The 118,330-nt window shown below is 38.9% G+C and overlaps 4 protein-coding genes, 1 non-coding gene and 1 pseudogene across 32 annotated transcripts; 4 read left to right on the top strand and 2 right to left on the bottom strand.

Moving 5' to 3' along the window:
* The first annotated feature begins 7,733 nt into the window (after positions 1-7,733).
* On the top strand, positions 7,734-32,024 carry ZNF585A (zinc finger protein 585A). Its single transcript, XM_065925796.1, has 5 exons — positions 7,734-7,813; positions 10,360-10,554; positions 18,113-18,239; positions 22,111-22,203; positions 23,612-32,024. Exons 2-5 carry the CDS (start codon positions 10,477-10,479, stop codon positions 25,948-25,950), a joined length of 2,637 nt encoding a protein of 878 aa, XP_065781868.1. The 5' UTR covers positions 7,734-7,813; positions 10,360-10,476; the 3' UTR covers positions 25,951-32,024.
* Positions 15,709-16,150, top strand: LOC136161266 (large ribosomal subunit protein uL24-like; annotated as a pseudogene).
* Positions 32,025-38,194: 6,170 nt separating the features above from the next.
* On the top strand, positions 38,195-68,828 carry ZNF793 (zinc finger protein 793). 8 transcript variants are annotated; one of them, XM_065925938.1, is made up of 6 exons: positions 38,195-38,281; positions 39,657-39,797; positions 47,317-47,362; positions 58,952-59,081; positions 59,958-60,053; positions 63,267-68,828. In XM_065925938.1, exons 3-6 carry the CDS (start codon positions 47,348-47,350, stop codon positions 64,244-64,246), a joined length of 1,221 nt encoding a protein of 406 aa, XP_065782010.1. In that variant the 5' UTR covers positions 38,195-38,281; positions 39,657-39,797; positions 47,317-47,347; the 3' UTR covers positions 64,247-68,828. The 8 variants fall into 8 exon arrangements, with proteins under 8 accessions (XP_065782010.1, XP_065782012.1, XP_065782009.1 ...); XM_065925940.1 differs by having other exon boundaries at positions 38,257-38,339; XM_065925937.1 differs by having other exon boundaries at positions 38,257-38,406.
* A 7,095-nt stretch (positions 68,829-75,923) lies between these two features.
* On the bottom strand, positions 75,924-89,354 carry ZNF829 (zinc finger protein 829). 5 transcript variants are annotated; one of them, XM_065925929.1, is made up of 7 exons: positions 88,949-89,067; positions 88,543-88,651; positions 88,304-88,432; positions 88,138-88,211; positions 85,288-85,414; positions 84,890-84,985; positions 75,924-78,568 (listed from the first exon to the last, which is right to left on the bottom strand). In XM_065925929.1, the coding sequence occupies exons 4-7, from the start codon at positions 88,168-88,170 to the stop codon at positions 77,589-77,591; spliced, it is 1,236 nt and encodes a 411-aa protein (XP_065782001.1). In that variant the 5' UTR covers positions 88,171-88,211; positions 88,304-88,432; positions 88,543-88,651; positions 88,949-89,067; the 3' UTR covers positions 75,924-77,588. The 5 variants fall into 5 exon arrangements, with proteins under 5 accessions (XP_065782001.1, XP_065782003.1, XP_065782005.1 ...); XM_065925931.1 differs by having other exon boundaries at positions 88,304-88,651; positions 89,029-89,159; XM_065925933.1 differs by lacking the exons at positions 88,304-88,432; positions 88,543-88,651; positions 88,949-89,067 and adding an exon at positions 89,216-89,354 and having other exon boundaries at positions 85,288-85,372.
* Positions 89,043-112,850, top strand: ZNF568 (zinc finger protein 568). Of its 17 annotated transcripts, none has more exons than XM_065925814.1 (8): positions 89,422-89,669; positions 90,810-90,878; positions 93,402-93,481; positions 94,070-94,343; positions 96,638-96,696; positions 106,092-106,218; positions 106,482-106,577; positions 109,841-112,850. In XM_065925814.1, exons 4-8 carry the CDS (start codon positions 94,310-94,312, stop codon positions 111,421-111,423), a joined length of 1,899 nt encoding a protein of 632 aa, XP_065781886.1. In that variant the 5' UTR covers positions 89,422-89,669; positions 90,810-90,878; positions 93,402-93,481; positions 94,070-94,309; the 3' UTR covers positions 111,424-112,850. The 17 variants fall into 17 exon arrangements, with proteins under 17 accessions (XP_065781883.1, XP_065781896.1, XP_065781897.1 ...); XM_065925812.1 differs by having other exon boundaries at positions 93,402-93,565; XM_065925813.1 differs by having other exon boundaries at positions 89,422-89,675; positions 93,402-93,565.
* Positions 99,164-99,290, bottom strand: LOC136162259 (small nucleolar RNA SNORA25). Its single transcript, XR_010662067.1, has one exon. It is a non-coding gene; the product is annotated as a small nucleolar RNA SNORA25 (small nucleolar RNA).
* Positions 112,851-118,330: the final 5,480 nt, after the last annotated feature.

Raw genomic sequence — 118,330 nt, 5'->3', positions numbered from 1 at the left:
TCCTGGTTCTGAAAATTACGGTTTGCGACCTTGAGTAAATGACTTGTGCTATATGCACAACGTCATCAAAAATCTTGATAAACGTATCTTCTTCTCAGGAATGTCATATGGATCAGGAAAAATGTGTAGATTCACTTATACAAAATAAATGCTCAAAAGCTATTGAACACATCTTGACTATCTTTTTAAGACCAGTGTCACCCTGATGTCAAAATCAGATAAAGATATTAGGAGAGAAAAGAACCAGAGGAAAATATTGTTTATGAAGATAGACATAAAAATTACTAGCAAATGGAATCCAAAAACATATAAGAAAGATTATACGATACAAATAACCAAATTTATTCTAGGAATACAAGGATGGTCCACCATATATAAACCCATCAAAATAATTCATTATATTAGCAGAATAAAAACAAAAACCACATGATTATCTTAATAAATCCAAAAAAGCATTTGATAAAACTCAGTAACAATTCATGGTTTAAAAAACAACAACAAAGATTCAAACCAGGAATAGAAGAGAACTTCTTCAATCTGATAATGACACCTGTGTATACTTCAAGGGACACCATTAAGAAAGTGAAAAAACAACCCAATTTCAAATCATATATCTGATAAGGAAATTGTATTCATGATATATGGAGAATGGTTACAAATCTAGAAAAGGATAAATAACTCAAATTTTCAAATGGCCAAAATATTCGAATAGACATGTCTTCAAAGAAAACGAATGTGCAAATGACCAATCAGCACGCTAAAAAATGTTCAACACCATTAGGTGTTATTTGCATTAGGAAAATGCAAATCAAAACAAAAATGAGATACTATTTCACCCACACTACGATGACTAGTGAGTCAGACAGTAAACAATCCACCTGCAATGTGGGAGACCAGGGTTCGATCCCTGGATCCGGAAACTCTCCTAGAGAAGGAAATGGCAACCCACTCCAGTATTCTTGCCTGAAAAAATCCCATGGACAGAGGAGCCCAGTAGACAGACTAGAGTCCAAAGGGTTGCAAAGAGTTGGACATAACTGAGTGACTAAGCACGCATGCATGAGGATGACTAAAAATAAAAAGTTTGTAAAACTCTAAAGATTTATCAGCATCAAACTTAATTTTTGGAAGTCTTTTTTTTTTTTTTTGCCTGTCATCATTTTTTTTTTTTTTTAACATTTCCATCATCCCGAAATGTTTACACAATGTCTGAAGAGCAAATGAACTAACAATGTCATTTTTTTAAGGGCTCCCACATGGAAAGGACAAACTGTTCTCATTTTCAACAACTTTCCCCCACATTGTGGGCCTAATGATTAGGACAGCTCTTAGCCACCTTGAACTTCTTGAAACTCACTAGTGATGCTTGATAATTCTCAGCATTCCTTTTGTTTGTTTTATTTTGCCTCCTGAGTTATACCAAGGGGTGAGGGAGTGAGACTTTGGGGTTATCAAATGGTCATCTGGGAAGCAATAAAGGTAGTCTTGTGCAAAGGATTCCCTGCCAGACCTCAGAGTTTATGGGTTTGGAATCTAGCCTTAGAGAAAGGAAACGTTAAAAAATAAACAAAAGCCCAGAGAACACTGGTCAACTGACAAGACTAGAAGGAAAGATAACTGAGAACGAGAAATGACTACAGCCTTAGCTGTGTTGAAGGCAACCCAGGGACCATTAGATATTTTTTTAGCTCCTTCAGAAGTGAAGAAGCTGAAAACAGTACATAATTTCTGAACATTTTGGAGCCTGATCTTGGTTTTTTAGTTGTTTATAGACAAGAAGAACCCCAAGACCTAAAAAGAGACCTGTAAGTAATAGAGGGCTCTGAAGAAATAGAAATTCACACTCTGGTGAGACAACCCTGTCTTTTACCAAAGCAGAATAACAGAAAGCAAAGGACATTTACAATTCACACTGAGAAAAAATGCAAATTACAGTGTCTTTTCTCTGAGCTCACCCCCTTCTCCTTTTACATACACTTTGTTTTTATATTAATTTTTTGTATAGTTTAATATGTACATGTGTCTGTATATAATCTGGCCAAACAAAGCATGTATTATTTTAACTTTTTATCTTAAACACTTCTAGACAGACACAAAAGTAAACTGAATAGTATGAACACCCCCTTCTTACCCACCCAACCCGTGTACCTTTTAGCTCTAACAGTTATCAACCTTTTGCCAATCTTGTTTCATCTAGTCCTCTCTGAATTTTTTTCTTTAGTATTTTATTATTTTTTAAAAAATTATTTATTTTTGGCTGCTCTGGGTTTTTGTTGCTGCACATGGGCTTTCTCTAGTTGAGGAGAGTGGGGGCTATTCTCTTATTGTGGTGCACAGATTTCTCATTGCTGTGACTTCTCTTATCATGGAGCATGGGCTTAGTTGCCCCGCAGCATGTGGAATCTTCCCTGACCAGGAGTGGAATGCATGTCACCTGCACTGGCAGCCAGATTCTTAACCACTGGACCACCAGGGAGGTCCCTGACTTACTTTGTTTGTTTAAAATGACTTCTTCTTCATAGTCGTAAAGGTATATAATTTAAAACTGTTTAAATCTTTTTGCTACTTTTTATCTTGAAAAATTCAAACAGAAAACTTGAAAGAAACATCTTCTGACATATATCTACTGCTTAAATGCAACAATTATTGACATTTGGTATAATTATTAGCTCTCTGTGTATATTTGTGTGTGTAAATATCTGCACAAAATACCGAACAAGAAGTAATTTCCCGTTATCTTATTTTTTTTGGCCACACTGCTGGGCATGCTGAACTTCCCCAACCAGAGACTGAACCCGAGCCCTCCACAGTAGAAGCACGGAATCTTAACCACTGGACTGCCAGGGAAGTCCTCTCATTATTTTAACTGGATAAAATTTAAATGTTAAAAATAGCCCCAAGTCCCCAAGCAATTTTCTAAAATCCAAGTAAAACAGAATACAATGCTTGTAACAAAGTGTCACCTTAGGATTTAAAGTGTTTAACATCTTACTTCATAGCAATTAATATGGCTATGCGTCTGTTTTGTTGACCTTTGGCACACTTTTTATGGGTTTTCCAGCTGGCACAATGGTAAAGAATCCGCTTGCCAGACGGATGGAAGAGACTCAAGAGACTCGGGTTCGATCCCTGTGTCAAGAAGATCCTCTGGAGAAGGAAATCACAACCTACTCCAGTATTCTTGCCTGGAAAATCCTATGGACAGAGGAGCCTGTTGGGTTACGGTCATGGGGTCGTGAAGAATCAGACACAACTTATCGACTGAGTAACAACAAGAAACACTTTTTATACTATCTACACCTTATTCTGATGGAGTATCATTTGTATTTACAGTGTACATAGGGGCTTTCCCATACATAGTTTTGTTACTTTTTCCTCCTTGTTATTAATTATTGGCTTGAAGATGATGTATTGGGGATTAAATACATTCTGTGAAGTTTTGGTATAAAAAAAATGAAAATCAAGAGGAATTCTAATCCTAGGAAACTTTAACTGGAAGGTTTTCTGTGAGCTGTGCTGACTGACTTGAATAGTTTTAAACATCATCATTCTTCACCTCAAAATATTTCATTATATATTTGCTAATAATAATAACATTCTGACCAAGAATATTACCATGCCACACCTAAGAAAAAGCAGAAGAGTTTTGAAGTATCATAATATTCAGTTCATGTTAATATTTTTGCATTTGTGCCCCAAATTACTTTCAGAGGTTTTCTTTCTTTTTTGTATTATTATTATTTTTTAAATTTATTTATTTATATTTTTGGTTGCACTGAGTCTTTGTTGCTGCGTGTAGGCTTTCTCTAGTTACCGAGCCGGGGCTTTGGGGCTGTTCTATATTCTCTAAGCTATTCTCATTGTTTCTTATTGCGATGGCTTCTCTTGTTGTAAAGCTTGGGCCCTAGTGTGCCTGGGTTTCAGTAGTTGTGGTGCTGGACTTGGCTGCCCCAAGGCACGTGTAATCTTCTTAGACCAGGAATCAAACCCATGTCCCCTGCATTGGCAAGTGGATTCTTAACTACTGGACCACCAGGGAAGTCCTCAGTTTTTTAAAAAAGTGTTTTTTGGGTTTTTTTAAGCCAGGACAGGGAACCAGAAGTCAGTCAAAATACATGCATTGCATTTAGTTGTTCTTTTACTTTATCCCTCTTGATCTAGAACCATTTTTTTTCTGACACAAAATTTTAAGAGTCTGTGCCATTGGTCTTACAGAATATTCCACATTCTGAATTTTTCTGATTCTTTAAACTTAAAGTATTTCTTAACTTGTTCCTTTGTGACCTATATTACCTAGAAGTTAGATCTAATACCTCGTTTAGATTCAGGTTAAACACTTTTGGTAAGAATGCTTTGAAGGTTATGCTGTGTATTTTATATTGCATCGCATTTTCCACCTATAGTAGAAAATACAGGTAAGTATCTTTAAGACCTTGAGGTGGGAAGGGATTTCTTAAATAAGATGCAAAAGTAAGAGGAAAGAGGATAAACAGTTACAGAATTACTGAATTCTCAGGTACCCATGATTCTATTTCTGGTTTTTACATTCTATTTCAGTTGTTATATAAAATACTATTTTTAAAGTTTAGTTTTACAATTTCTTATACAGTTTTTACAATTTCTTATAGTTTTGCAATATCTTATAAAGTTAAGTCTCCCTCTTTTCCTTTCATCAGAATATTCTTTGCTATGCTTCTTACATAAATATACTGGTATACCCATTTTAATAATCTTGTCAAATAATAAACAACCCTTTTGAGATTTTCATTGGAATTGCCTTGAATCTATATTAAATATGGCAAGAGTTGACATTTTTCCTATATTAAGCATCCATTCCATAAATGTGGGATATATATCCCTTTGTTGAGATCTTTTAGGTCCTTCATTAGGATTTCACAGGTTTTTTTTTTTTTTTTTTATTTCACAGTTTTATACATGAAAATCTCTGAAATCTCCTCTTAGAGTTATTTCTTAGAACTTTTAAAATTGCTCAAATGAAATATTTTTTCTTTTCTATTTTCTGATGGATTATTGCTGACATGCAATTAATTTTTGTTTATAGTTGATTTCCTTTAATCCCTCCATTGTTGCCAAATCAGTTTATTAGTTATATTTCTTTTTCATTTGTTCTTCTGGGGTTTGCAATTTTTGATACCTCCTATTTCCTTTCCTTGTCTTAAGAATGCATGCTCCTTTTTTACCGCTCTATTATCTTAACATGGAGCTCTGACAAGGACTCCCTCCTTGACCAAAAACTTTTAACTAGAACTCTCTGAGGCCTTCGCATTCTGTCCTTGGCCTGCTGAACCCAGTTCAGCAAGAAGACTGCTGAATCCCCCCAATTCTTAATATCTATAACCAAGTTCCTTCTTAGTCATTTTCTATCCATTGACTTCTTTGACCTGCCCGTTAGCTGTCCTGAGCTGTCCCTATTATTGTATTTAGAACTGAATTCGTTCTCTCTCTCCTATATGAATAGACTTGAGCCCTACTGCAATAGTCTCGATCAGGTCTTCCTTGCCTGTTTAACTTGTCCAATGCAATTTTTCTTTTACACTTCCATCTTCAAGGTCACCTCATGATCTGAAAAGACTACTGCCACTACAGCAAATAAATCTGCATTCTGGGAAGAAGGAAGAAAGAAGAAGCTGGTAGAAGATAAGAAGTGGGGATCTTTCTTTTGGGTCATCTCGCTTCAAGCAGCCCTCTCAGGAGATATCACAGAAAGTACTATACAACACTTTTGCCCCCATCTCAGGGATGGAAACTTAATCACATGAACATATCCATGGGAGGCAGGATATGCAAGGGAGGCAGGATAATCCTTCAACTGGGCACATTGCTGCTTCAATTAAAATCTGGATTCTGTTATTAAGGAGAAAAAAGAAAGGTGATATCTTGGATTGCATGTAGCTGTGAATAAACCATATAGGGGTTATTAAAGTTAAGATGAGAGATAATTTATTTTTTCAACTCTGTTGAGATATAATTGTCACATAACATGATGATTTGATACATGGATATATTGAGAAATGATTTCCACAATAAGGTTAGTTAACACATCCATCACCTCACATAATTACCTTTTGTGTGTGTGTGTGTGTGTGTGTTAAGAACATTTAGGATCTACTCTATTAGCAATTTTCAAGTGTATAATACAGTATTGTTAACTAGTGTCTTTGTGGACTTTACACTCACAGCCCCCCCCCCCCCAAAAAAATAAAACAGGGGATGGGGATAGGGAGAGTGTTAGCTGCTCCAGAATTTCCATATATAGGAGAAGTTACAGAGGAGTCAGAGATGGGACTTAAGGCTTCATTTATGTAGTAAGGACATTGTTATTACTTAGATTTTAATTTACAAGTAAATAAAAATAGTAGTTTTCCTTAAGTACTTTTAGCCACACATTGACCTGGAGGAGGGCATGGCAATCCGCTCCAGTGTTCTTGCCTAGAGAAACCCATGAACAGAGGAGCTTGGTGGGCTGCAGTCCGTAGGGTCACACAGAGTCGCACAGGAAAGAAGCGACTTAGCATGCATGCACGACCATCTTAAAGACTATTATTATTTTATTGTTGTTGCCTGTTATTGTTTTCCTTGCGGTTGTTAAGGTGAAGTCTAGTGAAGATTAATGGGGATTCAAGTCTCCATCCACTCCAGTACTCTTGCCTGGAAAATCCCGTGGACGGAGGAACCTGGTAGGCTTGCAGTCCATGGCGTAGCAAAGAGTCAAGACAGACTGAGCGACTTCCCTTTCACTTTTCACTTTCATGCATTGGAGAAGGAAATGGCAACCCATTCCAGTGTTCTTGCTTGGAGAATGCCAGGGACGGTGGAGCCTGGTGGGCTGCCGTCCACGGGGTCGCACATAGTAGGACACGACTGACTGACTTAGCAGCAGCAGCAGCAGCAGCAAGTCTCCATTCCCCCCACCAGCCCTTACTGTGTTAGTCACTCAGTCTTGTGCGACTCTTTGCAACCCCATGGACTGCAGCCCACTAGGCTCCTCTGTCCATGGAATTCTCCAGGCAGCAACACTGGAGTGGGTGGCCATTCCCTTCTCCAGGGGATCTTCCCTACCCAGAAATCTAACTAAGGTTCGATTGCAGGCAGATGATTTACCATCTGAGCCACCAGAGAGCTAAGGACTGTATTCTAACTTCTAACCCTGTTTGCCCCAGTGCTTTCTTGCATCAAAGGCTGTACCACCCTTCCTCAGCGGATCGCCCATTCTAACATTTCTCTGTCAAGTCGTTTCATCCAGGGGTGGACTCCCATTCTGACCTCTCTACACTCTCTGAGTGTTTGTCCCTGTGGCGATCCCTTGCTGTTGTTTAGTCGCTAAGTCGTGACCCACTCTTACGACCGCATGGACTGTATCCCGCCAGATTCCTTTCCTATGAGATTCTCCAGGCAAGAATACTGGAGGTGTAGTAACCCTTGCCTCACTCTAAAAACCCACAGAGGCCTATTTCTCCGGTGTACGGAATGGACACACTTCCAAGATGGCGGCCCGCTCGCAGAAGCACCATTGGGTGCAGCCATGTTCTCTACCTAACAGCGCCCCCCGGGGAAACTGCACAAGTCTCTTAACGTCTCTTCGCCCTGCTGAACGCGGCAGTGAAAGTAATTCGGTGCGTGCGCATTGCCAACCGTCCGTAAGGGGCGGTGCTAGAGGTCTGACTGGAAGCGGAAGTGCCTCGCGGAGGATTTTTTTTTTTTTTTTTGCGGCTTGTGTGGGGAGCTTTTTCACACTTACTTCCGAGAGGTGTCTGTGGTGATTTTGGTTGGTCTTGATTAGGAGTTCTGTGAGGTCAGTGATGGAAGGCTTGTCCGTGGAGTTAGTGATGATGGTTTTCGGCTTCAGTGGTGAGGGGGTCGGGTCTGTGGCGTCTTTTGATTGATATCAAAGAGTTCAGTGATGGGCTTCTGGGCAACGATGAGTATCTTTAAGATGAGTGACTGGGATTTTTGGGCCCAGTGATGGAAGTCTGTGGTCAGTGGTAGGGCTTGGGGAGTCAGCATGGGTTCTGTCATGAGCTTGTTTTCTAAACATTCACAAGCATTTTCCTTATTGCTCACATCTAAGTGTTTGGGGGTTTTTGTCTTTTTTTGAATTTCAAGTTTCCATAGATGTCATTCATCTTTTACGGAAAAGCAATGTGTGTTCTTTAATAATTATATTGTTTCATAGCGAATTAATTTACATATTATTTTCTCTGCTTAATTATTTACCGAGACAGGTAAACTCACATTGGAAAGGTTATTTGTCCTCTTGCCCTTCTTTCTGCCAGTTTCTGGTTTGTATATTTGAAACTATTATTAGGAACAGTTATTTGTATTTTTAGTAATAGTTGTACCTAAATAACTCAAAAGATACTGTAGCCATTTAAGCACCCACCACTAATTTATAAAAGAGCTCATTTTCCAAAATGCTTTCCAGCATTTTAAAAAAAGCTTTTACAGTTCTGAGGGAAAAAATTATATCTAATTGTTCTAATGCAGTCGGCCATCTAAATTTCCTTTTCTGTGAATTTGCATGTCCTTTATCACTTTTTTAAAATCTATTTGATTGCTAGTTTTTGTTGTTGTTGTTGTTGTTGTTGTTTTACCATTAGGGATAACCTGTCATCACATATTGAAAAATTATATATATATATATATCTTCATTTTAATTTTTAAGGTGTATCTTAATGTATAATCAAATATTTGTTTTTTCTTTTATAGTTTCTGGGTTTTCTCTCATTTTTAAGTGTATCTTAATGTATAATCAGAAATATTTGTTTTTTTCTTTTATAGTTTCTGGGTTTTCTCTCATTTTTAAGTTAGATCTCATTTATAAGTTAGATATTTATAAGTAAGATCCCTTCTACTCCACCAGAATGTTATACAAATGTATTCTCCTAAAGTTTATTTTAATATTCTTTGAGGTTTTTTTTTTCCTTTGAGGTTTTAAAAATGTGTATACTTCAAGTACTTGTTCCTGTTGGAAATCAATCTAAAGTATAGTGTGTGATGGGGATCTAGTTTCTTTTGTTCCAGGTGGATGGCCAGTTACATCAACACCACTTATGCAATGAATGTCTTGTGTACATTCAGTTGAATGTCACATACATAAATCATTGTCTGGTCTGTTGTTTTCCTTGCTTTGATTATATTGTTTTTATATTGTTTTAATATCTAATAGTGCATGGTAATTGCTGATATTTATTGCATACTGTTTCAGGGAGGTGTTGAGTGCTTTACAAGCACCATCGCATTTAATTTTCATAATTCTATGAGGTAGACACTTTCATTCTTATTTTTGAAACTAAAGCTAGAATAACTTCTTCATTTTCTCATAGCCAAAAAATAGCTGAGCTGCAATTCACATCTTTAGTACTGTTGCTCTGTATCTCCTGTTTTTCCTCATATTTTACCATAAATAACTTATCACAGGATTTGTTAAATTTTCTGTCCTCCACAGAGTGCATGTATGTTCAGTTGCATCTGACTTTGTGACCACACAGACTCTAGCCCACCAGGCTCCTCTGTCCATGGGATTTCCTAGGCAAGAATACTGGAATGGGTTGCCATTTTCTCCTCCAGGGAATTGTCCCAACCCAGGGATTGAACCTGTGTCTCCTGCATTGGCAGGTGGTTTCTTTACCACTGAGCCAACTGGGAAGCCACAGTGCTTCTACTCCACAGTGCTAGTTCTCAAAATATGGCTCCTGAAACAGCAATATTAGCATCACCTAATAGAAATGTTAGAAATGCAGATTTGGGGGCCCTGCTATGATCTGAATATTTGTTCCTCCCAAATTCATATGTTAAAATCCAAATACCCAAAATTATGGTGTTAGAAGATGGGACCTTTGGGGAATGATTAGGTCATAAAAGTAGAACCCTGGTGAATGGGATTAGTGCCCTACAAAAGAGACACCAGAACTCCCTACAAAAGAGAGCTCCCTAGCCCCTCCCACTATGTGAAGACACAGCTAGAAGGTGCTGGCTTTGAACCAGGAAGAGTGCCTTCATCAAAACATGATCTTGCTGGCACCTTGATCTTGGACTTCCCAGCTTCCAGAACTATGAGCAGTAACTTTCGGTTGTTTATAAGCTACCCAGTTGGTGGTATTTTGTTAGAACAACCTGAATAATCTGAGATGGGCCCTATCCTAGACCTGCTGAATCAGAAACTGTTAGAGTGTGCAGATTTTTAACTGTATTACTATTTTAACAGACCCTCCAGGTGATTCGAGTGCACACTCAAGTTTGAGAACCACTGTTCTGTGGTGTCTGGCTCAGGAAACTACACCTTGGAGTTCCCTGGGAATGTTGATGTGATGACTGACCATGTGGACATTATCTTTCCAGGAGCCTCTGGACTAGATCTTCCTCCAGACTTCACCTTACCACTCTTCTGCGGCTCTGCTTGAGTTTATATGTGCACCAAACTTTAGTTTGCTGAGAGAATAAAGGTTGAGACCCAGCATGACTATGCCAGCTAATCGGACCTCTCCCCAGAAATCTCTGGGCCTGGCTCCAGAGGAACGTGGCGGCTCATGTGAGGTGAGGAGGAGGAATGCCAGTGGGTGGAAATTCATTCTGGGAGTAGTTTGATCTTTACAATAAGGTTTTGGATAAAGATCATACCTAAAGTTATTCCCAACCTTGTTTTTGGTATTTGTTTCATTTTGTTTACTACGTAACCTTCATGTCCCAACCAGTCAATGATAGTAAAAGAACTGAAAATTATAAATATAGATTCAGAAGTCAAATGTATTAACTATTCACAGCAAAACGATGCTCAAAAATAATCTTGAAGTGAAAAGTTTAAGTGAAAGTTGGTCACACAGTTGTGTCTGACTCTTTGTGATCCCAAGGACTGTAGCCTGTCCGGCTCCTCTGTCCACGGAATTCTCCAGGCAAGAGTACTGGAGTGGGATGCCATTTCTTTCTCCAGGGAAAAATAATCTAGAGAAATAATTTATCTCAAAGAAATAAAATGTAAATTGCAGATGAAATGGGTATATTTCTAGGAACATATTAACTTTCCAATCAAATCTTTAATTACCATTTACTATATTTTCCCTTGTAGGTATTATGACTTTTATTTTTAAAATTCTACTTTAAAAAATAAATAAAAATAAAAATACTACTTTTAATAAGATTGAGATTGTCCAATGCCAATTTTTCACAGAATGTTTTTGCTTTCAGAGAAAACTTTGTTTCTGTGTTACTTTTTCTTTCTTTACTGAGATCTGCCATTTTTTTGGTAACAATTAAATAACAATTTTTTAACCTGTTTTTCCAGAATTTATTCCTTGGACTCTTATATCCCTATTTACTTAATTAAGTTGTTGCTTGTTTTAGTGAATTCCTTGAATTCATGGTGAATGTGTTTAATTGTGTGGCAGCTTATTTCTAGCATGTTCCTTTACATCTCTTTTCTCTTTCATTCTTTTTGCTTGTAGTGTCTTTGTACGTTAGATTTTTATTGTTATCTTTAAGTAAGGAGATCTTTTTCCCTGGACAGATTGTTTATAAGAAGCTCATTTGGTGTGGAGTCAAAGCCACGGATATGACATCTTTTTGATTCCTTATTTAATTATTGATGGCATAGGGCTCAGGGGCCAGGGTTTGGGTGTGAAGTAGGTTGTGAATGTGCAAGTGTATTAAAGAGAAAGATTAGAGCATATATAGCCTTTTCAAGTATATAGGGGACAGTTTCAAAGAAATGATAATGTTTTAAGCGTCCTAAACAGAATAAATACATTGCAAAGAGGCAAACTAGAATCTTTGAAGACAGTTAAATGAAGAAACAAAAAAGATAGCTTTTAAACATCATAATTTTAGACATTAAAAACTAAGAGCATCCTTAAAAAAATTTTTTTGTATTTATTTATTTTTGACTGTGCTAGGGCTTCATTGCTGCCAGCGGGCTTTCTCTAGTTGTTGTGATGTGTGGCCTTCTCATTGTGGTGGCTTCTCTTGTTGCAGAGCACAGGCCCTGGAGCACACAGGCTTCAGTAGTTGTGGTACACAAGCTTAGTTGCCACATGGTATGAAAAACCACAAGTATCTTTAATACTTTCTCTGTCCTGTCCTCCCTGCATGCTTATTCCCTCCTCTGAATTCAGTGACCTGCTTTATACACATTAGTACAACTGAATCATCTCCATACTAGCTCTGTATCCATCTGCCTAGTATCCCTCCTTGTATATGTTTTATCACCTAAACCTCAATATGTACAAAATTTATTAATTCTTGTCTTCTTCCCCCAGCCTCCACCTCTAGTCCTTAAATTCATCTGTGACCTTAGAATCTATAGCAACACAAAACTGATAACTGAGAGTTACTTGAGTCCCATTATCTCATCTTCACACTTGGTATCAATTTTACCTCCTTAATAATTAATATCAATCTGTTCTATAGCCTTACTACAGCCTTACTTTAGGTAAGTAAGAAACTTGTATTCTCCCACCTGAATTATGCAGTGGTTTTCACGACTTATTTTCCAGTTTTGCTCATTTCAGAATGTTCTCTTATGAGAATAATCTTTCTCCAATATATTTTTTCAACTTTTATTTGTTTTGAAATAATTACAGATTCAAAGAGCATTGCAGAATATAATACAGAGAATTCTTCCATAAATTCCAGTTTATTGTGGTGCATAGTTATTTTTATTCATTGCTGGATCCAGTCTGCCAGTATTTTGTTTAGGATGTTTACATCTAAATTCATAAAAGAGATACTGGTCTGTAGTTTTCTTTTTGGTACTGTCTTTGTCTTATTTTGGTATCAGGATAATAATACTGACTTCATAAAATTAGTTGGACTTAATTAGAAGGGCTTCCTCCTCCTTTACTTTCTGAATGGGATTATGTAAAAATGAGACTAACGCTTCTTTAAAAATTTAGTAGAACTCTCTAGTAAAACTATCTGGGCCTGGAGATTTTAAATTTTGATTTTAATTGAATGGTTGTGGTATTATTGATTTATCTATGCCATAATGTAAGTTTTGGTACTTTGTGGTTTTTGAGGAATTGGTCCATTTCTTCTAAATTGCTGACTCTTACCAGCATAGAATTTTTGTATTCCCTTATTTTTCTTTTAATGGCTGCCAGATCTGTAATCATAGTCCTGTTTCATTCCGACACTGGTGATTTGTATCTTTTTAATCCTTGATTACTAGGTCAGTTAGCAAGATTTAGCAATTTTATTTATTTTTCCCCCAAATAATACATTGTGTGTTATTGATTTTTCTCTAGTTTTAAAAAAAAATTTGTTTTCAATTTCATTGATATTTACTTACTATTATTTTCTTCTTTCTGCTTGCTCTGGGTTTATTTTGCTTTTCTTTTTCTACTTTCTTGAGGTAGGAATTTAGATTATTGACTTGAGAACGTTCCCCTTTCCTTTTTCTTTTTTTAAAATTGATGTAATTGACATATCCCACATTAGTTTTATGTATACAACATTATTCAATCTTTGTGTGTATTGTGAAATGGTCACCACAATAAATCTAGTTTTCATCACACGTAGTTACAGATGTTTTTTTTGTGTTGAGAACCTTTAAGATATTTATTAACTTTCACAAGGCAGTTATATTTCTAATCTTTTGAGGAACTTCCATAGTATTTTCTGTAGTGATTGTACCAGTTTACATTCTTCCTGTAGTACACAAGGATTCCCTTTTCTTCACTTCTTCGCCAACACTTGTTATTTCTTGTGGTATTTTTTGTTTCTGTTTTGTGGGGTGGGTTTTTTTGATAATAGCCATTCTAACATGTGTAAGGTGGTATCTTATTGTGAATTTAACTTGTATTTCCCTGATCATTAGTGATGTTGAACATGTTTTCATATATCTGTTGGAAATCTGTATATTTTCTTTGGAAAAATGCCTTATTCAGATCCTCTACCCATTTTTTATTTGGATTGTGTGTTTCACCTTTTCTATAAATTCCCCTTTCAGCATCTCACAGATTTTGATATGTTACATATTTTTTACCAGCCAATAAACATAAAAATTTTGATTTAGTTAGTAATCAAATAACTGTGAAGATAATGCATTACCATTTTTGCCCAGCATGACAAAGATTTTAAAAGGACAGCACTTAATGGTAATAAGAGATAAGAGGAGTTGATATGTAGTATTTTTCATTTTCTTTCAGTTCTCTGTATTTTCTAAATTTCTTTTGAGGATTTCTCTTTGACTTGTAGTTTATTTAGAAGCATGTTGATTGATTTCAAGATATTTTGTGACTTTTCAGTTTTTGTTACTATTTTCTAACATAATTCCTTTGGAGATTTTTCTGTTGTCTTTCTGTTACTGATTTTTAATTGTATTCCATTATTTTCAGAGAACAACTTTGCATTATTTCAGTTCTTTCCAGTTTTTTGAGATTTGTCTCACAGCCTAAGATATGGTCTGTCTTCGTCATTGTTCTGTGGGTTCTTGAAAAGAATGTGTATTTTTTCTTTTGTTGGAATATCCTATAAATATTGATTAGATATTGTTTGCTTTTCTATAGCATTGATAATACCCTCTCTGTTATTTCTGCAATTTGCTGAGTGTGGGATGTTCAAGTTCCTATAATCCCTTTTTTAAGTGTTTATGACTCCAGGTGGAAATAAGTCATTCCTTCAATTATGCATTTCCAGACTAGATTTTTTAAATATAAATGATCATGTTTAACAGAGAAGGCAATGGCAACCCACTCCAGTACTCTTGCCTGGAAAATCCCATGGATGGAGGAGCCTGGTAGGCTGCAGTCCATGTTTTTGTTTTTTTTTGTGTGACTTTACTTTCACTTTTCACTTTCATGCATTGGAGAAGGGAATGGCAACCCACTCCAGTATGCTTGCATGGAGAATCCCAGGAACAGAGGATCCTAGTGGGCTGCCATCTATGGGGTTGCACAGAGTCGGACACTACTGAAGCGACTTAGCAGTAACAGCAGCAGCAATAGATCATGTTTTTAAAAAATAAAAAATTTATTATGAAAAAAAATGTAAACATATCCAAGAGTAAAAAGAATAGTATAAGGAACCCTTGTATCTATTATACTGATCACTCAGCTTTAGTAGTCATCAATATTCTGTCATTTTATATTAACTAAAGTCACCCTCCTCCCCAACTGCCAGATTATTTTAAATTCCAAAAGCCATTTTATCCGTGAATACTTTGTTGTATATCTTTTAATATATGAGAATTCTCTTTTTTTCCTTTTTGTTTAATGTAACCATAAAGCCATTATCACACCTATAACATAGCGACAGTAATTTCTATATATCATCTAATATACAGTTTTTATTTGAATTTCTCTTAAGATCCCCTGGATGAGGAAATGGCAACCCACTCCAGTATTCTTGCCTGGAAAATCCCATGGACAGAGGAGCATGGTGGGCATGGGGTTGCAAAAAGTCGGACACAACTGAGCATGCACACAGACATACATACAGACATGCCATATATCTTTTTAATGTTGGTTTGCTTTAATTAAGAGCCAAACAAGGTCCATAAATTGCACTTGGTTAGTATAACTCTAAAGTCTCTTTTTTTTGGCGGGGGGGAGTTGGGGAGCACTGAACCCAGGATCTCCGCAGTGAAAGCTCCAGCTTCCAACCATTGAACTGCCGGGGCATTCTCTTAGTCTCTTTTAATAAAGAAAAGATTCCCCTCTTCCCTTCTGTGGCCATCACTGAAGCACCAGCAGCCAGATGAAGTTCAGTCCCTTTATGACTTCTGACCTAAGCAAGAATCGAAAAAGGCATTTCAGTGCGTCTTCCCACGTTTGCAGGAAAATTATGTCTTCTCCTCTTTCTAAAAAGCTAAGACAGAAGTACAGCGTTCGATCCATGCCCATCCGAAAGGATGATGAAGTTCAGGTTGTGTGAGGGCACTCACTACAAAGGGCAGCAAATTGGCAAAGTAGTCCAGGTTTACAGGAAGAAACACATCATCTACATTGAACGAGTGCAGCAGGAGAAGGTTAATGGCACAGCTGTCCATGTAGGCATTCACCCCAGCAAGGTGGTTATCACCAGACTAACACTGGCCAAAGACCACAAAAAGATCCTCGAAGGTAAAGCCAAATCTCACCAAGTAGGAAAGGAGAAGGGCAAATATAAAAAAGAAACAATTGAGAAGATGCAGGAATAAAGTCATCTTGTCTACAGCTTTCATTAAAAACTATTAAAATTAAAAAAAAAAAAAAGATTCCCCTCCATATTTTTTTCTTTTGTGATTTATTTTTTGAAAAAACAGGTCATTTGCTGCCTTCTGGAGTTAGCTTATGTTTTAGTCTTGATATTGTTGAACATTTTCCTCTATACTTCACATTGTTGTTGTTTAGTCACTAAGTTGTGTCTGACTCTCTGCGACCCCATGGATTATAGCCTGTCAGGTTCCTCTGTCCATGGGATTTCCTTGTACAAGAATGTTGGAGTGGGTTGCCGTTTCCTTCTCCAGGGAATCTTCCCAACCCAGGGAGTGAACCCTGCCCCCCATCTCCTGCATTGCAGGCGGATTCTTTGCCCCTGAGGCACCAAGGAAGCCTTACGTACGAATAATTTGTTGGATCTAGAGGCTTAATGAGTTTCAGGTTGTATTTTTCTTTATTTATTATATCAGGAGGCACATAATACCTGGTTATCTTTTTTTATGATGTTAAAATTGTTGATTCATTGCAGATGTTCTTAGCTCATTCATTCATTTTAAACTTCAGCCTTTCACATGAAACAGTTGAGCAACCTTTAATGATTATTGTCTAAATCTGTTATTTCATTACAAATTATAAAATGATGTTATTCTGATTCTATCCTAACTTCTTCATTAATTAGCCAGAAAGCATTTTGTAAGGAACTGTGCCTCATCATTTATTTGGTTATTCTGCAATACAAAAAAATTTTAATATAAATCTGATTAGCTTAATTACCTTTACTTAAAGTGGAAAATTCATACTTGTTCTATGAGCAAACTGTTTTTCCCATAACCACCTTCCTGGCATGTCATATGGACTTCTCTTCATTTACACAGAGCTATTTGCTGTTCTCCAAATTCATCGTGTATTTTCCTATATGCACACCTTTGGTTTTGTCTTTTCTGGGAAATGACCTCCCTCACCCCCCCTTCCCATTCTGTTTTATACTTCTCATCTTCTAACTTAAATTCCTCAATTAATGTAAACTTAAACCCCCATGTAAAATGTATTTTTCCTTTTTGGGGACCTCAGTGTTTTCTACATGGAGATTTACTTTTTAACCCTTTAGTGAATTTGTAACTTTCTTTTTTAAAAAAAAAATAGGTCTTGTTTATTTTCCAAGTCTTTTAAGTTGCTAGAAGGTTAGAAACATAAGTCATTCATTTTTGTGTTTCCAGGACTAGCATAGTGGGTTGGCCTAAATTGCTCAGAAATTATATTTTAGGTTATTCATCCAGTTGCTGGAAAACTACAAGAGAGCCTATTTCAATCTTCAGTTTTGAAAAGTGAGTAATTGACTGATCATAGTATAGAACAATAACAGAAATTCTTTACTGGACTTCTTTCTTCCATAAAATATTATGTAGAACTAGATATTTAATATACACTCTGTATAGACTGAAGTGACTTAGCACACACACATGCACACTCTATATGAAATATTATTTTTTAAATGTTCCTGGATTACACAAATATATGCATTTGTCAGAACTTCAAATGGTACTCTGAGGATTTGTACATTTCACTGTATGTAAGGCTTACCTTAAAAAAATGATAAAAACATGTCATATTCTACTTAATGATTTGCATTTTTGAAGTATTTAGAAGGAAGTATACTGGCACCTATAGTTTTTGAAATGCACAGAAAAGTAAGATGGATTGATGGATGGGTAAATATGTGGTAAAAGCAAGTAGAGTAACATGTTAGTGATAGATTATAAGTGGTTATATAGGTTTTACCTATATAATTCTTTTACATTTTCTGTATAAAATTTCATAATAAATTTTTAGGGAAATGAAGGGGGTGAGGCTTTAAAAAAAAGAGGTAAACTAATAACTACAAAACTCAAGTTCTATATTCCTAAAGTGTCTCCATCCTTCAAAGCTAAGTATACATGCTGAACAGGAATGTGCCCTTACAGGGATCAGTGTCCTTCAGTGACGTGGCTGTAGATTTCAGCAGAGAGGAGTGGCAGCAATTGGATCTTGATCAGAAAAACCTGTACCGGGATGTGATGCTGGAGACCTATAGCCACTTGCTCTCAATAGGTAAGCACAGTCAACTGGGTGTCTGAGGGAAGGTCTCACTGAGAGTGTTCTTATTCTCAGGTGCTGAATGCTATGAGACATCTGACTTATGTGATGGTTTTGCCCTTATTTGTCCAGAATTCTTTTTCCCTTTTGGACACTGTGAATATTATAGTTGACTCTTGAACAACACAGGGGTTGGGGCGCAGACCCCTTGCGCAGTTGAAAATTTACATATAACTTTTGACTTTCCAAACACTTAACTACTAATAGCCTACTGCTGACTGGAAGACTTACCAGTAACATGTGAAAGTGTTAGTCCCTCAGTTGTGTCCAATTCTTTGTGACCCCATGGACTGCAGCCTGCTAGACTCCTCGGTCCATGGAATTCTCCAGACAAGAATACTGGAGTGGGTTGCCATTCCCTTCTCCAGGGAATCTTCTGGGGTCGAACCTTGGTCTCCTGCATTGCAGGCAGATTCTTTACTGTCTGAGCCACCTGAGAATCCCTACCTATTGGGTTTATGTTACCTATTTTATTTATGTTATTTATTTTATTATAGTTTTATTTATTTTATTTCTGTTATATACCTATTTTATTTATGTTACCAATAACATAGTCAATGTATATTTTGTATGTATTATATATTGTATTCTTAAAGTAAGCTAGAGAAAACAGTTACCAAAGAGGCACTTACAGTAATGCAGTTCTTGGAAAGCAAAGTTATAAAACAGTAAAAAAACTAACACATTATTAATTTTATGTTAAATATCACTCACCTTATGCCTATGTAAGAATAGTCTGTCAACCTCAGTATAGGTCTTATGCATGACGCTTTACATGATGAATACTTAGACAATGATGATGATGAAACTAAAACTCCTCATATAATTCTTATCAATAGATTTTCACAGGAAGACACATGCATATACAACAGATAAGTTTATTAACTGTATAGAACGATGAGTATTTACTGCTTTTTAGATGGAAGTAGATTATCATAAAAGTGTTCATCTTCATCATCTTCACATTAAGTGGGCTTAGAAGGAGGAAGAAAATAAATTGGTTTTGCTGTCTCAGAGGTGGCAGAGGCAACAGAAGTGGGGGAGGTAGAAGAGTTGAGGCTGGAGAAGCAGACACACTCAGTGTAACTTTACGGAAATACATCATAACTTGTCTTTTTCGCTTTTTCGTTTCTCTAAAAATGCTTCTATACCATACCAATCCTTCTTCCACCGTTTGCTTTAGTTTCGGTGCCCATATCATAGAAAGGTCCATGTGGTAAGAGAAGTCAGAAACAGTCTTAAGTAAGTGGAACCCATCTGCTAAACTGTCTCATGTCAGTTTGTTCTCTGGAGCTGCTTATTTTGTCTGTTTCCTATCATCTGGCACTGATTTCGAAAGCCCTCACATTTACCAAGCCTGTGGTGTGATGTCTATTAACTCTTGAATTTCTCCAAGATCCATATCTTCAAATCCTTCACACTTTCACCTCCACTTTTTTTGCCTTATTCTCAATGTCTTTCATGATTTCCCTGATTGGTTTGACCGTAAATCCTGTAAAGTTATGCACAGCATCTGGACACAGTTTCTCTGGCAGGAATTTATGGTTCAGGCTTGATGACTTTTATAGCTTTTTCTATAACAAGAATGGCATCTTCAGTGGTGTAATCCTTCCAGCCTTTCCTGATGTTTGTCAGGGTTCTCTACATAGCATTGACATTCCTTTCTGAGGACTATCATGTGTAATAAGCTTTAATGATCCTTGTGACCCCCTGATCTAGAGGCTACATTAGTAGACCACTTTATCACCTTTGGTATTGAACTCATGGGGTTCTGGGTGGCCAGTGACATTGTCCAATATCAAAAGAACTTTAAAAGGCAGTCCCATACTGGCGAGGTACATCCTAACTTAAGGGACAAGCATCAGTGGAACCAATCCAGAAAGAAGTTTCTTGCTGTTCAGGCCTTCCTGTTTTACAGCCAAAAGACTGGCGGCTGATGTTTATCTTTTCCCTTCAAGGCTCGGGTGTTAGCAACTTTATAGTAAAGTGTTGTCCTGATCATAAACTCAACTGCACTTGCACAAAACAAGGGAATTAGTTAGGATTTTAGTTCCTATCTTAATTCCTGGTGCTTACTTCTTTGTCTTTGGTGGCTTCCCCCCCGCCCCCGCCCCAGAATAGAGCACTTTAATCTGCATTAAAAACTGGTTCAAGCAAATATCCTTTCTCCTCAATGATTTTCTTAAAGGCATCTAGGAACTCATGTGTTCCCTTTTGGTCAACAGAAGCCGCTTGTCCTGTTATGTTTTTTAAAAGCCAAACCTCTTTCTCAATTTATCAAACCATCCTTTACTGGGATTATATCCTCTCTCTTTAGGCCCTTCACCTTCCTTTTGCTTTAATTTATCATATAATTACTTTGCTTTTTCTCAAATAGTATTAGAGTTTCTAGATATACTTCTCTTACAGCAATTCTGAACCAAAATAAAAACTACATTAAAAAAAATTTATTTTTGGCTGTGCTGGGTCTTTGTTGCTGTGCAGGCTTTTCCCTAGTTGCAGTGAGCTGGGGCTACTCTCGTTGCAGTATGCAGACTTCTCATTGTGATGGCTTCTCTTGTTGCAGAGGGCATCAGTAGTTGCAGCACATGGGTTCAGTAGTTGTGGCTCCCAGGCTTTGGAGCACAGGCTCAATAGTTTTTGTGGCACACAGACTCATTTGCTCCACAGCATGTGGGATCTTCCAGGATCAGCAATTGAACCTGTGTCTCTTGCACTGGCTGGCAAATTCTTTACCCTTGAGCCACTTCCTATGCAGGGAAGCCCAAAACTCCACTTTTAATAGAAGATAAAAAAGTATTTCTTAAAAAGTGCAAGGTTTTTGTATCTTCTGGTTTAGCTACAGCAATGCTTTATGAATTTCGTTTTCTCTTTTTAGAATGGTTTTTATACTGAGTTTGTTTATCTTGAAATGGCTGGCAACCACAGCTTTAGCTTGGAAAATATTTTCAATAAAATCCATGTGAGTGGACCCATGCAGTTCAAAGCTCTGCTGTTCAAGGATTAACTCTCCTTTGTTCTCAGAGATACATGGTTAGTTTCCTGAAAAACAAAGCCTCATTGAACAACAAGACTTTATTGATTGGGCTCAGAAACACAATTCAGTTCAGTTTAGTCACTCAGTTGTGTCCAACTCTTTGTGACCCCATGGACTGAAACACAATTAGCTGGACCTTAAGCAATTCAACTTTTTCTTATAATAGCACTTAGTATGGCTTCCATGATATTCAAGGTTTATGGTATTGAGTGAACATGAAAAACTACATGACAACCCAGGGAGATTAATTTGTAGTGCTATGTGCAATTTACTGGAGAGAGGGATTGCTCATGAAGTGATGATTAGGGTATTTTAAGTGGATAATCACAGCACTTAAACTTACTGGAATAGCAATAGGAGGTAGCTACAAAATTATTACAGCAGTACAGTATGTACTACAGTTTATGCAATTATAATTTACTACTGCATCTTTACATTTGTCTGCATTTCTCTGGACTGCAGATGTTGCCATGTACAGTTATAAGTTTTTGTGTGCATAAATTTTGATAAATTTTAACTTTTTAGAATAGATTTGTGTATACTTTATGGTGGGCTTCCCTGGTGGCTTAGACGGTAAAGAATCTGCCTGCAATCAGGAGACCCTGGTTTGATCCCTGGGTTGGGAAGATCCCCTGGAGAAGGGAATGGCAACTTACTCCAGTATTATTGCCTGGAGAATCCCATGGACAGAGGAGTCTCGTGGGCTACAGTCCATGAGGTTGCAAAGGGTCAGACATGACTGAGCACAGGCACAAGCAAGCAAGACCTTTTATCATTTCTCATGAACAGGATATCAAGTTCCTGAAACCGAGGTTTTCATGTTGGAACAAGGAAAGGAGCCATGGGCATTGCAAGGTGAGGGCCCATATCAGAGCTGTCCAGGTGAGTGAGAGTGACCCAGACTGATGGGACACAGGGGAGTAAATCTCAGCCATCTTGAGAAAGGCTGGCATCTTTGAATTGCTGTTAGTATGACTCTCTGGAAGGTTCTGGTTTTTTCTTTTTTTTTTATTTCTTGAGAGCCTTTGACATTGGCCTCTCAAATAACTAACTGCCTTCTACATAAATGCCTTTGTCAATTCTAACTATCTTCTCCCTTGGCTTTTTGGCCTCTGGATCACATGCCAATCTGCCTCAATAAATATTTTCTTTTTTTCTTGGTTATGCTTTCTCTTTTCTTTCTGCTTTCCCATTGTCTGAGATTCACTCTTTATGTATTCAGCTGTTTGTGGATTTGCTTCTTTAAAACTTACTATGTGTCACACACTCCCACTCCTGCTTGTCCTCTCTCATTTCTTCTTTTTTTTTTTTCAGTTCTACCAGTTGATTGCTACCAACCCATCCCCCTCCACCCTTGTGCACACATGCTCAGTCATGTAATCCCATGGACTTCAGCCCGCCAGACTCCTCTGTCCATGGATTTTTCCAGGCAAGAATACTGGAGTGCCTCTCTCATTTCTTATTGTGAGATGGTTCTAAACTTTATCTCCAGTCATGCTCTCTTCGTTTTCTCCATAGTCACTGACTTAAGATTTCTCACTTTCCCATTCCCTATGCCTTTCATCCAACTGATTACTTAGGGCTGTCACTTAACTGTTAGGAGTATCTTTCTGACTTTTCCTTCCAAAATTACTTGAGACATCATACTGACTAAGGACTCTCTGCCTGGCTGACTGATTTTTGAAATTGCTTTATTTCTGTACTTCACAAGATGAGGTTTGAGTTTGATCATGTCTTCATTTAGGATGCACTATCATCATCAGTATGAGTTAAGGATTGTCTATAATTTTTTTTTTCTATTTATTCCTTTTTTCTTCTTTTGCCCATACTCATCTCACTTCCCATCACAAGCAATTGTTTCATATGATAGAAAGGTATTTTTCAGTTCATACATCATCTTTTAAAGTTTAAAATGACTTGGGGTATGTATTATCAATTTATATAAATGTTATTGTGCTGTATATCTTGTTCTTTGCCCTTTTTTCACTTCTGGACATAGTGAATTGAGTTCATAAAGTTTATTCTCTAAATAAACTGAATTCTATCCCACAGTGTTTCCTATCACCCCTGTCACCAAGTCTACTAAGTCATTGATTCACCTTCATCACTCTTTTCATTGTGTTCAACTTGGATGAACCATATGAGCCTCTCATCTTGCCTTTGCTAGCTGTTCTTTGAGCTAAAATCATTCTCCTTTGAGAAGGAGACTTTGGGTTTCAAACCTCAAAAACTTTCTATGTTGAGAGGGAAGGTGATGCTACAAATGACGTGTTGTTGTATTTTATTCTAGAAGAATTGTGGCAGATTGGTGACCAGATAGAGAGCTATCATCAGAGAGAAAACAGATCTTTAAGAAATGTGACTTTCATCAAGAAAGTTTTGACAATACAGAGGGATTATGCATATAAGGGCATAAGAAAAATAATTCATGTGAGCCGAAACATTCCTTCCCCAAAGAGACCTTATCATCAATGTGACTTATTTGGAAGTGCTTTAAGCTATAATTTAGATTTATGCAATCATAATAGAAACAGTGGATCAAAGAACATTAATAAGATTACTGAATATAGTAAAATTTCCTCCTATACTAAACAAGAGTGTACTCCAAGAGGAGAGAAATTACAGGACCATAATCAATGTGGAAAAATTCTCAGCTATAAACAACCACCCTCTCAACATCAGAAAATTCATACTGGGGTGAAATCTTATGAATGTCCTGAGTTTGGAAATACCTTCACTCAGAAGCCACAACTCAAGGTACATCTGAAAGTTCATACAGGAGAAAAACTCTATGTATGTATTGACTGTGGGAAGGCTTTTGTACAGAAGCCAGAATTCATCACACATCAGAGAACTCATACTCGAGAGAAGCCCTATAAGTGCAGTGAATGTGGGAAAGCCTTTTTCCAAGTATCTTCTCTTTTCAGGCATCAGAGAATTCATACTGGAGAAAAACTCTGTGAATGCAGTGAATGTGGGAAAGGCTTCTCTTATAACTCAGATCTTAGTATACATCAGAAAATTCATACTGGAGAGAGACACCATGAGTGCAGTGACTGTGGGAAAGCATTCATACAGAAGTCCACACTCAAGATGCATCAGAAAATTCATACAGGTGAGAGATCCTATATATGTATTGAATGTGGACAGGCTTTCATCCAGAAGACCCACTTGATTGCGCACCGAAGAATTCACACTGGAGAAAAACCATATAAATGCACTAACTGTGGGAAGTCCTTCATTTCCAAGTCACAGCTGCAGGTACATCAACGAACTCACACAAGAATGAAACTGTCTATGTGCAGCGAATATGGAAAGGTTTTCAACAGTAATTCCAACCTCAGTACACATAAGAAGGTTCAAATTAGAGAGAAATCTTCCATATGTACTGAATGTGGTAAGGCGTTTACCTACAGGTCAGAGTTGATTATACATCAGAGAATTCACACCGGAGAAAAACCTTATGAATGTAGTGATTGTGGAAAAGCCTTCACTCAGAAGTCTGCACTCACAGTGCACCACAGAATTCATACAGGAGAAAAATCATATATATGCATGAAATGTGGTCTAGCCTTCATCCAGAAGGCACACTTGATAGCACATCAAATAATTCATACAGGAGAGAAACCTTATAAATGTGGTCACTGTGGGAAATCCTTTACTTCCAAGTCACAACTCCACGTGCATAAACGAATTCACACAGGAGAGAAACCCTATATGTGCACTAAATGTGGGAAGGCATTCACTAACAGATCAAATCTCATTACACATCAGAAAACTCATACAGGAGAGAAATCCTATATGTGTCCTAAATGTGGCAAGGCCTTCACTCAAAGATCAGACTTGATTACACATCAGAGAATTCATACTGGGGAGAAACCTTATGAATGCAGTACATGTGGAAAAGCCTTCACTCAGAAGTCACACCTCAATATTCACCAGAAAATTCACACTGGAGAGAGGCAGTATGAATGCCATGAATGTGGGAAAGCCTTCAACCAGAAGTCAATACTCATTGTGCATCAGAAAATTCATACAGGAGAGAAGCCCTACGTGTGTACTGAGTGTGGGAGAGCTTTCATCCGGAAGTCAAACTTTATTACTCATCAGAGAATTCATACTGGGGAGAAACCTTATGAATGCAGTGATTGTGGGAAATCCTTCACCTCCAAATCTCAGCTCCTGGTGCATCAACCAATTCACACAGGAGAAAAACCATATGTGTGTGCTGTATGTGGGAAAGCCTTTAGTGGCAGGTCAAATCTCAGTAAACACCAGAAAACTCATACTGGAGAGAAGCCCTACATCTGTTCTGAATGTGGAAAGACCTTCAGACAAAAGTCAGAACTGATTATACACCATAGGATTCATACTGGAGAGAAACCTTATGAATGTGGTGATTGTGGTAAATCATTTACTAAGAAATCACAGCTCCAAGTGCATCAGCGAATTCATACAGGAGAGAAGCCTTATGTGTGCACAGAGTGTGGAAAGGCCTTCACTGACAGGTCAAATTTGAATAAACACCAGACAACACACACTGGAGATAAACCCTATAAGTGTGTCATCTGTGGGAAAGGCTTCGTTCAGAAGTCAGTGCTCAATGTGCATCAGAGTATTCATACTTGAGATAAACAGTCTGAGAGAAACCTCAGTGAGATCAGATCTGATTTTATATTATGAAATTTGTGCAGCAGAAAATATGCATATTTTCTTAAGTAGATATGCTCCATCAGAATGTCACATATTAGTATACAGAAGAGGACTTCTGAAAGGGCCCTGAAAGAGAGGCCCTTTTCCACATTGTCACCAGCCTCAGTAAACCCTAAGGCATTTATACTGAGAAGGAACTTTGTCAACTTGGTACATCAGTGAATTTTTCTCATGAAAACTGTAATGGAACACTGTTACCAAATTCTGCACTGGAAACATTATGTGAAGTCATGTTAATGATAACCCTGTTTACTGTGGAATAGGTAACATGCCAGTAAGTTGAATGGTAGAACAACATAATATATATGATAATAATAAGCCCTGAGTTCTGTGAGGTGTTTGTTGCAGAACACATTGTCTAACAGAATTTTGGGTGACATTCTTCTGCTGAATCTAACATGGTCTTGTCTATCCAATTCCCTATTGCATATTTTTATCAAGAAAGGCATGCCACAATGAAAAATTATTTTTGTATACAGTTGACTGCCCTGTTATCCTCTAGCACCCCTCGTTAGCTATCAGTAGATGTCTTCAACTCCCATACAGCACATTGTCTTCTGACTGCTATAACTGCATTATGACTGCCCATTCATGCTAAACACCGTGTCTGGTGACTACCCTTATCTCCCAGACTTACTGACCCTTAATTACCCTGCAGCATAATGTCCTGTAAATTCCCATTACCTTCAGGAAAGCTTCTGACATAAGAATGCTCAGGTCATCTCAGTCAACTCTTCACCTCAGTCTCCCATTTGCTGTCATAGTTCTTCCAGCTCATTTGCCTTCCTTAATGACTTGCCCTTTATAATGACAGTAACGAACCACTAACTCATAAAAACAAACCTCAACATTACCTTCACTGTCTTCTTTCTATCCATCTTCATTCTATACACTCCACAAGGACCTTTTCCCCCATGTCCCTCAACCCATCAAATTAGGTCCTGCCTCAGGGCCTTTGCATTTACAGTGTCCTCTTCAAAGAGCACAGTTCCTCATTATATCTGTGTGCTTTACTCCTTCATGTCTTTCATCTAGCAGCATCTCTTTGCAGAGGCTTTCCCTGCCTGTCTGACTTAAAATTCCATCCCTTTCCTCTTCCTCCTTTATCATTCTCCATAACACTTAACATAACACATAACACTCCACAGTACCCTGTATTTTTCACTTGTTTGTCTATGGTTCCCATTCTAGAATGTTTTTTTTCCCATTTTGTTCACCATAGTGAACTTAGACCCATGCCTAACATACAGCAGTCCTTCCATGAATGCACATTATAGAGTGTTGACCCTGCTCTTCTCACGATTTCCCTTTGATGCTTTCTATGTGTGTGCTGTGCTCAGTCACTCAGTCATGGCCAAGTCTTTGTGACCCCATGGACTGTAGCCCACCAGGTTCCTCTGTCCATGAGACTTTTTTTCCGGCAAGAATACTGGAAGGGGTTGCCATTTCCTTCTCCAGGGCATCTTCCCAACCCAGTGATCGAACTCCCATCTCCTGTGTCTCCTGCATTAGCAGGCATTTTCTTTACCACTGAGCCACCTGGGAAGTCCGGTGCTTTCTATATTGCAGCATAAGATGCTGATAGGAAGAACCAACTTACCTAATACACAGCAGGTTTTTTCAACCTCGGTCCTTCCTTCCTGTCCCAAAAGTTGTAACATCATTGTAAACCTTTTGGTCTGATGCCAACCCATATAAGCAAAAGAGAACTGAGGCACAGGAAATCAGTCCCACATAGATACTTGATATTTCAAGATTCCCTTCAGTGATTCTAAAATACCTCAGTCAGCTCCAAAGTGATCACAAAAGAGCATGCTCATTCTGTCCAAGCATTCACAACCCTGCCCTACCCCAGTTGCAATTTGATAGGGCCTTGCCTACCTCATAAGCTGATGTACAGACCTGCTTATCATGCTCTGACAGGTCTGCCCAAAGCTGCTAATATGGAGAGACCAAAAGCAGAGAGAGGGGTTGCCTTTCCTTGGAAGTCAGGTGGGCAGCCTAAGACTAGGGCAGCAGTGGCCTCACAAATGCATGCAGAGGTTCTGATTGAATGATCAGCTGTTGGGTGGCCAAACTGGAACCAGCAGAATGGTTCCTCCAGGTCAGTGAGGAGGGCAATAGCTGGTACAGAATTGTTCTCACCTTTGTGAATAGCAGCATGGGGACTGAGAATGGGGATAGAACCTAGTTGAGGGAGCAGGACTAAGGATTCTCATATAATCTCCAATAATCAAATTGGGCAGTGATTAGTGGCATATCCCATTACCTTAATGATTAGATCTTCTTTATCTCACTGCTTCACAGTAACTGAACCCACTATCTTAGAACAATATCCGGTGACCCACTACCCCCTTTTACTGCATCCAGTATCGCTTCTGGGGCTTCACTAAATGTTTTGTGACCCAGCATTATCCCCCAACTGGGGACAGTGTTTGCTAACTCCTCAGGAGAGTGTCTGGAGATCTTGCCATCATCCCCTTCTTAATCCACAATGTCTGGACACCATTATCCTCCTTTTACCTTATTCCATCACTGTGTCACCTCTTAACTAATTCCAGGAAATAATGTCTGTAGAGCTTCCTCATTACATCTTCCAGTTAACCCCCAGCATAATGTATATTACTTTGCCCCGTTTGTGAAACAGTCTGGTAACCTCCATACTCCTGATTTATTCCCATTTTCACCTAAATCATGACTGATGACCTCTTACAACAATTCTCAGAGTAGGAAACCATAGTATACCTCACCAAATCCAACTTTTAATATTATCTCCTGATTCTTTCATGACACCTCTATCCGGATGGCTTTTGTTTCCCTCCATTAATTGTCCCCCATAGTGATGGTGACAGTCTTCCATTACCTCACACAGCAGTGTTTGTAATCATCCCTAACACAGTATGTGGTGATGCCCCCAATACTCTCTGAACATTGGTGTGTTCTGTTCATCTGCTTCCCTATCCCCAGGTAAGGGCAGTGACTGATAAGACATCATAGACTTCACATTATCCATCTCTGTAGGACCCCCATTAACAACCCGTACAAAGTCTTTTGATGACCATTGCCCACTAATACAGTATCTGTGGACTCTTCCATTAAATCCTGGTAATACCTATTTCCCTATTTGCCCCCAGTAACATAGTGTCCACTGGTTCCCTGTTGCTTACATTGCTTCATCAGGCCACTTAGTGTGGCTCCTGCAAGTCCCCCAGCATTGCTTCTCCAAGTCCCTACTGTTTGCATGGACAGGAACCCTGTGGGGATGGAGAAGGGATGAGGAGAGAGTACTAGCCTCATACACACTGTCCAGGGACTTGTTGGCCTGGAGTAGACTGGGGAGGATCTGGGGGCCCCAGGAGATCACATACTGAGATACCGACTTACTGCATGAGGAGTGATGCAAGCAAAATAGCTAAAGCTGTCAACATGGATTAAAATCCTGGTGCCAACCCTGATACCCAGTAACCTCCCCTGAGCCTTGATTGCTTCACCTGTAAAATAGATTTACGGAAGATGAAGGGATTTAATATGGTTCACATGAGGGGAGCAGAGCTAGTGGAGACCAATGAGAGTGTCCCTGTTGTTAATAATATTACCAGTTATAAATGGACACAAGACCAACCTCTGAATGGCTGTACCCAAACCTCACAGAAGGAAATGTATGTTATTTTATAAATTACTTTCAACTATTTCTCTTTTATATTTACTGTAACATAGTATCATAGTGCTGCTGTGCTGTGCTTAGTTGCTCAGTCCTGTCTGGCTCTTTGTGACCCCATGGACTATAACCCAGCAGGCTCCTCTGTCCATGGGGATTCTCCAGGCAAGAATACTGGACTGGGTTGCCATGCCCTCCTCCAGGGGATCTTCCTAACCCAGGGACTGAACCCAGGTCTCCCACATTGCAGGCAGATTCTTTACTGTCTGAGCCACCAGGGAAGCCCAAGAATACTAGAGAGGGTAGCCTATCGCTTCTCCAGAGGATTTTCCCGGCCCAGGAATCAAACTGGAGTCTCCTACAATGCAGGTGGATTCTTTACCAGCTGAGCTACTTGGGAAGCCCAATGTTATAGTACTGAGGTATTTTTAAAAGTTAGATTTACTGAGGTATCATTTACACACAGTAATAGTCATTCTTAAAAGTGTACAGTTCTGAGAGTTTTGACAAATGCAGCATACAATCAAGGAGTCAACACTACAATCAAGAAAACTGTTTCTTCACTACCCTAAATTCCTCCCTATCCCTTTAAAAAATTATGAGTATTTCTTTCTTAAATGTTCTTTTTTTAAGTGGAGTATAATTGCTTTACAATATTGTGTTTCTGCTGTACAACAACCTGCATCAGCTGGTATGTATACATATAGCCCCTCCCTCTCATCACCTCAGCTCACCCCTCTAGATCATCACAGAGCACCAGGCTGAACTCCCTGTGCAATACAGCAGGTTCCCACTAGCTATTTTACACATGGTAGAAAGGTCCTATCCCTTTTTGATCAATCTATCTACTCCCAACCCCTCGATATTGCTTACCTGTTTCCTGTTTCTATAGTTTTGCCTTTTTCACATGTCACGAATGTGTGTGTATCCATATAAACATGTAAGTATGTATCTCCTTTTGAGTTTGACTTCTTTCATTTAATATATCTGGGATTCATCCATATGGTTGTATGAGATACAAATGAAAGTATGATGATGAAAAGACACTGGACATAATTTAGTCATCAGGAAAATGCAAATAAAAACCATGATGACATACCATTACGTGCTTATTAGAATGGCAGTGAATAAATAACATAGTACCAAAAGTTGGCAAGAATGGAGAGCAATAGACACTTTCATGTATTGCTGCAGGAATGATACCGAGTAGTATATCCACTATGGACAAAAGTTTCACAAGTTCTTATACAGGTAACTATGTACTTATCCTATGACCCAGCAATCCCACATCTAGGTTTTTACCATAGAGAAATGAGAAATTAACGTATGTACTTGAATGTCCATAGGAACTGCATTCATAATCACCAAAAGATTGGAAACAACCTAAATGTCCATCAATGGGTGAATAACTAAATACAGTATGGTACATCTATGCAGTGGAATACTACTCGGCCATAAAAAAGCTGAGTTAAGACACAAGCTCCAACATGAATGAATCTCAGAAGCATTATGTTTTACTGTATGATAAATTATGTTTGATAAAAGATTATTTATTAGAAATTAGATGATAAATATATATAATTATATTTGTACATTAGTTATAATTTTATATTGCATATAATATACTATAACATTGTATATAATATAGTATACTGCAATATCTATTATTGTATATTCATATTACAATTAAAATTTTTATTTTATATGATATATAATATGTACTATATGATTATATATTAGAATATGTAAGTTTTTCTATTTTGCATATCAGTCTTTCACATAGAATTTTGGTTATTTGTATTTTTACAAGTTTACATTTAATGTTTATAGTGTAAAGTTATAACTATAATAAAAGGGGGCACGGGGTTGGAAAACCCTGAAATTGTAGCTGGTCACCATTGTTATTATCTGTCAACATGCCCATTCTGGCTGCTCTTAACATCATGGAAGCTCATTTCTCTTTGGGCCTTTGCCTGGCTATGTTCTCTGAGACTCTGCTTCCCCTGTCTCCATGAAGCTTGCTGTCCTCTCCTTGTTGGGAGAGTTTACACACACACCACTGTGTATGAAGTAACACACTTCTTGGGGCCACTCCCTATTTTGTACTATATTTGTGCTGCAAGTACCACCCTCTGACCTAATATTAAGTGTTTCTTTTTTTGATTTATCATTCTTCCCTCCCCACTGGACCATAACCCTCATGATGTCAGGACTTTGTCTTCCTCCTGCTGTGTCCAAGGCACACAGCATGGCACCAGCACAAAGTAGAGACTCAGTACAAGTTTGTTAAATGGATGGATGAATAATAGCAATAGTACTGAGGTTGACCAAGTCCTCCACACAGAGTGAACTAAATTTGTGGGGAGGAAGGAAAGGATAGGAGGGCGGGTTGGATCAAACCTGTGACCTCTGCATTGGCAAATGGATTCTTATCCACTGTGCCACTAGGCAAGTCCCAGAATTACTTTCTGTTTCAATGCAAAATCCTCTTTCGGGATGCCTCACATAGAGTGGGGTGAATTCATTCTTGGATCTTCTTGGTCTTTTTATTCCTGTTGTCCAGTGACATCATCTGCAATAGGAACATTTTTGTTTCATTCTTAAATATGTCCAATTTTAACTCTTCACTTTTTCTTATTAGCACTTAATCTCATGGCTTCTACTATTTTTCATTAAGTCCATCCTAGGGAATTCCCTGGCGGTTCAGTGGTTAAGACTCAATACTTTCACTGCCATGGCCCCAGGTTCAATTCCCAGTCCCTGGTCAGAGAACTAAGATGCTGTGCAAGCATACAAAAAATAGAAAAGATTAATCACCAAGTATTCATTACCCAGATCCAATGATTATCAACACTTTCCCCACTTTGTGTTAAGAAAAATGATCAAAAACCCGGAAATAAGAAAACTATACTGTGTCATCCTGTGTGCCTTTTCAAAGTCATACTAGAGCATGGTCTAACAAACCCACCCAAAGTCTAGCAAATCATTCTTGAGAAAGTTTTCCTAAACCCAGCACTGTTTGCATTTGGGGCCAAATAACTCTGTTGTACCAGGTTGTTCTCTGTATGGTTGAAAGCATCCATGGCATCCACTCCTCCCCCTAAACTGTCTCCAAAGATTGCTTAATGTTCTCTGGGGATTAAAACTCTACCTGCTTGAGAACCCACTGCTCTGGTAGAATGTACCCTTGTTTGGGTCACTTTTTACTAATTAGGATGCAGACTACTACATAGATAAAATGTTAACTTGGCATTTGGTACATTTCATATATTTGTTCTATATAAACTGATTCTCTGAAGAAAAGATAACCTTCAAGCTTATGGTTTTATTGCCATATAGGACATTAGTTTTATATCTATCTAACTTTGCAGTCTTATTCCAAGATTCTTTATTCCACTGACTATATACCTGTGTGTGTGTGTGTGATGCTGTCGTTTCTGACTCTTTGCAACCCCCTGGACTGTAGCCTGCCAGGGTCCTCTGTCCATGGAATCTTCTAGGCAAGAATACTGGAGTGGGTTGCCATTTCCTACTCGAGCGGATCTTCCCAACCTAGGGATGGAAACTACTTTGAACCAAATCAAACCTACTTTGCACCAAATCTCCAATCCTGCTAGTTCCCTCATTAATAAATTAAATGAATATCTGTACGAGTTCTAACTTTCTGAAAGTTATACTTTGAGACTTGTATCACCAATTACCACCACCACCAACACCCCTGACTCAAGACAGGACAGGATGGGGTGTGGTCTTCATTCATGCCAGGCTACTCTCAAGATCTATCTTGATCCAGGAAATAGGTCACATTCCACCTAGATCCAGAACAATCTTCACTTGTGCAAGGGCAAAAGCCTATTTCTGCTCAGGCCAAGGCATAGTTCTTTCTGCTCCAGAGTAGGGAAGAGCTATGCCTCCTCTTATGCCAAACTTGCATTCTGGTATCCTTTTATTTTTATTTTTTTATTCTTTTGATGTGGACCATTTTTAAAGTCTTTATTAAATTTGTTAGAACATTGTTTCTGTTTTATGTTTTGGTTTTCCGGCCGCAAGGCATATGGGATCCTAGCTCCCTGGCCAGGGATTGAACCTGCACCCGAGCATTGGAAGGTGAAGTCTTAACCACTGGACTGCCAGGGAAGTCCCCTGGCATTCTTTTAATTGATGACAGTGTAGAAGGTCACCATATCTGGTTCAACAAGCTGAGACCTATCGCCCTAGGGAATAAATAAGAGCTGATGGTCATTACAGGCTAGGTTAACCCAGAGCCTTTAATTTGCCAAACTACAAATCCTTGGAGACTCTTTTCTCTAATGCCTCTGTCTACAGAGGGCACTATCATAAGCCATAAGTGCTGTGATGGTCTCACCAGGGCCTCATCTTTCCACAAAGTAGGGTAAAGTTCTGTCAGTTCTTTCACATCTCTCTTTTTTCCCTACTAACATGATCTCTCAATACCCTGAACACTCTTTGGCTTCAAAAAACTAAGGTACAATTTACATATAATAAATGCACAAATCGTAAGTGTTTACTTTGATGAGTCTTGATAATTATACAGACTCTTGAAACTGCCACCCAAAACAAGATATAGAACATTTTCATCACCCCAAGAAATTCTCTTCAGAGTCAAAAGTTACTAGAGTCAACTGCTTTCTGATTTATAACCCAGTAGATTTGTTTTGCCTGTTCTTGAGCCTCACATAAATTGAATCCTACAGTGTATACTCTTTTTTAAACACTCTTTTTACTAATTTTCATGTGTCTTCCTTTCCCCCACCAGGCTGCAACATCTTGAGTATCCTTTATTTTATTGGAGACCTCAGTCCTCTCTTTGTTCCCTAATTCAGTGTCTTAGATATGTTGAAGCAAAATTTAACAGTAACAGAAAATTTTAACAATAATGGTAATGATCTTTGTTGCTGTTTAGTCGCTAAGCCATATCTGACTCTTCTGTGACCCCATGGAGGTAGCCTACAAGACTCTGCTGTCTATGGGATTTCCCAGGCAAGAATACTGGAATGAGTTGCCATTTCCTTCTTCAGGGGATTTTCTCTACCCAGGGATTGAACCCAGGTCTCCTGCATTGCAGGTAGACGCTTTAACCTCTGAGCCACCAGGGAAACCCACTAATAAACGCCCAAATGTGCTATTTTAAGGAATGTAAGAATTGATTTATTGGCTTATATCAGTTATGTGATGAGTAGTCAAAACCTGCATCTCCTGCATTGGCAGGTAGATTCTTTACCACTGAGTCATCTGGGAAGCCTGTGATGATTCCTTACCTTTGTATAAAACAGACATACCTGGCTCTGAGTCCTTTTTTACTTATTAACTGAGAGATTATGGATTGGCCACCTCATCTCTATACTGCATTTTCTTTAGGACGGTGATGATAACACTGTTCTCATAGTGTATGTGGACATCCTGAAGTTTGTGGTGGGTGGTTTAGTCACTAACTAGTGTTTGACTGTTTGCAATGCCATGGACTGTAGCCTGCCAGGCTCCTCTGTCCATTGGATTTCCCAGGCAAGAATGCTGGAGTGTGTTTCCATTTCCTTCTCCAGGGGATCTTAAATATTTCTAGCTCTCCCCATTCCAAGCTTATGCTAAGACTGTATTTCTGTTTCTATGGTAAGGTTGTACTTCATGTGGTTGGGTGTGACTACTCAATGAGTAGTGAGAGGAAATGACTTGTGTCATTTCTGAGGCAGAGCATTTAATTCCAAGCATAAGACACTCCAAGACTCTCTTTCCTTTTGCCTTTATGACTGCTGCTAGAATGAGGGTAGCCCTTGAAGTGAGAAGGCCAATGAGAGGCCAGGCATGTCACAGGCACTCTCTAAATGGTCATTTTTGTTAATTACTATAATTATTTCAAAAGTGTCACATAAACCCACTTGTATTAATTCAAATGAAGCAAGACTCTTAAACTCTTTGCTAAATTTTAAATATCTAGCAGAACCTTTAATTTCTCTATTATGCAAGTGAAGAGGAAATGGCTAAAAATCCCCTCTGACTTGATAGAACAATCACAAGTTTAGGAGCTTGTTTAAGAAATCCAGAGACATCACTTAGAGCATTTTTACCAAAAGTATCCAAATTAACTACTGCTGAATAACAAATTACTCCCAAACTCAGTGACTAAAAACAAACATTTATGACAGTCAAGAATATGGGTGTCAAAGCTGGGTGTTTCTGAGTCCCTCATGTAATAGCAGTCTGTTTATTGATGGGGGCTGCAGTCATCTCAAGGCTTAAATAAGGTACAGTATTTGTTTCCAAGGTGACCCACTTGATACAAGATGACATCAGTTCCTCCCTGACTGTTAGCAGGATATCTCAGCTCCTTGCTACATGGGTCTGCTCATAGTCTGTCTCAGTGTCCTCAATGACATGGCAATTAACTTCTCTGAGAGTAAGTTATTTGAGAGAAAGAGCATAAACACCTCCAAGTCAGAAGCTGGGGTGTCATTTACAGCTTACTGTCACTTCTACTGTATAATATCAACCTCACAGATCTGCCTTGGTACAACATGGAAGGGGGCTACACAGGGTGTGAATACCAGGAGATAGGAATTGTTGGGAGTCATTTTCATTTTATTTTTACTTGATTTTAAATTATTTTTTGTTTGCTGGGTCTTCATTGCTGCATGCAGGCTATCTCTAGTTGCAGCAAGCAAAAGCTACTGTCTAGTTGTGGTTCGTAGGCTTCTCATATGTTCTTACAGAGCATGAACTTCAGTAGTTGTGGCATGAGGGCTTAGTTGCCCCAAAGCATGTGGAATCTTCCTGGATCAGGGACAGACTGGTGTTCCCTGCTAATGTAGGCAGACTCCTAATCTCTGGACCACCAGGGACGTCCAGGAGTCATTTTAGAAGTCAGATGTTACACCACTTGTTTTGACCACCAAATAGAATTATGGGTTTATTTTTTAAAAAGCTGTTTTCATAGGACAAAGCAATCATTTTAAGAGATGTTCCAAAACAATTCCTGTAATGTGCAGAGCACCGCTTTGGCTGGTATTAAAAACAGGACTCTGGTGAATGCTGTCTGTACCATGCCCATATGCTGAAGTCTGGCTTCTTCCTGAACACACCTACAGACTCTGCCTGAGACCTGCTCATAAGGCAAACTGAAAGTGCTACAGCTTTAAGGCCCTTACAGTAGCCCTCAACAAAGAGGAACCAGAGATGACATATAACTATCTCAGCTTCATCAACCCTTGACTGAGCCCCCATTGCTCAGGGATACTCTACTCATGGATGCACTCTGCGTGGGTTTTCATCCCTCCTCGGCCTCACCCATCCCCTACCTGTCAAATAAACAAACTGCTTGCACTCACACCCTTGTGTCTTCCGGAGCATGAAAATAGAGGAAACCCTCACTCAAATAGAGTAGGGAGGCCTGAAGGGGGAGATCTCAGGCAGTACCACCCCATGTCAATTACAGGAAGAAATGTCAATTACAGACCCCAACAGAGGAATCAAAAGGAAATAGTTCTCACTCACAGGCCTCAACAAGAAGAGATGTGCATTGTACCTCCTACAAAAAATCGACTACCCCAGCAACTCAGCCAATGAGAAACTGTCATCACTCTGAACTTTCACTTTCTTCCAAGGGACTTTCCTTCAAAACCACCGCCCCCCGCCCACCACCCCCCTCCTCCAAATACCTTCCTTTTTCTTTACAAAATTGTTTCTTTCCCTCGTTTGTTGGACTTGCCTAAGAGTTTTGCTGTAGCTTGCTTGTCTGGAATTGCAGTTCCAGAATAAACTGCTGCAATTCCAGAATAAACCCATTTTCTGGTTAAAAAAATAACTGGGTGTTTTATTTTTAGTGTGAATAGAGTAAAGCCACAACCCATTTTCTGGTAAAAAATAACTGGGTGTTTTATTTTTAATGTGAATAGAGTAAAGCCACCTATGATAAAGACCCGGCGCTTCACGTATTCTTTCAATAACCCGCCAAGAACCTCCTACTTGCCCTTTCTTGCTGCTCCGCCCCCTTAGTAAAGACTCCTCTTCCTCCCGGGGCCTCAGGCTCCCCAAGAGAAACGCTTCTCTCTTTCGCTGTTCATCAACATACAAAGCTGGCCCAGACAAAGTTGTACCTCGCTTTACGGACGTTCCTCCTGGGAGATGGCCGCACACTTATACACTTAAGTTGTATAACACGTACGCGGCCATCTTACCCCACTGCCTGCCCTACTGGAGACAACGAAATCTTAATTTCCAGGTCAGGGAGCCGCTATATTGACCTCAGGAGGCTTGGGCTTCTGAGATGCTAAAAGCAGCAGCAGTGACATCTGTGTTTAGGGGCCCAGGAACACTTGCTTCTTCCCGCCCTAAAATAGCTTCATCGCCTAACAAAGGGCCTAGTTATCCGCTGTACGGTACAGATTCAAACATGGCCGCCCCCTGCAAGACGTTGGTTAGTGGGCGCGGCCATAATACCTGCCGTTAACATTCAGAAACCCAGAATCCTGTTCTCTGGAAAGATGCCAGATGGCGGCAGCCAGCCTCAAAGATGCTATTGAGTCTGCGCACGGCCACTCGATTTGGGAAGAGCTCATACCGTGGAGAGGAAGCGTGGTACCGCAGACTATTTCAGGTTATGGGCGTGGATGCGGGGATAATGGGAAAGATCAATGTGAGAAATAGTCAAAATTCAAGACGTGTGTAGGATGGCAATCGGACGACTACGGTGGCCCGACTGGGTCAGTCATGGATACCCGTAAGGGTCAGAGACTGCGGGGACTGAAGGGTTAAGTGATTGGGCGTCTGAGCCTCTTGGGAGAGAGAGTCTGTGGTGGCGGGTTTATGGGAATCAGTGTTAGTGTCTGTGAAGAAGATGGGTTGGGAGCATGTGGGAATCAATAAACTAGGGTTCTTGACTGACAGTGCGTGGAAGTCAGTTTATAGTGATCTTCAAGTGTCTTGAGAACAAGTGAGTGTCTTCGAAGACGCTGATTTGATCGGCGTTAGGACTCAGTGATCAGCAACCTGAGGGGTCAGTGACTGGAGGTTCTAAGTTCTGTTTGGGTACCTGAAGCTGGTGATTGTGGAAACTTCGAGGTTCATTCTCACTGAGGGTGGTCAGTGAGGATCGATGTTTGGAGAAACGTTTTAGGCAATCCGTGATGGAGTCTCCCTTTAGATCATCGCTGGAGAGGAATGTGAAGATATCAGTGACCCGACTTGTGTAGATCAGAGTATGGGGAATAGCGGGATCAGTGGAGGAGGGGGTTAATGATTTGGGACTGTCAGTAATTCTGGGGGGAGGTGGGACAGTGAGAGTCAGTGATTGGTTCCCAGTCATTGGGATATCATTGGAGATCAGTGTGGGTTTGCCATTAGGGATTTGCTTAATTCACTGTTCCGCAATCAGAGTGGATCAGTGAGTTTGGTAGTCACTGACTAGTGGTCTTTGACAGTCATATTTGGACATTCTGGGGTATCTGTGACCACAAGGGCCACTGAGAATTGTATATTGGCGACACCGGCTATGTCTGTGATTTAAGAGGCTTACTGCCGGTTGATGCTGGGGCTTGCAAAATGCAGGAGTTGGGGGTGGGAGAGACTGCACCTCTGCACAGTGACATTCACCAACTGATTAGCAGCCAGTTCCATTAAGTTGTGAGGGCTAAAGCCCACCTCAAAGCTATTTTTGAAACCTCCCTCTCCAAGAATTCCCTGGCCTTTCAGTGGTCTGAACTCCCCAAGATCATTGCTGAGGTCCCAGTTTCAATCCCTGGTTGGGGAACTAAGATCCTGCAAGCCAATCAGAGCAGCCAAACAAACAAACAAGCAAAAAAGAAAAACAAATATAAACTTCCTTCTCCCTTTTTTGTTCCCTACATTAATGAAAGTACTGTAGAAGGATCTAAAGTAATATGTTATTTAAGATGTGGCTTCTGTTGCTCTTGCCAAGGATTTAATGCATATTTCTCCTAATATTTCTTTTAAGGTTCTTTCTAGAAAATCTAATGAGATGTTCATCTGTGACAGCATCTTGAGAGTGAGCCTGCTTCTAAAAATCTATTCTGACTCCATGGCAGCTAGGATGGATGTAACTTTGCCTGTGGTTAGAAAACAAAGAGTTTACTGAGTAAGTACTTAAGTCTAATGTGAAAGATTTTGTGGAAGGAGCAAACCTTGAGAACATTTGGAAATTATTTTAATCTGGGATTAACTTAAAAATAATGTTCTTACCACACACACACAAAAAAAAAGAAAGAAAGGAAAAGAAAGGTAATTATGTGAGGTAATTATGGAGATGTTAACTAATCCTACTGTGGTAATCATTTTACAGTGTATACATGTATTAGATAAGGGCATTGTACACCTTAAACTTACACAATATTATCTGCCAATTATATCTTTATGAAGCTGGGGAAAATATGAATTATGGAGGGAAAAGAAACTGGACCTGGAAGTTACTGTGTGCTAAGAATTTTTTTGCCTTGTTCTGTGTTTTTTTTTTATTTTAGGCACGGCATGTTTGACTTCCATGAATCAGTGCCTTATAAAATCCTGGTAGAACAATTCAGTAAACATAAAACTACAATAACAACCAACCACAAAGACAAAAGTTAAAGCTACTTGTAGAAACTGTTCTTCACTGAGCTTAAAATCAAGCTAATGGTGAATAAGATGGACTGAGACAAAATCACAGATGTAATGGAAATAAGATTTTAACCATTAGCTTGATAAAAGGGTGAAATACTGAAACAGTGTTTTTATAAATTTACAATCAATCCTTCTGTAGTCTTTAGACAAAACATGAGTATATCATCAAAGGAAGTTGAGAGGTAAGGCAGGTAACATCTTTCAGAAGTCATCAGTGTCAAGCTTTCATTTTTACAGCAGATAGCCCCTGCTTTTTACATGCACAGAATCCAAAGCAGGTAGTTTCTGTGATTCAGCATGCATGTGTATGGGTAAGGAGTGGGGCATTTTCTTTTTCTTGTTGCTCTTTTCCTTCACCTATACTATCCTTAGTGCCAGGTTTGGGAGCAAATACATTTTTAAGTCTTTAACATAATTTTTTAAATTGAGATATAAGATACATATAATAATATACATTCAGCTCAATAAACTATCACAAAGGGAACACTTCTGGGTAATGTGCTCAGATCAGAAAACAGAACGTTATAACACCCTGAAGGCTCTGTGATATCCGCTCCCCGTTACTACCCTACCATAGGGAACCATTTTCCCAGTTTTTACATCACAGATTAATTTTGTCTGTCTTTGAACTCTAATTAAAAGGAATATTCATACTTGATGGGGTGGCAATAAATGACTCTTAGGTGAAAAAATTTTTTAAGTTTGAATCCAGATTGTTTCATTTTATTTAGGCAATGAACATTTTTTCCATATCATTTCCAGGTGTAACACACAGACAGTCAAGTATTCTTATGTTAAAGCTGCAGTTCAGTGAATTTTTTACATTTCAGAGAACTGTGTAAACACAACCTAGATCAAGATAGGCATCACTTCAGGAACTTCCCTTGTGGTCCAGTGGTTAAGACTCCATGCTTCCACTGTAGAGGGCCTGGGTTCAATCCCTGGTTGGGGAATTAAGACACCTGCATGCCCCAAAACACAGCCAAAAAAAAAAAAAAAATCTAGGAAGATATCCATCATTTCTAGCACCCTGAAGCCTTCCTTATCAGTCAATACCCACTGCCACCCTGGGTCTAACTCAATGGATTAGTCTTACCTGTTTTTGAACTTGAATTAAATGGAATCATAGAAATTATTTGAAGCCAAAAACATTCATACAATGTGGAAGTTTTGTCTTGAAATTCTGAAACCAGACACACACCAGGACAAAATTTTATTCTATTGCCCTTCTTGGTCATTTGAGATTGCTTGTTTTATGTTACTTCCTTTGGGATCCAAATACATGAACATTTAAGTGGATCCTCTGGTTTGGAGTAGATTTGGAGTCAGAATCCTGTTAATGAAGTTAACAAGTTAAGGCTGATTCTTCTTGGTAGGTAATTTGGAGGGGGACCTATGAGCCCCTGGTCAAAATCTCTTAGCCTTTGGGGACTAACCATTGGCTGCAGTGACCTGAATAAGGCTAAGAGCTTCCAGGGAATTCCCTGGTGGTTCAGCGGTTAGGACTTGGCACTTTTACTGCTGTGGCCTGGGTTGGATCCGTGGTTGAGTAACTAAGGTCCCACAGGCCATGGGGCATGGTCAAAAAAAAAAGAACCTCCTTGAGATTGCCTGCCTGCCATTTGATAGGAAGTTGTTGACATGATGGCCCTTTACCCCTAATGTAAATTTCCTGAGTACAAGAACATTTTATTCTATGACCACAATATAATTATCAAGAGCAGGAAAGTTAACATTGAAGCAGTATTATTATTGTTATTATTATAGTAGTGTGAAGTGAAGAAAAAAAAAGCACATTAAAACTGTGAATTGAGTTTTATTCATTCTTACCTATAAGCACTGAAGCTAAGCACTATAGTCCAGGAGGCAGCCTCTCAGATAGCTCTGAGGAGTTGCTCTGAAGAGGCAGAGGAGAAGCCAGTATGTGTGTGTGTGTGTGTGTGTGTGTGTGTGTGTGTGTGTGTGTATGATTTGGGGGGGGGACTGGGAAATACATGTAGTCAAGCATGTAAAGATGGCTGCTAATCACAAAGAAAAGACATCTCATAATTTTAGTGCTTTTCTGTGTTTAGAAGATGGAACAATCTGGGGTCCTTGAAATTCTTCTTAGGTATGCATCTTAACTATCTAGGTGCCCTTCATCCGAAGCACAGAGTGCCTCCTGTTTTTTCCCTCAGGGCATATTGTTGGTAGGCACTGGCAGTGGCTAGTGACTTAATACTTGTAGAGCTGAAATTGTGAACAACATTCTTTGTTTATAGCAGTCTTATCCACAGACGTTATTTAGATTTCTTTAAGTATCCCCATAGTGTCCTTTATAGCATTTTTTTTTGTGGTCCAGGAATATAATCCAGGAATACATGTTGCATTTAGTTGTCATATCTCTTTAGACTCCTTTAATTTGGAATATTTTCTCAATCATTTTTGGCCTCTTTTGGCCTTGATGTTTTGAGGAGTACAAGCCAGTTATTTTTATAAGATGCCCATCAATTGAATTTTTCTGATTTTCCTCATGTCTAGAGTCTTGTACATTCATGATTGCTACTGGAGCAATGTTGTGTTCTCAGTGTCCCGTATCAGGAGATGCCTGATATTGGTTTGTCATATTGGTGGTAATGTTCACCTTGATCATTTGGTTAAGGTTATATGCACCAGGGTTGTCCACTATAAAGTTATGTTTAGTAAATATCTTATGGGGGCATTTTTTGATACCATGTAAATAACTTCAAACTTTCATTCACTAGTGTTAGTATTTTTTTTTAGTATTTATTTATTTGGCTGTACCAGGTTCAGTGCAGCATGAAGGATCTTTGATCTTCCTTTTTGCACACAGGATCTTTCAGTTTTTAGGTCCATGATCAGGGATTGAACCTGGGCCCCCTGCTTTGGGAATGAGGAGCCATAGCCACTGGACCACAAGGAAAGTCCCTCATTCACTAGTGATGACTCTTGCCTGAATCAGTTACCACTGTTATGGTTGCCAAATGATGATTTTTCTAGTTGCTTCTACATTGATTAATTCCTTCCTTCTAAATTGATTAGTCAGAACTTTCCCTTATCCCCCATGTATTTATTGGTATAAATAAAATAGTGTGTCCTAGCTATATATAAAACATAAGCTATGGGACTTCCCGGGTGGTCCAGTGGTTAAGAATCCATCTTGCATTGCAGGAGATGCAAGTTTGATCCCTAGTCGGGAAACTAAGATCCCACATGCCTTGGGGCAACTAAGCCCAGGTACCACAGCTTAGAGAGATCCCACATGCCACAACTAAGACCTGATGCAGCCAAACAAATAGATAAATATTTAAAAACAAAAACAAAAAAAGAGAAGCTACACATTGGAAACTTACAATCTGTTTAAAATGTTGTTAGATCATGAGCCAGAGCTCAGACCTTCTAAATCTCAAAGAAAACATCTTGAGAGATTGACCAGTTTACAGAGAAAGAGTTGTCAGATCATGTGACGAATGACCACATAGACAGGAAACCTCTAGGGTCCCACTTTGGTCAGATAGATTTCTTTTTTTTTTTTAAATTTTATTTATTTATTTATTTATTTATTTTCAGTGGGTTTTGTCATACATTGATATGAATCAGCCATAGAGTTACACGAATTCCCCATCCCGGTCTCCCCTCCCACCTCCCTCTCCACCCGATTCCTCTGGATCTTCCCAGCCCAACAGGCCCGAGCACTTGACTCATGCCTCCCACCTGGGCTGGTGGTCTGTTTCACCACAGATAATATACATGCTGCTCTTTCGAAACATCCCACCCTCCCCTTCTCCCACAGAGTTCAAAAGTCTGTTCTGTACTTCTGCGTCTCTTCTTCTGCCCTGCATATAGGGCCATCGTTACCATCTTTCTAAATTCCGTGTATATGTGTTAGTATACTGTAATGTTCTTTATCTTTCTGGCTCATCTCACTCTGTATAATGGGCTCCAGTTTCATCCATCTCATTAGAACTGATTCAAATGAATTCTTTTTAACGGCTGAGTAATATTCCATGGTGTATATGTACCACAGCTTCCTTATCCATTCATCTGCTGATGGGCATCTAGGTTGCTTCCATGTCCTGGCTATTATAAACAGTGCTGCGATGAACATTGGGGTGCACGTGTCTCTTTCAGATCTGGATTCCTCAGTGTGTATGCCCAGAAGTGGTATTGCTGGGTCATATGGTAGTTCTATTTCCAGTTTTTTAAGAAATCTCCACACTGTTTTCCATAGTGGCTGTACTAGTTTGCATTCCCACCAACAGTGTAAGAGGGTTCCCTTTTCTCCACACCCTCTCCAGCATTTATTGCTTGTAGACTTTTGGATAGCAGCCATCCTGACTGGCGTGTAATGGTACCCCATTGTGGTTTTGATTTGCATTTCTCTGATAATGAGTGATGTGGAGCATCTTTTCATGTGTTTGTTAGCCATCTGTATGTCTTCTTTGGAGAAATGTCTGTTTAGTTCTTTGGCCCATTTTTTGATTGGGTCATTTATTTTTCTGGAATTGAGCTTCAGGAGTTGCTTGTATATTTTTGAGATTAATCCTTTGTCTGTTTCCTCATTTGCTATTATTTTCTCCCAATCTGAGGGCTGTCTTTTCACCTTACTTATAGTTTCCTTTGTTGTGCAAAAGCTTTTAATTTTCATTAGGTCCCATTTGTTTATTTTTGCTTTTATTTCCAATATTCTGGGAGGTGGGTCATAGAAGATCTTGCTGTGATTTATGTCAGAGAGTGTTTTGCCTATGTTCTCCTCTAGGAGTTTTATAGTTTCTGGTCTTACGTTTAGATCTTTAATCCATTTTGAGTTTATTTTTGTGTATGGTGTTAGAAAGTGTTCTAGTTTCATTCTTTTACAAGTGGTTGACCAGTTTTCCCAGCACCACTTGTTAAAGAGATTGTCTTTTTTCCATTGTATATCCTTGCCTCCTTTGTCAAAGATAAGGTGTCCATAGGTTCGTGGATTTATCTCTGGGCTTTCTATTCTGTTCCATTGATCTATATTTCTGTCTTTGTGCCAGTACCATACTGTCTTGATGACTGTGGCTTTGTAGTAGAGTCTGAAGTCAGGCAGGTTGATTCCTCCAGTTCCATTCTTCTTTCTCAAGATTACTTTGGCTATTCGAGGTTTTTTGTATTTCCATACAAATTGTGAAATTATTTGTTCTAGTTCTGTGAAAAATACCGTTGGTAGCTTGATAGGGATTGCATTGAATCTATAGATTGCTTTGGGTAGAATAGCCATTTTGACAATATTGATTCTTCCAATCCATGAACATGGTATGTTTCTCCATCTGTTTGTGTCCTCTTTGATTTCTTTCATCAATGTTTTATAGTTTTCTGTGTATAGGTCTTTTGTTTCTTTAGGTAGATATACTCCTAAGTATTTTATTCTTTTTGTTGCAATGGTGAATGGTATTGTTTCCTTAGTTTCTCTTTCTGTTTTTTGATTGTTAGTGTATAGGAATGCAAGGGATTTCTGTGTGTTAATTTTATATCCTGCAACTTTACTCTATTCATTGATTAGCTCTAGTAATTTTCTGGAAGAGTCTTTAGGGTTTTCTATGTAGAGGATCATGTCATCTGCAAACAGCGAGAGTTTCACTTCTTCTTTTCCTAGGTCAGATAGATTTCTAAAGCACTGTCATAGTGAGGGATTCGGGAGTGAGAGATGGAAAAGAAATGGACTGTCAGAAATGTAGTAGAACTGTCAAAACCTGATGAAATTATCCATACATGGTGTGAAAGCTAAGTTGTGGTTTTGTTGATTCTGTGACAGTAAATTATATAAATCATATTGTTTTTTTAAAAAAATCAAGGTGGAAAAGGTCAGATGAGATGTGGGTTGAGTTGAGATGTGGGCAGAACTCTTCAGTTGAGTTTTGCCAAACTGTGGGTAGTTTTCTGTGGTTTAATTTTCTGTCTTGATTAAACATTTAGTCAAAGAAATTAGAAAATACACATGAAAAATGGAGGACATCAGTAGATACAAAAGGAGAAATTAATCAGTTAAAAAAGAAAAAAGGGATAACTGATAAATCTTATTTTTAAAAAAAAAAATGAGTAATATAGATTAAACCACTAGCAAACCTTATCAAGTCAAGAGGAAACTGGGTCTTTCCTAGTGGTTAAGACTGCTTGCTTCCACTGCACGGGGCATAGGTTTGATCCCTGGTCTGGGAACTAAGATCCCACATGCTGCATGAAGCCGCAAAATAAATAAATACATTTTCTAAAAAAATTTAAAAACTGTGAATTATCCCATTGATAATTTTAATATAGTTCTGACATTAGACATTCAAAGAATTTACTTATACTCTTAAACTATGATTTACTTTTTAAAAAGTTATTTAAGCCTTATAGTTATTTCTTTAATTAAACACCTTAATTAAAAGTAACAATTGCTCTCATCTGTTAAAAATGATTTTTTAGGGAATTCCCTGGCAGTCCAGTGATTAGGACTTGGTACTTTCATTGCCTGGGCTCAGTCCCTGGTTAGAGAATGAAGGTCTTGCAAGCCACACAGAATGGTGGGGAAAAAAAAATTTTTTTTTAATGACAACACTTAATAATCTGCTGGATGAATAGCCAAGTTTAGCCTTTCAGTAATTGTTTGCACTACAGTTTAAGTAACCATTAGTTTTATTAATGTTGCACAGTTATTTTACTTTGCTTTGAGTTCCTTTTGTAATATTTCCATAACAAGTATAGAAGCCCCTTTCTCAGAATATATTTGGGGCCAGGTGTTTAAATTTTAAGGAGTTTGTTTTTTAATCCCTTTCAGTTCTTACATGGTAGCAACTTTTGTTTCCTGGAAAGTCTGTTGTGTGTATCCAGATTCTAAGTTGAATGGCACCCTTTTTTCCCTCTACTACAATGATGTAAAGCATGGGTTTTTGTCCAAGATTTTCATAGGGAATTTGCAAGTTCTGAAACAAGCCTGGTCCCTCACAGATCTGTTCTCTTCTCCATTCTCTTCCCCACCCCCATCTTCACAGGCTGCAGATCTTTTCCCAAGAACAACAGAAAATGATCGAGTACCAGGTAAGTGCGACATTAATGAGTCTACTTTCCCTTCTTGGGGAAACTAGAAAATATATGTATTTCAACCACGTATGCTTTGTCATAGGTTGGGTTCTCAGCAAAACACTTGGGGATGGAAATTTGCACACAGAAGGTTTACTAGGGAGGCTCTTAGAACACTTGTAAGTCAGTGAAGGAGGCAAGGTGGGCAGAGGAAGTTGTTGAAGAGGCATCAGCTGATCTTATAAGATGCTCTAGAGCTGGTAGTTGTTGTTGTTTTGTTGCTCAGTTGTGTCTGACTCTTGCCACCCCATGGACTGTGGCCCACCAAGCTCCTCTGTCCATGGGATTTCCCAAGCAAGAATACTGGAGTGAGTTGTAATTTCCTTCTCCAGGGGATCTTCCTGATCCAGAGATCGAACCCATGTCTCCTGCTTGGCAGGAGGGTTCTTTACCATTGAACCACCAGGGATAGTCCTCAATGTTGTCCAGAGTGGAGGCAAGGAAGCCTTTGTATTCTGAAATCAACCAGTCATTGGTTTAGGCTGCCCCAGGAGGGGACATAACATTGATTAGAGTAGCTCCCTTTGGCCAAAGGAAATTCCCAATAGGTTTCACACCTGCAATAGCCAGCTGTCTCCTAGCAGCTGGGAGAAGTACCTTGGTACTGCAGGGAGATTTGGGTGGAACACCACAATCTCTCTGTCCACATAATGACATAACGACCAGATACTTACTACACATACTACTCTCCCCTTTTTGCCCAATTAAACTATCCTAGACATTTTACCATTATACCTAGAACCATGCTTTTTTTTTTAAACAGTGTACGTAATGCTCCATTATATGCATGGAATATTTAACCCATCCTCCATATTATGGACATTCAGGTAGTGTCCAGGTTTGATATTTTAAGCAACGATGCAGGAAACATCCTTCGTTGGAATACAGATTTACAAAGGAGTCCAACGAGAGTCAGTGGACTTCCTGGTAGCCCAGCAAACAGGCAGACACGGCCCATGATTTCCATTGGCCATAAGGAAGAAGCATATTGTTATTTCCAAGAGAAAACTAGCTTTTCAGGGCACTTCTTTTTAAGAGCGACCTTCTTAGGGCAGCACTGCTACTATTGGTGTGGTCCCAGGACATAGGCACCTGCTGGAAGCTTGTTAACATCCAGAGTGGCAAACCCCACCCAGACCTTCTGGATCAGGTTAACTGTGGGTGGGGCCTGAGAATCTTTGTTTAACAAGCTCTGGATGATCCATTTGTGCTTGAAAGTGTGAGAAGCACTGAGAGAGTGAACAGAATTTTTAACAATCACTGACAAATACAGAAGCATGTTTTCAACGGTGGTTCAACTCTTCCCTTGCAGTTGAGTGTTAGCACCACAGCGAAACTCAGTTCTCCAGGTGGCCCAAACCATCATGTCTTAGCTCCCCAGTGATGTAACAATGTTTTCTATCAAAGTTGCAGGAAGTTTGAACTCTGTGCTTTGTGGCCCACATGTAATAGCAGCAAAATGCTCAATTTCAGTTATAAGAAAGTCAAAATACAAATATTTCTTTTGGTGGGGCTGGTGAGGGGGCAGGAAGATTCCTCCAAGTTTATAGAAGTTCTGATTTTGATCCAACGTATCTACATTGAGGAAATGATGAACTGCTCATTATTTGAATTACTGTCATTCCTCTTTAAGTTTCTCTGCTAGTTTTGCAGCAAACAGTTGAACATCTTATCCCCAGCAAGTCTCAGTGTGAGATGTCACCAGTTCCCCCGCCTTCCTCACTGACTTTTGATGGTGAAGGAGATGGTGAAGGTCTCCTTCTCAGCCCCTAAGTTCCTACATTCCCACCTTTTGGAGGCATTTCTCAAGCAAGAGCATCTCTTTCTGGAAATCTATCCATGCCTGCCCCCTTTCCTAGGTCTTTTTCCTTGTCCCTACAACCGATGTCAGTAACTTCAACCCTAGAAACCATTACTGCTTATAACTCAAAAAGTCCTTTCCTTTCTCTACTGATATCCTTCATCTTCTGAATTGATTTCCCTGCTCTTAATGTGTCCACTCCCGCTTCTCATTCTTTCTTGACTCCAAAATCCTCTCTTCCCACTTAACTAAAACCTTTCTGGCCAAGGTCCCAGGTGACCTTGCTGAGGCTAAAATTAGAAGATGCTATTTGATTGTTCTACTGAATTAAGACTGTACCTTTTGCCTCCTCCTTGTGTCTGAAAGGCAGCATCATGTACAGGGTAAGAGCGCAGAACCTGGAACTGAATTGCTGAGTTTGAATCCCCATCCTTACCATCTGTATGACTTTGGCAAGTCCCTGACCTCTCTGCCCCAGTTTTCTTTAATATGGGAATAATGGCACTTACTTCAGAGAGTAGAATTAAATGAGCTAATATGTGTAAAGTGCTTGAAATAGACTATTTGTCCTTATTATGTGTTTGGTTTAATAACTAATTACTATTTTTATAACTAATTACTAAGTTTAGGCCTCCTTCCTTCATGCCAGGGATAGTGCTTCCCTATAGCTTCTGTGGTTTCTCTTTCCATCTTCTTATGTCTTAGACACTGATGTTCCTGTGGGGTTCAGCCTTCTCTGGGGCCTCTGGGGTGCCACTCTTTTTCTTTTTTTTGGCTGCATCGCATGATCTTAGTTCCCTAACCAGAGATTGAAGAGATCACTGCCTTTGGCAGTGAAAGCTCAGAGTCCTAACTGCTGGACCACCAGGGAAGTCCCGGTTTCATCCACTCTTGAGGTGAGTGCTGGTGAGTCTGCTTGTGGCTCCCTCCTCCATATCTAAGCCCAGGCCTCCTCCAAAATCTGTAGACCCCTTTGTCTAACATCGTGCCTGTGTCTGCCTTCAGTTTAATGTGTGCAAAGTTGAATTCTTTCTGTCTCTTCTTCCCTGTTTCTCATCTCAGGAGATGATACCAACCCAATCCCCCAGGCAAGCCCAGACCCTGAGACTTACCCTTGACGTCTCTCTACCTTCCATCTCTCACACTCAGTCACCAAGTCTTCCTGATTTAGGACTTCCCAGGTGGCATCAGTGGTAAATAACCCACCTGCCAATGCAGGAGACCTAAGTCTTGCTGATTTTACAGCCTCAGTGTTTCATCCATCCTTTTCATCCCTGTGTTTGCTGAAAATGGCATGGCCCTTTAGGTGTAAAATTATGTCTCTTCTATTTTTTTCTCTTCTGTTCTATTCCCCCCCATTTTGTTTCATTCCATCCCATCCCATTCCACTCCACTCCATCCTATCCCATCCCATTCCAGTTAGCTCTGTTTGGGGAATACTGATCCAGAGCCTGTCACCCAGAGCTCCGCCCTGTGCTCTAAGATGAAGCCTGATTGCTGCTCACCCACTACCACAGTATTCTGTTCTGGCATCAGTGAGGGTGTCTAATTGGCACCTTCTCTGTTCCACGGCCTTTGTGTGAGTCTTAGGGTCCCATGTGCCAGCTTCCATTGCCTCCATCCTGGTTTTGGTCCTGTCTTCACATCAACGTACACAGGCCACTGCTCAAGTGCCACACTAGCATTCATCAAGGAGACCTGCAGTCTCCTGGGAGTGGAGAGTGGCTGCTCTCAGCCCCTTTCTCTCTGCAGGGCCCTCTCAATGCTTCTTTCCTCTGGCCACTCCCAGCGGTGGCGGGCCGGTGCCACTGCCTCTGTGCAGTGCGCTAGGGCTCTCCACCCCATTAACACCCTCCCTTTTTCTGTCCTTTAGAACTGTTTTCCCTTTCTTAACAGATTTTTAAAATGTTGACTTACAATCTTTTTTCTCATTAAGTAACACAGGTACCTTTATGTGGCACTGTCATATCCCAGGCACAGTTTAAAGGCTTGACACATATTAACTCATTTAAACCTCATACTATAATAACTGAGAGACACATTATTATTGTCTCCATTCAACAGATGAGAAAGCTGAGGCAGAGACGTTAAATAGCTTTCCCAGGGTCATGCATTTAGTGGTGTAGCCTGTATTTGAACTCAGTAAGTCCTGCCCCAAAGTCCATGCTTTTAGCTGATGTGCCCTATTGCCTCTCGTGTCTGTCAGTGACTGTAAAGTTAGACAGCAGTCCACAAAACCACCCTTGCTTCTTTTTGAAAAAAATTAATTGATTAATTCTTGGCTCTGCTGGGTCATCATTGTTGTGCATGGGCTTTCTCTAGTTATAGAGAGCGGGGGCTGCTCTATAGTTGCACAGCACGGGTTTCTCATCATGGTCACTTCTCTTGTTGCAGAGCACAGACTCTAGGGCACGCAAGCTTCAGTAGTTGTGGCACACAGGTCTAGTTGCACTGCAGTATGTAGGATCTTCCCAGACCAGGGCTCAAACCCTTGTACCCTGCATTGGCAGGAGGATTTTTAACCACTGGATGACCAGGGAAGTCCCAAAACCACCCTCATTCTGACAGCATTTGTAAGTTTGGAGGTTTCCAAGACCACCCTTAGTTTTGATAATTTGCTAGAAAGACCCACAGAATGATGTATTCACAGTTAGTGTTCATTACAGCAGAAGTACAAAGATTAAAATCAGCCAAGAAAAGACGCGCTTGGGGCAGAGTCCAGGAGTGTTCCACACACTGAACTTCCATGTGTCCTCTCCCAGTGAGTGTGAACAGTGAGAAATTCTCCCAACTACCACGTGTGATGGTACAGAGTATTGCCAACCAGGAAGCTCAGCTAAGCCTTAGTGTCCAGAGCTGTATTTGGGGTTGGTCAAGTAGACATGATTGCCTGCTAGTGGAGGCTGAACTAATTGATGCCTGTGAGCCAGAGCTTCCCCCAGAAATCATGTTGTTAGAATATCTGGTGTAGCCCAAGGCCCCGGGTAAACCAAGACACTCTTATCTAGGAGGACATTCCAGGGGCTTAGAGATTAACTTCTGGGAACTGAGGTCAGACCTTTCCTTGGGCAAGGTTAAATTCTCTAGGTCACTTCAAGATATATCTTAAGTACTAAAGGAAAGTCTATTTACTCACAAGAGTAGAAGTTTTTTCCCCAAACTAAACAATTCTCCAATTCTGTGCAGACCCTACAAGTTAGGGGCTCAGTCTCACAAGTCTGCCCCCCCCCCCCACCACTTCAGATGCCAACAGCAAATCCCAGGTTATCATCTGAATTTCTGGCCAACTGTAACCACAAAGCTCAGACTGGGACTTCAACCCAGCCAAAACCCAGACTGGGACTTGAATACATTGTCTTTTCATTGAAATCACATATCCGGTCTCAGGACTTAATGAAGCTCAGGTTCTGTATGTCTCATCACAGGAAGAATTCAGTGAGAGACAAAGTGGTAGGTTCAGTTCAGTTCAGTTCAGTCACTCAGTCATGTCCGACTCTTTGAGACCTCATGAACCGCAGCACGCCAGGCCTCCCTGTCCATCACCAACTCCCAGAGTCCACCCAAACCCATGTCCGTTGGGTCGGTGATGCCATCCAACCATCTCATCCTCCATCATCCCCTTCTCCTCCTGCCCTCAATCTTTCCCAGCATCAGGGTCTTTTCAAATGAGTCAGCTCTTCACATCAGGTGGCCAAAGTATTGGAGTTTCAGCTTCAACATCAGTCCCTCCAATGAACACCCAGGACTAATCTCCTTTAGGATGGACTGGTTGGATCTTCTTGCAGTCCAAGGGACTCTCAAGAGTCTTCTCCAACACCACAGTTCAAAAGCATCAATTCTTCAGCACTCAGCTTTCTTCACTGTCCAACTCTCACATCCACACATGACCACTGAAAAAACCATAGCCTTGACTAGACGGACCTTTGTTGGCAAAGTAATGTCTCTGCTTTTTAATATGCTGTCTAGGTTGGTCATAACTTTCCTTCCAAGGAGTAAGCGTCTTTTAATTTCATGGCTGCAATCACCATCTGCAGTGAGTTTGGAGCCCAGAAAAATAAAGTCAGCCACTGTTTCCACTGTTTCCCCATCTATCTGCCATGAAGTGATGGGAGCAAATGCCATGATCTTAGTTTTCTGAATGCTGAGCTTTAAGCCAACTTTTTCACTCTCTTCTTTCACTTTCATCAAGAGGCTCTTTAGTTCTTCTTCACTTTCTGCCATAAGGATGGTGTCATCTGCATATCTGAGGTTATTGATATTTCTCAGAAGTGGATTTATTTACAGAGATACACATTCCATAGAATATGGTCCCTCAAATAAGATGAGAATGGCCCTGAGAGAAACACACACCACAGAGAGAGTGGGGGCCATCTCAGAAGGCAAGAGACACTGAATATGGGGTGGTTAGTATTTATGGACTAGGTAATTTCATAGGCTAATAAGGGAATGCAGAGTTCCAAAGAATAGCAAGGAGAGATAAGAAAGCCTTTTAAAGTGAACAATGCAAAGAAATAGAGGAAAACAGTAGAATGGGAAAGTCTAGAAATCTCTTCAAGAAAATTAGAGATACCGAGGGAACATTTCATGCAAAGATGGGCACAATAAAGGACAGAAATGGTATGGACCTAACAGAAGCAGAAGATATTAAGAAGAGGAGGCAAGAATACACAGAATAACTATACAACAAGGATTTTAATGACCCAGATAACTACAAAGGTGTGATCACTCACCTAGAGCCAGACATCCTGGAGTCTGAAGTCAAGTGGGCCTTAGGAAACATCACTATGAACAAAGCTAGTGGGGGTGATACAACTCTAGCTGAGCTATTTCATATCCTAAAAGATGATACTGTTAAAATGCTGCACTCAATATGCCAGCAAATTTGGAAAACTCAGCAGTGGGCCCAGAACTGGAAAAAGTCAGTTTTCATTCCAATTCCAAAGAAAGGCAGTGCCAAAGAATGTTTAAACTACCACACAATTGCACTCGTTTCATATGCTAGTGAAGTAATGCTCAACATTCTCTAAGCTAGGCTTCAATAGTGTATGAACTGAGAATTTCCAGATGTACAAGCTGGATTTAGAAAAGGCAGAGGAACGAGATCAAATTGCCAACATCCATTGGATCATCAAAAAATCAAGAGAGTTTCAGAAAAACATCTGCTTCATTGACTATGCTAAAACCTTTGACTGTGTGGATCACAACAATTCTTCAAGAAGTGGGAATACCAGACCACCTTACCTGCCTCCTGCGAAACCTATATGCAGGTCAAGAAGCAACAGTTAGAACCAGACATGGAACAATGCACTGGTTCCAAATTGGGAAAGAAGTACATCAAGGCTGTATATTGTCACCCTGCTTATATACAGAGTATATCATGCAAAGTGCTAGGTTGGATGAAGCACAGCTGGAATCACGATTGCCAGGAGAATATCAATAACCTCAGATATTCAGATAACACCACCCTTATGGCAGAAATTGAAGAGGAATTAAAGAGCCTCTTGATGAAGGTGAAAGAACAGAGTGAGAAAGCTGGCTTAAAATTCAACATTCAAAAAACCAAGATCACGGAATCTAGTCCCATCACTTCATGGCAAATAGATGGGGAAACAGTAGAAACAGTGACAGACTTAATTTTCTTGGGCTCCAAACTCACTGCAGATGGTGACTGCAGCCATGAAATTAAAAGATGCTTGCTCCTTGGAAGAAAAGTTATGACAAACCTAGATAGCATATTCAAAAGCAGAGACATTACTTTGCCCAAAAAGGTTCATATAGTCAAAGCTATGGTTTTTCCAGTAGTCATGTGTGGATGTGACAGCTGGACAGTAAAAAAAGGCTGAGTGCTGAAGAATTGATGCCTTCAAACTGTGGTGCTGGAGAAGACTCTTCAGAGACCCTTGGACTGCAAGACCAGTTAATCCTAAAAGAAATCAACCCTGAAAATTCATTGGAAGGACTGATGCTGAAGCTGAAACTCCAATACTTTGGCCACCTGATGTGAAGAGCTGACTCATTTAAAAAGACCCCGATGCTGGCAAAGACTGAAGGCAGAAGGAGAAGGTGATGACAGAGGACGAGATGGTTGGATGGCATCACTGACTCAATGGACATGAGTTTGAGCAAACTCTGGGCAATGGTGAAGGACAGGGAAGCCTGGAGTGCTGCAGTCCATGGGGTTGCAGAGTCGGACATGACTGAGTGACTGAACAATGAGTGGGAGGATTATTCCATCTATTTTGGGGTAGGGTAGGGATTTTCAGAAGTTGGGCTGCCATTTACCTTTTTGGCCTTTTATAGTTGGCCTCGTAACTGTCATGGCACATGTGGGTGTGTCATTTAACATATGCTAATGTATTACAGTGAGCATATAATGAGGCTCAAGGCCCACTGGAAGTTGAATCTTCCACCATCTTGGACCTCATCTGTTCTGACCAATTTTTTTCATAGCCTCCATAACTGTGTCATTCTTTTAAAGGTTGTGCCCTGCCCCCTTCCTTCCTGTTTCACAACCAGTTATAAATTGGGGTCCCTCCCCACTGATAATTTTCTATTACTCACAGAACTCAGGGAAACACTTTACTTACTATTACAGATTTATTTTAAAGGATATTATAAAGGATATAAAGGAACAGTCATTGGGCTTCCCTGGTGGCTCATATGGTAAGGAAACTGCCTGCAGTGCAGGAGACCTGGGTTCAATCTCTGGGTCGGGAAGATCTCCTGGAGAAGGGAATGGTAACCCACTCCAGTATTCTTGCCTGGAGAGAATTCCACGGACAGAGGAGCCTGGCTATCTGCAGTCCATGGGCTTGCAGAATCAGACACGACTGAGTGATTAATACACACGAATGAACAACCAGATAATGGGGTATGTATGGCAAGATACAAAAGGGTCCTGAGCACAGGAGCTTCTGTCTCCAGAGAGTTTGGGGTGCACACCCCAAAACTGGATATGTTGACCAAACTGGAAGCTCTCCAAGGTTTTTATGGAAGTTCCATTATATAGGCATAATTAATTAAATTGTTGGCCTTTGATGATTAGTTTAATCACAAATCCCTTTCCTGTCCTCAGAGGCTGGGGGGTATATGGCTGTAGGTCCCAGCCAACTAATACCTGGTTGATTCCTCTGGTAACCAGACCCCATCCTCAAAGAGTTACATCATTAGTATAAACTTTGATATGATTGACATAGGCTTGTTACTACTAATAAAAGACCTTCCATAAAATAAAAAATAAATAAATAAAAGTAAAAGACCTTCCTATGACTCCTGTTACTCTGGAAGTTTAAAGGGTTTAAGAAGCTCTCTGCCCGGAATCAGGCAAGAAGACCAAATATATATATATTTCTTAATACATCACACTATCACAACAGATGCCTTCTTAGGTTAGTACCAGTGGAGCTCTCTCAGCAGCTGTCTTGTCCCAGGGCACGGGGCTCTTTGAAGAATTTGTTCTCTGTGCCCTAAATCAGAGGACTGAGTGCACGAACATTATCATCTGAGGCTTGCCAGGCTGTGGAGCCTCCTTCCCAAACTATATTCCTCCTCTGGGTCTCTAGCTGAACTCTCCTACCATTGGCCTCTTACTCATTAGTATGCCCTGGGGCTCTGGCCTGAGCGCTCTGCTCATCCTGTCTCCTTGCAGAGAGATCCCATGCCATGAGCTACCATGTCTGTGCTGGCACCTCCTATAGATTTAGCTCTGTTCCTGACCTTGATCTTGACATGGCTTATCTATTCATCCTGCTGTGTGTCAAGTGTCTCCACCTGTGTGTCCCAACACAGCGTGTCCTCTTCACTTTGCTGTTTTTGTCAACTCCAGTTTACCACCACCATCACCCGGTTGCCTTTGAGATACCAGAGTGTCAACCTTAGACCTTCTTCACCCCCCACAACCAGTTAAGGTGCAGGTTCAGCTCTTCCTCACAGTGATCCTTCTCTGTCTCGCTGTTTCTGTCCTACTTAGGAGCATCATCTTCCAACTGCATTAGTGCAGAGTGTCCTTCCTCCTCCCTCCAGGTCACCCATCACATTGCTCTTTCCATCCATTCACCTTCAAACTATCTGTGAATTCTGTATCTCTTGTAGGCTGTATTCCTTTTTTATCCAGTCTAACTGTCTTTGCGTTTTTGGAGCATTTAATCATGTATTAAATAAACCTTCTAGTTGAATATGTTGTTGTTCAGTTGCTAAGTCATATCAGGCTCTGCAGCCCTATGGACTGTAGCCCACCAGGCCCCTCTGTCCATGGGATTCTCCAAGCAAGAATACTGGAATGGGTTGCCATTTACTTCTCCAATAATTTAATATAGTTTAATATAAATGTAATGATTGGTATGGTTGGATTTATATCCATCTTTGGTAATGGGTTCTCTATTTGCCCCATTTGCTTTTGTTCCTGTTTCTTTTCTCTTGCGTGTATGTATTTGTGTGAATTAATGGGATATTTCTTAGAATTCTCTTTGTTTACTTCAGTACACCTCTTTGCACTATGAGGTTAGTGATTACTCTAGGGATACAATGTATGTCCTCATCTTTTCACAGTCTGCTTAGAGTTAGCATTATACCACTGGGCACAGGATGCAGGAAACTCACATGCCTTCTAGAATGTGCTTTCCACACACACCACTTCCTTGATAGATTTCTTATTGTCTTCAGTCCATCATCTCATAACTCACAGGCCTGTGTACCCCCCCTCCCTGTAGCTGAGTAAGTTGCTGCCTTTACACATCACTGTTGCCCCATGCCTTTGTTCGCCCTATGCTGTTCCCTCTGCAAGGAAGGCAGTTTCTCCATCTCTGCAGAGAACACTCAGCTGCACACACATCTCTTACCACTGAAGCCTTACTACACCCTGATAATTTTTTAAAATATTTATTTATTTGGTTGTACTGGGTCTTAGTTGCAGCACGTGGAATCATCTGTCTTCACTATAGCATGTGGGATCTCTAGTTGCAGCATATGGGATCTAGTTGCCTGACCAGGGATTAAACTCAGGTCCTTGCATTGGGAGTTCAGAGTCATTTCCCTGGACCACCAGGGAAGTCCTGGACCCTGATAATTTTAGTGGACAGTTCACTTCTCTGCATGCTAGAAGCCAGATACCCTGCTGTTACATCCCTTACCATCTCACCCTGATGGCCTTACATATTGCTTTCCCTGCCAGGCTGTGAGCTCCTTGAGGTCAGGAGTCATCCATGACTGTGTCCTCAGCGACCAGGACTGTGTCAGACACACAGTCTTCAGTCAGTATGTGTTGACCCAAAGTATAAATGACAGTGGCTTCCAATCCCACCATATAGAGCCCAAAGCCAGGAATAGAAAAGGTAAAAAAGATAAATTATCATAATAAGCTCTGAACTGGGACTTACCTGGTGGTCCAGCGGATAGGAATCCACCTGCCAATGCAGGGGACATGGGTTCAATTCCTGGTTTGGGAAGATCCCACATGCCTCAGGGCAACTAAGCCCATGTGCCACAACTACTGTAGTCTGCTTGCCCTATGCCCATACTCCACAACAAGAGAAGCCCCTACAATGAAAAGCCCAAGCACTGCATCAAAGAGCAGCTCCTGCTTGCTGCAACTAGAGAAAGCCCACGTGCTGCAAGGAAGACCCAGCACAGCCAAAAAATTAAGTAAGTAATTAAAAAATAAGCTCTAACCTATGAACTTTATAGAAAATCAGGACCATCCACCCCTGTCTGCATTTTCCCCACGTGACCCAATGTCATTTCATCTTCAGCAGAGACCTGTGTCATTCAAGGACGTGGTAGTGGGCTTCACACAAGAGGAGTGGCATGGGCTTAATCCTGCACAGAGGGCCCTGTACCGGGATGTGATGCTGGAGACCTACAGCAACCTCGTCTCAGTGGGTAAGAACAGTTCTGCCGCACAATCTATATCATGCTTGAATAACCACCTTTCTTCTTTCAGTTGCTAAAAGTAACTGAAGTACCAGGACTTCCCTGGTGGTCCAGTGGCTGAGACTCTGAGCCACAGAGGGGCCAGGTTCATTCCCTGGTCAGGGAACTAGATCCCACATGCAGCAACTAAGACTTGGTGCACTCAAATAAATAAATTATTTAATATTTTTTAAAAAGTAACTGAAGTGCCGAATATTTTCTATGTGCCAGACACTTTTAGCCACTTTGTTTATTATTTCTTTTAATATTTGTTTACTTGGCTGGGTCAGGTCTCAGTTGTGGCACATGGGATCATCGTGTCATGTGGGACTCAGTAGTTGGGGTGCACGGCTCCAGAGTGCATGAGCTTCAGTAGTTGCAATGCGCAGATTTAGTTTCTCCGCGGCATATGAGATTTTAGTTCTCTGACCAGGGGTCAAACCCATGAACCACCAGGGAAGTCCCTGGCCACTTGAAAAATATTAACTTGTGTAACCTTCGTAAGTGCTTTACAAGGTAGGTACTGTTAGTACCACTCTTTTACAATTTTGGGAACTGAGGCAGACAGGTGAAGTCACTTGCCCAGTGTCACCCACCTAGTACATAGCAGAGCCAAAGTGGGATTTGAATGCCAGCAGTCTGGCTGCACAGTTTGTATTCTTAACCCTTATACTGTGTTGCCTCAGCAAGTGTGGCTTGAGTTTCAGTGGTCCTGGATGACTGAGTTCCAGACAAGGTGAGTGTATAGTCTCCTCCCAAGTACAATGTCTGTTGTGCAGCCTTTAATGTTGCCTGAGTGAAGATCACGGAGCTCAGCCCAAGGCCTGGATCATTTCTCTGGAACAGGTTATGAAGGCACCAAACCATATGTGATCCTCCGGCTGGAGCAGGAAGAAGCACCCTGGATTTGTGAGGCAGCATGCTCAGGCTGCCAGGGCCGGGGTAAGTATGATCAATCCAGCCAAAGACGTACTATGGGAGGCTGGCAGCTTTAGAATTTTGTTCAGGTTCCAGCTCTTCAAAGCCTTAGAGCTTTGAAGCAGCTGGAGACATTTCTCTGAGAGCTTTAGCCTTCTTGGTGACCCCTCAGGCTCCATGCATCCCACTCCATGTGCTTGCTCCATCTCCCTTTCTCCAGAATCCTTGATCTCTCTCTCTCTTTTGAGGTTATCAGTACATTTCTCCTTCACATTCAGGGATTCTTGTAAATAAGCTTCTGTGAATCTTCTGTTCTTGCTGGTCCCTTTCTAACCTCTACTCTAACAGTATTGGGGTAAAAGGCCCCAGACCTGCCTGCCATACTCACAGTCTCACTTCCCATCCTTTCTGAATCCCTTAAGTTATCCCTGAGTCCCTTAATTTCCTTAAGTCACAGAGGAGGAAGCAGTGAATCCCAGGAAGTGACCAGGAACAGTTGGGTAGTGAAGAAGGCTGAGGTTAGCTTGTCTTAACCCCTGCTATTTAATATTCAGAATAACTGCCCCTCTCCCATCAGCTCTATAAAATATCTCAACAATACTCCCTGGTACTCTGAGTGTTGGTAGCCTCCTCTTTAGGATGCCTCTGGACTTCTGCTTCTTCAATGAAGTCATGAGTTTAGCATGAAGAGTCAGTGCCATCTGTTTCCAGATCACTTTATGCCATTTATCCTTGGTGTTGTAATCACATAGTTGAATTAAATATTAGATAAAACCTTCAAACATTCAAGTCATTTTCATGCTTCTCCCAAAATAATGTCTTTAAGATTACCACTATCCAGCTTTCACTGGTTGTAGTAGTGACCAAAACAGCATTAGAATTCCTGGCCAACACTCAGTGTGTGCTCACTTTGTGCCAGGTCTTTTCTCAATCCTTTACATACGTCAACTCATTAAGTCCTTACAACACTTTGTGAGGTGTTTATTACTAGCCTTTATTATCCCATTTACAAATGAGGAAGCATCACAGAAAAGTTAAGAAACTTGTCTAAGAACATATAACAAAGTAAGGGACCAAATGAGGATTTAAACTCAGGTGGTCAGGCTCTAGAACTAGTATTTTTTTTTTTTTTGGCCATGCCACATGGTATGTAGGATCTTAGTTCCCTGACCAGGGATTGAACCTGTGCCCACTGCAGTGGAAGCTTGGAGTCTTAACCACTGGACTGCTGGGGAAGTCCCTAGAACCAGTATTCTTAACCATCACACTCTGGTGCCCTCTGAGGTGTATTTTGCTTCATGAAATTGCTCATCAACCTTCCTGAAACCATTGTAACCTGGCTATCAACTTTTTCTTTCCCATCTTTCAAGAATTTTATATAATTGTAAAAAAGTTATCCAGTCAACCCTCCTTTCTAAGTGTTCTATATCCTCTCATATTAATACCCTGGTTGCAATCTAACCTTTTCCTTCCAAGGGACTGCTCTATTCTCTGTCTTCTAGACTTGATTCTCTTCTCAATGGTGTAACTCCCTTAAAGAGTTCATCCATTCTGAAACCATAAGATGCTCACAACTAGCCTCTTTGCCATTTTACCAACTTTTATCCCGCTTGTACCACCTAGGCTCTCCTGCCCACCATTTTACCAGTCTGTGGATCATCTCCATAGTTGTAGCCACTCATCCCTGTTTTTTGGGGGACAGAAACTGAAGTCATCCTCTTTTCTACTTGCTACCTCCCCTCCACCCCACATGCACACAAGTGCATGCATATACCTACCTCAGCTTACTTCTCATTCCAGTGTTTTGCTACCATGAACTCATTTTGAGTCTTCTAATTGTTCTGTGCATATGTGCTAGTTCTGTTGTTTTTCCTTTGAAAAATGACTTTAAATCTTCCTGTCTACTTTTCATTTTCCACTGACTTCTCCTAAAATTGAGCCCAAATTATCTCATGCCTGAACGTCTTTAAGTCAGGAATTCTTAAGCATTTTTGTGCCACAGAGCTCTTAAGCATTCTGGTGAAGCCTAATAGATTCCTTTTTTATGTATGTAAAAAAAAATCCTTAGGATGACATGAAAAACAAATTACTAAAATACAGTAATTAACTGAAATAAAGTTGGAAAATGCAATGTCAAAATATTAATGATATTAGTGGATAATAGTAGATATACTTCCTTATTAATACATTAAATAGTGAGATGTAACATCAGGTCAAGTAATTGTCATGACCTCAAAATAGAGATGATTGTAAACACATTTTGAGAAATCTTTGACAGCTATAATGTGACATGAAAATATCTTATTCACAAAGTTACAGGAACTAATACTAGTGTGTCTTGGTGTTCACATTCATAATCAAGGGAAATGCTCAATTGTAGTTAGAACTTAGTGAAAATAAAGCTGTAATTTTTTTCCCCTATCCAAATTCACAGCTCCCCAGATTTCTGTATACCAAGTTAAGAACTCCTGCTTTAAACTCTAGTTAGTTTGGTTAATTCCTTCTTTTATCTAGTTCATCTTAGAGCCCTGGCCACTTATATTATGTCTAACTAGCTCAACATGATAAGCTCTCTGACTGCTGTATCAATGCTTGTCAAATCATAATATGATAAGCATTGGCAGTTTGTTAAAATGCAGAATCTGATTCTGTAGGTATAGGGGCGGGGCCCAAGATTCCGCATATCTGTCACAATATCAGTTCCCAGGTGAGACTGATGCTGACCACTGAGAACCATGCACTGGTAACAAAGTGCTATATGATATTTAAACCTCTTTCCTCTGTAACAGGGGTCAGCAAACTTTAGCCTATAGGTTAGCCACCAAATTTTGTGAATAAATTTTTTATTGGAACACGGGTGTACTCTTATATTTACATACTGTGTTCTCGCCATACAGTAGAAAAGTTAAGTAATTGTGACCAAGACCATATGGCCCACAAAGCCTAAAATATTTACTCTCTGATTCTTTAAGAACATGTTTGCCAACTACTGCTCTATAATATCTTCTCTTCTTTAAAATTATTCCTATCTTCTATGACATGGTCCATTCCATTCGTGCCAGTTTCTTAATCTTCTATTCTCATATGACACTTCCCTGCATTGGTGCCTTTAGTTATGATTTATGCCCTCTATTCATATACTGTGCACCCTTAAAATTTTTAGGGCATTTCCCAAATAGTTTTATTCCAGATCATAATCACAGATTAATAAGGAAAATTTTCCTATACTTTCTCCAGAAAACATTTGGCAAGTTAACATCCACAGGAAAAGGCGGCAAGGCACACTTTTGAGGCAAGGTCCATTCATCAGCAGGAAGACGTTCCCCAAGGAAAGAAGCCATGCATGTAATAAGTGTGGAAAAATATCACATCTGAGCACTGACCTTTTTCCTTCAATTCAAAACTCCAGTAACTGGGACTCTTGTGGAAAGAGTGTGAACAATAATTTAGACTTAAATGGTTTTAAGAAAAACTACTCAAAAAAACAAGATGAGTGCTATGGATATGGAAAACTGTTACAACATACAAAGCATGATAAAAGACCAAATGAAGAAAAATTCTGGGAATGCAGTCACTGTGAAAAAGCTTTCAGCCATAGCCCAGCACTTATGTATAAACCGCCAGCAACCAATTCTCTTGTGTACAAACGTAAGAGGGTTCCACCTACAGAGAAACCCCACGTCTGTACTGAATGTGGAAAAGCCTTCTGCTACAAGTCTGAATTCATTAGGCATCAAAGAAGTCACACTGGGGAGAAGCCGTATGGATGTACTGACTGTGGAAAAGCCTTTTCACATAAGTCAACCCTTATTAAGCACCAGAGAATACACACTGGTATTAGACCCTTTGAATGTTTTTTTTGTGGGAAAGCCTTCACCCAGAAGTCACACCGCAGAGAACATCAGAGGACACATACAGGAGAGAGACCCTTTGTGTGTAATGAATGTGGGAAGTCCTTTGGTGAGAAGTCATACCTCAATGTACATCAAAAAATACACACAGGAGAAAGACCCTATGGTTGTAGAGAATGTGGAAAATCTTTCAGTCAAAAGTCATGCCTCAATAAACATTGGAGAACTCATACAGGAGAAAAGCCCTATGGATGCAATGAATGTGGCAAAGCATTCTATCAGAAGCCAAACCTTAGTAGACATCAGAAAATTCATGCTAGGAAGAATACTTATAGGAATGACCTAAAAATAGTAGGAAAGCCTTGAGCAAGATATCCTATTTCATTATATGTGGAGGAATTCATCCTTAGGAAAAATCTCATATTTAATGAATTTTGACCAGGTGTTTCATCATAAGGCAAGTCATATTCCAGTTGTGACAGAAAATTTTATACAAAAGATTATAGAAAATACTCTATATTTAAAACATAAACATGATCACTTTGGCTTATGAAAGTTTAAAATATATTAAATGGAATGATTAAAGAACACAAAATATATGTGAAGAAAATTAAAAGTATATTTTGATATGTCCCACAGTGATCCACATAATAAGCACTATTTATATTTTAGAATTATAAATGTGAATTTAAGTTGAATATCAAGCACATATTTAGAATGCCATTCACCAAACTTTTTCACTCTAAATATCACCATTGTCTTTTGGTGTCTTTCCATACATGTGTGTGTGCTCAGTTTTGTCCAACTCTTTGTGACTCCATGGACTGTAACCCACCAGACTCTATCCATGGAATTTTCCAGGCAAGAATACTGGAGTGGGTTGCCATTTCTTCCTCCAGGGGATCTTCCCAATCCAGGGATTGAACACACATCTCCTGAATTGGCAGGCTTATTCTTTACCACTGAGCCACCTGAGAAACCCTTTAACAATACAAGCAGCAAAAATAATAATAATAATAGCATGACCAGCTATTTTTTTTTAAAGCTTTAACATATTAAGCCAGTATATTTTCTCTGTTTTTTTGTAATACATGTAAATGGCCATAACATTTGTTGTTGGTCCCTTTTCTGAATAATAATGTTTTTAATGTCTTTTCTTAAATTAGCCAGAACTTTAAATGTTTTTAACTTTAAAAAGGCACTTATTTTGCCTTTATTATTTTAATATGTAAATATATTATTAAATAAGTAAACATTATTTGTTTTGCCTTTTTTAATGTTAAAGACAAAGCTAAGGAATAGTTTTACAACTTAACACTCAGTGAACAAAATGATGACTCAGCATATTCATTACTTAATAGAAAGTAGTGTTGGCACTAGTGGTAAAGAATCTGCCTGCCAATGCAGGGGATGTAAGAGGCGAGGGTCTGATTCTTCGGTCAGGAAGATCCTCTGGAGGAGTGCACAGCAACCTGTTCTAGTATTCTTGCCTGGATTTGGACAGAGGCTACAGTCCCTAGGGTTGCAGAGTCGGACATGACTAAAGCAACTTAGCACATGCACACAGAAAATAGTGTGGCCCTGATATGTTGTGCACTATTCCTGTTTTCTTAGTCTTGCTTAAAATACCTTGCAGCAAATTAGTAGGAGAAACACTGTTTATGAGTCTTATAATTCAGAAATATTTCATGCACAGACCAATGAAGGAGAATTCTTTTTTTTTCCCTCCAAATTAATTCAGCAACATTGATTTTTTTTTCTTCCCTATAAATTTCCCTGTTAGTGTCCTGGATGCTGAAATCCAGTTTTTTCATCATTCCGATTCAAATGCATCTCTGAGCTGCCATGTCATTTATATAAGAAAACAGATGGTCACATTGTTCAAGATTTGTCTCCCTGTAAGAATGCCTAATCTAGAATGAAAAAGAAAACATAATCAAAGATAAAGATGTATTTAAAAGAATTGATAAGGGGAGTTCCCCAGTGGGCCAGTGGTTAGGACTCCACCCTTTCACTGTCAAGGGCCCAGGTTCAATCCCTGGTCGAGGAACTAAGATTCCACAAGTTGGAAGGCATGGCAAGGAAAAAAAAAGAATAGTAAGATATTTCATGCAACTGTAGATCAACATATTTTTGAAACAGGAAGTAGATGCTATTCTAGCAAAATGCAAGCTATGAAAATTTGCGATACATAGTGGAAAACTTGATGGAACAATTACCATTGGAGAATCTGGAAAAGTGATGAAAGGTTCATGATTGAAAAATGCTCCAGGCCTAGATGATTTCATGATTCATTCTATCTAACTTTTAAAGAAAGAGTAATTCCAGTGTTAGTTAAAATATTTCATCCTATAGACTATGCTCCCCAATTTCTTTTATGAAACCAGAACAAGTTTTAACACCAAAACCAAATAAAGGTAGTTGGAAAACAGGAAACTCCAGACCATCCTTACTCCTGAATATAGGAACAAAAACTATAATGAGAATAATAGAAAACAGAATTTACTGGTGCACCTAAACAGCAATATATTATAATGACCAAGGAAAAGTCATCATGATATGAAGAGCCAATACAATAGTAATAGGAAACATATCAATAAAATTAACTTAGGAGAGAAGATGCTATCAATAGTTGCTGATAAGGCATTTAATGAAATTTATAAACATTTATAATCTAATAAAATATAAATTAAATTATAAGAGATGATAACTACCTAGAGTTTCTTTACCAAAACCCTATATATATGTTATGCTGAAGCCATTTTTTAAAATCAAGAATTTAATAGTTTAATAGATGTCCACTGTCATCTATTTTTACTAAAGATTATCTTGGAAGTTCCAGTGAAGGAGAGAAGAAAGAAAATTGAATAATTGTTATGAATAAGGTTAAAAAAAGGGTAAAACTGTTTCCTTTTGCTGATGAAGGGATTGTATATCAATAAGTTGAGAGACTTATGATTTTTTTGAGTTAAAAAGGTAATTTTCTAAGAAGACAGAGTATAGAAATCAAGAGATTTTCTCCATAAACATCTTATAATTTGTATGTGCTTCTTTTGGAATTACATTAAGTACACTGATTTTTCTTTTCCCCCCTGCAGCTTATGGGATTTCAGTTCTCTGACCAGGATTTGAATTCCGGCCATGGCAGTGAAAGCATTGAATCCTTAGCATTAGACCACCAAGGAACTCCCTTTTTTAAAAAAACTTATGTGAAATGATCTTAAATTCCATATGGAAGAATAAATGCCTGAGAATCTAGACAAGTATAAAAGAGAAAATTTCATGCCAATGCCAGAATATAAGATGAAGTCATTCTAAGCAAATTAATATAGTATTGGCAAAAGAACAGATAAATACATCAATGGAACAGAATAGCAAATACTGAATAGACTGCAGTGTATATGATTTTTATCACATATGGAAAGGGTACAGTTTCAAACCATAGGGGAAAGGAACTGTTTATCTAAAAAAAAAAAAAAAAAAATTCTGGCACAACTGACTTTTAATCAGGAAGGAAGTAAAGTTGAACTAATAGCACAAACCATATGAAAAAAACTCCAGATTAACTTAAGATTTAAAATTTTTAAATAACAATAAAATTCTTGAAATAAAAGGAGACTACATGTACAATCTAGAAACTGGGGGAGATTAACTTTACCAACACAGGACTCTCAAGAATTGTTAAATGAATATTTGACTACATGAAAAGCTCAATCTTTTGCACAGCAAAAGATGCCATCAACAGCCAATAAACAATGACTTGGGGGAAAAATATTTGCAGAGTCAGAGAAAAAGTGCTCTTCATATTGACAAGAAAAAATAGCCCAGTAACAAAACATGGCAAAGAATATAGTTGAGAGAAGAACAAATCCAAGTGACTTATGGGCTTATCAAAAAATGTTTAGCCTTAGTAATTGCTGGGGAATGCAGACTAAAGTTATGAGGTAACGATATACAATCAGGCTGGCAAGAAAAAGCAGGAATGCTTTTTGCTGTCAGAAACAAAGAATGAACTTAGCCACTGCTGGTGGAAACATAAATTCTTACAGCTCTTTTGAGAAGCAATCTGACGTCTATTATAACTGAAAGTACATCTATTGTAAGTGAAAGTACTCACTTTAGGGGATCTTCTCTTAGAAATAAAACCCCAATATATAAAGGACATCCACATTTATTGCGATGCTGTTCCTAGTGGCAAAAAACACTGGAATCAAAATAAATGCTGGAAATTGGAAGAGGGAAGGAGATAGGGATATCAGAAGAGGGAAGGAACTATAGTATGTTCACTCCATAGGATGTATATATAACCATTAAGGTGTACAGGTTAAAACTATGCTAGTGAACTTGAATGAAACTCCACAATGTTTTCTTGAGTGAAAAAAGCAAGATAAAAATGTGTGTAAAACATGACTGTTTTGTAAATCAGTTACAAAATGCTTCTAGGTGTCTATGAGTGATAAAATTGTATCATATGTTTGTGTAATATTTCATATGCATGGAGAAAAGTATAGAAGAGTATGCATTGTGTTGGGGGGAGGTGGGTGATGTAGGTGGGTAATGGGAGATTTAGGGAAAAAAAGCCCAGAAGAAAAAATATGTAAATATCTGAACCACATATGATATGTCCAATGTATGATTAAGAAATTTGAAGGGTTAGTAGAACTTTCATTTGTGGAGATATTTGTGGTATATTGTTAAGTTTAAAAGAGAAAATTTCAGAATAATGTATATGAATCTATTTTTTTAATTAAAAACCTATATGTGTATATATGCATGCATGTGTTTATATGAACAAAGAAAAGTGTGGAGGGATATAAAACAAGGTGTTAATTAACATTGATTACCCTGGTGGGGAACAGAAATAGTTGTTTAATTTATATACCTTTGTATTAAAGGTTTGACTTGTTACAAACATATTTAACTTTTGTAATTTGAAAAGCAAAATAAAGGGGGAAGAAGTGTTTTGAAATATATGAAGCCTGGGAAATGCTTTCATTTTTTGACAATATGGCACCCTGGCCTGGTCTATTATCTTTCCCCTAATTCAGTCTTTGGGATATCACCAGAGTAAAAGAAAACATTTAGATCTAAAGAGCAAAAGGCAATACTTCGAGAAATCCCTCAAGTAGAGAGATTTTTTTTGGTTTTATTTTGAAATAATTTGACTTTCAAAAAAATTGCAAAATAGTTCCCAAATAGTCTTCACTCAGCTTCCCCCAATGTTAACACTTTATATAATCATAATACAATGATCAAAACCAGGAAATTAACATAGATATACCATTATAAGCCCTTCCCACTGATGTTTTTCATCAAGTCCAAGATCCAGTTCAGATCCCACATTGCCTGTTGTTTCTCTTCAGTTTCCTCCAGTCTATGATAGTTCCTCAGTCTTTTGTTTTTCATGACTTAGACACTTTTGAACAACACTGGCCAGTTATTTTGTAGACTATCCCTCCATTTGGGTTTGATTCAGTGGGTTATGCATTAATATTACAGAAGAGATGCATCTTCAGTTCATTATATCAGCACATGATGGTGATAAATCTTACTGGTGATATTAACCTTGGTCAAGGTGCTCACTGTCAGATTTCCCTACTCTAAAGCTACTATTTCTGCCTTTGTAGTTAATATCTAGGGCAAGATACTTGTAGATAATTTGTTTTTATTGTTTTTTATTTTTATTTTCGGCTGTGTTGGGTCTTCATTGCTGTGCCCAGGCTTTCTCTAGTTGCAGCAAGTGGGGACTGCCTTCTAGTTGCGGTGTGAGGGCTTCTCATTGCAGTGGCTTCTCTTGTTGCGGAGCACAGGCTCTAGCGCACAGACTCAGTAGTTGTGGCGCACAGTCTCAGTTGCTCTGAGCCATGTGGGATCCTCCTGGACCAAAGATCGAACCCACGTCCCCTCCATTGGCAGGCGGATTCTTAACCACTAGACCACCAGAGAAGTTCGATAATTAAAAAAAGAAACTACACATTAGCCCTGAGAAGGGCAAGGTAACTCACTCCAGTATTCTTGCCTAGAGAATCCCATGGACAGAGGAGCCTGGCAGGCTACAGTTCATAGGGTTGCACACGGCTGGAGTCAGACACTACTGAAGTAACTCAGCACGTGTGCATACATTAGCCCCAGAGATTATGTTTGACTAGCTCTGACAGAGGCTTTGAGCATCTTCAGTAATTCTGATGGTCAGACAAGGGTGGACCTCTGATATGGATCATGCTCCTAATTATTAGCTCTGATACAAAGCACCTTCATCACAGTACAGATAATAATGAGAAACAATTATGACATTTGTTAACCCTGGTCTCTAGACAACTAATACACCTAAGTGTTTTAGTTATCTAGTGCTACCTAACAAATTATCACAAATTTGGTAGCTTAAACGAACCCACATTTGTTTTCTCACAGTTTCTGTGAGTCCATATGATAGGGGAAGCACACACTGAAACTGCCCACCCTGGCCAGGCACCATAGTAACCATTTGCTTGAGTTGTTTTACGACAGGAAGTCCTGGTAGGGAACATGGAACTAAGAAACCACCACCAACCGGAAGAGTTCAGGAAAGGTCAAAAGGAAAAAGGAGACACCACATGTCCAACCACCTCCCAGAATCCTTCTTTTAAGGTATAGTTCGGGCGAGGTAGAAAAGGAAAAATGACCTCAACAGAAGTAGGTTACCTTTATTCAGGCAAGGAGGGGCGACAGTCGGCCTAACGACCAGGCTGAGCACCCAGAGGGATCAGGGAGGCTTCATATTTATAGGGAGGTTTGTGGAAGCGATAAGGGAAACGTTAATCAGGCGTGATATTTTGAGTATTCTTTTGTTGAGATGACATTTGTAGTTGGGCAGGGGGTGAGAAGTCTTCTGGGCTGTTGTAGGGGGTGGACGGTTTCTGAACAGGGGGAGATAAGTCTTCTGGGCAGGTGTGGGGGTGGAAGGTTTCTGGACAAAGGGTGATAAGTCCCAGATAGATGCAACTGGCCTGGGGCATCAGGGCGGAAATAAAGTTCTGTTTTGTTTTCTCTGAAGTTAGATGATTCAGCAAGGGCCTTTGAGACTGTGGTTTTCTTTTCTAGGCCCAAAAGTCTCCTTCACTTCTCACTGGTATCCATCTTGGCTGAACAAGGTATGCACCACCAGGAAGGACTGAGTCAGAATGATTGGCTAAAGACAACCCGGAAACTATCCCATCACCATAAAACCCGAGACTGTGAGTCACGTGGCAGAGAAGTTCTCCTGGGTTCTCTTACCCTCCTGCTCTCTGCCCGAGTGCCCGTTCCCAATAAAATCTCTTGGTTTGCCAGACCATGTGTCTCCTCAGGCGATTCATTTCTGAGTGTTAGATAAGAGCCCAGTTTCGGGCCCTGGAAGGGGTCCCCCCCTTCCTGCAACACATACACGACTCAGCTGGGTCCTTGAGTTCAGATCTCACAAGGCTGCAGTCAAGGTGTTGACCACAACAATCCTCAACTAGGGAAGAAGTTGCTTCCAGGATCACATAATTGTTGGCAGAATTCAATTCCATGTGAACTGTTGGACTGAGGACCTCCATTTTGTGCTGGAGGTCTACCCACCATTCCTTGCCACATGGGTCTCTCCAATGTGCAGCTCACAACAGAGCAGCTTGCTTCAAATAAGGAGTCAGCTACCAATACAGACACCAGGTGGCGCTAGTGGTAAAGAATCTGCCTTCAATGCAGGAGTACCCTCTTACTATCAGGGTTCAATCCCTGGGTCGGGAGGAAGGCATGGCAACTCCAATATTCTTGCCTGGAGAATCCCCATGGACAGAGGAGCCTGGTGGGCTACAATCCATGGGGTCGCAAAGAGTTGGACACGACTGAAGAGACTTAGCACACACTTGTGACCCTATGGACTGTAGCCCACCAGACTTCTCCATCCATGGGATTTTCCAGGCAAGAGTACTGGAGTGGACTGCCAGTTCCTTCTCCAGGGACTCTTCCAGACCCAGGGATCAAACCCAGGTCTCCCGCATTGTAGGCAGACACTTTACCCTCTGAGCCACCAGGGAAGATCCCAATATAGAAGTTACACTTTATTATCATGCATGTGAACATCCTTTGCTGTTATTTTATTGGTTTTGTTAGGTAGTTAGAATAGGGAAAAGGAGTCCAGAATGGTGGTGGCTAAAAGACCTGGAAGGGAAAAGCCCTCGAAAATAGAACAAAGGAAGGTTCGAGGACCGGAGTGAGAACCTCAGGTAAAACAAATAGCACTCCTGTCTGGCCCAATTTACATAGGACAGGCCTAGAGAGAGAAAAACATCAAAAGAGGAGCCAAAGCTAGCTCGCTCTCTCTCTCCCATGTGCTGGGGAGCTATTCTCTATGCATCTTTGGATCGGCATGCGCTCACGCCTCGAAGATGGATTTTCCTGCTATCTTCTAAATTAAATAGAGCTGTAACACTGACTTATCTGAGAGCTATAACACGGTCCGTTTGAGACCTGAGAGCTATAACATGGTCTGTCCAAGAACCGAGAGCTGTGACATGCCGAGAGGGGCTTTAACATCCATCACTCCAAATCTTTGTTGTGACGAGACAAAAACCGAGGAGCATAAACTCACCTGACAGTTTGATGCAAGTCACAGTTCCCAGTCATATTCAAGGGGAGAAAATTACATAAGGGGAATTCCTCCTTCCAGATTTTTCAGGAGGTAGTGGTCACTGCAGGCAGCTTAGAACCTACCCATCTCACCAGGGAAATAAGTTTGAAAGTAGGAAAGAGTCAGGAAGGTGACTGTGCTGGAACAGAGCTGAGTGAGCCATGTATTCTGGATGTGCTTGCTGGGACTTTAAAAAAAAAAAAAAAATTTTTTTTTTTTTTTGGCTGCACCACAGGGCATGTGAAATCTTAATTCCCCAACCAGGAATCAAACTCAGGCCCCCACAGTAGAAGCTCAAAGTCTTCATTACTGGACTGCCAGGGAAATCCCTTCCTGAGAGTTCTTGAACTCTAAATAGAAGTAATATATCCATTTATCACAAGTGCATACAGAGTGCTTACCATGAACCAGGCACTGTTCTTGGTACTGGAGATAGCAAACAATGCCAAAGCAAGAGTTCCAGAAAAACGTCTGCTTCTGCTTTATTGACTACGCCAAAGGCTTTGACTGTGTGGATCACAACAAACTGTGAAACTTCTTAAAGAGATGGGAATGCCAGACCACCTGACCTGTCTCTTGAGAAATCTATATGCAGCTCAGGAAGCAACAGTGAGAACTGGACATGGAACAACAGACTGGTCCCAAGTAGGGAAAGGAGTACGTCAAGCAGTATTGTCACCCTGCTTATTTAACTTACGTGTAGAGTACATCATGAGAAACGCTGGGCTGGAAGAAGCACAAGCTGGAATCAAGATTGCCGGGAGAAATATCAATAACCTCAGATACACAGATGATACCACCCTTATGGCAGAAAGTGAAGAAGAACTAAAGAGCCTCTTGATGAAAGTGGAGTGTGAAAAAGTTGACTTAAAACTCAACATTCAGAAAACTAAGATCATGGCATCTGGTCCCATCACTTCATGGGAAACAGTGACAGATTTTTATTTTTCTGGGCTCCAAAATCACTGCAGATGGTGACTGTAGCCATGAAATTAAAAGACACTTGCTCCTTGGAAGAAAAGTTATGACCAACCTAGACAGCATATTAAGAAGCAGGGACATTACTTTGCCAACAAAGGTCTAGTCAAAGCTATGGTTTTTCCAGTAGTCACGTATGGATGTGAGAGCTGGACCATAAAGAAAGCTGAGCGCCAAAGAATTGATGTTTTTCAACTGTGGTGTTGGAGAAGACTCTTGAGAGTTCCTTGGACACCAAGGACATCCAACCAGTCCATCCTAAAGGAAATCAGTCCCGATTATTTATTGGAAGGACTGATGCTGAAGCTGAAACTCCAATACTTTGGCCACCTGATGTGAAGAATTGACTCATTTGAAAAGACCCTGATGCTGGGAAAGATTGAAGGCAGGAGGAGAAGGGGACAACAGAGGATGAGATGGTTGGATGGCATCATCATCGACTCGATGGACATGAGTTTGAGTAAACTCTAGGAGTTGGTGATGGACAGGGAGGCCTGGTGTGCTGCAGTCCATGGGGTCGCAAAGAGTTGGACACGACTGAGCAACTGAACTTATTGGTGATATTGAGCATCTTTTCTTGTGTTCATTGGCCACCTGTATACTATCTTTGGAGAAACGTGTATTCAAGACCTTTGCCCATTTTTTAATCAGGTTTTTTAAAAATTAATTTTTGGCTGTTCTGGGCCTTTGTTGCTGCTTGGGCTTTTTTCTAGTTGCAGTGTTGGGGTTACTCTCTAGTTTTGTTGCTTGGGCCTCTCATCACAGTTGCTTCTCTTGTTGCAGAGCACAGGCTCTAAGGAGCAGGTCTCAGTACTTGTGGCTCCCATGATCCAGAGCACAGGCCCAATAGCTGTGGTACACAGGCTTAGCTGCTTCAAGGCATGTGGGATTCTCCTGGATTAGGGATCTAACCTGTATCTCCTGCATTGGCAGTCGGATTCTTTGCCGCTGAACCACCAGGCAAGCCCGTTTTTTATATTGCTTTTGGAGTTCTTTATATACTCTAGATATAATCTCTTATCAGATATATGATTTGTAGACATTTTATACCATCCTATGAATTGTCTTCTCATTCTCTTGACAATCTCTTATTTTTTCCTCACCAAGAGATATGTGGGATCTTAGTTCCCCAACCAAGGAACAAACCTTCATCCCCTGTATTGGAAGATTGGCATGGCAACCACTGGACCACCAGGGAAGTCTTTTCTTCTACGTTTGAATTTAGTTTGCTTTCATTATTCTGACATTTTGTCTTATATATTTAGTTAATTTATTAGGGATTTCCTGATACTATCAGCAAGCTGATACATTAAAAATTTTTTTTAATTTATGTATGGCTGCGCTGGGCTTCCCTGGTAGCTCATAGAGTAAAGAATCTGCCTGCAACACAGGAGACCTGGGTTCGATCCCTGGGCTGGGAAGATCCCCTGGAGGAGGGCATGGAAACCCACTCCAGTATTCTTGCCTGGAGAATCCCCATGGACAGAGGAGCCTGGTGGGCTACAGTCCACGGAGTCGCAAAGTATCAGACACGACCGAGTGACTAAGCACACAAGCACGGCACATGGCCACGCTGGGTCTTCTTTGCTGCAGGGGCCTTTCTCTAATTACAGGGAGCAGGGGCTACTCTCTAGTCGCCATGGTTAGGCTTCTCATTCCAGAGGCTTCTCTTGTTCCAGAGCACAGGCTCTAGGGAGCACAGGCTTCACTAGTTGTGGTGCACTGGCTTAATCGCCCTGCAGCATGTGAAATCTTCCTGCTGCTGCTGCGTCGCTTCAGTCGTGTCCAACTCTGGGCCAAGGATAAAACCCTTTTCCCCTGCACTGGCAAGTGGACTCTCAACCACTGGACCAGGGAAGTCCCAGCCTCTACATTCTAATCTAAATATAGATCTAGTTGCCTGTCAACCCCCAAAAGTTTTCCTACATAATGTGCTTGTATGCTTGTGTGTGCCTGCCTAGTTGCTCAGTTTTGTCTGATCTTTTGTGTCCATGGGATTTCCCAGGCAAGAATAGAGTGGGTTGCCATTTCCTTCTCCAGGGAATCTTCCCAACCCAGGGATTAAATCCACATCTCCTGCTTGGCAGGTGGATTCTTTACCACTGAGCTACCAGGGAAGCCCCAACATTTGGAGGAGCTTTGTCAATATTTAGATATTGTCTAAATATCTAAATTTGTCAATATTTAGATATTATTATCTATCATATTTTAATTTTTTCCCATTATGGAAAAGAATATGATCTACAGGTTTTCTGAGAAGGAAGTGATTATTAACTTAATATTTCATGTCTTTCTCTTTTTTGACAAATGGGTTTTCAACTATTCTTGATCAATAGGTTTTTTGCTGGGTATGAGATAATTGTGCAGCCTGAAGTACAAGGTGTTAATGTAGGCTTATTCACCCATTCTTTGTCTCCAGATTTTCTCAGTGTTTTATTTTTCTTTCTATACTTCATGTTGAATTAGGAGTAAGTGTTGCTAAGATGCTTTTTTGCAAACATTACAGCCATAGGTCCTTTTTTCATTATGAACTGTTTGATATAAATTAAAGTGTTAATATGATGAAACATGGTAAAAGTCCTTTCCATAAATAATAATGTTGAAACTATTAATGTTAATTTTGGATAACTACCAGCTACATTCTTACTATATGTTAGGTAAGATTCCCATTTTCCACTTAACTCAAATGAGTTAGATCCTTACAGCAATCCAACATAACCATCATTAGTATGTAATTACATACAAAAAAGTATAAAGCAACACTTTCTCTAAACTGTTTACATATTTGGTTGTGTGTACACATGCATGTAAAAAACTTTTTAAAAAAGGTTTCAAAGGATAAAAATAAATTCATAATAGTAATTATGAGGGAATTGGGGATTATTGGCAATTTTTTACAGGGAGAAAATATTCACTAGTTATTTCAACATTGAAATTAAATGTTTTGAAATTTCAAACAAAAAAAGTACTAAAGTTGCATTTAGAAGGCAACTTCTGTAACTGCAAAAGTTTAAACAGGCACCAAAATGTTTATCAGTAGTTATTCAGCAAAATGAGAATCAACCACAGAAAAGATTATGACACCATTAAAAATAATAATACACAAACACCTGTACTTAAACAGTAGCATAAAAGCAGGTTATGGTACAACATGTATGTCATGATTACATTAAATAAAGCCTGCAAGGATATACTATGATAATTTGAAAGAAGTCATTTCTGTTTCACAGGCTTATAAATCTTTTTTTCTTTGTGCCCTGTTTTTTTTTAACAACAAGAAAATATTAACCTAACAAAAGAAGAATAGAGCTGCCTTCAAATACAAATTTATAATTCCACCATGAATTCAAAGACAGCCTATGCAACACAATTGACAGTGTAGTATTATGTAGGCCACGGAAATAGAAAAGATGGTCCTAAAACATGGAATTTGGGGGATAGAATTTTTTGAGGGAAAAGGGGGTTTAATTTAGACCTTGAATTCACATTATTAAATACATTTAAAAATACATTTGATTAATGTTATGTATAAAATTACAAACACATTAGAAAAAATAGTGCTAAGAGTGTAACGGGTTAAACTATGTTGGAAGTCCAAACCCCTGGTATGTTAATGTGATAGTACCTAGAAATAAGGTCTTTGCAGATAAAATCAAGTTAAGATGAGGTCCTTTAAGATTAGGTGAGCCCTAATCCAATATGACCTGTGTCTGTATAACAGAACAGATGCAGAGACACACAGAGAACATAGTGTGAAGATTGAGGCAGAGATAGCAGCAATGCTTCTATAAGCCTAGGCATGTCAAAAATTGCTGCTATAAGAAGCTAGGAGAAGGGTGTGGAACAGATTCTTCCTAAATCCCTGGAAGGAACCAAACTTGCCAACAACTTTGATTTTGGGTTGCAAGTCTCAAAAACTATGAGAGAATAAGTTCTGTTGTTTTAATCCACCTTGTTTTGTGGTACTTGGTACTTCATTACAGCAGCCCTAGGAAACTTGACAAGGAAGAACCTTCAGTTTTTTTTTCCCTTGCTTTTTTTTTTTTTTGCATTACTTGTTTTAAAAATATTACTATCAAGTTTATCAAAAGGAACTATCACTTATCCATTATGAGTTCCCTCATGGCGGATGAGGTCAGAGCGACTACTAAAGGACTTTCCACATTCTTTGCAGTCATAAGGTTTCTCACCAGTGTGAATTCTTTGATGACGAGTAAGGTTTGAGCCTTTATTAAAAGCCTTTCCACACTCATTACATTCATATGGTTTTTCATCTGTATGGATTCTCTGATGTTGAATAAGTTCAGAGCTCTGAATAAAGGCCTTTCCACATTCTTTACATTCATAGAGTTTCTTGCCAGTGTGAATTCTGTGATGGTTAGTAAGTGTTGAGGCACTACTAAAGGCCTTCCCACATTCCTTACACTCATAAGGTTTCTCACCAGTGTGCATTCTGTGATGTTGAATAAGCCTTGACTGTTGAGTAAAGGTTTTCCCACATTCCTTACATTCATAAGGTTTCTCACCGGTATGAATTCTCAGGTGTGGAAAAAGTTGTGAACTCTTAGTAAAGGCTTTTCCACATACTTTACATTCATAGGGTTTTTCACCAGTGTGAATTCTCTGATGATCATTAAGGTTTGAGCAATAATTAAAGGCCTTTCCACATTCCTTACATTCATAGGGTTTCTCACCAGTGTGAATCCTCTGATGTTGAGAAAAATACGAACTACAGCTAAAAGCCTTGCCACATTCTTTACATTCATAGGGTTTTTCACCAGTGTGAATCCTCTGATGTCGAGTAACAAGTGAGCCACGACTAAAGGATTTCCCACACTCCTTACATTCATAATTTTTTTCAGCAGAATGAATTCTTTGATGTTGAATAAACTGTGAGTTTTGATTAAAGGCCTTTCCACATATTTTATATTCACAGGATTTCTCTTCATTAATAGTTTTTTGATGTGGAATGAGAAATGTGGGCTGAAAAAAAGTGGGTAGGTCTTCATGGGAAAATATTACTTGACTAAAATGTCTCTTCTTTAGAGATAATAACTTGGTCTCACACATGGATTCCAGATCTGAAAGAAAACAGAAAGGCAAATGTTTATTTTTCTTATTCTGGGAAAGGTTAAATGTCTGAAAAATGCAAAGATTAAACTGAAAATAATATATGGGAAAGTAAACAGATAGTTCTCAAACAGGGCTAAGCAATTTGTAAAATTGATATGAAAAGCACAGACATTAAGGAGAGGCAATAGAGGAAGCTGAAGACAACCTGGTGGGGATCAGAATCACCTGCAACTTCAGTGAGTCCACACTATTCAGGGATATCCTCCACATTATACAGTGATTCTAAGCATACATACATTTATATAAGCACATACTCACAGAGCACCATACTATGTCTTGTAATTTGTGGATAACTGTCAGGCTTTCAGGACTACTGAGGAATAAATGTGTTTAAATGTATAAATGGGGATAGTGGAGGGTTAGTGACTGTAAGCAAAGGGTATATTGTCGGCAAATTCACACTGCAGGACAGCCCACAGCAAGTCTAGGGTGCTGAATGAAACGGGTGAAAATGGTAGACAGGTAAATCACTTCTGTGAATAGAGCCTGGTACATGTTGGGGATGCAGTGAAAACAGTTTGCCTTCGAATTCTGTGATGCTGATGCTGGGAGAGAGAAATGGAATCTTCAAGCCATGGCAGTCACTAAGAAGGGAGGCAGCTTGAGTGTGAGAAAGAACAAAATAAGAATGAAACAATCTCTGTGAGAAAAGAGGATTTTCCCCACTCTGCATTATATCTGCTAATGACCATGGAAACACTGTTAAGTACTGATTTGGGATTTACAAATAAATTTCAGCTAGTAAGCAAATTCATAAATATAGAATTTGTGACTTAATGAGGGACAACTGTATTTTTTTAAAAAGGGGGTATAATTTCTGTTAAAAATGGCAGACTGTAGGTATAAGTTTACCAAAACTTTTCATGAATCCATAAGAAAATTACACTAAAAGCTTAACAAGGGGAAAGGAAAACCCCATGAGGATAAAAGATACTAGAGAAGAAACAGAACTTGAAAACAGGAAAGTCAATGGATGAGTGATAAGTGACTGCAGACCAGAGAATACCAAACAAGCTCCAGTGGGTGAATTCCACAGTATTGATTCATGGTGCAAATCCCTTCAAATACATAAGAACTGGAGGCATCATTCACTTCTAATAGCAGAGTGCAGAGCAGAGTAAAAGCTGAAGGATGAATTCAGAGTGTATCTCCTCCCCATCCCACAGAAAAGGATGATTACAGTTTTCCATTCTCAAGGAAAACTAGAAATCTAGAAAAATGGAACCAGAGAAAATCTGGACTCAGGAACATCTAGCATAGGCAAGGGACATTGGTACTGAACTGAGAAGAAAGAATTAACAGAAAATACACATATTGTGATATAAAAAAATGTGTCTGGTCTTTGTTCCCAGTTCTTCGAAGAGCTTCAAAAACCACTGGATTATCTTTCATTATTCACAACAAGTGTCTTCTGATCATATCTGACTTTATGATAAGGAGGTGATTCACAGTGGATCCTTTGTTTCAAAGGATGCGGCTGGTCACACTTGCCTAAATAATGACACTCCAGTAAAATACTTGGCAAGGATTGAAGGAAAGTTCCTGGTTGGTGAACTAATCTATGTACCAGATGGGTACAAGGTCAATAGCACGAAGTGTGGATAATGAGAAGTAAAATTATTTTTGTATGTGACTGTTATCAGCATAAAACAAACTGTTATATTTTTGAAAGCCCCATGATAATTACAAAGAAAACACCTTATAGAAGATAAGCAAAAGAAAAATAAAGGATTCAAAGCATATCAATACAAATAAAGAAAGAAAATGAAAAAAAAAGAAAGAAAATGAAGGCAGCAAGGGAGGGAAAGAGGGACAAAAGAACTACAAGGACAGAAAATAATAAAATAGCAATAGTCAGTTGTTACTTATTAACAATAACTTCAAATGTAAATGGATTAAACTCTCAAATAAAAAGAGAATGGCTGAATGGAGAAAACCATAGAGTAAGCCCCTTACAGATGAACCTTCAAGTTGCAAACTTTCAAAAATGCAAAAGTACATCTTTCACATGTCCAATCACATAAGCTAGCTCATGTGTCTGGTGTACACTCTCATGTGTGTGCATCCTCTACAAGTGGTTGTATAGTACTACAGAGCGCTGGAGAAGGAAACGGCAACCTACTCCAGTACGCTTGCCTGGAAATTTCCATGGATGGAGGAGCCTGCTAGGCTACAGTCCATGGGGTTGCAAAGAGTCGGACATGACTGAGCAACTTCACTGGTGACTATAGAGTGCAGTAGTACAATATCTTTATTTCAAGCCCAGGATGTCCAGAAGCAAGCATAAAAGCAGATGGTGATATCAGCCACATTAACAGAAAAAAAGATAAAAATCTTTAAGATAATGGGATAATCCTTTTACCTAAGAATAAGATAATAAGATACTATCCTATTCCTACCAGGCTACCTTTTCCACTAGACAAATCATTTGCAACTTACCAATCTTTTTAAATTTAACATCTAATTTTAAGAGAACTCGGTCCCTAATGAGTAGCAGATAATAAGTGAAACAAAGGTACATTTCCCCAGATAATTAAATAATCCTCAAATGGACCTGAAAAATAGACTGGTATGGCACTGGAAAGACATGAAGTATTTATTCTTTTGTATGATTTTCAATTGTAGATATATACTCAAAAGTGGGGTATGTGTATACCATTTTAAGTAGTAACAGATGACTATAGAGAAAGGCAAAACCATTTTATACTTTCACAAGAATGCATTAAGAATTTCTACGTCCCCACTCACAGCTGTCATTATCCAGCTTTCTACTTTTCCATGTATAGTAAGTGAAAAGTGATATTTCATTATGGTCATCATTTGCACTTGTAATTATTAAGTGTCAACATCTGAAAGGTTTATTGATTAGCATTTTAACCTCTTTAGCCTTTATCAGTATTTTTATTGGGTCACTAACTTCTTCCTATTAATTAGCAACTATCTTCCAATCTACTCAGCATTAAACTTATCTTTTGTGTCCTTCATTTAACAGAAATTCTTAATTTTGATGTATTTTCAGTTCATGACTTTGCTTTATTAAAGGTTTGCACTTTTGGAGTTTTATTGATTTACTGACTTAAATAGCATTTAAAGGAAAAAGGGAAAAACAAAAGCCTCAAAACTAGAGTGTAATGCCCTGTTAAGTATGTCTAATAAACATTTTTTTTCCTAATATACATTAAAAGTACTGGAAAGCAGGCAATTTTACCGAAGGGCAATGTCACTAGGACATGTGGACTACAGTTATAAAGGAAATTTTGAAAAATAAAGGTGCTCATGGAAAAGAATAGAGGAAACAATGTCAATAACACAAGACAGTGAGCAGGTTTTTGAAAATGCTATAGTACTATTCTAGTGTGGTATTCTGACAAAGGTAGACAAGCAAACAGAACATAATAAAGTCCAGAGACAGACTTATAGATGTGGCAACACTTGATTTATGGCAAAGTAGCCTTTTATATAGAGAAAGTCTTTCCAGTAGACCTAGTTGGGTCAACTGCATATTCACCTGGGGGAAAAAAAATGAAATTTGACTCCTACCTCATACTACATCAAATATCAGCTCCAAGGAACTGGAGATCTAAATGTAAAAGGTAAAGCAACAAAGTTACTAGAATATAACATAGGAAATATCTTCACGACTTTGGAGTAGGCAATGAATCCTACACAAAACACAAAAAGCAACAACTATAAAGGAAAAGATAGGTAAGCTTGTCTTCTTAAAATTAATAACATCAAAAGATAACACTAAGAGAATAAAAAAGTAAGCAATACAGGTAGATATTTACAAAGGCTCATATTCAGAATATACAAAGAGCTTCTTCAAATCACTAAGAGAAAGAAAGACAACCCAATGAACAGAACCAAGAAACTTGAATGGGCAAGTCACAGAACACACACACACACACACACGCACATAAACATACCACAGGATGGCTAACATTGAAAGGTCTAGCAATATCAAGAACTGGCAAGAATGCAGAGCAATAGCAACATTCATACTGCTATTGGAAATATAAATTGGCATAACCACTTTGGAAAAGTGGCATTATTAAAACTGAACCAACACATATCCTATTACCTAGTAACTCCATTCCTGTGTACACACCCAAAAGAAATGTGTATATATACACACCAAAATATATGTACACAGATGTTCACAGCAGCATTATGTAAAATAGCTAAAAACTGGAAAACAACCAAACAGTTAATAGTAGAAAGGATACTTAATTTATAATAATTAGCAATACAGAATAAACAATATAAGATATATCCATAGAATGGAATACCACATAGCACTGAGAATGAATCAACATTAGCTATATGCAATAAATGCGTGTATATTATCACCCTGCTTATTTAACTTACATGCAGAGTACATCATGTGAAGTTCCAGGCTGGATGAAGCACAAGCTGGAATCAAGATTGCTGGGAGAAATATCAATAACCTCAGATACATAAATGACACCACCCTTATGGCAAAAAGCGAAGAACTAAAGAACCTCTTGATGAAAATCAAAGAGTGGGAGGCCCATTGCAGCGGCGGCGCGAGAAGCCTGGTTCATTTGAATCAGTTCTAATGAGATGGATGAAACTGGAGCCCATTATACAGAGTGAAGTAAGCCAGAAAGATAAAGACCATACAGCATACTAATGCATATATATGGAATTTAGAAAGATGGTAATGATAACCCTATATGCAAAACAGAAAAAGAGACACAGATGTACAGAACAGAATTTTGGACTGTGTGGGAGAAGGCGAGGGTGGGATGTTTCGAGAGAACAGCATAGAAACATGTATATTATCTAGGGTGAAACAGATCACCAGCCCAGGCTGGATGCATGAGACAAGTGCTCGGGCCTGGTGCACTGGGAAGAACCAGAGGAATCGGGTGGAGAGGGAGGTGGGAGGGGGGATCGGGATGGGGAATACATGTAAATCCATGGCTGATTCATGTCAATGTATGACAAAACCCACTACAATATTGTAAAGTAATTAGCTTCCAACTAATAAAAATAAATGAAAAAAAACAACAACAACTCAACATTCAGAAAACTAAGATCATAGCATCTGGTTCCATCACTTCATGGCAAATAGATGGGGAAACAATGGAAACAGTGACAGACTTTATTTTTGGGGGGCTGCAAAATCACTGCAAATGGTGACTGTAGCCATGAAATTAAAAGACACTTGCTCCTTGGAAGAAAAGTTATGACCAACCTAGACAGCATATTAAAAAGCAGAGACATTACTTTGCCAACAAAGGTCCATCTAGTCAAAGCTATGGTCTTTCCAGTGGTCATGTATGGATGTGAGAGTTGGACTATAAAGAAAGCTGAACACCAAAGAATTGATGCTTTTGAACTGTGGTGTTGGACAAGACTCTTGACAGTCCCTTGGACTGCAAGGAGATCCAACCAGTCCATCCGAAAGGAAATCAGTCCTGAATATTCATTGGAAGGACAGATGCTGAAGCTGAAACTCCAATACTTTGGCCACCTGATGCGAAGAACTGGCTCATTTAAAAACATCCTGATGAAAGATTGAAGGCAGGAGGAGAAGGGGACAACAGAGGATGAGACGGTTGGATGGCATCACTGACTTGATGGACAGGCGTGAGCAAGCTCCGGGAGTTGGTGATGGACAGAGAAGACTGGTGTGCTGCAGTCCATGGGATAGCAAAGAGTCAGACACGACTGAGCAACTGAACTGAACTGATATGCAATAACATGGGTGATGTATCCCATAAATATAAAGTTGAGGGGGAAAAAAAAAGCATAAGTACTGTATGATTCCACTTACATGCAGCACAGAAACAGGCAAAAATTACTTCATAGAGTTAGAAGTCAAGATAGTATGTATTTTTGGGGAGGATAAAGAGAGGAGTGATTGGGAAAGGGTTCTGAAAATTACAGCTAGTAATTTTCTGGGAAGTAGATAAAATGAAAACCAGTATTGGAAGAGAAAACACAAATACACACACACACACACTTCTTAGGGTGGGAATATCTACTGTTACATAAGTCTAAATGCAGCATATCCTATGAAGGAACGAAATCTAAAAAGTGGGTAGAATAAACTGCCTTGGAAATGAAGAAGGAAGGCATTAATACTTGCTACATTGGACAGAGAAAAAAGTATAAGAGGAAAAAAACCAAGATATATCTTTTATGGACGAGGCCTTGGGTTTTTGAAGGGAGTTTCCTGATAACATCTTATAGGTAATATCTCCTCAGGCTCTATTCCTGCATTGTCATCTCTCGCTTACCTGAACAAAGGCCTCTGGTCAGTTCTTTGTCAATCATCCAGGGCTCTTTTCCTTGTTCCAATAAGGAGATCACAGCCGGTTTAGAACTGGAAAGTCCTGATCACAAGAAAAGACATGGGACATGGTTATGCTGTTGGTGTCCCAGAAATCAGATCCAGTCCTTTGGTGATCAAGAGAGATGCCACTACAGGACGGACCAGAGAAAGGATGAAGATGAAGCTTAAGCCATATCCCAACAGAGCTGCCCATTTCCAGCTCTTTCATTCCATTCCAACTCAACCATTCCTTGGGGGACAGAGAGCAGGAATTTAGCCAGTTATCTGGAATGAGTAATTCACAGTGGAGAAAGGAGACATTCCCAAGAGCAGACTCTGAATTGGGGAGACAGTCATCCTTACCCACTGAAACCAGGTTGCTGAAATTCTCCAACATCACTTCTTTGTATAAATTCATCTGACCAGAGTCCAGGCATTTCCATTCCTCCTGAGAGAAGTTTACAGACACGTCCCTGAACATCATTGATCCCTGAAAATAACACACATGCTTTCACAATGGAAGGAGAGAAGAAAATGATGGTAGTAGATGAGATGGTAGAGAGCTCTACAGAAAAGGACAGATTATTAAGCAAACTGAAGGAGCTGGACCCTATTACATCAGCCAAGACATATCTGCTATGTACAGAGGGATCTGTCTAGGAGTGTGCAAATAGAGTGGACTTTTCCAATGAGATGAAATAGCAAGCCTGCAGCTCACTGCCTGGCCACAGTAAAGTCTGCATAAATGAGAGTCCCTTCCCATGTTCCCTTTAAGCCCTAAAAGAGGGGGAAATGTGATAAACTTTAAAAAATAAACTTTATGTTATATTTTGGAGTAAAATTTCAGAATATCAGGTAAAAACAGAACTTTTTAAAAGCTTCTGTGGATCACATTAAAAATTTTCAGAAATTGGAACGGCAATGGATGTCTCAACAGCACTATTTAAAATAAGAAAATGAAATGATCCTTTTATTTTTTAATTAATTAATTAACTGCATGTGGGATCTAGTTCCCTGACCAGGGATCGAACCTGGGCCCCCTGTTTTGGGAGTGCAGAGTCTTAGCCACTAGAACACTAGGGAAGTCTCTAATTCCTTTAATATTACAAAGGACAACGAATTTTGACAGAATATTCAATACTCAGTCAAAGTTAATATGAAGATTATATACCAAGCAAGATTAAATACCAAGCTAGTATGAAGATTAGCTCAAGACAATTCTAGATTCATAGAGAATGAACGTTAAATTTTCTCCTGTCCAGCTTTTCTTGGGAAGGTACTGGCTTATGTGTTCCATCAAACCTAGAGAATAAGCAAATGAAAGATTATATTCAGAAGCTAGGAAACTAACATGAGAATGGTGAACAAAGTCCAGTATAACTGTAAAAGGCAAGGCCCAGAATAATATCTGGGAGCAGATCCAGAGAGTAATACACCTAGGAATAGGAGGATAAAGGACTATGTGAAATTGACTATGGAGCAAAGAAAGGAGTTCAGGTTAAGGAAACAAAGCGGCTTAGGACCACATGTCCTCCTTTTCACAATGCAAGCTTGCATTGTGCAGGCCTAAAGTAAGCCTGAGATAGAGAACAGGCTTTAAATAAAATTTTCACATTATTACACTCAACCAGAGAGTGTAATTACTAAATAAGACTGATTTTGTGACTGAAAATAACCAAAAACTACCGAACAGTGATCAAAACAATTTTAGGAACTGCACAAGCTTTTATCCAGGGCAACAAAAAAATTAGCCATAGAGTTGAGAGTGGAAATTTAGGGGAAAAAAAAATATTCTTTTCCTTGCTTCCTATGAAGTCCTGCTTATTTCAGAGTGTTGGTTATAAGTTGATTTGGTTTTCCAGGTACACAGTCACATTATCTGCAAAAAGTAATAATCTTACACCCTCTTTTCTAATTTATAACCTAATTTTTCCTTTTATTTAAGTGCTTTGGTTAATGCCTACAGAACAATGTTAAATAACATTGGTAATGATGTGTACCCTTGTCTTTCTCTGATTTTACTGGGAATGTTTCAGGTATTTCCAGATCAAACATTAGATTAGCTTCTGAAAACAAATTTCATTTTATTCCCTTTAAAATTTATTTTCCACTGCAGTATACTACCTCCCAAGAGTATTAATATTGGGCAATATCTTCAATATAGAGCTGGTGAGTGTAATTAGCGGTTGATGGGAGAGGGGAACCAGACGCTCTGTTTGGGCTTTGGCACAGGAGAATGGATTGGAAGGACTCAACTGTTTCTGAAGAAATTCAGATAGAAAGGCCTTAAGCTTATTTGAGAAGACTAATTCTCATCCTGATTTTCTTTGCCTCTGTACCAAACACACATTCTTAAAATTGAGAGTTCTAAATTTAGTTCCATGAGAACTGAATTTCAGCTCCAAATCTATACCTTGAGAAAATAGTATCCCTATTCTGACTCTTCTACCTGGGTACACTCTAATACTCAAATAAAAAAAAAAAAATAACGTGATTGATAGCCTTGTGATTTGGTGAGTTCCCCAAGATGAGACATATTGAAACATAAGTGAATAAAGATATTTTTGTTCTAGTTAGAAGGAGACTCCAAAATTCTAGCTCCCTGCCAGCCCTCCACACCCTTCCTGAGATAAAGCAAAGACTTCATGTCTCATACAACTGATATGAAGAATAAACTGTAACTCATTCATGAAAAATATATGTACCTTTGAAAAACTGTATTTACAAAGATCATTTGATGACAGAGGAGAATACTTTTTTGCCCTGGAGAATTCCACAGACAGAGGAGCCTGGTAGGCTACAGTCCATGAGGTCGCAAAGAGTCACACATGACTGAGTGACTATCACTCAAAATGGTAAATGAAGTGTAATTTGATTTTGGAAAAACAATGAAAATACACAAAAATATTAACACCAGCTATTTGAGTGTTATTTTATTTTTTCTTGGTAATTCTGTTTTTAAACTCTCTAAAATAGTCATGCTTTTAAAGTCATAATAAATATTGCATTTAAAAAGAAAAAAATTTGACAACAGAAGTGGAGCCGTTTTCCAAATAAGTAAACATTAGGTATATGGGAGTTACTGTGCTTCAGTAGCAGGCTCAACTATCCTTTTTTCCATAGGGAAATCATAGGAACTTATCATCAAATGATATATCTATATCAAGCATTAACTTTCAGAAGACAGAAAACAATGAGTAAATCCCAACATACCTTGGACACTGCTTGCAGAAGTTCATCATGCATTCTTTCCTTCTCTTTTGAGCCTCACCTGGAGAAGGGTATAACTGGGAGAGTAGAAAGTAATGGTAAGACACTGGGCAGGTCACAGGTCAGCTGCAGCCCAGCCCCATCCTCATCCTCACCCCTCAGTACACACAGGTAAAGGAGATCAGAGGAAAATGGGGGGCGTCCCGTCCAATCTCAGTGTCTCAGGAGAAAGCTGAGGTGACTGCTGTTGAGGACTCCAATCAAACCAAACTTCACAGAGGTTTCCTAAGAACGAGCTCTGGAGTAACAACCGCACAGATGATCAGACTCGTACATTCCGCACGTGCGTGCATGCTAAGACGCTTCAATAGTGTCCAACTCTGTGCAGTCCTATAGCCTGTAACCTACCATGCTCCTCTGTCCATGGGATTCTCCAGGCAAGAATACTGGAGTGGGTTGCCACGCCCTCTAACGATCTTCTTGACCCAGGGATCGAACCCGCGTCTCTTCAAGTCTCCTGCATAGGCAGGCAGGTTCTTTACCACTAGCGCCACCTGGGAAGCCCATGCATTCTGCACAGTCATACTTAAGAGAACACGCACTGCACATCTGCACACAAGAGAGGCAAAGGTGGTAACACAGACCCAATCGCTAACTCACCACAGGACGCATATCTACACTCGCACAGTTGCAGGCACCCCACTGTCTTGGTGTTACGAGCACGTACCACCTTGGGGACCCACAGTCACAATTCCACAATGATAGGCATCCTATATCTGCACACGGGTCGCATAACCCCCTCCCCCTTTCTCACTCCATTCCGCCAGCACAGAAGCTCCGTATCGGTCTCCTGTCTCTTCAGTTTAGACCTTTCGGGTCCCCCGGGGTCCGAACCTGCAGAGTTGAACCAGGTCCCCAGGGGCCCACGATCTCTGGCCTCACGGATCTAACGGTCCCGGCCAGTCGTGATGAAAATTTCGAGCTCCCGCGAGAAGAGTGACAGGCCGCTAGGCCCTCTGGGAAATGTGGTCCAGAGTTGTCCCCCAAGGCCGATTCCTCTCAGCGCCCTGCCTGGACCCACCCGAAACGACTGCTCCTTCAATTCAGAGGTTAGCCAGGTCTCGGAGTTGCAGTTCGCGGTATCTCAGCACGCTGGGGCTCAGCCACCCGATAGGACCTGGTTCACCCCCTCCCTCACACAGGAAGCGCCTGCTCCTTTCTGGCCGGAAGTTGACTCCGGCCGCGGAACGTTCTGGGAGGTGTTGTGTTGTGGAACGTCCGTTGGGAGGCGGGCGCAGAGGGATGGTTCGGAGTTACCCGCACCTGGCTTCCCGAGTGTCGCCTTCACCCGGCCTCCCAGACACTGCGCGCTAGATGCGCATTCGGGTGTTTCCGGCAGGTGACGCTACCGCGTCCTCGGAGCTGGACTTTAAGGAGGGCCTGAAACATTCTTGGCTGAAGCAACGCGCGAGGCTGGCGGGGCGGAGCCTTTAAGGAGGCCCAGAGTGGAATAGTGGCAGTGCGGACTGCTCCGGGTGGGAGTACGCCCCTGGAGAGTGGTTGGAGTTCTAAGAACAAGAAACTGGTGGAGAGTTAGAGTGTGTGTGTGATTATGATGGTCTGTGGAGTTGCGATGCTGTGTGTGTGTGTGTGTGTGTGTGTGTGTGTGTATGAGAGAGAGAGAGAGATTGTGATGGTATGAGAATGATGAGGGGTGTGGTTATGTGAGTGTGATGGAGTAATTGTGATGGGATGTTTGTGTCATGTGATGTTTGTGATTGTGATTTATGATAACGTGCGGTGTTGTCCGTGTGATTATCAGATAGATCTACAGTGTATGATTGTGATGTGTAGTGCTTCTTGTCTTACCTCAGTTGACTTCTGTGTCGCCTTTTGGCATAATTGGCAACCGCTTGAAAGCAATTTCTGTACCTGGTTTCACGTGGTCTTTCCTCCCTATTGTTCACTGTTTCTTAGTCTGCTTCCTAGCCCTCTTTGCACCCCGCCCCTAGCCATACTTAGCCCCGTTCTGTTACATTCCAGTTTCCCTTGGTGATCTTTTTCAGATTTATTATTTCACCTTCCTGTGGCTTCTTTTATTATTTGTATTAGTTATTGTGATCATAGTACTGCTGCCTAACAAGCCACTTTTAAACTCAGTGGCATGCAACAGCAAGCATTTATTCTCTTATTCACAGGTTTGCAGAATCTCTGTTCAGGTTTTGTAGGCTGGGCTTGCCTGGAGGGCTGGGCTGCAGAATCCATTCAGACCTGCTCCACATGTGTTCTTTATGCAACTCAGGAAAAAAGGACAATGGTTACCAGGACCTGTTCTTCTCTTGGTGGATCACCAGAGTACAAGAAATCATAAAAACCTCTGCTCCCAAGTATACTAATGTTACAGATGCCTAAGCTTAACATTAATTACACCCACAGCCAGAGGGCAAGGCAAAATTAAATGGCAAAAAGTGTGAATGTCTAATCCTGTTAGAGGGGAGTGAAGAATTGGGACTAAGATTTCAATCTGCATCATTAGGAAACATGTCTCTTTATCCTGGTGAATGTCTTAGTCCACGGTTCTCTTTTGTCTGTTAATATTGTTTTTTGGGTTTTGTTACTGTATTTTCCAGGAATTTCATTTTACAATCCCCTCCCTTTATGTCTTTATACTTCAGGTCTGTCTCTTATAAAGAGCATATTGCTGGGCTTTCCCCCCTTTTATCCTGTTTGACTTATTTTAATAGGTGAGTTTAATTCATTTACATTTATTGTGGTTGCTGATAAAAATTTGCTTTATTTTCTATTATGCCTTCTTTTTTATTGTGCAGGTTTACCTTATCCCCTTTTCTCTCTCCACTGCTTTGGTTTCCTATCCTTGAATTTTTAACATGTGTGTTTATCAAAACCCAAACTAAATAAGATTTTAGAACACTTGAACTCCAAACTATCCACCCATTTTATGTTTTTCTTATCTGATATATTGCTTTCCTCTAATTTTAATTACCTGAAATTAGTAGTAATTCATTTGCCCATGATATACAGTTGACCTTTGAATCCCCTCCCCTTCTTTTGCAGTCAAAAATCCAAGTAGAACTTTACACTTGGCTCTGTGTATCCTAGATTCTGCAAATGCAGGTTCAATGAACCTCAGATTGTGTAGTAGTACTGTAATATGTATTGATTGAGAGCAAATCTGTGTATCAGTGGACTCATGCAGTTCAAACCCATGTTGTTCAAGGGTCCACTCTGTGTGTATGTGTGTGTATTTAAAATTATGGGAAAGTAGAGAGAACATAACAAATGACATAAATTTTGCTGTCATGATATCCTTACTCCCATGTTCATTGCAGCATTATTGAAATAGCCAAGATATGGAAACATCTTTCTATTTACAGATGAATGGATAAAGAAAACGTGGCATATACATGCATTGGAATATTACTCAGCCTTAAGAAAGAAGTAAATCCTGCCATTTGTGACAACATGGATGAATCTTTAGGACATTGTGAAATAAGTAAAGAAGCCAGTTGCAGGACAAATACTACACAGTTCTTTTTTTTTTCTTTACACAGTTCTTTTATATGAGCTATCAAAAATAAAATTCTTTCATATGAGCTATCAAAAATAATCAGATTCAAAAAAAAAATAATCAGATTCAAAGAAACAGAATAGAATGGTTGTTGCAAGGGGCTGGGAGAGAGGGAAATGGCGAATTGTTTTCCAGTGAGTGCAAAGTTTCTGTTATGTAAGATGAATAAATTTTGGAGACCTGTACAATATAGTACCTATATTTAAGAAATGGTATTATGCACTTTAAAATATGTTGAGAGTAGATCTCATGTTCAGTGTTCTTATTTAAAAAACTAAACAAACAAACAAAAAAAAAACTAAACAACACAAGGAAATTTTTTGAGGTGATGGATATGTTTAGTACCTTGGTCATGGTATTGGTATCACAGATACATATGTCCAGACTCATCAGGATATATACATTAAACTTGTGCAGTTTTTTGTGAATCAGTTATACCTCAGTAAAGGCAAAAAAAAAAAAAAAAAAAAAAACCCTACAAAAATTTACTGTCTTAACCAGTTTCAAGTCTTCTTGAAACCACTTTCAAGTTCAGTGGCATTATATCCACATTGCTATGCCACCATCACCACTGTCCATCCATAGAACTCTTTTTATCTTGTGAAACAGAAACTCTGTACCTATTAAATAATAAGTCCCTGTTCTTAACAATCCCCCAGTTGCAGGCAACCACGATTCTACTTTCTCTGTGAATTTGATGTTACCTCATTATGTACTCTGTATACAAGATCATACAGTATTTGTCCATTTGTGATTATTTTAACTTAGCATCTCCTTAAGGTTCATCCATGTTAAAGCATGTGTCAGAATTTCCATCCTTTTTAAGGCTGAATAATATTTCATTGATTGTACATGCCACGTTTTGTTTATCCATTCATCTGTTAATGAACAGTTGGATTGTTTCTATCTTTTGACTTTTGCAAATAATGCTGCTACAAACATGAGTATACAGATACTTGTTCAAGTGCCTGCTTTCAGTTCTTTTGGATATATACCACAAGTGGAATTTATGAATTGTATATTAATTCTGTTCTTAATTTTGTGACTGCCATACTGTTTTCCCTAGTGGCTATACCAGTTTATCAACATATTTTCTGAGCACCTACTAACAGGAGCAAAACAGACAAAAATAAATCCCTGTTTTCATGTATTTTATATGAGGGGATGGACAGCATGCATGATAAATTATATAATTTGTTAGTGATAATGGACTTTGGAAAACCATAGAAATGGTGTGAGGGATATTAGGAGTATATCCCAGGCATAATGCTTCTCAAAATTTATTATAATTGAATGTTTTCTGTTTTTATCTCTTTTCTGTCATACATAACAAGGATTAGTTTCCTCTCGTGTATGATTTTTTTTACCATAGATGATAAATTAATGTCATGTGACAGTGTCACTATGACATGAATATAGTTCTCATTTCAAATGAGTATAGGAATTCTAAATTGCAACTCTTATTTACCTCAGTTGTCCAGATAGATAAGAAATGGAATAGCTGGACTTTTAATGCAGCTCTCTTTTATTCCAAGTTTGGGGTTGCTGAAAATCTGAATGTTTTTTGATTCAGCTTTATATCTGACACTGCATTAGGCCTATACCCTTATGCTCACAAAAGATATTTGAGGAGGAGATATTATGTGAAGATGACTATTTTTATTCCCTTTGTTTCTAGACTCTTGGTGTTTCTATTGGTTCAACCTGAGTTGCTGAGTCTGAGTTGTCTTCCAAACTCCTGCTGTCTCAGTATCTCTGGTCAGTGACTCCAGGGACTGTGAATTAGAAGCAAGGAAGTCAGTTGTTCGGGACTATATTAATTATCTATTACTGTGTAATAAGGTAACTCAAAATTTAGTGGCTTAAACAACAATAAACACATTATCTCAGCTTTTGTGGGAAGTGGGGAGGATATTCAGACTCAGATATTTCATGAAGTTGCAGTCAGTTGTTGGCAGAGCTGCAGTCATTAGAAGGCTAATGGGGATTGGAGGATTTGCTTCCAAGATGGCTGGCAAACTGGTGTTGGTTGCTGGCACAAGCCTCTCCCTAGGGTTGGTTGAATATCTTCCTGTTATGGTAGCTGGCTTCTTTCAAAGTACATGATCCGAAAATGTGCAAGACAGAAACAACAGTGTCTTTTATGACCTAACCTTGGAAGTCACACATTGTCATTCTGCAATATCCTATTGGTTAGACAGGTCAACTTTATTCAGTATGGCAGGGGTGTATGAGAAACATGAATACCAGAAGATAGTGATCCCTGGGGGCACCCTGAAGGCTGGTTCCCATAGGGATGCAGTGAGAAGACATCAGGTAAATTGGATTTATATCATAAACCCACAGGTCCTGGCTCCACAAAGATAAGACAGATCTGTGATGTAAGGAGAAAGAAGCATGAAGAGCAGGTAATCTGTTATGGAAGGAGACCTCCTGATCTGGGACCTTCCCCACCAGCTGGGGAGTCCTGAGATAGAGTGGACCCTGGAATTGCTAGACCTACACCCTATCTTAACCCCTCTGTATGGATTGTGGAAGGACTGAAGGACATCTTAACCTTCAGAGATCAACAGTAGCAGTGTGACAATGAAGCGTTTGACTCGGATGATGGAAAGGACAGGTGAGGCGGCTCAGAGATGGGCAGAGTTTAGGAGAGAGGATGTAAAAAGAGAAGTTCAGTACTCCTACCAAGAAATTACACAAGTTATTGACTGTTGTGGTGTTTTGTTTGTTTTGTTTTATAATTTTGCTGTACCAGGTCTTAGTTGAGGCATTTGGGATCTAGTTCTCTGACCAGGGATCAACCCTGGGCCCCCTGTTTTGGGACCATGGAGTCTTAGCCACTTGACCACCAGGGAAATCCCTTTGTCAATGGTTTTTATTCACTTGACAGGTGCTTTTTAAATAGATTTTTCATGTAATTTCTATTTTTCTTAAATACATTTAGATTTTTTTTAAGTGCTGTTAAATATATAACTATAAACAAAAGTTTCCTGTTCCATTCCTTTCCATACCCTCTTCCCACTAGCCATCAGCAACTACTTGGAACGTTTTTTTTCTGGATATTCTGGTATTCAGCTCTGCTTTCCTAAATAACATCCTCATACCGCTAATGTTTGATTTCTGTTTTAAATATTTCCTATTGACTTTTGACAGTGGAGGTGAGGATTTATCTCTGTTTTCTGCCTAACTCCTTCCTCATCACTCTCTCCCCATCCTGACTCCCACCCACTCTTCTTTCCCTTCTTTCTAATATGGTGTTTTGTTGGAGGTTGAAGGTTGACCAGTGTCAGGATCTATATGCATTTTCTTTTGAGGTAGTCAATTTTCCCAGCAAGTAGTCCTAGACAGATTGAGGAGTATAAGCTGGAATGCTGGGAGGCAAACAAAGGAAAAAAGTTGAGGGGAGTACCTCATCTTTCAATCTGACAGCTTTCACTTAATTCCCTTATTTTCTCTACACTGCTTCAAGCCCACTTTATATTTAGTTCCTTGTTTTTCAGTCCCACCCCAATCTCCTGCTTGCAGAAGTAACTAGTGCCTCTATTCCTGAGCCTTTGAAGTGTTCTGCCATGGTTTCCCCAACCTGAAGCTCAGTTAAGCTTCACCCTTCTCTAAGTTAGAAATCAGTCATTTGTCTGCTCTCTAGCTTTCAAAATTTTGTTGACATCTCTCTCTTTGTTTTCTTTTTTTTTTTTTACTTTTATTTGCATTTATTTTTTGCGGCATTTATTCCCGGGCCATAAGTTTGTGTTTCTTCAGTTTCTTCTGGGATATCTTTTTCTTCTGTGCAATGTTGTCTTCTGGTTTAGGAACAATCCATTCTTTTTCAGTAAGGATCATCTCAGTGTGGCAGGGAGAGCTCATGTATGGGTTGATCCAACCAGGAGCTCTGTAAGTCCTGTGCTGCATCTTGGGGGCTTTGTTCACCTGGATGTGCTCAATGACCAGAGAATCTACATCTAACCCCTTAAGTTCAGCATTATTCTCTGCATTTTTGAGCATGTGCAGTAAAAATTCAGCACTCTTTTTGGGCCACTGACCCTGCGTCCAGCCCCACTGTTTGGCCTGTGCACACCTACCAACTCCACCTTTGTAACGACGGAATGTCACACATTGCTTCTTTAGAGTGACACCCTTCAGATACTTGGTGGCTTTTCTGATATGCATATCCTTTATGGCCTGGGCAGTTTCACGAGTGTTCTTAAAGTGAACACAAAGATTTGAACCTCTTGATTTGCATGATTTTGTGGGGTTTTCTGGGTCGAGTGAATAGCCCACCATTTTTAGAGGTCACCTGAGGCTGCTTACCGGAAAAGGAAGTGTTGACATCTCTTATCTGTCAAAGTCTTCTATATTCTTTGTCCTTGTGGGATTTTCTTCTTTTGTTTCTTTCATTTTGCTTGTGTTTCAGAGAGAACAGGGATACTTCTAGCCTGAAGGACCTGAATTTTTTAGGGTAAAAAATGTCAATTAATAAGTTATTTTAAAATGTCTTTAGAATATAACTGTATTTCATTTCATCATATGAATATTCCTCAGTGCCTATAACCTGTCTATGATTAAAGTCTTTCCAGATTCTTTATAGTACTTCATAAATAATTTAATCCTTAAATCTCTGTAGTATTTATTATTATGTACTTAATATGTCTCCTATTAGGAATAGAATCCTTATATCTGGGTCCTTTGGAAATAGATTCATTGGGTACCCTAGACTTAGCCCTCTAGAAAATTCTATAGGATTAAATTATAAGCCATCTGTGTACACTTCAGTGTGTCTGTAGCCTGGTGGTGGTTAATATTTCTTAAAGATCTGAGGGTCATTACAGGTAATCTTGTAGCTGGTGTTGAAGATTTCTGTAGTCCTTTATCTGGAGCTTTAAAGTAAATAGGTTTTTATTTCTTTTTCCTCAGCTTGGCATTCTCCAGACTCTGCCCTTTTCCAGGAAGAAGAGGATATGGCCAGTTCTCTTGTATGTTTTAAGCATGTATTTGTTTCCTGTATTATTTTACAACACAGTTGCAATGAGTTACCTTAACCTACCAGTAAGTTGGAAAAAAATGAGTCAAAAATCATGGTGAGGAAAAACACAGCTAGAAGATCAGAACCAGGGGAGATGTGAGATATGGCTATGCATAAACAGGTCCATATTGGGTTATAAAACTTGAGTTCAAATTTGAATATGATCTGGAGAAGCAAAAGCAAACTGAAACATAAAGTTCATCTGATAGTTTACACTGTTTTTGAGGAAAAAAGCTTATAATTCAGGAAAGAAAAAAACTTTTCATTGACACCCAGATCAAAAAGAAATCCAAAACAATTCCATAATTCTAATGATTTTAAGCTCAGTTTATTAAAAGTCCTTCTTGTTCATAGATTAAAAATTAGAAGTATATGGAAGAGTAATTTGACTACTTCTTTAAAATGATCTAATATTTTCTTCAGTTGAGATTTTTAAAGTTGAGCTAAAATATTTACTAATATTCTATGACAAAATTTTTTGTAGTTCTGATATCCATAGCTCTTCATGTTTTTTTTTTCTTCATGTTTTTTTTATGGCCTCAAAAGATAACAGTATTCTTCATATTTTTGCAAAATGACTCATTTTCCTCTGCTATTGATTCTTTTTGTTTCCAACTCTTTGGAATCCCTCATGCTCTTATATTTTAAATATGTTCCACTTCACTGGCTCTTTTTTTCTTAGCTCATATCTTTTCCATCTTGAAACACAGATACATACTTCTATTGACCGTATGATCATGTGGCTCATCCAGTTATTTCTCGTTTTGGCAGAGTGATTTTTCTGGGCCTAGACAGACTTGGGTTCAAATCTTGGCTGAATGACTTACTAAGTGCATGATTATGGGCAAGTTTCTTAATCTCTTTGGCCTTAGTTATGTCATCTGTAAATGGAGATAATAATAATACCTATACCATAGGAACATTGGGAGGGCTAAATGCACACAACAAGTGCTCCATAAATGATAAATATTGTTAATAATTATTAGCTATATAACTTTCTTTTATTCATTGGCCTACTTTTTTAGTTTAGCATATAAAACTGATAAAAGAGAAGATGCCTTATTTGTGTTCACAAAATTAATCCTTCTCTTCAATCAGCCTGCCATAAACACTGTAATAAGGCAAAACTGTAAACAGTTTTTATAATATAGAAGTATATTGGAACTTTCCAGGTAGTCTAGTAGGTAAGACTCCACCTTTCACTGTGGCAGATGTAGGTTCAATCCCTGGTTGGGGTACTGAGGTCCCATATGCCTCAGCATGTGGCCAAAAATTAAAAAAAAAAAAACACTAACTAATAATTCTTAAAAATCAGTAATTAAGAATATAGATAATTGGGTGAAGAACATGAGCAAGCAGTTGGAAAAACTGCAAGTGGCCAGTAAATATTTTAAAATATCATAAAAATGTCACAAAGAAACACTGTCAGATTTGTAGATACATTTTTTTTAGATGTACTTTGAATTCATGGGTAATGATTATCCTTTAGAGGATTCCAAATAGTTCATTGTGAATTTTCTTTAGAAAGTAAAAACCTGGAGGTAATGAATTGTGATCTACGTATAGGATACTCTAAACTTTTAAAAAATTCATGTGAAATAAATAAATAAATAAATAATTCATGTAGTTCCTCTCAGATACCAGAGTCAGACGTTTTGGTCTGGATTATCAAATAGAAATGGACTGCCTATATTTCTGGGCATGCAGACCTAAATTCATTCTACAATATGGTTAAAATTATATTCCATGGCAGCTTTTATTTATATTTGAATAGACTACTTAGCAGATAAAAAAATCTTCTACAGCAATAAGTATAATAGCTTTATTGAGTACCTATTATGTACTAGTTATTTTGTGTTATAAACTTGACATAGCTTATTTCCTGTTATCATTACCAGAAGCTTGTGAAGTCGATATTATTTTAATTTTTACAGAAAAAGGAAATGAAGCATAGAGATTAAGAAACTTTTATAACTTCATGCATCCAGTGTATAATAAAGACAGGATTCAAACCCACTCAGCCTGACTCTAGGACCACACTCTTATGATACTGTACAAATGGAAATCTACTCCTGAGTGAAAGAAATGTAAATTTTGCCAATTGACTTTTCATATTATTTGTCCATTATATGTTGTTAGTCCTTTTTCTACTTGAAATTAAGGGATTTTAAGAATGCCTGCTTCAGCATTAGGATTTATGTGGGTATCTTCTAATTTATCAGTTACATATTATCATGTATCTTTTGTTGTATATAAACTTTAAATTTGAATAGTTATATCTACCCTATGACAAGTATGACATACAATAAGAATTCAATCAAAATTAATATGCAACATTAATTTTTATTGTTGTTAAACTTGGGGGACATTTATTTTTACTTCCCTATATCACCAGTCCTGTATATGAGTGGTTGAATCTTATTATCTCCTTAGGAAAGCATAGCACTGTTGAGTGACTGTTACAGTCTATGGAGAACTTCAATCTTTGGTCACAGCATTAAGAGCTCCTGGTTTTGGTCTTATAAGCCCTCTTTGAAATGACCTGTGCCACATTAATGAAATCTTCTTTCATGAGTTGCCAATGTTGTCTTTTCTAAGATATCTTTCTTAATATTACAATGTAGAGATAGTTTCTTTTCAAACCTTTGTTTTTCATATTTAGTCTTTGATCCACCTGGAATTTAATTTTGTAATTGATCCATGGTAGGAATTGGCTGCTAATTATATCAGTAAAATTATTTTTGCATGTAGGAGACCAGTTGTTCCAATACTGTTTGTTAAATACTTCCTTTGTGGTGTCACTTTTATCATATACGTGCTTAATCATTTCTAGGCTATTTATTTTTTAAAGGTTTATTTATTTATTTATGGCTGTGCTGGTCCTTCATTGCTGTGCTCAGGCTTCTTAGGTGTATAGCAAGCGGGGGCTACTCTTCGTTGTGGTACTAGGGCTTCTCACTGCAGTGGCTTCTCTTGTTGCTGAACTCAGGCTCTGGAGCATGCAGGCTTCAGTTGTTGTGGTATGTGGGCTCAGTGCATAGACTTAGTTGCTCCCTAGCATGTAGGATCTTCCCTGGACCAGGGATCAAACACATCTCCCTTCTGTTGGCAGGTGGATTCTTTACCACTGAGCCACCAGGGAAGCCCATTTCTAGGCTTTTTATTCTGTCTTTAATCTATTTGTCTACATCTATACCAGTACTGTACTCTGTGTGTGTATATGTGTTTACATTGTTTTAATTACGTTAACTTTATAATAACCCTGTTTGATTGACAGGGATCTGCATAAACAGTGTTCTAGTTTTTAAGAAATTTCTCAGCTACTTTGGGACCTGTGTGCTTCTTTTTGAATTTTAAAATCAGTTTATTTCCTATCTAAGGAAAAAAACCCGTTGGGATTTTAGTTGGAATTGCAAAGAATTATAGACTACAGACCTTCCTGACTTACATCTGTTAAACCCATCATAATTTGAAAATATTATAAATTGAAAATATATTTAATAAATAAAATGAAATAAAAATTAAAAAAGAAAATATATTTAATAATATTTAATACATCTAACCTTATGTTTCCACAAGTTCAGCAATGGAAAGTAATCAAGACTTTATGTGAAACCACCCACTATGGATGCAAGGCCCTTTGGAATTTATTGCAAAGTTTGTTTGTAAGTAAAGGAATAAAAATGGTGGTGGTTCAGGGTACCAAATCCTGTGACACATGTTTACAAAATAATTCTAGAACAGGGTCACCCCCTCCTCCACTAGTTAGACCCATTCAACACTGAGGAAGCAATGTGGAGGAGGATTCGCAAATTAATTTTAATAAGATGCCCAAGTCCAGAAGATACAAATATTTATGAGTAATGGTAGACACATTCGCTGGATGAATAGAAACTTTTCCCACACAGAACAGGTCTCGGAGGTAACAAAAAACTTGCTTTAGGAGATAATCCCACATTTCAGATTATCTCAGTCTATACAAAGTGATACTGGACCTGCCTTTACCTCTAAAATTACTCAACACTTACCCGAAACCTTGGGGATAAAATATTCCCTTCAGGCATCATGGAGACCCCAACCCTTTGTGGAAAAAATGAGCAATATTTTGAAGCAAACTATAGCCAGATTCCCTCCTCCAGGGAGGAATTTGGCTATAGTTCCAAATTCCACTCCAGTATTCTTTTTTTTTTTTTTTTCCACTCCAGTATTCTTGCCTGGAGAATCCCATGGACAGAGGAGCCGGTGGGCTACAATCCATAGGGTGACAAAGACTCAGACATGACTGAAGGGACTTAGCCTGCACATCTAACCTACCAAACATCGTAGCTTAATTTAGCCTACCTTAGGTATGCTCAGAACACTTACATTGGCTTATAGTTGTGGAAAATCATCTAACACAAAGCCTATTTTTTAGTAAAGTATTGAATATCACATGTGATTTATTGAATACTGTAGTGAAAATGAAAAACAGAATGGCTGAGTGGGTACGGAATAGTTGTAAGAGTTTTTTGGTTGTTTACCTTTATGATCACCTGGCTGACTGGGAGCTATGGCTTGCTGCCACTGCCCAGCATCACCAGAGAGTATTCTACTACATATAGCTAACATGAGAAAAGATTAAAAATTTGATGTATCTACATTTTCTTCACTTTCTTTCCATTGTAAAGTTGAAAATTTATAAGTCAAACTACTGTACATTAGGGACTATCTATAATCAGAGAACAATTGAAACATTTTTTCTATCACAAAGATGTTTCATTTTAAGAAAATCCACTAATATAATTTATCATATTCAAGAAAAAATATAATCAGCTCCATAGAACTGCTAATTTTTCTTAAATGTGAGACTTTTAGGAGGATTTTTTTTTAATTTAAATTATTTATTTATTTTACAGGAGGATATATTTATAAAATAGAAGTAAAAGGATACTTCCTTAACATGATACTTAAAAAAATTATTCTACATACATAATAAGCTAAAAGCCAGAATCATATTTACTGTGGAAAATGAGACATATTCCTACTAAAGTCAGGAATGTGACCAGATTGCTCATGCTACCACATTTATTTACTAAAATTCTATATACATATAGGGCTTCCCTCATAGTTCAGTTGGTAAAGAATCTCCCTGCAATGTAGATCTGGGGTTTGATTCCTGGGTTGGGACAATCCTCTGGAGAAGGAAATGGCAACCTACTCCAGTATTCTCGCCTAGAGAATCCCATGGACAGAGGGTCCTGGCAGGCTACAGTCTGTGGGGTTGCAAGAGTTGGACATGACAGCAACTAAACCACCACCACCACTGTATACATATAGAAAAGAGAAAAAAGATAAAAGTTGGGAAGGTGGAAACAAAGTTATTATATCTAGATTATACATTTATGTGTGTGAGCACCTGAAGATGAAACAAACAAGAGAATTCAAAACAGTATGGACACAAAATTAATATGCAAAAATTAATAGCATTTCTATATATTAATACAAACCACAACCAGTTCAGAAATAAAATGGAAGCTGGGAATTCCCTGGCAGTACAGTGGTTAAGACTCAGCACTTTCACTGCCATGATCAGAATTCAGTCCCTTAGTTGGAGAACTAAGATCCTAAAAACTCTGTGGTGCAGCCAAAAATATATATAAATTTTAAAAATGAATAAAATAAAATGGAAGAAAGATGTTAAGAGTAGAAATAAAATCCTAAAGGAAAAAAAGATGTATATGAGAGAAAGAAACCTTTAAAACATTACTGAGACCTAGAAGAGGATTTGAGTAAATTTTTAATATATACTTTTTAAAAATAAAATCATCATTGTTAAATCAATATGAATTCTCTTTAATCTTCAGATTTATTGAAATCTCAGATATTCTAAATACGCCTTTTAGAATAAGGCAGTTTTGTTCAAGCTGAGTGTAGAAGACATTTGGAAAATAAAAATGTATATAATATCCAAGAAAAAAAATGAAAAAAATACTGTGTGTTATGCTCCAAGTTTTAGAAAGAATAACATTTATTTAATATTTGTATAACTTTAAGGAAAAAATATCCTTTTACAAAAAGTTACCAGTCAGCATATACACCATAGAATTGACATGAAATTACCTTTATGCCTTCACTGTAAACTTTATTTTTTAAAAAGATTTATCATATTAAGTATCTTAAAAATGAAGAAGAAGGAGACTGCTGTGATTACCAGCAGGACCTCTGGAAATGTTAAGGCTTCCTGTTAAGGCTAGGGTGATTCTCATCTTTTTCTTGGTTGTGTCTGATAGGAAAAGGAACAAAAATTTAATGACACAAACTAAATTTATGTTTTTTGACAGTCCCCTTTGTTCCTTGCTCCAAATATGAAATTCTTGGCATATATACATGTAAAGAGCATCAGTATTTTAGGAAAATAGACTTTGTTATAAAGCACTGATTCATCATTGTATACAGTTAGAAATTAACCCATATTTACTTTTGTTACTTATTTTACAGTTTCTGTCAGGTCTTTTTTGATATGAAATTTATCCTCATACACAAGTTAATGGGAAAGATGTTCTAATGGTAATTTACTAGAGGTAGTGAAAAATACAGTCGTTGTTGTTCCCTATTTTTTTAATGGTTCGTATTCCATGAAAAGTGAAAGTGTTAGTCACTCAGTCATGTCTGACTCTTTGCGACCTTATGGACCATAGCCTGCCAGGCTCCTCTATCCTTGGAATTCTCTAGGCAAGAGTACTGAAGTGGGTAGCCATTCCTTCTCCAGGCGATCTTCCTGGCCCAGGGATGGAACCCAGATCTCCTGCATTACAGGTGCATTCTTTACTGTCTGAGCCACCAAGGAAACCCAATGAGGGTTATTTATTCTTGGAACATTTATTAAATGGTTACTGGGTGCCAGGCTCGGTTCTGAGTTTTTCACGTTTTTTTGGTCTCATTTAGTCCTCATAACAACCCTTTGAGGAAAATGCCACTTTACAGATGAGGTTCGAATTTGGCTATTTGTTGAGTTTACACAATTAGTTAAAAAAAAGAGAAAAGAAAAATAATTTTTGGCTATGCCGAGAGTCTTACAGGAATCTTAGTTCCCTGATCAGGGATTGAACCTGGGCCAAGGCAGTGAAAGAACCAAGTCCTAACCACTGGACTTTCAGGGAGTTCCCACACAATTAGTAAATTTTAAGGCCAGGATTTGAACTCATGATGTCAGATTCTACAGCCTGTTGACCAGTAAAAATATCTAAATCCAGTTTCATTTTGAGAGCTTAGTTCTTTGAAAAATTTTCAATCAAGTATGTATTAAATCAGGTTTCTTTTCAGCTTTTCTGCTTCTTTTCTGAGTAGAACAACAGGTCTTTATTCTTATGCAGGTTGACTTTGTGGACTTTGGGCTCTGCTTTGGGCTATAGATCACCTGGTCTTGACACAGGCTGTGGGATGGGCTCCCAGCTCCTCCAGGTTGTGTTCATTCAGGTGAATGGGCAGCAGCTTCCTGGGGCAAGCTTTTCACTTGCCCAATCACTGGAGTACAAGGACCAAGTCAAAGGGTGTGTTAAAATACAAAATTCAACTTGAGTACATTTTGAAGATCTTACTGGCTTTATTCCATGATTCATGAATCAGAGAACTTCCAATCTAGCAGATATACAGGAACTTTGAGGAGCTATACCAAGTTAATTTTACATACAGAGGGAGTGGGGCAAGGAAGTTACAGTAGCAAAAAGCAGATTGGTTCTGGCCCGATTACTTTCCTTTAGGGGATGATAGGGTCTATCAGATTACTTCACTAATGATCATCAGGTGATTTCTGCTTGACTAGTTTAATAATCCAGTTCTAGGAGAGGCTGAAACTAATTAAGTCTCAGTTTGGTGACATGAGGCTTAGCATAAGTGACTCCATTTTGGGCCTGTTGTCTTGTTTTTAACAGATGTAAGCATTTTTCTCATGAAAAAGTATTGGGTTTTGTCAAGTGCTTTTTCTGTAGCTGTTGAGATGGTCATATGAATTTGTTCTTTATTCTGTCCGTATTGTGTATTACATTAGTTTATTTTCAGATGTTAAATCAGTATTGCATTCCTGGGATAAATCCCACTTGGTAATGGTTTGTAACCCCATATATATATATATATATGTATATATATATATATATATAACTGCTTTTAAAAAGCAGTTTCAAGTTCACAGCAAAGTTGAGAGGAAGGTACAGAGGTTCTCCATATACCCCTTGCCTCCACATGTGCATAGCCTCCCCCATTATCAACATCCCCCATCAGAGTGGTACAGTTGTTACAATTGATGGTCCTATATTGACATATCATGATCACCCAATGTCCAGTAGTTTACATTCAGACTCACTCTTGGTGTTGTACAATCTATGGATTTGGACAAATGTATGTACATGTATATATATGTGTGTGTATATATATATGGGGGCTTCCCTGGTACCTCGGTTGATAAAGAATGGTATGTGTATATATCTGCCTGCAATGCAGGAGACCAGGGTTTGATCCCTTGGTCTGGAATATCTCCTGGAGAGGGGAATGGCAACCCACTCCAGTATTCTTGTCTGAAAAATTCCCTTGACAGAGGAGCCTGGTGTGCTACAGTTTATGGGTCACCAAGGGTCAGAAATGACTGAGCAACTAATGTACACACACACACACACATATGCATGTATCCATCATTATAGTATTATACAGAATATTTTCACTGACCTAAAAATCCTCTGTGCTCTGTCTACTCATTTCTTTCCTCTTCTCCAACCCCTGGTATCCACTAATCTTTTTACTCTTTATATAGTTTCGCCTTTTCCACAATGTCACATAGTGGAATCATACTGTAGATAGCCTTTTCAGGTCAGCTTCTTTCACTTAGTTACATGCATTTAAGATTCCTCCATGTCTTTTCATGGCTTGATAGCACATTTCTTTTTAGCACTGAGTAATATTCCTTTATCTGGGTGTACCACCGTTTATTTACCCATTTACCTCCTGTCTTTATTACTTCCCTACTATTCCCATGTCCTCTTTCTTATTAGATCACACAACTGCTTGGACAGGTTCTGAGCCTGTGAATCATATCTGTGTCACCTCTGTCACAGCCCAGTGCAAATCGGTGACAACTGTTTTCAGCTCCCTGCAAAATAAATCATGAATTAATAAGTTTGCTGATTCAGTATAACACATTCCTACAGGGTATTTCTATTATGGTATATTTTCCCCCACAGTATAAATACAAAATTAAGTATTTAGAAATTAGAAAACTTGATAAATGATATCTGATCCCTGGATACTACTAAATGAGTTCTTGCATGTTTTGACCACAGTGTTTAGCTTTGATGACTTCAAATTGTGTTTTAACAGGAAACAGTGACATTTAAGGATGTGGCCGTGGACCTCACCCAGGAGGAATGGCAGCAAATGAAACCTGCTCAGAGGAACTTGTACCGTGATGTGATGCTGGAGAACTACAGCAACCTAGTCACAGTGGGTAAGGGTAGCTTTGCAATCTTACGCAGATTTCTGTCTTTGAAATATGTGAAGACTTCAACTTGCCATATGTCTTTAACTAGCATTTCCTTTCTTCATATGATTGTATGTGCTAGTCTTTAGAGTAAATGCTAATTATTTTGTGTCACTGTGAAAGTTCCTCCATCATCTTTCATAGGCCCTCAAGTCCCCAGGACTCAACCCAAGATCTGGATGGTTGTCTCCAGCATTAACATTCAAGTCCTTTGCTGTCTCTCAAAATAGGTTGTCAAGTCACCAAACCAGATGTGATCTTCAAGTTGGAGCAGGAAGAGGAGCCATGGGTGGTAGAAGAAGAACTGCTTGGGAGGCACTGTTCAGGTGAATAAGTGAAAAGGCAGGTCTGAATGAGAAAGCCACATAGCAGTTGTTCAGGAGGTTGATACCATTTCACATTTTCCAAGATTTGCTTAAGTCTTCTAGAATGACAGAAGATATGAATGCCTTGAATTATGGTGACACTTCTACATACTATTCTTCTTATGTTGCAGCTCTCTTTTTTTCAAATTTTAACTACTAAAACTTCCTAGCTCATTTACAGCCTTACTTTCAGGATTAGTGTCCCTTTCTATGATCCTTAAGCTTTCTCATTCCTTTGTATTCACAGGTTTTCTTTTTTTGTGTGTTCACTATTTGAGTTAAATTTCCTTTCATTTATTTTCTTCATTCTATTTTGAAAAGCTTCAGATTTCTTTTGGAACAATAACTCACACTTTCTGTTGTACTTCACAACTCTCACAATATAGCTTTGAAAGTCTCTGACTTACAACTTGTTACCTCCTCCTTGCTTATTCACACGTTTCATTCCTTTAATTTTTTTGAAATATAATATATGCACCCTTGGTTGAAAAATATTAACAATCCAAAAGGTAACATTAAAAAGTGAGTCTCTCTCTTACCCTTCACACTCAGTCCCTTTCTTTTCCAAATTAAGTACACTTTTTTTTCAGAGTTATGCTGACTATTATTATTTATTTCACCATAAGAATTTTATTTTTTTAATCTATTTTTTATTTGTTTTTTATTTTAAGGTGGAAGAGTTTATTAAAGGAATTATGGAATTTTTTTTTTTTTTAATCTGTGCTGGGTCTTTGTTGTTATGTGGGTTTTCCTCTAATTTCAGCGAGCAGGGGCTTGCTTCTCTTCTTTGGTGTACACGGGCTTCTCATTGTGGTGGCTTCTCTTGTTGCAGAGCACGGGCTCTAGGGCACTCAGGCTTCAGTAGTTGTGGCTCTTGGACTCTAGAGCACAGTCTCAATAGTTGTGACGCACGGGTTTAGTTGCTCAACAGCATGTGGGATTTTCTCAGATCAGGGATCCGACCCCATATCTTCTGCATTGGCAGGTGGATTCTTTACCAACTGAGCCACCAAGGAAGCCCCTTCACTGTATGAATTTTAGATTTAACTATCTATTTCCAGAGAAAAGCCTGTTGGATTTTTTTCCTGGGAATGTGTTAGAGGTATAAATGAACTTTCAGAGAGCTGACATCGTTATAGTATCAAGGTTTTCTATCCAAGAACATGTTCTCTGTCTTTGTTCAGATCTGCCTGTTTGTATCCTTCAGTTTTGCTTTCCAAGGTTTCCTTTATACCTTTTGTAAATCTCTTGCTAAGTTTATACCTAAGTAATAGATGAGAAAAAAAAGCAGTGCTAACGGAATTGGAAAGGACCCTATAAAACCATCTTTATTTACAGATGATAAGATGATATCCCTTAAAACACAAGAGAATCAACTTCAACAAATTTTAAGAGAATTCAGTGATATGGTCAGGTATCAAATAAACAAGTAAAAATCAGTTGTTTTCATGTATACTTCAACAACCAAGTAGAAGATATAAGGAAAAGCAAACCACATTAATAGTTGTAACAATATAGATAAAATACTATTCTGGACATGGGCATAAAACAATAAAAAAATAAATAAATAAAATCCTGTCTTCAGGGAGCTTATAATTTAGTGGGAACTAGAGTTCCTGAGATTTTGAAATTAAGAAAATATCTTTTTTTAAAAACACCTTTATATTTAGTTGATAGTTGGCTATGTAGAAAATTCTTAGGCCATACTGTCTTCTCTAGAGGTTTTTATAGACAGTTTCCTGAAGACTTTAGATAGTCCTCTACTGCTTCTTGGATTTGAGTGTTGCTTGGAGAAATCTGAAGCCTGATTGTTTTCCTTCATACATGACTTGATTTGTTTGTCTGGATGCCCATAGGTTTATTTTTCTTTAAAGCTTTAGAACTTTATGAGGCTTATTGATCAGTCAATATCAGTTTTTCCTTTCAGCTTGTACATTCATATTTTTTGGTTCTTGTAGTGTCATATAGATCTGAATAACTGTCATTCCTCATCTTTGAATAAGGATATTTTCTGCTGGACCCACTGTTTACCAACAAAGTATTGGAGATTGTCTAGAAAAATACTCTGAGCTAGTAGGAAGCCTCTGTTGCTTGTATTGACTTCCTCTGTCATACAGAGTTTTGTGTTAAGAGTTGGTTTGCCCTTTACTTCTTCTGAATCAGAGATTGTCAGTTGCATGCTTTCTCTAACACTCAGTTTCTCTTCTACCTTCCTATGTCAATATCCTGCTTATACGAGAATAATAGTTATTTGCATCTCTGCAGAATTTGCATCTATTTAGCTCTGTCTTTCCTACCTTTTGACAGGGCCAGAACAAGATGATTATGTTCCACCAGGCAGTCTTAACACATCCAGATTCCATTGTTGTGAAAAATGACTCATTCATTCTGTCCACAGAGTGTGCCTTCTGTTTTGGAGAACTGTTCACCATGCTTTCTATCCGAGACAAGAAATAACAGCCACTGTCTCTTGGTTTCTTTCCCACCATTTCTGTCTATCCTCTGACTTTCCTTGTACTTTGGAATTGGAGTTTAGCTGCCTTTTGGTATAATTGAAGACATATTTCGTTTTCTGTTTATTCTTCATGTCTGCAGAGAGGAGAGAAGATAGAGATGTTTAATTCCACCATGTTGAAACAGGAGATTCTCTTCTGTATTTGATCCTATGGATCACCCTTCTTGGAAATGTCTTCTTTACTCTTTATAGGATTCTAATTTCTCCTCCATTTGTTTATTTTTTTCTTATTCCCTTATGAACTGTGTTTCACATAATTCCTCTTCTCCAGCCCTCAAGAACATTATTGAAACTAGTTTTAAATTACATATGGACTCCTTTTTCCTTTATGTATCTTCATGATGTAGATGTGTTCCTGCCTTCAAATCAGTATATAACTCCAGACTTGAAATTCATCCTCTTTTTTTTTTCAGCCCCACTCTTCTCCCTGCCTTTCAAGTACCTAAATCCTCCGTGTGTGTGTGTGTGTGTGTGTGTGTGTGTGTGTGTGTGTGTGTGTGTGTGTGTGTGTGTGTGTGTGTGCTGCGTGGCATGCAGGATCTTAGTTCCCTGACCAGGGATCGAACTTGCACCCCCTGCAGTGGAAGTACAGAATCTTAACCACTGAACTGCCAGGGAAGTCCCCCCACTGTAGCACATTTCTGAAATGTTATCAATAGAGCAGTAGGAGAAATATTCAAAAGTAATAATTTTTGGTCCTCCATTTTAGAAGTTTGGAAAGTTGATGAACAGATCAAGAAGCAACAGGAAACCCATGTGAGAAATGTCACATCCATCTCCAAGAAAACTCTGATTAAGGAAAATGTCCTTGAATATAAAAATGTTGCAAAAGTGTTTCCTCTGGACTCAGACATTGTTACTTCAAGACAAAAGTTCTATGAATGTGACTCACTTGATAAGGATTTTGAACATAGTTTAGACTTATTTAGTTATGAGAAAGGCTTTATGAAAAAGAAAAGTTATGAATGTAATAAATATGGGAAACCATTTTACCATTGCTCATCCCATGTCATAACCCCCTTTAAGTGTAATCAGTGTGGACAGGACTTTAATCATAGATATGACCTCATCAGACATGAGAGAACTCATGCTGGAGAGAAACCCTATGAATGTAAGGAATGTGGAAAAGCTTTCAGTAGGAAGGAAAATCTTATTACACATCAAAAAATTCATACTGGGGAAAAACCATATAAGTGTAATGAATGTGGAAAAGCTTTCATTCAGATGTCAAACCTTATTAGACACCAGAGAATTCATACTGGAGAGAAACCTTATGCATGTAAGGATTGTTGGAAAGCCTTCAGTCAGAAATCAAATCTCATTGAACATGAGAGAATTCATACTGGAGAAAAACCCTATGAATGTAAGGAATGTGGAAAAGCCTTCAGCCAGAAGCAAAATCTTATTGAGCATGAGAAAATTCATACTGGTGAGAAACCTTATGCATGTAATGAATGTGGTAGAGCTTTTTCTCGGATGTCATCTGTTAATCTACATATGAGAAGTCACACAGGGGAGAAACCCTATAAATGTAATAAATGTGGAAAAGCCTTCTCTCAATGCTCAGTATTTATTATACATATGAGAAGTCATACAGGTGAGAAACCCTATGTATGTAGTGAATGTGGAAAAGCATTCTCTCAAAGTTCATCCCTTACTGTACACATGAGAAATCATACAGCTGAGAAACCCTATGAATGTAATGAATGTGGAAAAGCCTTCAGCCGGAAAGAAAATCTCATTACACATCAGAAAATTCATACTGGAGAAAAACCTTATGAATGTAATGAATGTGGGAAAGCTTTTATTCAGATGTCAAACCTCATCCGACACCAGAGAATTCATACTGGTGAAAAACCCTATGCATGTACAGTATGTGGGAAAGCCTTTAGTCAGAAATCAAATCTCACAGAACATGAAAAAATTCATACTGGAGAGAAACCCTATCATTGTAATCAGTGTGGAAAAGCTTTCAGTCAGAGACAAAACCTTCTTGAACATGAAAAAATTCATACTGGAGAGAAACCATTTAAATGTAATGAGTGCGGTAAAGCTTTTTCTCGAATCTCATCCCTTACTCTTCATGTTAGAAGTCATACAGGGGAGAAACCGTATGAATGTAATAAATGTGGAAAAGCCTTCTCTCAATGCTCATTACTTATTATACATATGAGAATTCACACTGGTGAGAAACCCTATGAATGTAATGAATGTGGAAAAGCATTCTCTCAAAGAGCATCCCTTTCTATACATAAGAGGGGTCATACAGGTGAGAAACGCCGAGTGTACTAAATGAATAAGACTTACTTTTAAATTCAACCCAAGCTTTACTTAACTTTAAGATATCTTGGCATAATCTAAAAAATGCAAGATTCTTATGAAAAAATTGTAAAGCTTTATTGAAGGGCAAAAGATTTGCATAAATGAGAGAATGTAGATGGAAAAACCCAATGTTATAAAATGTCTGTTCTTCCCAACTTAATCTATAGACCTACTAGAGTTCCAGACATCTAACAGGAATTTTTTAGGGTCTTTATAAAATTATTCTAAACCTCATATGAAATAAAAGTCTATAGATTGCTGAGATAATACTGAAAAAGAACAGAGAGGACATACCTTCTACCATATACTACATGTATAGTGAAGTTATGGTCATTTAATAGTGTGTAATATTAGTACATTAATAGGTAGGTAGAAAAGTTTTACAGAATAGAATGCCTAGAAATAAACCTGTGAATATATGCAAACTTGTTGTGTATTAGGCATGACATCATGAATCAGTAGGAGGAATAGCCTAGTCAATAAAAATAGTTGGAGTACTTGAATCTCCATACTGGGGAAAATAAAATTACATACAACCTTGCAACATATAAAGAAACAGAATTCCAGAGGATTTGAACACTGAAATGTGAACAACCAAACTCTGAACTTCTGGGAAGGAAATAACAGGATGTTGTTTGTGACTTTGAGGCAGGGAAACATTGTTTAAAAGGACCCTGTAGTTTCTCTTCTGGATATACATCCTAAAGAAATTCACAACTATGCATAAGAAATATATATTATCTGAATAGAAAACAACCTATATATTGAAGGGATAATAGATAAATAAAATGTGATATTAAAATAATGGAGTAGTATACTGCAGTTAAAAGTAATGAACTTGGTCTATATTGTGTAACATGGGTTGTTACCTAAAATAATGTTGAGTGGAAAAAAATTAAGATCTAGATGAAACATAGTGTAAAATAACATTCATGTAAATTGGAGTGAAATCATTCACAAAGAACAGAACTATGTTTTTATTACTGAAATATGTATGCAAAGCTATTTTACATGGATTAAAAAGAACACATATCAAATTATTGATAGTGTTGTCTCTAGCAGGAGATTAGGATTCAGGGTGTTGATCGAAGGGGGCTTTTAGCTTTACTTGTAATTTTTATGCCTTAAAAAGAGCTGAATAGCATATAAAATAAATCTTAAAAGTTAATGATATATGATGGTGATATGGATGTCTTAATTTTGTTTTTGTACTTCACAGAATTTATGGGTTAGGGGATGACTATGCATAGAGGAAAGTGTTATAATAGATTCATGTGCTCTATCAGATGCTGAACTGTTTTATCAAAAATATTTCCAGAAAATTAGTAATTAAAAGTGATAATCCTGTTTACTATTTAATATGAAATTAGCATGTCTCATCAGTCTTGTGCTTTTTTTTCACATTCTTTATTTAGGACTTAATTTTCAACCAATTATATCTTAGATTCAAGAAGCATGTAATTATTTGTTAAAAATTTGAAAATCAGAGGGCAATGTGACAAATCAAATGTGATTTTTATTTAGAATTTTAGAGTATCATGATCTAATGATCCCTACTCTCTCAGTATGTCTTGTTTTATTTGACAACTTGTTGGATTCATAACTAATGAGTTAGTAATATGATTAGAGTCATTATGGAGAGAAAAAATTCTTGATAAACTAACTCTACAACATTAGTCTTACTCTGTACATTTCCATACAACCAGCATAAGCATTAGTGTAATCATTAATTATTACAATATTTTGAAACAAGAAAACCTTTTTTTTGGAGATGGCCTTAAGCAATTATGTAAAATTGCTTCACTCTTACCTATAGATCATTTTATTTCTTCTACAACCCTTGATTTATGTACCTATATCTAGTTTTGGTTGAAAGCAGTGTGTGGTCTAAGACCCTGAGCAGTAATAACAGTTCCTCTGAAAGGATCTCATTCTCTGTTAAACAATACATGAATCAGCCCTTCAGGTATTTTTTTTTTATTGTTTCATCTCTGCAATATTACTTGATGCACAGAAAACCATTAGTGTCTTTTTAAAAAGGTGATTATGATTGGGAATATTGTTCAAAAGGAATCTTTTAGCTTTGAATGTTTGAATGTCAGTTGCATTTATTTGAAACTAATTTTATAAAATTAAATCATTCTCAGACTAAATTTATGAAGTACAAGCATGACTAAGCTCAGTTTTACTTTAGTTAGTCATTTTTGAAGATTGACAGTGACTTAGAATTATAAATAGCAGGCACTGATATTTATGAAATCAGCAGTTTCCCGAAACTTAAATATCTAAATGTGTTGTCACTTCATAATCTCTTCTTTCATGGGTTTTGTGGGAAGTCCAATTTTGCAAGCACACTTTTTTGTAGACTTTTTTTAAAGTACTTTTCAAAGTTCATGTTTTACACATACAACAAAATCTGTAAATATTTTTAGTTGCAAAATTTGGGGGGAGATCTAAACTTATTTTTCACTCTGATTTTCTTCTTCATGCTTCTTTATTTGGCTCATATCTCACTTTTTTTCTGTCCCATTCTTTACATAGCTTTGGAGTCAACAGAAATGTTTTAAATTTCCCTTACACTCACAACGACCATCTTAGGTGCCTTTTTAGCCTGTCCCACTAAGAGTGGCTGGGTTGATTGGGTGAGATATAGTGCCTGAGAGTAAACCTGAATCTCAAGTCTAGGAAGGCTGCTTTACTGTATGTCAACAAGAAGATGATCTTGTCTCTGTTAATTAATTTTTTTCCTATCCTGAAGAGTAGAAAAAAGGTCTAAGTGACTGAGATAACATATTAAAAAAATCAATCAAATCACAATAAATCCCTCTCTACTTGGATACACATGAACTGTTACTGCCTGATAATTTCCATTCTAGATTTCAGACTTAATTTGAAGTTACTGATATGAAAGATAAGGAAAAGAAAGATAAAGGAAAACTACAATTTTGTGGACAGCACCAGCTAGATGGTCACCAGTTGCTAAAAATGCAGCAGACTAAGGAGAAATGTTTGGGAGTAAAGGTAGGAGGATGGAATTGAGTCATACTGTGGACATTCTTTTACCTGTAATTTGCCCGAGGCAGATCTTGAGATAAGAATTCCTACACAAGTGATTTATTAAGGAAGTGCTCCCAGAAAGAGTGGGAAAGGCATGAAGGAAGCGGGACAGGAAAGAAGTGAAGGGCGTCATCTCCAGCTGTAGTCCTGCCATCTGTCATTTCAGCCAGATCACTAAGGGCATTCTAGAATGTAAGCTCTGCCTTATACTCCCCTCTCTCTTTGCTAACTGCTGAAAATCTTTGACTGCTGACAACTCACCACTGAGTTCCTCTGTAAGAATTGCCCTTGGATGAAGAGAGCTACATCATGCATGGCTACACTGCCTCCCCAAGAGCAATTTAGAGCAAGTGTGATCGCTTCTTGGCCTTTTGGCTAAGATCAAGTGTAGAGCAAGTGCAAAGAGCCGTCCCAGTCCTAGAGCTCCCTGAGAGTTTGCAACTCTGTCACAGTTCAACTTCACCATCCACCCAATTCTGGTTCATTTCAGATTCTGTCTCCCAGGGAACCTGACCTAAGATGGGGACATTTGGCAACAGCAAGTCTCAAACTGAAACAAAAATTTTAAATTCATTTATAAATAAACTCATCACATGTTAACATAATAACATTTTATTAAAAGTATATTTGAAAAACTGACAATTGCAATATTATATAATTTTTCAAATACCTTTAATAGTTTAATGAAAAAGTTGGGTTCTCATCTCTGCAGTCATTCTGTAGCAATGTTGCATGTTACATAGACCAGGAAACTACTCTCAAGAGAGAATGAAAGTGGAAAAGGAAAAAAGTTCTTGAAATTACTATGAAAATAATTTTGACCTAAGAGACCCCTGAGGATTCTCCAACCACTCTTTAAGAACCACTGTTTGACATCTGGCCTGGTCTCTTCAGAAACTCATTGTTAAAGGACTAAAGGGATGTGAAGGGAGGAGGACTGAGGAGGGGTATGGGCACGCTATTTAGTAACCTCAGTGATCCTAGATGGAGGATTTCAGAAACAAGAATAGTGGGCAAAGAAACTGTTAAAATGGGAGCTCAGTTCAGTTCAGTTCAGTCACTCAGTCGTGTCCTACTCTTTGCGACCCCATGAATCGCAGCATGCCAGGCCTCCCTATCTGTCACCAACTCCTGGAGTTTACTCAATCTCATGTCCATCAAGTCGGTGATGCCATCCAGCCGTCTCATCCTCTGTCATCCCCTTCTCCTGCCCCCAATCCCTCCCAGCATCAGGGTGTTTTCCAATGAGTCAACTCTTCGCATAGGTGGCCATGTGAAACTCCAAAGTATTGGAGTTTCTGCTTCAGCATCAAGTAAATGAGAACAAATACAGTGGAACAGAATAGCAGAATTGACTTATGATATTAAAAACAACAATGAAATTACTGGAAAACACGGGCGTATAGTTCACAGGATTGATGGGACTTTGATTTAAAGTTTTTCAAGTCCATTTATTGTTACAAATAGAGGGACTCTTTGCGACCACATGGACTGTAGCCTGCCAAGCTCCTTTGTCCATGGGGATTCTCCAGGCAAGAATACTGGAGTGGATTGCCATACCCTCCTCCAGGGGATCTTCTCAACCCAGGGATCAAACCCAGGTCTTCCTCTTCACAAAGACAGAGCTAGTGTTTTGAAATACAGATTCAGTAGAATGTAAGTGACCTCAAATAACAGTGCCTTAAAAGTTGATCTTTTTATCCTCACATTTAATAATTAGTCTGCAGTTAGTACAGAACTGGTACAGATTCTCTTTCTTGTTTTCCATCACTCCTAGGGAGGTCTTATTCACACAGCCCAATATGGCACACTATCACATTTACATCCCCAGGAGTCAAGGAGAGTAGGGGGCAAAGAGGCACATCATGTTACTTTAAGGACAGGAATCTAGCATTACACACATTACCTTCTTTCACACACTGCTGTCTAGCACTTAGAAACAAGAACAGAAATAGCTGCAGAGCCAGCTGGGAAATTACAAAGACGTATGACATCCAGCACTGGTAATGATGCAGGTAAGTGAATACTGAATATTGCTGGCAAGGGTGTGAAATGTATGAGTCCTGTGGAAATTAGAGTTTTAACACCAGTTTTAAAATCCAGGACTTTTGGTTTCAGCTTTGACATTTAAGGACCTTGGAAGTCATCACTCCCATCCTTAAAACAAGGAGAAAAAAATAGGAACAAACTGAAAATCAATGACTTTCCCTGCCTCAACTCTAGGAACCTGCAACTGTTACTATTATTTTTTAAAGGCTTTTTTTTTTAAGTTTTATTTATTTGGTTGCACTTGGTGTTAGTTGTAGCATATGGGACCAGGAATCAAACCCAGGCCCCCGGCATTGGGAGTGCAAAGTCTTAGCCACTGGACCACCAGGGAAGTCTCTCTAAAGTCTTTTAAAGATAAGTTTTAACAGCAAATTTGAGGGGAAGGTACAGTGGTTTCCCATATGCACCCTGCACCTCCTGGCCACCCCATTACCAACATCCCTCACCAGAGTGGTATATTTGTTACAATCAATGGACCTACATTGACACATCATAACCAACCAAAGTTCACAGCTCAGCCTCAGAATTCACTCTTTGTTTGTATGTTCATGAAAAGTGAAAATGTTAGTCACTCAGTTGTGTCACTTTGTGACAATAGCCTGCCACACTTCTCTTGTCTGTGGGATTTTCCAGGCAAGAATACTGGAGTGAGTAGCCATTCCCTTCTCCAGGGGATCTTCCCAACCCTGGGATTGAACCTGAGGCTCCTACATTGCAAGTGAATTCTTTACCATCTGAGTCACCAGGGAAGCCCTGTACATTCATGGGTTTGAACAAATGTGTCCACAGGTATTCACAATTATATAATAGCATCATACAGATATTTTCACTGCCTTTAAAATCCTCTCTGCTATGCCTGTTATTACCTTTTTCACTCCAACCCTTGGCAACCATTCATCTTTTTGTTTCCGTAGTTTTGCCTTTTCCATACAGTTGGAATTATATAGTATGTAGCCTTTTCAGATTGGCTTCGTTCATGTAAAAATATGCATGTAAATTTCCTCCACGCTTTTTTATGGCTTAATAGCTCATAGACTGACTGACTTTGTGAAAATCAATGGCTTTTCTTAAAGCTATCAAAAAATTGAGGTGGCAGGGAAAACCACCACCCTGAATTGTGAAGAGATGGAACATCTAGATAACAGCCAAAGTCACCTTACATGGAGCTAAAGCCACACGAGTCATAAACTTGTGCTGTGCTGTGCTTAGTCGCTCAGTCATGTCCGACTCTTTGTGACCCTATGGACTGTAGCCCACCAGGCTCTTCTGTCCATGAGGATTCTCCAGGCAAGAATACTGGAGTGGGTTGCCATGTCGTCCTCCAGGGAGTCTTCCCGACCCAGGGATTGAACCCAGGTCTCCCACATTGCAGGCAGATTCTTTACCAGCTAAGCTACCAAGGAAGCCCTCATAAACTGTTCAGTTCAGTTCAGTTCAGTCGCTCAGTCGTGTCCGACTCTTTGCGCCCCATAAATCGCAGCACGCCAGGCCTCCCTGTCCACCACCAACTCCCGGAGTCTACCCAAACCATGCCCATCGAATTGGTGATGCCATCCAGCCATCTCATCCTCTGTCATCCCCTTCTCCTCCTGCCCCCAATCCCTCCCAGCATCAGGGTCTTTTCTAATGAGTCAACTCTTCACATGAGGTGGCCAAAGTATTGGAGTTTCAGCTTCAGCATCAGTCCTTCCAATGAACACCCAAGGACTGATCAATCTCCTTTAGGATAAACTGTTAGGAATACTTAAATGATAATTTTGATGTATTGCTG

Source organism: Muntiacus reevesi, chromosome 2 (assembly GCF_963930625.1).
Source record: "Muntiacus reevesi chromosome 2, mMunRee1.1, whole genome shotgun sequence".
NCBI lineage: Eukaryota > Metazoa > Chordata > Mammalia > Artiodactyla > Cervidae > Muntiacus > Muntiacus reevesi.
The sequence above is the reverse complement of the archived record's forward strand: the minus strand, read 5'-3'. Positions and strand labels throughout refer to the sequence as shown.

Coding starts and splice junctions, on each gene's coding strand:
- ZNF829 (XM_065925932.1), bottom strand. CDS start 88,170: ATGCATGATGAACTTCTGCAAGCAGTGTCCAAG. Junction 85,415..88,137: donor TTCTGCAAGCAGTGTCCAAG/GTATGTTGGGAT, acceptor TGTTATTTTCAG/GGATCAATGATGTTCAGGGA. Junction 78,569..84,889: donor GACCAGAGGCCTTTGTTCAG/GTAAGCGAGAGA, acceptor GTTTTCTTTCAG/ATCTGGAATCCATGTGTGAG.
- ZNF585A (XM_065925796.1), top strand. CDS start 10,477: ATGACTATGCCAGCTAATCGGACCTCTCCCCAGAAATCTCTGGGCCTG. Junction 10,555..18,112: donor AACGTGGCGGCTCATGTGAG/GTGAGGAGGAGG, acceptor GTGCCCTTACAG/GGATCAGTGTCCTTCAGTGA. Junction 22,204..23,611: donor CCCATATCAGAGCTGTCCAG/GTGAGTGAGAGT, acceptor ATTTTATTCTAG/AAGAATTGTGGCAGATTGGT.
- ZNF793 (XM_065925938.1), top strand. Junction 59,082..59,957: donor CAGCAACCTCGTCTCAGTGG/GTAAGAACAGTT, acceptor TCTCTGGAACAG/GTTATGAAGGCACCAAACCA. Junction 60,054..63,266: donor CTCAGGCTGCCAGGGCCGGG/GTAAGTATGATC, acceptor TACTTTCTCCAG/AAAACATTTGGCAAGTTAAC.
- ZNF568 (XM_065925811.1), top strand. CDS start 89,103: ATGAAAATTTCGAGCTCCCGCGAGAAGAGTGACAGGCCGCTAGGCCCT. Junction 89,244..106,091: donor ACTGCTCCTTCAATTCAGAG/GTTAGCCAGGTC, acceptor GTGTTTTAACAG/GAAACAGTGACATTTAAGGA. Junction 106,578..109,840: donor GCTTGGGAGGCACTGTTCAG/GTGAATAAGTGA, acceptor CCTCCATTTTAG/AAGTTTGGAAAGTTGATGAA.